This window comes from Lissotriton helveticus, chromosome 4_2 (genome assembly GCF_964261635.1).
Source record: "Lissotriton helveticus chromosome 4_2, aLisHel1.1, whole genome shotgun sequence".
Taxonomy (NCBI): domain Eukaryota; kingdom Metazoa; phylum Chordata; class Amphibia; order Caudata; family Salamandridae; genus Lissotriton; species Lissotriton helveticus.
This window is the reverse complement of record NC_136064.1, coordinates 30,079,653-30,223,831: the sequence shown is the minus strand read 5'-3', so window position 1 is coordinate 30,223,831 and position 144,179 is coordinate 30,079,653. Positions and strand designations below refer to the sequence as shown.

Genomic DNA, 144,179 nt, shown 5'->3' with positions numbered 1-144,179 from the left:
GGGAAAAACCCTGCGGCCATTGTTTTGATTTCACCGAGAACTTAAGCAAAAGAATGTGCTAACAACCAAGTCGTATGACATCCTTATTGACGTATCTATGTCCATCCTTACGTCAATCTCGGCACCTTACAGGTATAAATATTACCGGTATTGCCTTAAGCAAACACATGCGGTGGTGACGAAATCGGAGCAGCCAGACTTGCCGAAGCCCAGAGCAGAGCAGACCCCGCTGGCGCAGCCCCGCCTTCCTGACGCGCTGAGAACGAGACGCTGCTTTCTCCTGCCGAGAAATCCAGCTCCGGCGCTTCCGGGTAGCCCTCGCAGGCAGCCTGGAATATCGAGACCAGAGACGAGAGATACCATCCCTCATTCATCCTAGATTCCAGGTACAGAACTGAATAACCCATTGCAGAGAATTCTTGAGACAGTCACTTGGCAAAACAAACTTAACTTAAACTGCTACTTTCTATTCCCGCCCACGTATTAGGCTTAGGTCAGGTACACTGGGGTAGGCGTAGTTAGAAACACCAGTTGAGTACGATTAGTCAAATATATATGTGTATGTATCTATTTTATCCATTTTAAACCTGCATATGGCTTAGAAACCATATAAATGTTTTTACAGTATTATTTTATACTTCTGCTTTTATTGTATGCACTTTACTTAACCATAAGTATTGCGATAATATCGATCCATTTCTCTTGTATGAGAAAAGAGACTGATCAATAAATACCATCTTTTATTGAACACGCCCGTCTCTTCCTTTTCTCTACAATCTGGTGAGACTAAGAATGCACGTACTGACTGAGTAAAATAAGTTGTCTTTTGTTTTCACACGACTCTAGAGATACACTCTTGATTAGGGGAGAGCAAAGTTGTCATGTTCTATGGTTGTCAGACACTAAATCCTTTCTTGTCTATCCAGGGAGGTTCAACTCCTCCTTGCCTATTCGAGAAAGTTTCTAGTGAACTCTGAGCTAGCTGGCAAACCCAAAACTTTAAGTCTAATATCGACAATAGAAGACCTAGTTAACGTCTGGTCTAGGCCTATACTATTGAAGGTATTATTCCAATGCGCAGATCCTATTGGGATAATAGGAACTACACTACATGGCGCCCAACGCGTTTGGCAAAGGCGATAAAACTAACGTAAGACATTAAAGTAACTCAGTCGTGCTATTTCACTCAGACCCCTTTTTTCCCATATTACTCCAAAGACGTCTGGAGTGGGTGAAAGGTCATATCCACCAAACCTCGCAGGAGGAAACTCCTATGTATGGTTCTTGGTTTAGTCAACGTTGAAGGATACACTGTTCCAAAATATTGTGCATCTAATCTTTGTTTCCATAAGAAACCTGATCTGCAAACAAACGGAATAACCTTCCTGACAGTACAATGTCAGACAGTGAAGGAGATAGAGAGGCAGCTAGAATAACTGCTGAACTCGTAGCAGCTGATAATGCACTGCAAGAAGCAGACCCGAATATAATACTCATCGCGGTCAACATAAGAAAATCTATAACTTTAAAACTTATAGAAAATGGACTGACACCTAGAGGTGGCACAGTCATATTCGTAATAGAGGCACACGAATATCGGCAGACAGAGGTGTTCTATTCATGGATACACTTTCCAGCAGCAAATGCTGTAACAAAGGTCTTCCACTATTACAAAACAGAGGAACCTCCTGAAGAGTACACTCCTTTCGAGGAGGTGGAAGTACCACTTAAATTTCAAGAGCACCTGCTCTTGTTTAATGGCGCCCTAAAACACAACAATCACATCACCAGGCTCGGTCCATTAGGTAGACCAGGAGCAACGTGGCCGGTCCTAGCCGGATACACACCACATCCAGACATCGACGGGATGTCTGCAGCAAATCTTCTAATACAACTAAAACAATTAATAAAAGTACATAGACAATTAGTCCAATATGTAATGCGGACTTCAACAATCCAACCAGCAATTAAAATTCCACAGCTGACCCCTCATCAGGGGAACACAAATAAAATTACACCACAGAACATACAATCCTGCCTGGGTAAAGTACCAGCTAAACGGGAACAAATACCATTCTGGTTAGCACAAAAAATCACCCAAATAGAGGCGGTGTTTCCAGACACCACCCCGTTGGAAAAACACAGGATTCTGACTATCTGTCTTCCAATGGGAATCGCACCACACGTGGAGGACTGTGACACTTGGGGTACAGTCTTTGCTTCCATTTACACAAAAATGCACGGTGTTCCATCCATCTCGGTAATACCAGATGTGCTAAAACAAATTCAAGATGAATACGGTCCAGAACCCGCTCTAACTCTTGGTATGAAATTACTAAAAGACTTCAAGCAGGTCTCGGCTATATTACTAGCCAATATAAAGGGAGAAGCAGCAAACGTGGCGATCCGCCAGAGGTTAAAAGAAATAGATATAACAGAACAACCAGCTGAAATTGCCAGAATTATAGAAAAATCCTATGAGGAACTAGGCAGAGATAGTCTAGGTGGAATACCAGTAAAACCACAACTGATTGAAAGTCCTGAAAAAGTATTTTTTAATAATAATTTAAAATCACAAAAAAAGAGCTGGGATGGAAATAAACAATCCAATCCTAAAGAAAAGAAATTCCAGTCCAGGGGAAGGTCTCCTCGGCGAAGAGAAAAATCTCCGAACCAAAGACATAGGTCTCCCCAAAGTGATCCCTCTGGGAAAAGATATAACCTTAGAAATAGGGATAATATAAAGAAACCTGATAGATATCAAGATTTTGATACACGCCCCTCTCAATCTTTTCAGACTTCCTCGCAGAAATCGGAAAGAAGAGGACGATCAGAACAAAGAGAAGAGCACGCCAAGTCCAAAGACAAGGAACCTGCTCATCTAAAAAAGAAATTACAATTTCCAAAAAAGAAGGTAGCCAGTATTAAAGTAGTTAACAATGCCGAGAATACTGAGGACACAACTGAAAAACGGAGAATGGGCTCAGACAATGCTAGACAGCGCAGCAGAAGTGAGCATAGCTCGCAAAGTCCTTATGAATCATCTGGAGACAGTGGACACGAATGAATATCTTCAAGTGGAAACTGCAGATACCAGAGTTAGCAAACCTCACAAAATATATGAAATAACTTTACGTATAGAAGGGGATAAGACTAGAAAAATAAGGGGACTCTTTTGGGATAATCTCTCCAAGGGCTATGACATCCTTCTAGCTGAAAAAGACTGGCCACCAGAGTTTGTCAGGGACTGCCCTCATGGCGAAGAAATAATTATGCCTGCCTTCTCAAATCATATCCCAATTCATAAAAAATACACACTTGCTAGAAAGTGGGCAGTAGCTCAAGCTCCTGCTTTATATAAAAATCACGTAGGATGGGATGAGGACTCTCCTTCTCACAAAATCCAGTTACAATCACAACCTACTGCACAAAGACAGTACCCAATTAAGCAAGAAGCTAAAAAACAGGTAAAAGAAATCCTAGATCAACTAGAATACCAGGGGGTGATTGAAACGTGCACCTCACAAATGAACAACCCTTTGTTTCCGGTCTCCAAACCAGACAATTCATATTGTCTAGTTTTGGATTACAGACACCTTAACTCATGTTGCAAAACTTTTGCAGTACAAAACTCGCATAGTGCTGCACTAATGAATAACATAGTGCGCAAAAAATACAAAACAACATTAGACATCTCTAATGGATTCTTTTGTCAAAATATAGCACCAGAAAGCAGATATTTGTCTGCGTTCTCAATAAATGGCACTCAAAAACAATTCTGTCGGTTAGCCCAGGGATACAAGAACAGCCCTGGAGTATTCTCAGCGAGAGTAACAGAATTACTACAAACATACGATAACGAGGCATTATCATATGTTGACGACATTTACCTAACAGATGATGACTTGGATACTCACTTGAAGAGAGTGAACACCATAATACTTGGGTTCGCAGCAGAGGGTTACAAATTCAACTTTAAAAAATCCAGAATTGCCCATCTAACAGTCCTGTTCTTAGGATATGAATTATCAAGTGAAGGCAAAAGCCTGGCTGACAATTTCCTAGAGAAATGTGCCGTACTCCAAGCACCTAGAACACTAAAAAACCTACAGTCAATTCTAGGCTTCCTAAATTTCGGAAGAACATACATTGCAAATTACGCAGAAAGGGTCAAACCCCTTTATGATCTAATAAAACCAGATTTTAAAAGAACCAGTTGGACTCAAATACACACAGAAATTTTGAGATCCTTACAAACAGACATGTTAATAAAAACAAAATTAGAAACACGTGAAATCTTGTGATTCGAGTCATCCCAGGAAGATGCGGATTCACATACCTGACCTCTAATGAGGGAGAAAAGGTACCAATTGCATTCAAATCACATTTGTACACTAAAGCTGAAATGAAATTTAGCCCAACTGAAAAAATTCTTACTGCGACACAGACAGCTATAGCAAAAGAACGAGCCCTGGCACAAGGTAAACGAATAATAATCGTGACACCGATACCAGCCCTAGAAGCGGTAACAAAGGCAAGCATTCCGAATGCTAAAGCACTACATCCAAGATGGATACAGTGGGCTAATTCCCTTGCTGCAACAGACGTGGCATACGAATTTGATCCAAACTTAAAAACACAAGAATTCCTCCAATATGAATTCGAATGTCCTCCGCCGACCGAAATTCTGCCTCTAGAACATTACGGCTGTATAATATATACAGATGGATCAGCACAACCCGCAGTGGGGGGTAAACAAGCTTATAGTGCTGCGTGTCGATCGTTAAAGGTCACTGGCACGAAGGGAAATTTAAACCAGCTACCACTAAAACACAATCTCTAGGAGATTGTACAGCTCAGCGAGCTGAACTACTGGCATTCAAGATGGCGCTTGAAAATACCGATCGAGAATTCCCCACACTCATAGTGTGCGATTCGTATTATTGCGTTCAGTCTTACAATGAATACTTGCAGATCTGGCTTCAGAATGGTTTTAAGGATGCAAAGGGAGGCACAATCAAGCATAAAATGCTCTGGGAACAAGTAGTTCTGTTACAAAAAGAACTACCAAAGACTCACGTGATACATACACTGAGTCATCAACGTGATGGCGTTCACGTTGCAGGGAATTCATTGGCTGATGAGGCCGCGAAGGCAGCTGTGCAAACGGCTTCCGTAGCTGCCATCACACGGTCAAAAACAAAAATAGACAGCGAGATATTACAGGCTGTCAGCGCTACAGAAAAGGATTCGATAGAAACACTCCCGAAAGGCTTTCCGGTAAAATACACATACATAATCGATGCAAACTCCGATCCTTTTGCTCGAATCCCTGGAGTGGGGGACAGAGTAATTCCAAACATGGACAGGAGAACCTTGTTAATTGCAGACGCACATATGGGTGAGGGTCTCGGACACCTCAAAATAAAAGATTCTCTGGAAGAATTACAATCAAGGTACTGGTGGCCAGGCATGAGCCTGCAGCATCACATTTTTGTAAAAAAATGCCCGGACTGCAACAGAAATCGCAGTGGCGAGAGAAACGGTATACTACCGTGGCATTTCAATCCAGAAAAGATCAACAGCAAAAAGCAAAGCGTCCGATTAACATATACAGGCTAGTTTCCACTTATAATGTGGATCACCAGCACTCGGCTGATGTCTGGACTGTTATACAAAGATAGGCGAGTCTAAATGGCATATACGCTAGGAGCATGCTACGTTTGACCATTGTTTTCACTTTAGCCTTAAGCCTGAGGGGAAACATGGCCAAATGAGCATAGCATAGCGGGACTCTTTTTCACTTCCTTCCTGAGGGATACGGGATGGTGTAAAGAAAAAACCAAGGCATAAAGCTATCTATAACGGAAAGGATATTAGGTTCGGGAGCTGGGTGGGTCAAACATCTAATAAGTGTCCAACGTAGTCTAAATAACCTGCCAAGAAATTCTCTGAGGGGATTCAGTCCGTACGAATTATTATTTGGAACTAGGATGTTAGTCTTAGACCTCGACAGTCAGACTTCAGTGGTGAAGGAAAAAAGCTTTGATATCAAAGATCTTTTGGCTATTTTGCAGGACTTAAACGAAACAAGAAAAGACCTGAGCAACATAAAGTTGAAACAACAGCCAACAACCACTGAAGAACCACCCCCTGTCCCAGCAAGACCTGTCTGGATTCCAAAAGTCGGGGATCTAGTCAGAGAAAAGATCGCGGTAAAGAAGGAATTTGGGCCTTCTTACAGAAAAGCAGTTCCTGTCTTGTCTATCAACGGGACAAGATCAGTTGTACTACCGCCGCTTGCTGGTAAAAAGGAGAACCGAGTTGTATCAATCGACCTGGTAAAACCACAATCATGTGGCCGATAACAAACAGTAGGCCAAGTGGACTCCCAATAAGTAGTAGAACACCAAGATTTGCTACCAATACAGAGGTCCAAACTAAGAGGCTAATCACATTTGAAACGCCTACAGAACAACAAGGACTATGCAACAATGCATTGGAACTTAAACCTCTGAAAACCCAAATAAAAACATTTAGTAGAGACACACCAACCTACAATGAAGTAACAAACGAATATGCAAGAAACAATAATCCTGAAGCAATTGGAACAATTGACAGAACTGCATCCGGCTACTTCATAAACTTCGATGATTCCTCTGAAGACCTAAGTGAATCAAAAACACAGCCATCAACAAAAACCTTTAAAGATAAAGCTAAAGAACTTTTGAAACAACTGAAAGAAACATATCTGATTTCTCCATGGATTGAATTTTGGGTGGGTTTTGGTGCATTTATCCTCATACTTTGGCTCATCATGGTACTAACTTTGGGACGCTTCATTGAGGGAAAATATGCTAAAATGGACACAGCAAGTCAGAAAATCAACTTGATCCTCAAGCCACACACATCTTCACACGTCGAGAAAAGAGAACTTTCTTCAGTCAACTTCACAGCCAATCCTATACCGGGTGGGGTAGCTTGGGACAACACTGACTACGAAATTTATGGTCCGGTCGAAATCCTGAAATATCCACACCAAATTAAGATCTCATTGAGTGACTTTGTAAAACCAAGCTCATTTGCTGATGACTGGGACTTTGAAAGTATAAATAATATGATGTCTGACCTGGTGATGTCTGCTAAATTTACCAAACATGATTATTTGCAGGGTTCGACTAATTATGATAGTATGTACTGTTACAACCACTATGGTAACCATTTTCTACATAAATCTGCACAACCTAGAAATGTTTTAAATTATAATCAATGGGAACATTGTGCAACCCCTCCAAAAGGAAGCTCAAGAACCTTTTATGACAAATATTCATACTTTTCAGGTTTCAACACAAGTAATGCTGAAACATTTTATTTCAAATTGTCAAATAAGACAGGGACAAAGACCATGCTAACGAACACAAAATTTATATATTCAGACTCATTTTTTGAACAAATGAATACTTTTGGTTTTGATTATTGGGACAAAAATGTTGAAGTTAAAGTGTTTGGGGTACAAAAGAATGGCAAGTACAAGGTATAGAATCATTGTTTAGAGCCTGCATGATCCCAGAACAAATTATATTTTTAAATGACACTGTTCAACAAACCACCTGTCTTGGCTTAGCCAAAATCAAAGACTTAAATAAACCGTCTATTCCAAAGCCAACTATGAACAGCAATAGCTCTACAGATGAAGAGATAGACGTAAACTATGTATTAAACCAAAACAGAACACATCCTGATTGGAAACAGTGGTTGATCTGGCCCACAGATACTAATAACTGTCAAGACAGATTCCTGAACAAAATACAGGGGTTCAAATTGACCAGGCCAGACCCTAGATATTCCCAAAGACAACACCCAGGGATAATAACCACCTACAGTGTGGGCAAATTATGCCTTCAATGGCTGCAAACTTCCACACTGGCAGAAATTAAGCAACATCTAACTTTACTTACTGATGGTGCTGACTTGCGTGATTTCATTATGGGACCGCGCAAACAGCGTCAAAAACGCTTCATAGCAGCCTCTGTATATGCAGCTTACGATGAGGCCTGGAAGGTAACTCAAATTGAGACAGCAGAAAGTATACGGGAAATTGACCGTATTAATTTGGAAAAATCACTTTCTGTAGTGGACAATGGGTTAATGACTCTGTCCTCCAGAATTTTTTCTTTGGACAGCATTGTGTTTTCAGCAATCGATATAATATCGCAAGACTTACTGTTGTTACAACACGGTCAGTCTCAATTGCGTTCTATTGTACAGCTTGGCTGGACGTTACAAAATCTGCGTTCAGGCTATGTGCCTTGGCGTTTAATCAACACAACGTCACTATTCAATATCTTTAACCTTACTGATAAACAAATCAGTATGGCACAAAAGGGTGCTGATTATACAATCCTGAGCATTGAGAAACTCGAGAGATTACCAGTGACAATGTCAGAACGACCTGTCAGTGAATGGATAATACATGGGATAATTAATATTCCAATATCAACCTTCAGGTTTCAATACTGCCAAAAATATATACAGGCTGGCATGTACGAAAAATTGGGAAAAGGGTACATTAAGACAACATGGAACTTGCCCTATTCACATGCATGTGTCAGTAATAAAGGACAGAAAGTGTTTCTTAGTGGCAATAATTGTGCGATGTCACTAAGCGGTACACTTCTGTGTAACGGAATTAGTTTGCATGGAGCCTGTGAAGGGAACTCAAATAACCTTTCATGTCACCAGCTGGGCACACCTGCAACAGAGATAGAACCATTTTTTCAAAGACTCTATAATGGGAGTTACATTCTAATTGTGAATCGCAGATGGTGTAGTCTTATGCCCGGGACTCCTTATCTCGTAACTACGACTGCGAAGGTCATGTGCTGTGGACACTCATTGTTCCCCAGCTCCTTTCCAGACAGGGAGGCAAGGGCATGGCCCAACTTGAAAATTACTTCTATTCGAATAGATACTTTAAGCAGAATGAAAACAGTGCTTCTTCAGACGCCGACCAAGCTCACGTCATCAAAAGAAACGTATGATCTCCTAGTCGCAAGGACGACTGCAGAGATTCACTCATTATTATCAACTAATTCAACCATACATTTCGCAGAAATCCTGAATGAAATCTTAAATATTTCTGATACCAGTGGAGTCTCAAATGTATTTAAGACAGTATTTTCAATGGCATTAACACCATTCAAAGCCATACTGGGTATTTTTCCAGATTTCGTCCATTCGATTTTTGGCGGACTTCCCCTCATTTTGGGACTAATTGCAGGAATCCTATTCTTAGTCCTTATATTTCGCTATTGCAAACCGTGTCACAGACAAAACACCTGCGACAAGGGAAGAAACAATCCGAGCCATTGGATACCGGGACCGGATATCAAAAATCCTGGGACTTTCCCGGCTTAGAGACCTGAACATGACTTGGTTTCTTTCATTTCGACCAATGTGTCATCGATGTGTTTTACCTGTATTAAGGTGTCTGCTGTGCGGAGAAGAATGCGTGTTGGACACCTGTCTGACGCTACAATCAGATGCGCCAATGGATGCAGAAACATTGTTGAGTCCAATAAAGACTCATGCTTTGTGCTGCCCTCAACGGCTACCAATCCTGATGACGGCATTCGTGGAAACTTCACCACTACGATTAAGGGGTAGTGAAGCTCAAGATGAAAGCAGCATCGATCAGGTACGACCTTCTGTCAGCAATACTAATCAAAATGTCAATGGAGACAATCATGCGCACGAATGCATGGTTACATCCTTTTCCGAGTTAGTGGAACTCTCCCAGGAAGCTGTTGACAGCTTTTTCGACAGTCTAAATGATATGATGTTCTCACCAGAGCAGAAATAGAGACTTTTGAGCAAGCTAGCACACGGCATTCCCAACACCCTGAATTTGGCCTTCAACTTTAATAATAAAGTAACATGAACAATTTCCCCTCCAGTTCACGGACAGCAGTTTTTTCAGCAGCCCCAAAATATTTTTACGATTTTTCAGGACACTTATCTTCTGCTTAAAGTAAGAACTATTCTTAGAGAACTAAAATTTCTATTTTTAGATACTTTATAGACATTACCTAAGCTGCCCTCTGGTATGTTCATAATTATTTTATTCTGTGATGGAATGGTCTCGAACCTTTCTTCTGTATTAAGAGCCATTTCATGTGTAAATTCTCGTATACCGATTAGCAATAATGTATACATATGCGTGATTACTTTAGCATTATTCTGCAGCTTGAGTGCATATAATACATATGACTGTTACCGTATATTAGATAATTTCAAAATGCATTTTATGTATTTTGGGGTGGTAAGGTATACATGATACTCTCCAGTATGTTGTACTATGCCTAGATTCATAAACATGGCCATAGTTAGCGTGGAGTGGGTGTGATGTATTCCTATAGGTTCTGTATCGATCCCCCTATTCCTGACCCTGTTCTGGTTAACAAGTTAACTAGTAGCCATCCCATGATGCAGAAACCGTTATCTGATGAGGCCGAACTACGGCACAGGAACGTGTTATCTGATTAGGTCATAACGCTTGCCATCTAATTAGACAAGCGATATTCCTCCAGCCCCTGATAAGGCATACGGAGTTCTCAAAACAAATCAAACCTATGACAACCTGGGAAAAACCCTGCGGCCATTGTTTTGATTTCACCGAGAACTTCAGCAAAAGAATGTGCTAACGACCAAGTCGTATGACATCCTTATTGACGTATCTATGTCCATCCTTACGTCAATCTCGGCACCTTACAGGTATAAATATTACCGGTATTGCCTTAAGCAAACACACGCGGTGGTGACGAGATCGGAGCAGCCAGACTTGCCGAAGCCCAGAGCAGAGCAGACCCCGCTGGCGCAGCCCCGCCTTCCTGACGCGCTGAGAACGAGACGCTGCTTTCTCATGCCGAGAAATCCAGCTCCGGCGCTTCCGGGTAGCCCTCGCAGGCAGCCTGGAATATCGAGACCAGAGACGAGAGATACCATCCCTCATTCATCCTAGATTCCAGGTACAGAACTGAATAACCCCTTGCAGAGAATTCTTGAGACAGTCACTTGGCAAAACAAACTTAACTTAAACTGCTACTTTCTATTCCCGCCCACGTATTAGGCTTAGGTCAGGTACACTGGGGTAGGCGTAGTTAGAAACACCAGTTGAGTACGATTAGTCAAATATATATGTGTATGTATCTATTTTATCCATTTTAAACCTGCATATAGCTTAGAAACCATATAAATGTTTTACCGTATTATTTTATACTTCTGCTTTTATTGTATGCACTTTACTTAACCATAAGTATTGCGATAATATCGATCCATTTCTCTTGTATGAGACAAGAGACTGATCAATAAATACCATCTTTTATTGAACACGCCCGTCTCTTCCTTTTCTCTACAATCTGGTGAGACTAAGAATGCACGTACTGACTGAGTAAAATAAGTTGTCTTTTGTTTTCACACGACTCTAGAGATGCACTCTTGATTAGGGGAGAGCCAAGTTGTCATGTTCTATGGTTGTCAGAAACTAAATCCCTTCTTGTCTATCCAGGGAGGTTCAACTCCTCCTTGCCTATTCGAGAAAGTTTCTAGTGAACTCTGAGCTAGCTGGCAAACCCAAAACTTTAAGTCTAATATCGACAATAGAAGACCTAGTTAACGTCTGGTCTAGGCCTATACTATTGAAGGTATTATTCCAATGCGCAGAGCCTATTGGGATAATAGGAACTACACTACAACCGCATGGTTGGCTTTGGTGACATAGGTCTTTTTGAGAACTATTTCGCAGTGACGGTGAAAGTTCTTTATCACAACGGCTCCTGGCAGTACTTTATAACAGGGGAACGTGTGAGAAACAAGACCGTATATGTCCTTCACAATGAAAATCATTTTTACAGAATCTTGAACCTTAAAGGTTTTCTGGGGGTCAAGTATGTGTGCGCCCACTATGACCACATATACAACAATAATACATATCACCAGTGTGAAATGCATTGTAAGTTGTGTCAGAGGGACGGTTGCATAGAAGACGCTACCCTGAAGGTGATGTGCAGCACGTGTAGGATGTTTTGTCGCTCGCAAGACTGCTTGAGCATAGACGAGAAATCTTTTAACTGCATCCCTAAAACGGATTGCGAGTGTGGGCGATATGTGGCAACGGATCACAAGTGCAAAGCCATGATATGCCCCCGCTGCCATGTGTCTTTCACGGATGGCCCCAACCACCAGTGTTATATGGTTAAAGGTCTTCCCCAGACCAAGACCGAAGACTATATAGTGTTTGATATAGAGTGCACACAAGAGACAGGGGTACACCCGCCTAACTCTATTTACGCACACCACCTAACTTCCGACGATAGCTGGGAGTTTGAAGGGCGAACGTGTGTTGGTGATTTCCTCAGCACTTTGATTCAAACTAAATTCCAAGGACATACCATGCTCGCCCACAACTCGAAAGCCTACGACTCCTCCTTTATTCTGCAAAACATGATTTGTGAAAAGATACAAGTGGAACTCATAACCCTGGGTTCTAAACTGATGCTGTTGATGGTCTGCCCTTTACAAATACGGTTCATAGACACCCTGAATTTCCTACCCATGAAATTAAGCAAGCTGCTAAAGGCCTTTGGGTTCCCAGGGTGTAAAGGTTATTTTCCACACTTTTTTAACACCTGGGCTAATCAGAACTATGTGGGGTCCATGCCTCCTCCTGACAGCTACGGGGTTGAGTACATGATGCCTGATGAGAAACTGAGCTTTCTACAATATTACTCAAACAGAGTTGAAAGCTTATTGTCAGGCTGATGTAATGATCCTGCGGCAAGCTTGTAACCTCTTCCGAGATGTTGTGGTGTCTATGACTAAAGAAGTGACGGTCTTGAAACCTAAGACACTGACTAAGAAAGTAAAGGCCTTGAAATCCAAGACCCTAACTAAAGGGGCCTGGCCGTGAAATCCAAACCCCCTGAAATGCTAGAAGCGGTTGAATACATAGACCCGTTTCAACGCGTCACTCTGGCCTCCATGTGTATGTCCATCTACAAGCACATGTTTTTGAGGCCCGAAACTAGCGCTCTAGTACCCCCAGACCTCTATAACGGTAAACAGAAACGTTATTCAACCCCCTCTATCCATTGGCTCATGCACATCTCTGAGAAGGAAGATATACAGATTCAACATGCCTTACAGGGTGGTGAATACCGCCTGGGCCCCTATTACATGGACGGGTACTCTGTAATTAAGGGCGTGCCAACAGCCTTTGATTTCAACGGTTGTTTTTACCACGGCTGTCCCAAGTGTTACAAACCCCATGAGTATAACAAACTGTTGTGGGACACCTTTGAACACTTATACAGACGTACTCTGACAAGGGCCCAGTATGTTGAAAAGCGGGGTTTTGCTATGAGAGTTCTTTGGGAGCATGAGTGGCTAGACATGTTAAAAACCGACACTGGCCTCTGCTCCTTTCTTCAGACTCGTGATTTACCCAAACCTCTGTAGCCACGCGATGCCTTATTCGGGGGTCATACAAATACCATACAACTGTGCAAGGCTGCTGGTGAGGGTGAGAAAATGCACTACTATGATTTCACCAGTCTGTACCCTTTTGTGAACTAAATGAAGTTGTACCCCTTGGCTCACCCCACCATCATCTATAGAGAGTTTAAGCCCCTGACGAATACTTTGGGCTGGTCAAATGTGAAATCTATCCTCCTAAGCAGCTTTACTTTCCGGTGTTACTATGCAAAGTCGGCGGTAAGCTGATGTTCCCCCTCTGTCAAACATGTGCGATGTTTAAAGAGGTTGACATTTGTAGACACACCGAAGAACAAAGGATGCTCACAAGTACCTGGTGTAGCATTGAGGTACAAGCTGCCTTAGAGAAAGGGTACAGGCTCAGTAGAGTACACGAAGTGTGGCATTTTAAGAGCACTACAACACAGCTCTTTGCCCCCTACATTAATTTGTTTCTCAGAGACAAACAGGAGGCCTCCGGGTATCCAGAATGGTGTACTAGTCAGGATGCAAAACAGAAATACATCGCTGACTACTACGCTCATGAGGGTATCTGTTTACGCCCCATCTGATAGAGGTCAATCCTGCACGCCGCAAGTTAGCCAAACTCTGTCTCAACTCCTTATGGGGAAAATTTGCACAGTGCACAAACCTTTCAAATACGACCTTAATAACAGATCCTGATGAACTGTTCAAGTACCTGTTTGCCCCTGGCTACGAGGTGTCCAGCTGTGAGTTTATCGATGACGATACCGCTGCTTTGTGTTGGAAATACACCCAAGAGTACCCCACATCGAGTAACAACATAAAAATTTTCATAGCCTGCTTCACGACAGCCCACGCTCGTCTAGACCTTTACAGGGTTATGGATAAGCTTCAGGATCGCTGCTTGAATCATGATACAGAGTCTGTGATTTTTCTGAGCAAACCGGGGGATGAAGACCCTCCTCTAGGGGATTATCTGGGTAATCTGACCAGTGAGCTAGACCAGGACGTGTATATATTGGAATATACGTCCTCCGGGCCTAAAACATACAGTTACCGCACAAACAAGAACAAAGTGTGTATGAAGGTCAAAGGGATAACATTAAATGTCAGCAACACCCTAAAAATCTATTTTGCTAGTTTGAAGAATGTGGTGCATGAATACGCTACAGCAGACGATTCTGAGAATTCTAAAACCATGGTCGTGAACCAGCCCTGCATAGTCAGATCCAAAAAGAAGTGGGAAATCACAACCCAGCCCCTACATCGCAAGTTGTTTTTGATAAAAGGGTCCTGACCACTGACTATAAAACACTGCCTTATGGTTATTAGGCCCATTAGAGAGACATCCGCCACAGCATGGACACTAAGTTACAGCATCCATTCTCCTGCGTGCTAGCAGGTCCCTCAAACTGCGGTAAAAGCTACTTTATAAAAAAGCTCTTCAAAAATGCCGACTCTGTTTTATCCCAAACCCCTAACAACATTGTATGGCTTTATTCATGCTGGCAGCCTCTTTATACAGACTTGACCCGGCGGTTCCCCCATATCAAATGTATAGATGGTATACCGGATAACCTCAACGATGATGAGCTACTGACCCCGACCCTTGTAAATATGATAATTGTTAATTACCTTATGCGCGGAGGGGGTGATCAACCGGAGTTAGAATGAACTTTTACTCAATATTCACATCATCGCAATCTAAGCATCTGCAACATTGTGCAGAACTTGTTTTACAAGGGAAAGAACAGTTGGTCTATAGTTCTCAATGCTTCATACCTTGTTTTATTTAAAAACCCCGTGACAAACAGCAAATAGCCGTCATAGCTAAACAGATTTACCCCGGAATTACGCACTTCTTCATGGAGGCCTTTAACGACGCTACAGCAAAACCCCACGGGTACCTGTTGGTAGACTTAAAAAATGAAACTCTTGAAGACTTTAGACTGAGGGCTGATATTTTTCCCCCCGAGCTACCTGTAGTTTACACAACAAAGCCCAAGACCAGGCCCTATAAAAAGCAGCGCTGATGTCTTTTAGAACCTTTTACAGACCCGCCCTTATAACGCGCAGTGCTGAACATGTCTGCACACCTACGCCACAATTTAGCTCTCCTGAAAATGCTTGTCACAGCCAGTCTCCAACACAGAAAGGTCATCCTGGGCACCGCTTCTGACGATTTAGTGGCTGCCATTTCAGAAATAGCCCTAAACACCCTAAAAGGCAACGTCCCTATATCAAAGAGTCAGTTACAGGTTCTGAAGAAGAAGAGGGGCCTTATTAAGAAGCTCAGTAATAAAAGGACCACACTCATCACCAAGAAGAAACTGGAGAAGTAGTCTGAGGGCTTTATAGGTAACTTGCTGAGTATAGCTATACCGGTAATTACAAGCCTCCTCTCCGGCCAGTGATAGGTCATGCCACAAAAATGTATCTGGTTCCTAGGCAGCAAGTGGAGCATCTGGGGTCTTCCTCGGACAATGTCTGGGATATCCGTAGAAATGAGACTCTACGTCTGGATACTAAAATTAAAGACATTTTGAGGAGGACTGGTCTAAACCCCTATGACAAGTCTAACCTTTACACGGGCACTCTCAAAAATTTCTTAAATTAATACACCCAGTGGAATACCGAGAAATACAAGCTGACTCTATATACCCCAGACTCTGAACAACCAGCAGCTCCTGACAATGAAGCTCAGCCACTAAAACCGCCTCCCGATCTTGCACCCTCCTCCGATACCTTTGTTGGTGATCTCTTAAAAAATATAAGTCAAAGGCACCGAGGGGCGGCGCAGATGATAATGAGTAAACTCGCAGCTACTAAACACCTAACCTCTTGGAATGAGCAAATTTCACTACAAGGGCCAACCGGTTGCAGGGTCGCACATGTACGATCTAGTCAAAGGTCTCACGCATCCCAAAATCCTAACACCTCAAAATGCACCGCGAGGTTGGGAGCAGTTTCTGCTTTCCGCTGCTGAACTCAATTTACCCTCCACGCTCGTTGGTAATAATGAACACCGGCGACTGCTAGACAATTTGAAGGCACCCCTACTACCATCGCCTACAGGTTCAGACATCCGACTTGGTCTACCCTTGCACCTGCGGCGCCGCCTCCCAAAAAGACATTGCCCAAATCACCCCTCATGTGGATTACCCCTCAATGTTTCTAAAGACTTTTTTTTTTTATAATTGTCTGTATTATGTGTATAAATGTGTCTGGTTTTCTATTCATAGGTTTCTTCAATAAAGTTTGTCAAGATAATGACCAACCTACCTATCTGTTTGTAATAAACACTGGTTATAAATTTTCAATCCGTCTCAATCGTCTTTTACAACATTTGTGGTGCTTGTATATTGAAATACCGAGTCTGAATGCATGTTTTTAAACATATAATGTCTTTATTTTACACGTTCAACATTAAGCACACATCTGTTATAAACCCTTACAGTTTTGACAAGCTACATATTCTGTTTTCACAGGTCTGACCGATGCCCTGGTGTTTTCTTTTACATATTTCGCAATTATACTGTCATTGTTAACAAGATCCCTCGAATATAGATTTAAGAAATTTCTAAACAAAACACCCTGTGACATTTTACTGATAAAATAAATACAGTGTTCCCCGCATGTGATGGCCGTGGAGTGTTGGACCCGTAGCCTGTTATACTCCACCACAGCTGCAGCTTTTTTCACAAACTTGAATATAGGCTGTGTATAGATACTGTGCTCAGGGAACTCTGCTGTACTGTCAAACACTGTTACCTGGTCCCTAGCTATAAACACGGCAGCCCAGGGGGTCCCACCCTTGTCATGAGGATCTGTGTTAAAGACTAGGGTGCAAGGTCTTTCTGATCCTATTTCGGTTGGTAACCCATCACTAGGGAATACCCCTAAAAAGTATTTCCTAGCGTATTTATGTCTGCTTAAGAAGTCACGTATCTGCACAGTATCCATTTCACAAATGTTTTAAAGATAGTCAAACAAAATCTGTCTTGAGTGGTTGATCTGAATGATGCTATCGGATACCGAAAATACGACCATGTTCACATAAGCTACCAGTGGATCAGCGAATCGTATTTTAGCTTTTAGATTCCCGTTTTTGACCAGGTTGTAGTGATTGCCATCTTCCATGTCTGGTGTTAGGTCGAATGCGAACAGCGTGTATCCACGTCCATAGCCTTCTCTTGACACTGCTACCCCACAGTCCCTTTGATGCTTCCCGGTTATCGAAACCAGCCCCTGATATTGCCTGATGTAATGACCGGCTGTAAAACTGGGTGTGCAGGGTTTTGCAGGAATCACATTGCCCTCATGGACCAACGCAGCGTAGTTGATGTTGTAGTGCTTACAATTGAAGGGGTTTGAGGCGGAGGTGCCGCTAAAAGCTGTATTGTCCACAAAACCGATGATGATGAGTTTGGGTAGCTGCCCCAGAAATAAATTCTGCTGTTGTGTTAAGCGGGTACCTGCAGGGATACTGAATAACGTCAGAGATACTCTTTCCACAGCGTACTTGGCGTTGGATATTTACAAAGCTTCGGCGTGCGCTAACCTGACGCTCGGGGACACTTTCACTCTCTTTACAAACAGGCTCGCGGACAGTATGTTCAGCTTGTACTGTTCCGCATACCCATTGATGAGGCAGAATGAGTCCTTGTTGCGATTTAACTTGATCTTAAGATCAATTCCATTGATGTGCAGTTTATCTTGGAAGAAGAGGTCCAAATGTATGCGCCCCAGGAGGTCAAAGGTACGACTGGCTGCAGCATGCCTCGCTCTTTTTATAAAACCCTTATTGGCGCCACCCAGAGTGTGATTTCAAACTGCCCGTGTGTATCTCTGTGAAAGAGACCCGCAGAAAGTTGTGTGTCAAGGGCGTCGCTACTGTAATTTAGAATGCTCTCGATGTAGGGTCTGTAGGCGTACATGTTATCGTTCTGTGTGATGAGTCGATCGCCCAGGGTGATGTCCACTTGATTAAACATGGTAGCTAGTTGGTGAGCGATTGTTGCCCCTTTAGCATCATCTTCAATGTCAGACCCATCCGCTATTACGATTTTACACATAAGATGCAGCAGCGTGTTGTTGAGATCCGAATACATATCCGTAGACCCTGACGCAAAAAACTCTATTGGGGCCAGCGGTGTCAATGCTGCTAAAGGTGATACCTCCATGAAGAAGCTGTTTTCGATGCTTATCTGCGTGGGTTTTTGAGTAAACAAGTCTAACTCTGATTTGGCGCACTCTCCAGATCCAGAAATGTACAAAGGCCATGGCATTGTTAACGAGGCTTTTAAAAAATATTTACTTTAGAGCTGCTTCGCTTCTTCGCAACTCTCTTCCCTCTTGGAGCTCTTCTTTTCTGAGTGCGTTTTGAAGCGCTCCTCCTTTTTTTATAGGAGGACCCCTGCGTCTAGAAACGCGCCGTTTCCTTTTCACATTTGAGCGTGGCTTATACATCAAACCAGTTCCTCCTTGAGGCTGCTTGTTCATGAGCTCTGCAACCGCCGATGTAACAGACCCCACCACCTCCTGGGCAGTGTTCGTAGCAGCCGCCTTAACATGAGGTTTTGCAATTTCATAGCCTCTTCTCAGGAAAGGCATAGCTCTTCTAAACAGACTCCTGAAGAATCCTCCTAATCCAGCCCCGTACATAACAGGTGAACCTTGAAAGTACGGTGGACCTCCATAACCGGCTTGGCTTCTGTAATAGTCCCTGTACACAGAAGGATCCCCGTAGGTTTTCATAACCACCATTATGGATTCTTAATATCCCCTGTCATGTCTAGGCCTTAAATGAAGCTTAACAATAACTTTACCGTATTTAAAGGCCACCGGCTCAGACTGATCATCTTAGATCATAATTGAAATAGTGTCAAAATGGTTTTTAGAAACTGCGACGTAGTAAGGTTTGTTAAATTGTATGTTGACCATCATATTATTATCACCCTGTACATGGACCCATCTTAACAGCGGCGAGTAACTATCCCCGATCCTCTGAGACTCTACAATATCACTATACACATATAGCATGTAGAACCCGTCATTAACATCGGGGCATGTGTGATCTTGTTCTACAGGGCTTTTCACATGTTGTACTGTACCTAAAACCCTTCTTAATTTACCTGAGCAGTTAAACAGGGTGTTGCGATTTATGGATTTAAGAAATACCTTCCTTCTTACATTATCTAGTACCAGATGAATATTCGGATGTGGTTCTATGCCAGCTATGAATTTTTTAATGGCTTCGCCAACACTTGAAACGTTTGGGTAGTAGCCGTGAGGGAAGGATGCGTGTATGCCCATGGGGTCCTGTTCCCGCTTGATGTGAAACTTGGTTTGGGCTGCAGTAAATGTATTCCATGTTCTAGGGTATTGGATTTCTGTTAGGGCAACCTCCCAATCCCCTTTCAGGTCCACAGGCCTAGCCAGTTTGATGGTGTAATTATAAATCTGATTGTTGGGGAACATGTCCTTAGAAGCGTTGGAAGGGCGTAGTCTAAATCTTAGCAGCAGTTTTTAGCTCAAACACCCTTCAGGGAGCTGGTCAACACCCAACTGTTAAATTTCTCCAGCCATCCACAGCATTTGACATAGGACTGGCTCTTAGCACCGCGACCTTTCCTTTTCAGATCCTTTTCAACCCTATACACACGGTTTGGATCATCGGGCACCTTTTGTAACTCTTCCTTGTAAAAGGACCCCGACACCGTTTCCCCATCGTAGTCCTTTAACCTGTAAATATATAGCCCTTCCTTAAGCTCCACACTTTCCACTATAAATATTTCATCACTAAAAGTCTGTTGGTAACCCTTCGTGAAGACTCCTTTAAATTTTGAAATCCTCACGTGATCACCTTTTTTAAAAACTGGCTTCTTCACCTTTGTACCGAAATTACGACCATACGCATTTCTCCAAACAGTTAACAAATTATTAGGTGTTACCTCATCGGGTGCCATTTAGAGGGTCCTATGATAACTGGCATTATATACAGGTAAGAAAGCCTGTAGAACATCGACGTATCTGTATGTGTTGTTGGCCGTAAAATACCGCCACATCTTAGACTTTAAAGTTCTGTTAAACCGTTCTACAACCGCTGCCGGGTGTGTTACAAAATGTTGAACATTGTGCTGTTTTAATAATTTCTGAAATGGCTTGTTTAAGAATTCTTTTCCGGCGTCTGTTTGTAGTGTTTGAGGAATACGCCCCTTATCGAAGATGGCTTTAAAAGCGGTCATGACGCTAGCCCCACTTTTATCACGCAGCGCCTCTGCGTAGGCGTACTTGGACAACACATCTATGACTGTTAATATATGACAGGCGTCGACGTTATGTTTTGCTATATCTTAAAGGCTGATTATGTCCGCTTGCCACTGATAATCTATACACGCATTTACGATTGTAGGACGCCTCTTAAAGCGTCTCCCGACAGGTTTATGTAGGTAATACGCCTCCTCTCCTGATAACCACGTCTTCATAGCTTCTCTGCTTACCGACTCCTTTTCATCCACAGCCCTTCTATATAAAGCGGCGCCGCTTCCAAAGCTGCCAACCCCTCTTGTATCATAATAAAGTTTTCTTAACAGGCCCACCGACATGTTATCTGTCGTTACAGTACAGGAAATAAAAGACGCTTGTTTTGTATAAGAACATTTTATTAAAAATAATGAATATTACCAAATTACAGACAAAGGGGTTTCATATCTTTTCACAGTATGCATAGTAAGTACGGTTTAACACATATACGGCTTTTGGGTGTAACGTTCTACTACTTTACTTTAAATACACGCTAGCACGTAGCAATACATCAGGACTTATCAATTATAAAATAACCTTTGTGGTGCCAGGGACACTACTTTTCTGTTTTTTAGATACACATTACATATGCGCCTTTCTATGAGTCTTTCTGCCAACTTTCTGTCACAGCACGCACAGGGGCATGGCATACTTCTTAGTTCTGCGCATGGATCACCGGCATAGCTTATCTCCTTGAGTGTCGCCACCATGATCTTCAGCATGTTCGGGTGAACATATTTATTTTCAGCGCACAGGCCGTGCACCACCCTTAGCAGCTTACACATCTTGTACGGGTCTAGCATTCTACATATGTAGCGGACTACTCGTTCTTTGTATGAGTTGCTTAGGCACTCGTGCGTCCCCTGTTGATGGTCCCTAACACGGTGGCCGAAACACAGGTTGTAATAGTCTCGTTTGACGCATGTGCGTACAACCACAGCTGCAAAACCTTTAACACCAAATAGGACATCTCTGTTGAGCCTCTGTGCTTCCTTTTCAAAGTCGTCATTCTTAGAGCCATCTTCACAATCCATAGTAACATCTGCACTTGGACTCGTGGAACTCCCAGTCTGATTTGAACAGCATATACAAGACAGATACAAGCTGCAACATTTTGCAGTCTGCTCCTGGGCATCGGTTCGTTTCGGTGTTGCACCCTAGGTTGAAAAGAGAAATATTGACAGCCCGTTAGCTGTAGAAACAAAACAAACTTTCATGTCAAGGGTCTACTCCTAACATTTGTTTTTTTTTTACTAACCAACACATTTTCACCGCCCTCGGCGGCTGCTCTGAAATCTTGAAAGTCGGCGATATCCATCGATTCCCCATCATCTTTGGCGCTTGTATAAGGCTGTTGCACAACTACCTTCGCAGGACTCACACCCTCCTGAACATCCATGTCTTCATAGATGGGCGTGTTAGGAGTTGGTACATTTTCTTTGGCGTAGGGCATTATGAAGTAAGTGCATCCCGCCGAGGGTGCTCTCTAGAGGGGCCAAAAAAAAAGAACAAATATTAACGTTTGGTAGTTGAAGAAATGAAATACATCCCTATGTAAAGGGCTGCTCATAACATTTTTACTAACCTTCACATCTTCACAGCCCTCAGTTGAGGCTCTGACATCTTGAGACTCGCTAATATTCACCAATGCCCCATCAGCGGCGGTTCTGACATCTTGAGAGTCGCTAATATTCACCGATGCCCCATCAGCGGCGGTTCTGACATCTTGAGAGTCGCTAATAACAGCCGAGGCCCCCTCAGCTTTGATGCTTGTATCAGGCTTTTGAACCGGGACCTTCTCAGGAACAACACCCTCGTGAAAACCCAAGTCTTCATAGACGGGTGTATTAGGAGGAACTATGGATTCTTCATCATCCGCCAACTCCAAGATCATGCTTTGCTCAGACGCCCCGCCGTCACTCGAACACTCGCTAGAGCAGCTGTCGCGCTTAATCGGGGACGCCCGGCACGCCCAATCCTTGAGACTGAGAGCGTCCATGCGCTTACAAAGACCACAGCCAAAAGCAGTAACATCGCAGCCCATATCCTTAAGTTCTTCTGGTTGAGCATTTTCATCCATTACCAAGGGGCTGACGGTTCTGTAATAGCTACTGATGGGGGGCTCTGAGCCATCAAACCATGGGTTTCTCGTGAATGGGTTGTATCTCTTCATTTCTGCCATGGCGTCCCTTCACGTAGTCCAGCGTCTGCTTGCTGCACCAGTCTCTTCACAACGGCTTATATGTATTCTAAGAAACCACAACCCCTAAAAGAGGCGTATATCTCTACACCACAACAGGGACACATGGCCTCAGGGTGGTTCCGCCACGCCTCTGTCTCCAAAACAAACCTCCCCTTGTGACTCATCCGCCCCTTCCGGGACAGCTGCTTTTAAACACCCTTGGCAGCACAAGTGCCGCATGTCACTTTGGGAACCTGTGGCAGCACACAGTGACAGGTGTCACTTTTGCACCCAGAGTTCTTTTGCGACCATAGTAGTTGCTGCCAATAGTTTGCTACCAGATCTGTCCGGCCTGCGTGATTGCGGGAAGTAGTTTGCAGCCAGACCTGCCATCAGTTTGAGGCCAGACCTGTCATTTTTTGGGACCAGCAGTTTAAGACCAGACATGTTATTTTTTAAGACCAGACCTGTCACTTTTAAGACCGGCAGTTTAAGACCAGACCTGTCACTTTTGTGGCCAGAGTTTGAAGCAATGGTATCCCTACCTAGTACTCAGGTGTGAAGCGGAAACACAATGATCAAGCATGTCACCTTCGGGTGAGTGAGGGTTATTGTCCTAAATAAAGCAGTCTCTGATGGACACTGTAACTTTCACCTGTATGTACCAGACATACTTTGTGGCTGCTTCTTTCCGTAGCTGGAGTACCTTCGAGGGAAAACATTTCCTCCTTATTTACGGCTTTCTTTGACAAGTGATTTCCCATTCTGGAAAACACTCAGTCGCTCGCCATTCCAATCACTCAACATTCTTTGGGCTAATGGATTAATGAGCTTTCAACCAAAACCAGCACTCTCTGTCAACAGTCACCCTATCACAGCGTGGCTACAGCATCCGTTAGCCAATCCCTGCACAGTACCTTGATGATGCAACAAATGCCCAATTACTGCCAGACTTCTTCTGAAGCATTTTTCAAATAATTTTTACCATTTGATTGCTCTGACCATGCAGAAATCTCTACAATAAGAATACTACTACTTACTTTCATCCAACAGTGGGCCCTCGACCTGTGAAAGTCACTGTACCTGGTACGTTCACTCCCGTGTACCACGGAATAAGACATCACCAAGTTAAATTAGAACAACTATTCAGAAAAGATTACGTCCCTGTATTGGTGTAAATGATTGTACCTCACAGCACACCTCACCTTACCAGACAAGTTCAACAGTAACTCTCTAAGCTCTATACCATACGTATACCAACTCATACATGTAACGTTTCAAAAACAAAAAGCACCATAAGGAATGCAATAACTATCGCTCCCAAGGATCCCAATATCAAAGCCACATAATTATTACTCTCAAATTCATCCATTGCATTCCACCAAAATCGCCTACTACTACTCACGACATGCACTGATCCGCAACCTGTTCATTTTTTACATGCATGCAATCCCTGGAGGCACTCGCATCGTTCTTCTTCAGACACCTAGGGGCAGATTTATGTTAACTGGCGCATCCCCAGGGATGCGCCAGTTAATGTGCGCCACAGTGCGCCACAGCTCCGCCACCCATGGTGCGCCGCATTTATGATGCGGCGCACCATGGGGCAAAAACGGCACAGATGCGTGATGCATCTGTGCCGTAAAGGTGACGCATTGCTGGAGTTGCGTCGCAAGCGCGACGCAGCTCCAGCAAGGCTCGGGGGTGCCCCATCTCCACAATGCTGCGTCAAGACCTACGCCTGCTTCAAGCAGGCGCAGGCTTTTGACGCAGCATTGGCCTGAAAGTGACTGAGTGAAATCTTATAGATTTCACTCAACCACTTTTGCGAGGCGCACCTGCCCCGGAACGCCCACCCTGCGCCGGAACGCCCACAAGCGGCGCAGGGCTTTACAACGTGACGCATCTGCCTAGATGCGTCACGTTGTAAATCGTTCGTAGGGATGCGCCACGTTTACGCCGCCTTGCGTGACGCAACAGCGGCGTAAACGTGGCGCAAGTGCCTCCTAAATCTGCCCCCTAATCTCCGAGAAGTTCTCTCAAAAAGAGCTTACTCTATGTTGTTCTGTGTAAGGCCATTAGAATTGTGTGCACACACTTACCAAGTGAAGGCAGGAACATCTATTTATTTAAAATTGAAAGCCTAGCCTAGTCCGGTTAAATGTATTGTTTAGGTCTTCACTAGAGACAGCTTTAGCTGTTTGTGGGCAAGACCTATTGTTTTCAATACATTATATATACTAAGAGTAGGCTTTTTGCTCAGCCCCTTTCTCATGACTGAATGGCTATGTTCTCAGTCTGCCTTCCTTACTCCTTTTCTGACGGCTTTCCTCCCTATTCCGGTATTTGTCTCACCCAGGAGCATTTTAGTCCCTGTGTTCTGATTGGATGAGGTATGCTTCCACTCCTTCCAGGCCTTGTTTTGCCCGCATGGGAGGGACTATTTTCTCTCCCTGTTTCCCTGCTCCCCTCTCTCTAACCCAAGGTTTATCCCCCACTAAGCTTCCTATTGTCCACAGAATCCCTTATTTATTTGTTTTTTAACACTTTTTGCTGCCAGTCGGTCCCAAAAATACGAGAAAGGACTGCAGTTTAGAACGAGGAGCAAGGGCCTGCACATTTCTGGGTCACATTTCTGGCTCTTGCTAAATGTGTCTTGTAGGCATCATATTGTTAAAGCAGTGGCAGTTAAGCACCTTATATTGCAAATATGATAGTGCATCTTCAAACCCCATCACCAACCCCCTACCGGGGAAATATAAGACCAGAAGAAAACACAGGGACGTGCTGATGTAAGTCACCCCAGAATAACAAGCAGGATAGCCAAATGTGGGGGCTGGCGGACTATCAATCACAAAGTTCTGATGCAGGTTGGTGAGGAAGCAGGGATCACCAAAACTAAATAAATACAGGAATAAAATATTAATCATATGCTCTGGTGCCACTGAATAACAATGTCTTCCCCATTTACATTCTCAAAGAGCTGTCCTGGCTTATGTTACTTATGTTAATGTATGAAGCTGATAAGGGCAAAGACTTCAGGCAAATAAACAGCCAGCAAAAATCTTTAAGAAAATCAGGAGCAAAGTGGAGAGAAAGAGCAAAATTTGGGAAAATCCTTTAAAACAGAGGGTGAGAACTGCAAGGTCTCAAGTGCAAAGTAACCGTGGCAAAAAGCATTGAATTATATTAAATGCACTGTATGGCCACCATGAGGAAGTGGGAAATCTTGTATTGTTCTTCATAAAAAGGTAGCAACCTTGAATAGGGCTAATGACGTCATTAGAGAGCAGGGATAACCATACTGATGTTCAGGTGTAAAGCAATCAGGGCCCCAGAGCACGAGCCATTGTGATGTAAAGCAATCAGGACTCCAGAGCATATGGGTGAGTAAATATGAGCGAGGGATCCCATGCTGCGGACAGAAGTGCCTGTTTTAGATGCCAGCTCTGGGACCTCCCCAACTTCCTTTTCTGCTACTGGTGTGAGAACCTTAGTGAAGGCAGCAGCATACATGACCTCAGCTGCCGTCTCAGAGGTCTTGGTTGTGCTCATGGCATTCTGTTGTCTTTTCCCCTGCATGGAGAGGAGATTGCACAGGGAATATGACAGGCAGTCTTGAAGGAGCACCCAAGGAATGCCTTGAGCTGGATTGCTATGGTCTCTGACCTTTCATCAGGAAATAGAAAGCCACATTCTCTAACAATTGAAGACGACTAATTAACAATTATCAAACATTATGGCCAAATTGTGTGAAAGTTTTCCAAGCTACCAATAATTTTGATACAAAAGGCCTTAATTAGAGTTTGGTACAAGGTGTACTCGTCCACAAGCACAGCAGAGCACCCTGTCCACCAGACTTGCAGCTCCTCTTCTCTACTGCCAGGAAATGTAAGAAATTGGATTACTAATTGGACAGGTGACTACCCACCTCAAGAAATAATCACAAACCTTGACAAGGGGAACTCTCAAAGTCAATAAATTAACCTGAGATTACGTCCCTGGTAGCAATGGCTCACAGCAGAAATGCTTAACTTAGGGCAATTTGTAAAGTATTCATGCAGGACAAAAACAGTAATAAAGTCAAAAACCACAACAAGGAAAAAAAAAACTGAATGAGAAAAATGTAGTAAAATTTAATATACAATACAACACCAAAATGAAAAAAATCAAAATGCAGAACCAGAGATATGAATTTTTAAACTTTAAGTAGAAATAATTCCATTCGGCATAAAGTGCCAATGATGGTCAATGGTTGCGATATACATGAACTGACAGAAATTTGACGTTGACTGCGATAAATCGCAGATCGGATACACCTGTCAGGTTTGTCCGGGTTAAAAATATTGCATTCTGATTTTAAGTCCCAATCCACCATAGAAGTACGCTTCTAAAGCCCCCGAGGACCTCAAGGGAGGCACTCAGAGACTCAAAAGGAGTTGCAAGAGGCCAAACAGAAGGGTCTAGTTCAGGACCAGTTGCCACTGGTCAGCAGGCCATTGCTGGAAAAAATCTCTTTAGCTTGTTGTGTCCCTGTAGCTTTAATAGGAGGTCTGTTTTCTCCTGCTCGGAGTCCAATTCTTTGTCCTGAGTAAACAGAGAACAGGTCCAGGTCTCTTTTCTGGTCTAAGACAGCAGTGTCTGGCCTCTTCTGATCTTCCCCTGTCCAGGAGGGATCTGATGTGGGTACTTGCCTTACAAAAGCTTGTGGGTGGGAATTACATCTGAGCATGTGCTAACCAATATAGTAAAAGTTCCCAGGGCCAACCTTACTCACTTCAATCAATTTCAAGATGATGATAGTCTTCGGCCACACTAAATTAGGGCTCAGAGTGGCAGGTGTGTGTGTGTGTGTGTACTACTATGGTAATCCTAGTTCCCTCCCACATACAGGAGTAAAATCCAGTTTGGGGCAGTCACTGTACCCACAATAAACCCACAGAAAGTTGTCTGGTAGAGCAAACGTAGGGTTCTCCAACAACCAGAGAATGTATACACAAGAATGTAGTTTTGCATTCTGTTTCTCTTCCATTTAAATGCACCTCCAGTGTTACATGTAAAACCCAAAGACCGTAGTTTGGCAGAACAAAAGTAGGGGTTTCAGCGGATACACAAGAATTGTTATGGCATCCTGCTTCCATTCCTCTCAAGTGTTTCCCTAGAGTGTTATATGTAAAGTCAGCAGATCTGTCATGCAGGATTTGGCAGTCAAACAGGATTTGACACTAATGTCAAATGCTACCCGTCATATCTTGTAAAGTTCAGAGGTGTCATCTCTGCCCATTCAGGTCAGGCTACTGTTTGCGCCTAGAGGCTCTTTGAACAATTTTCTCACCTATTTAAATGCTAAATACTGGCTGGTAGAAGTTGGAGAGCAAATGGAAATGTAGCCTTCGAAAACATCAGGCAGGCAAAAGGGAACTTTCTGAAAGTTACTTTTCCTTAACATTTATTACAAATCCTTACTCATCAACGAAAAATAGTTGTATAATTATTTTCTAGTTAGTCCCAATCCAGAGATACAGTATTAGGATTTGTACTCTGAACTCTGGTTTTCTAATTAGGATGGCATACTATAAGGATATCTTAACATTAGATTGCTGCATGTCGTCATTTTAAATTATCTTGCCTTGTGTGTGGCACAGCCCACGTAGGGGTACCTCTGATGAGTTAAGTTGTCCAATGAAAAAAATTGATTTTAAAAGGTGAGAATTTACATCATGTTACTAACATTGATAAAGGCCAGGAGGCCGAAACTGGTTGTCAGTTTGTGATGGTTGCACGCAAAATAAAATAAATAATCCAGTGATATGATAAAGTCTTGAGTGCTCAGCGTATATTTGTCGACGTGATGCACACAAACACTATAATCAAACATGCATAATAATAGCTATATCCATGCATTTATATGAATGGATCTATGTCTGAACCTATGTTATCATTTCGGAGAAGGGGTAAGTATAAATGATGTGTCTATGCCATTAGTATCGCAATTTGCAAAAATATCATGAAATCGGCACTTTTGTAAAAATGCTGCTATTTTTACAAAACTGCCCGTGAACTTTGCTTCTCGTCCTCGCGTTTATTACATTTCAGCCCAACATGGCAGAATTTTGCACTTCCCCGGTCGCTATTTTTCTCTTTACACCACAACTTCCTATTCAATTCCATACCGTTAGTGCTACTAGGCCCGAGCCCACACTGCCCTCCCTCATCCCCTTTCCCTCTCTATAGACCCCCTTTCACTCCTCCACTTGAACAATTACAATTTGCATTTATTTAGCGTATTTCCATCATCATTAGTTGCCAGACTATCCATCCTCCCTAAACCCCTCCCATTAAATTGTGCTCCTTCTGCCAATGATTGGCGTCTGCATCTTCAAAGACACTGTGCAGGACACGAGTCTCTCCCTGCTACGGGCTCCAACTGAAATTCAGATGTCCGTTTGTGTATCATGACACGCTGCTGACTGTAGTATAGTTTTTATTTCCTATCTACTCTATGTCACAGATCAACATTCAGGAGTCACGTGTTGATGACATTTGTTTCATCTTGCACATATGAGGTTGGCTGCTCGGCCGTTGCCCACATATTCTGACAAGTGCTTGGTCCTTCCCAGTATGTGGATGAACGTGGGAGCCAAAACATTTAGAGTGATGTGGTCTGGATGGAATTACTCCAGCAAGTTCACTAAGTGCCATTAGAATGCATATGTAACTCACACAGCTCACTTTGTCTTAGAGGTTCACGGACACCTAGGAGTTGACTGTGTTCACATTGAAAGGGGACATGGCTAGAAGATTGGGCTGGACTGTCCCTTTTAGAGCAGGACAACTGATTTCAGTATGTCGGGCAATGTCTATAATGGCATAGTGAGCAAAAAGTGATGAATTGTAATGCCCCAGAGTAATTTTCAGTGGCTACAAATAATGTAAGCATTACCATCCAAGACTTTTTGGTTTTCCACACTTGGAATTTGTTCATTAATACGACAATCCCCTGTGATAACAACAGAGTAGGAAAATACAGATTTACATATGCATAAGGGAGTGCAACACTTCGTCTCCACTGATGTATCTCTGTTTACAATATGCGAGTTACAATTAGTATCACCTGTCCCAGACTTCCATGGATATTACAACAGAGTGTACTACAGACTGAGCGATGCCACAAGCATTACACACCAGAACACTTTCATTTGGTGTCTTAAAAAGCACGAATACTGCCCACACGAGTCAAAACAGCTCCTTCTCATAGACTCCTAGTGATACAACTAAATATTGCAAACCTGACATATCAATGCAGGTTGTTGTGAGGGAGTTCAATGTAGCTGTTCAATGGGCCCTCAGGTCTCTGGGCCCCAGAGCCACTGCACCTGCTGCACCAATGATAACTTCATCCATGTGGGAACACTAATACAGTCATGTTCAGGTAGAGCTGTATCCCATTAGGGGATACCACTGTCCCTGACTCCTAATCAAAGCCATGAGGCAGACAACAGCTCATATTAGTGTTTCAGAATCAGGCAGTGTGCTTCACGCCACTTTATATGGCGCAGCAGCTAGCCTCCCAAAGCATTCTGGTACTTGTAGTGCTTAATGTTCTCAGCCAAACAAGACAGCCACCCAATGCCACTGCCCTAATATCTGTCACCACATACCTCAGCTATATTATACAAAGGTGAATAACTGGGTCTCAAAGGGGGCGGATGGTGCCTGGACTCGGGTAAACGGGGCACATGCTGCATCGCCACTTAGTCGCCGGGATGCACCTTAACTACACCGTGTTCATATGATGCACTTGTAGCGCTCCAAAGTATGTCCCTTTTATCTTTTGCAGGACCCCAGGAGTTTTGCTGCATCGGGAACAGCGCAGCTCGGGGCAGTCTTACTGCGCAGACACTTCAAATTCAATTCAATTCAAAATTTCTTTATTCGGTTAACTTACTTTTTAGGAAACCATAAAAGTACAGTTAAAAACAATTCATAGTATAAAACATTAAAAAATTTAAAAAGAAAGCAGGCCTTTAAAAAATAAGCAATTGATTTAGTATAAGGCTCATTGTCTAAAAATTGGAGCGCGAGGAAAGCCGGGCGGCAACACCGCAAACTCAACAGTCTCAACACAGGAATAACCCATCTCCTTCGTGGAAATTCATAGTATCTGCAAAACAGCACTGAGTGTATTGGAGTTTGTGCTGAAATTCCATCACACGGACACGGAGAAAGATTCTTAGACCAATCATTTCTTTTTGGAAAGGTTATTAATCGGTGAAAGATGTTAAATCCAAACTGAGTCAACAGATACTTCTCATAGACGTTCAAATTATACAGTAAATATGGTTGTACCCCTGAAATGGACTGAATGGCTAAGATGTGCCTGACAGAACGTTTACCACTTTCTTGAGATAGTCTTAAATCTCGAAGATGCGACAGACACATGGGCCTCATTTACGAGAAATGACGCATCGCTGCGTGAAAGCAGTGATGCGTCACTTCTCAGTGCGCACTCCTTGCGACATGATTGATGCGTCCTATTTACAGTATGACGCATCATGTCGCAAAGAGTTACAGATACGTCAGTATTTCAGACGTATCTGAAAGCGCAAAAGTCACGCATTGCTGGGGTGTGTCACAAAAGTGACGCAACTCCAGCAATGCGTCCTTTCACATGGGGAAAGCCCCATGTGAAAGGGCTTGCGTCAGTCTTACGCCTGCTGTGAGGCAGGCGCAAGATTTTGACGCAACAGAGTCCTAAAAGTGACGCAGTGAAATCTCAGAGATTTCACTGCGTCACTATTACGAGGCTTTTTGCGGGGGAACGCCCCCTCTGCATACATTATACCTGACGCAGGTATAATGTAGCGCAGGGGTTTACAAAGTGACGCATCTGCTTAGATGCGTCACTTTGTAAATAGTGCGCAACAGGAGGCATGTTTTACGCCGCCGATGCGTCACAAAAAGTGACGCATCGGAAGCGCAAAACTGACGCAAAGCCTCATAAATGAGGCCCATGGTTTTTTAGGTTCTTCCTCGTGATTCCTGTAATGGTTGATGGGTGAGTAAAAAAAGTAACTAGATCTAAATCTTTCAGGAAATTTCTCGCGTAAACCAGCCACCTAATCTTATTCCAATTAGTCAGTGTGAGGCAGTCGGAAATAAGACAGCGTGTCAGCTCGCAGTGTTTAGTTGTCCAGACACGGTGCCAAAGAAGGATTGGCTGGGTTTTAATTATGTCTGATAAATAATCCATACCCAGACAACCATATGTCGACGAGCTCTGCGGGACTTACAAAAGGTATCTCAAATATCCATTCTCAACCTTCTACATAGAATCTACTGTTTCATGCCCCCACACCGCTGCGCCATATAATGCTAAACTGGCGCATTTAGCCTGATAGATCTTAATCATCTCTTTGGGTGTTCTCTTCCCAAGCTTTTGAGAAAAATCTACAAGAGCGGTAGTGGACCTAAGAAATAATAGTTTCCTCGCGTCGATGGCCTGTAGCCAACGTGATTTTTTATCGATTAAAATTCCCAAATATGGATATGTATTATTACAATCCAGTTCGGTATTATCAATAAAAATGGCCTTTGATTTTTTTTGGAATTACCTGCCTGCATTACGAACGTTTTCTTTATATTGACTATCAAATCTAAGCGTGCCATGAAAATTCGATATCTATCTAAAAGACGCTGTAGCTGGAGTGGAGTTCTTGCCATGATGACAGCGTCATCCGCATATAGTAATGCTGGTATTGGGCGAAGATCAATTGTGGGTAGGTCCTGGCTCCCTTTCAACATTGCAGTTTCCAACCCATTAGTTTTTAAATTCAAATGAAAAGGAGCCAGAACACAACCTTGTCTGACCCCCTTCTCTACAGCGAATGGTTCAGTGAGTTCCCCCCCGTAATCATACCTGACTCTGGCTGACGCATCAGCGTAGAGTTCACAGAGAAAGGCGACCAGTGGGGGGGATGTATGTCGTTACTACACATGCTTTTACAACGCATGCCTTTACCACGCAGGTTTTACAACGCAAGTCGTTACAACGACTTGCGTTGGGGGGTGCTGGATAGTGAATAGTTTAATTTACTATTCCAACTCCAGTCCCCGTGGATAGTAGGGAACGTTTTGGATAGTAAATTAAACTATACCCTATCCTACAATGCCCCCCAGCGCAAGTCATTGTAACGACTTTCGTTGTAAAAGTTGCGTGGTAAAGGTACTGCGTGGTAAAAGTTGTGTTGTAAACGCTGTTCCCCGTGGGGGGTCCACACCCATTTCTGATAGAATCGACCACAGTTTTGCATGACAAACGCAGTCAAACGCCGCGGTCAAGTCTACATAGACCATGTGTAGTTACCCGCCCTTTGCACCAACATATTTACCCATTAGTAGGGAAATATTCAGGGCTTGTTCCACTGTTCCCAGACCCTCACGGAACCCATATTGTAGGCCGGAAATTACATGGTTGTCTTTAGCCCAATCCTGTAGTCGTTCCAATATAATTCGGCCTGCAACCTTGCCTAGAGAATCTAAAAGGGAGATTGGCCTATAGCACGCTGGATTGTTACGATCCCCCTTTTTAAACATGGGCAAAAGAATTGAGGTCGACCATGATTTAATTACGCCTGTAGTAGTTACGGCCTCAAGTACTCGAGTGAGAATGGGGGACCAAAGGTCCTGGTTATGTTTAAAGATATCCACTGGAACCCCGTCGGGCCCAGGGGCTTTCCCGCCTAATGAACCGGGTAAACTGGTTGTTTGGAGGGATCGCCCACTACGTCTTCGGTACTAGGAACAGTGGTTAAACTGGTGCCTGTGCCGAAGATTTGCAAGAAATGGTTAATCCATGTATTAGCGTCCACTGCTACATCTATCTTCGGGGCTATATTTTGTTCTGAGAGAAAGGGAGCTTTAACTAGGTGCCAAAATGTGGCACTATCCTTCAAAGTAGAGCTAGCGTGGAGTTGTTCCCATAAGTCATTTTCTATTTTGTTTTTTCGGTTTTTTATGGCCACATTGTATTCCTTTCTTAATTTTGTGATTTCATCTTTCTCTCTGATATGTTTGCATAGTGCAGTTTTCAATCTAGAGTATGCCATAGGCCACTCTGAGTTAAACCAGCCATTTTTGTGATTCTTTTTATTTCCCTGTTTTCTAAATAACTCTTCCCTTATAACTGTAGTGATGTTTATAAAACTGGATAATATGAGTTCATGGGGGGAGTCTAAGTTAAGACATATTTCGAAAAGGGGGAGTGCTCGGCGAACCACTTTTGTTGTTAATTGGACAGGATCGACTTTTGCCCATTTTATAGAAAACCCGTTCATTTTATCCATACTCAATGATTGCTGGTTTAACCCCTTCACTGCTAGCGGGATTCCCCCGCTGTGATGGGGGGCGTGGGGGCCCGTACAGCACCCCCATGCTCATGACGAGGTCAGCTCGTCATGAGCCACGGCGTTCCGGTGCTCAGGATGAGCTGAGCTCGTCATGACTGCGCCCGTTCCAATGGAACGTTCAGCACAGCAGGGGAATCAGTCCAGCGTGCGAGTGTTCCAAGTTAGAGGCGCGGTCATGGCAGGCTCAGCTCGTCATGAGCACCGGAGCACTGTGGCTCATGATGAGCTGGCCTCGTCATGAGCATGCAAGAGGTTAAGAGGCTAAGGGAATCACGCTTCTTGGTAATGTTTGCAACTTGCATGATGATAATGTTTGGAAAGTGATCACTATTGGGATTGTCCACAGTGGCAAACTTAGAAATAAATGACTTCGAGTTTTAGGATACATTAATTAAGTCAATTATACTGGATGACCCCCTTCCATTAAATGTGGGAGAAAACTTTACAGAAGGGACTACTAATTTGTTACCAAAGCCCATATCAAGGGCAAACAAAATTTCATTCAGGCGGTTCCCAATGATCGCATGGGTAAAGTGTGTTAGATTTGTTCCACATTCATCCTGGATACCGCAATGTTTGGTATTGTTGTCTTTGCACAGTGTTACATTAAAATCCCCGCCCCAAATCAGATTAACTGATTTGTGCATGTATCTATTACGTAATTCCATTAAGACGTTAACATTTTTATTTAAGACGGAGGTTAACTCCTGTTGGTTTAAATTATTATAAAAGTTTACCAATAGATAAATGGACAACTTATTTGGTCTCAGTTTGAGGATATGATAGTTGTCTTCTAAACTCACCTCTACTATTTCTTTTACTTCTATATTATTCGATATATAGGTTACCAAACCGCCCTTGGGCCTTCCTGATGGGGACGGTTGAGCTTGTGACATATAGATCTTATAGCCCTCTAGGTGAATTGGGGAGGTTAGCCAGGTCTCTTGGAGGTAAACAATATTGTGTTTCCTCACCAATTTTAACCAAGAGGGAATTTCCACTTTTGCCTTAGAAACTGAGTCAGAGGGGTGGGCAAGTGTGGGCGACCGTGCCGTACTCAATGGATGCAGATCGACTTCAGGAGATCTATTTGGAACAGAAGGGTGTGGATTCATGACCCAGTGTTTAAGGGTTGTAAGGCTACCGCCAGACTTAGCTGGTAATTACATTTCTGGTTGCTTAGCACCCTTGATGGACTCGACAGAAGATAAACCATTTGGGTGGTTATCTATAGCTTTTAGTCATTCATTGTCATCCAACCCTGATAGAGCTTTAAGTCTGTTCTGAATAGAAATAGGTTGGCACTGATTGTGGTGACCAAATGGGTTTCTCCATTTGAGGGCCTTTAGGTTTCCCATACCAGATGGTTAGAAAAAGCATAGCGGTAGGATGTTGATCTCGTGGGGGTTGTTGTGGTTCATATCTAGTCGCAGAATCTCATTGACCAAAAATGGAGATGCAAATGTCAAGACTATACAATCATCCCTAAACATTTTATCCCTGGATCCCACCCAATTAATTCTTCTTGCCATCTTAAACTGCTGGAAAAGTTGTCTATTTAGACCTACCCTAGTACTCAGCCAATGTAACGATTTGTTTTTAAGTGCTGTCCAGGATTCTTCATCAGTATTCGTTTTTTGTGGGACATTCGGGAGTATTATGACATAGGGGGTAGTTTCCGGTGGGAGATCTAAATGTTGATCAACAGCATTTGGTTTTTCAGGGCAGTAAGAGTGTTGGGGGGAATGTTGACTTTGACCAGAAGATATTATGTGCACTTTGGAAATAGGGACCCTTTTTCCCACAGGTCCTCTTTCAATGACATTGGCCTGAGTGTTACTCAGTTGTGACGCCCATTTGTCAGTGATTATAATGGGTCTTTGCTTTGTATGTTGTCTACTATCAGGAGCTGGTGGAACCCCCCGGATAGGTGGACCCTTTTTTACGGGGGAGTGTGATGTCCCTGTCATAATAACTTTGGTGACAATGGGATAATGTACGTAATTTCTAAGGAGATCCTCAATGCTAGCCATTCTAGTTGTCAGCTGATCTAGCCTAATGCTCACATAGAGATCCAATCGTTCAACTATGGCGACCAAACTCTTGATATCAGATTGTGATGTTTTTTTTCTGTCCAGGTGGGGGATGAATAGAAACTTGGACTTTAGCTTTGTCAAACATTGTGGAATTCCCTGCAATTGTACTGGGAGTTTTTGACATTTTTGAGGTGGTTGCTATGGTGAATCATTTACGAGTGATATTATCTCATTGGAACAAGATTGAATGCAACCATTATCTGTGGGTTCTAATAACTGCACTATGTACTGTGCGACCCTGTCATCTTGGTGGGCGGAGTCCTGGCTTAATCTCGAGGAAGTACCCTCGATAGACTCCTCTACCAAAAGGATCTGTTTGTCCAGTGCCCCTACAGCCCCAGTTAGATAGTTCAGTGGGGTTTGTTGGGTGTCTGTAATAGGCCTACTGCCCTTCGGGAGTTTGGGGCTCATTTGCTTCATCTTACCCATTATCTAAGCCTAATAAACAAAAGCCTTTTTGAACGTGAACTAATGGCAAAAAACAAGAATAAAAAGGAAGTATGAGAGAGAAAGGAGGAACATGCCCAAAAACCAAAAGGACGGGCCCAGCCCAGCCACAAACGGGCACAAACGGGCAAGGATGGGCCTGCCCTTGGCCCGGGCTTTGCCTGGGCGCGCCTACGCGTGTCCCGCGGCGCGGTGGTCAGCGCCAGAATGTAAATGCCAGGGGGCGGGGGGAGGATCCCTCACCTCCCGCGAGACTGCGCTGCCCGCTGGGATATGGAGTCCTGGGCAGCGTGCGGTCCGCAGAGAGGGAGAAGCAGATCGAACAACCAGCAGCAAACCTCCCGGTCCACAGTCCCCCACACAAGGCACCAAAAGGACCACAGGGCAAGGGTGAGTTTCCTCTCGATAAAGAGCGTCCCGCGGCGCGGTGGTCAGCGCCGGAATTTAAATGCCAGGGGGCGGGGGGAGGATCCCTCACCTCCCGCGAGACTGCGCTGCCCACTGGGATATGGAGTCCTGTGCAGCGCGAGGTCTGCAGAGACGGAGAAGCAGATCGAACAACCAGCAGCAACCTCCCGGTCCACAGTCCCCCACACAAGACAACAAAAGCTCCATAGGGCAAGGGTGAGTTTCCTCTCGATTAAGTGCAGACACTTTAAACATGCCTATTTCACAGTGGAATACTCTGCTAAATCAGGTTACATTGCTTTAAGACTGAAAAGAAACAATTACGAGTACAATAAAATGGCGAAATAAATTTCAGTTTTTGTGCCGCTAAATTTCAGTTTTTGTGCCACTAAATTTGCAAATCTTTGACGCAATATCCTGGAGGGTCTGTTTAATAGAAGATAACCTAAGGCTCAAGGAGGTTACTGGAATTTACCATAGGGCCTGTACATCCTCAGGCGCCACTTATTTCACAATAAAGAGTTCTACAACTAGCAACTCCCCCAAAGAAATTTTTCAGATTGCAAAATCTTTATTCAAGCCTTCTAATGTGTTGCCTTGATCCTCTCTCTCTCAAAAAGATTGCAATGAATTGGCAGAATTTTTTTGTAACAATGTAACAGGTATCTCTACCACCTTTGAAAGTTCAGTTATTCCAGCTCATGTAACTACTGCAACTAGTGACCCTAAAGAGAGATTGACCTTTTTTCATCCTTTACAGACATCAAATGTTCTGGCTTTATCAAAGGCTATTACGTAACCCTGGCCGTAGTTCGCGAAGTAGCACTATGCATGGCTACACGAAGTGCACATCACGAGCTACGCGTAGCACTACGCGAACTGCGTAGTACCCTGTCCGCGATGATTGCACAGTGCCGTATGCTTGTCCGCCCTGTGCAATTATTGAAAACGGCATCTTGCACAGTGCGAGCTGTCTTTTACTGCCACTCGAGGAGATTTTTACTTGAGCGGCAGCTTTCTCAACGCGGACTGGTAGTTTCTCATCGCGAGCCGTCGCCAGAATACGAGACCAATTGCAATGAGAAACCTGACTTCCCCGTGTTGAGACTCTCGCCGGGAGGTTTATTTTCCACGCTTGCAATCGGCAACTTGATGTTCTGATCGCGAATAAGGAAAAAGTCTCGTTGGGATGTCATTTTGCTTGCTCGTGGTCGCCAACTTCACGTTGAGGACCGTGAGCAAGGAAAAAATTACCGCTGCACTACGTTACGCGTGTTTGCACTGTGCTACGTGCAGTTCGCGTAGTGCAAAGTAGCGCAAACTTCGCAAACTACGTGAACGTAGCGTAGTGCTTTGCCCAGGGTTACTATTAAGTCAGGTTCTCCTTCCGAGCTTCTACCTCCAGATAAGGTAAGCACAATGAGAGCTACGCTCTCCCTGATCTCAACTGATGTGCTGAACACTTCCCTTCCTTGCAGTAAGGTCCCTAAAGAATGGAAACAAGCAATGGTACCACCACTATTAAACAATTTCGAGGTTTCTGATTGGGCCAAATATCATCCTATTTCTCAAAATTCTCTCATACCAAGATCCTTGAGAAGCATTTTATTGCTTCCCACATGTCTCAAAGTCCATAATGTACTGCATCCTTCCAAGTCTGGATTTCGACCAGAGCACAGCACCAAAACAGTGCTGCTAGGAGTCACTGAATATCTTAGGTAGGAGTTGGGCAGAGGAGGAACTGCAGCTCTAATTCTCCTGGATTTAAGTGCCATGTTCAACACTGTTTCACGTCCTGTGGTCCTCAAGAGGTAGACAGACGTTGGGGGTCCAAGGACTTGCTTTATCCTGGTTCCAGTAATTTCTGGAAGATTGTTTGTTTCAGTTCATTGTAAAACCTTACAATTTTTCAGTGTATAGACTACCTTATGGAGTTCCCCAAGTGTCCTCTTTGAGTTCAACACTATTTAACATATCTGTTTGCACGTTGGCGGATATAGTGCCAAATCATCGCTTCTCTCTCTACTCATATGTAGATAAGCCAATCATGATATGGCTTTGCGCTATGGACAATAGCACCACACCTAATATGGTTCACTATCTTAAGGAAGTGGAGAACTGGATCAATCAATCAATCATTGACACTTATAGAGCGCGCTACCTACCCGTAGGGTCTCAAGGCGCTGGGGGGGGGGGTGCCGCTACTGCTCGAACAGCCAGGTCTTCAGCTTCTTCCTGAAGGAGAGGTGGTCTTGGGTCAGGCGCAGGTCGGTCGGTCGGGAGTTCCAGGTCTTGGCGGCCAGGTAGGAGAAAGACCTTCCTCCTGTAGTCGCTCTTCGGATGCGGGGGACGGCGGCGAGGGCGTGGTTGGCTGATCGGAGGTGGCGTTTGGGAGCGTAGAAGTTGACTCGGCTGTTGAGGTAGCTCGGGCCTTGGTCGTGTAGGGCTTTGTGTGCGTGGGTGAGGAGGCGGAAGGTGATTCTTTTGTTGACGGGGAGCCAGTGAAGGTCTCTCAGATGTCCGGAGATGTGGCTGGTTCGTGGGATGTCGAGGATGAGTCTGGCTGAGGCGTTCTGGATCCGCTGGAGTCTCTTCTGGAGCTTGGCGGTGGTCCCGGCGTAGAGGGCGTTGCCGTAGTCCAGTCGGCTGGTGACGAGGGCCTGGGTGACGGTCTTCCTGGTCTGCGGCTCAATTGCCTGAAATTAAATGGAAGAAACAATGAAGTGCTTATACTGGGTATCAACCCCGACTATGGGACCCCATTGTTGGCCGGAGGAGTTTGGTATTTGGTTTTCTCTTAAGCAAGTGATTAAGAATTTGGAGTTTAGGTTGGATGATCGACTGACCATAGATCAGCAAATTATCAAGGAAGCGGCATGCTGTTTTGGCTTGCTCGGATGTTCAAAAAAGATTCTATGATTCCTAACTTTGGATACTCAAAAAACTATTGTGAAAGCTCTAATAAACTCTAGACTGGATTATGGCTCGACCCGGTTTCCAGGCAGGTCGCTCTCCACGCCACGCAGCTCCACCTGTCTGCGCCCGTGCTCTGTGCCCAGCTGCCACTGCTGCTGACCGAGTTCGAGGCCCGCCTCCACCCGCAGGCTGCCACCTGCACCTCATCCCTGGGGACCAGTGGTAGGACCTAGGTTTGATTTTTTGTATTTGCACTGTTCTTGTGTAATTGCTTCTGTCATTGGTACTGTATTGTGTTATTGTGTTGTTCTGTGATCGTTTTTCTTTCCTACCCATTACTCTGTGCCTTTTTGCCTTCTGTTTCCCTTCGCCGTTCCACCCTCCCATTTTTTCCACCGCTGCACCCCTGCTCATTCCCCCTCCCAGCTGCTCCTCCCTCCCACCTTCCCTTCTTATGGCGGATGCTGTGCAGTGAGAGCGACCCTTGACCCTGTTTCCAGGCAGGTCACTTCCCATGCCGCGCAGCTCCACCTGTCTGCGCCCGTGCTCTGTCCCTAGCTGCCGCTGCTGCTGACCAAGGTCGAGGCCCCCTCCACTCGCAGGCTGCCACCTGCGCCTCATCTCTGGTGGTCAGTGGTAGGCGCTAGGTTTGCTTTTTTGTATTTGCACTGTTCTTTTGTAATTGCTTCGGTCATTTGTACTGTATTTTGTTATTGTGTTGTTCTGTGGTCGTTTTCCTTTCCTCCCCATTACTCTGTGCCTTTGTGCCTTCAGTCTTCCTTTGCCGTTCCCCCACCCGTTTTTCCCGCTGCTGCGTCGCCTACGGCCCCGCCCCCCCGCTCGCCCATTCGTCTGCTACCCCCTCCCAGCTGCTCCTCCCTTCTACCTCCTCTTCTTATGGCAGTCACTGCGCGGTGAAGACAGCGACCCTTGACCCTGTTTCCAGGCAAGTCGCTCCCCATGCCGCGCAGCTCCACCTGTCTATGCCCATGATCTACGCCCAGCTACTGCTGCTGCTGACCGAATTCGAGGCCCACCTTCACCCACAGTCTACCACCTGCACCTCATCCCTGGTGGTCAGTGGAAGGCCCTAGGTTTGTTTTTTGTATTTGCACTGTTCTTGTGTAACATGACTACCCCGGTGGGGTTTTCCAGCTCAAGCAGAGAGAAAATAAAGAGGAGAGTAGAATTTTTTTTAAGGCAAGAGGCTTGCAGCTAATGCCAGACTGGTTTGCTTTTTAAGGTATGTGATAGCCAAGACCTTTAGATGTTATTAAATGTATGTGTATAACAGTTTCTTGCAGGGGTTTTAGCCAGACTTCATCCATTGGTCTGTGGTTGGAGTCAGTCACATTTTTCTTCTACCCACTCTACATTAAGGAGAAATGTATCAGCCCTCATCAGGAACTGGCTGACTTCACTATGTGTTATAATATGCTGCCCTTTCACAAGGAACTCATAAACACCCAAAGTATGCTACTGGTAATGTGTTGTTTTATTAAGACCCAAAAAACGTTTTTGGCTTGAAGCAATTTTTTTTTTTTTTTACATTGATGAGAGCCCGGCTCCCAACAAGAAAGTTTTGCAAACACCATGACAAAACAAAAAAAGAATTTGCAGAAGTCTGGCCGCCAAAGCCATATTAATTGGCTTAGCCAATGCTTGTTTTACCTAGTAGGACAATCTCCACACGAGAAACCGTTTCCTTTGTGAAGAAGAAAGAAGTGGAATTGCACAATGATGGTAGGGCTAGGATTGGGAATTTTCTACTCAGTGGGTAGTAAATTCGAGGCCATGGGCCAGGTCGCGTGCTGCTACTGTGTGAATCAGAAAAAAAATGAAAATTGACCCATAATTCAAGCATGCCTGGTCTTACTCATCTTTTGTGAACTGGGCTGGGGGGCAGCAGTAAACATATGACGTATCCACAAAGGGTGGACCGTAGGTAATGCAATATCAGAGTCCCTAGATGAAGAACCACCCATTCTGTGCATAGGGCATGAACACTGACACCACACACAAGCACAGCTAGAATCAACAGTTGTGCAACAGACATGAATGCACACATCAGACGTCTGTCCAGGTATGAGAGCGCAGAGTGGGCACAACTACTATTCTTTGACGAGCCCACTTCCCTCCACATGTTCACCTGTAGAGGGCGTTGCTATCATGTTATTGACAGGGGTGTGCCTTTTCCTGGCATCCTGGTTATGCAGTCGTCTTTTGTTACCAGGTGATTCAGTATTGTAGATGACAGTCTTCGGAATCCTGGCACTGGGAGGCGTTTGACTGGCAGCTCCGGCGGCTAAAAGAATGTACAAATGTTGCACTAGTTAAATAGTGAAACAGGGATGCAACAGTGAAACATTTTTAACATGAATATTCTATGTGCCAATTTATATACAATTATTTCATGCAAATATTGTGCACTTAAGGACACAACACTGACTCAAAGCATTAGCCCCCTGTTTGGAATTCTGGGATTGCCCAGAATCCTCTGTTACGGCTGATAGATTCTTCGGTCAACGAGAGTGTGAAGCAGGGACACGAACAGACAGGCATGTTTGGTCTTTTTAGCTCCCTGCGTTGGGTGAGATTAGGAAGAATAGTGAATATTATATATATGTGCATATACACACACACACACAGCATTTTTCATGCTGCTGCAGTATCCTAGAAGCCTGCACACTTCTCAGTATATTTCCCAGTGCTGGTATTCCCGACACCGTTTTCTTCTCCCAAAATGAGCACTTAAGCTTAGGAGTTACATACCTGCCAACTTACAAATGAATTTCACTGTGCGTGGAATGGGCGGGGCCTTGTGCTGAGAGCTCCCTAAGAGGCACCTGCCCCAACAAGCCTCCCACCCCTTTCCAAATGAGAAACCCCCAAAAACACAAAGGGTCATTGAGGCTGTCACCAATGTGTTGGGGTGTCCTCACAACTCCTAATGGACATCGACTGCTTAGTGCCTATAAAAACGAGATGGAAAGTCCTAGCTTACAGTGGTATTCAGCTTGTTTCCCTTGCCACTGTGTGATTTCGACTCCTCACCCGGTGACTTTGTCAAAGAAGCTGAAATCGTGAGACACATGGTGGCACCATGTGAACTGGAAGCTCTGGTGTTAGTCACCTCACCAGCCTTGACACTCTCTAACTGGTGTGGATGGCACTGTGCTAATCCAATGCTAAAAACTCTGCTAGAAAATCAGACATTTGAGGTGAGCAGATTTGGAGTGTCGGTGGGCGCGTAGAGTGTTCCATATTAAGGAGCTGCTCTCCACCCAAGTCTTGGAACTACCCAGGAGTCCCTGCTCTTTTTTGCACACTTTGCACTGCTTGTCTCTCCAAAATGCTTGTATTCATCAAATCCATCTGCTTCTAATAACTAAATTATGAAAACACTGACTATATAAAAATTTTACCGTTTGCCGAGGATGGTGCTTCGGTGCTGTGTGTACTGCCAGACCGTTCTGGGGGGATGGTGCCTTCCGTGCTACCCATGCCTGACGTTGGTGTGTTTACCTTTGCAATGGTATCCTCTGTTTAAAAAAAATATAAGTTACTTAAGAAGTACATCATCCTGGTTTCATATCGTCCCACCATCTCTTCTGCCAATGGGAACCATTCATTGAATACATGAAGTCATAACGTTCTTTAACAGAGGTTAACACAGTAGAGGTTATTGGAAGACAATGATCAACTAGAGAAGTTTCCTAAAAGCAGCACCAACAGCAGCATCCAGCTCATCACCTCTCCAATCCATTGACTGTACCTCACTCCATTTGTAATAACCACCAGCAAGGAGAAGATAACTGTCCTCAAGCACATGATATTTAAGAAAAAAGGGATTTTTTTTGGTGTCTCCACCTTTTATGCAAAAAATCCAGTGAGGTGGAAGCCTGTGTGTTTCTGTTAGATATTCTGAAAATTACAATGGATAGGACTTCACTGACATGACCAGTCCGAAATACAAGATTGCAAAGTCTGTCACTATCTGCAAGACATACCGTTTACAAAAAACAAAGCAGCGATTTGGGTCAGCCCCTTTCAACCATTGGATGAGTCATCCCTGTACAGCCAATGCGCTGAGACAATGTCAATCACATCCTGTAGTTGACTAAAGGCTGCAGTGTTTGTATTTCTTACCTCGTGCCATTGAGTGTTTCATAGATCATTATACCCATTAGGGCTTGATTGCTCTCTTTCTACATTTGGTCCTTCTGCTTAACCTCTTTAAAGATCTTACACTTGTTGGCTATCTCTATTTCTGCACATATCTTTTATCTATTATTTGCTCCTGTCTATCGTATTTCTCTTTCTTAACATTGTCTCATTTTGCTCTCAGTACTTTGCATCTTTGTTTTTCCTCAACTCTTATCCTCTATCACTGCCTTTATTTCACTCAAATTCACCTTTTTTCTACATTACCTTTCTCTTGAACTCATTCTTCTGCCTTTCTCTAAATTTCTTCTCCCTATCTCTTTTTCTACTTCACTCTAAAACCTTACCTTTATCTCTACCTCCCTTTCTCTATTTGCATCTTCCTTCCTATCTTTGTTTCCTCCTGGCTAACCCACGTCGATCGATTCACTTTACTTCTTTTTCTACTTCACATATCTTTCTACTTCATCTCTATATCGCCCTCCTCCTCTACTACAAATTGCTATACTATTCTATTTTTGTCTTTGCCTTCTCCAGTATCATTCCCTGTCCCACTGCTCTTACTCAGCAGGGTCACAGGTGACTGGCCAGAAAAGTGTGCACTAATAAAAAGGAGAAAAGAGGCAAAGCAGCGAAAGATAAATAAGGAGAACATTTTCAGATTTTAACAGACAGAACCTGGACAATCCTCAGAACAGAGCTACAATGACATTAGCAAGCTGCTTAGTCACAGGATTCCACATACAATGTTGTGGCATGTAAAAAATCATCTATAGCCAAGCTCCAAAATAAATAGCTTTATCAATACCTGTCAGGCTTTTTTAGTATCATTTGCCTAGTGGACACAAGTACCTTGAGCTTATGGTTGTTTTTCCATGTACACTTTTTTCAAGGTTTAACATATAATTAATATTTTTTTTATATCATGAAGGACTGACTGAGCTGCAAAAGGGTAATAAATAAAAAAAACTTGCCCAATTAGGACCCAACAATATATCTTGCCTAGAGCGCATACATTTTGAAGATGAGTTCTTAAGATTCTTAAGCAGTCTCTGTCCACAAGCTAATGTGCAAATACATTTTTTAATAGAGTAATTAAAGAGGATATCAAATGGACTTTTTCAAATGACTTGTCATTCACTGCCAGGGATACCGACGGACAGAGCGGGGTCTCATATATCCTGAGCCAGGTCCAGGAAGAGGTGAGGTCCACTCCCCGGACACACTGGTACATATTCAACCAGGTGCCGAAGAGAGGAGTTGAAACAGCTGAAGGAAAATCATATCCTTTACTGGTTTTTCACTTGTGTGTTTTTTTCATATATATTTTTCACACCTTACTCACAATTAATGCAGTAGTATTGTTATAGAACAGAGACCCTGACGAAAGCCGAAGGACTCATCCCTGAGTGGCTGAAACATGTTGGTCTCCTCGCAGCTATTTGTTTGGACTGCGATGACGATATTACACTGTTCTTGTTTTTAGTAAGGAAGGGGCAAACAATTATTAAAGGTTTCTGGGTTGAGCTCCCTATCATTTTTTAAGATCACCACTTACTATATTTTTTGTTTACACTGCACTCCCCATCACATCAACATCATGTGGTAGTACCGAGTGATTGTGGGTCGCTACCCCATATCTGGTTATCGGGGTATGCCGGTCTCAATGATCTAGAGACACAATACCCGATTAGGACTACCAAATGATAATATTGATCATTACAAGACTGTTGATGGGAATCCTACACCAGGGGGGACTCACGTTACTGGTTCTTCACATCTTGTGATCTGGTTTGTTAGTTTATTTTATTCATACCCTTGTACTATAGACAAGGTGTGGATGAGCAGAGGACTACGGTTGAATCCTTAATAAGACCCCTAAGTTTGTAGTTGTGAGTTGGAGAATTTCTCTTCAAGAAAAAATGTGGTTCCTTAGAATTACACCCCCCAGTACCACAGAGAGTCTATTCAGGTTGTTAAAAGGAGGGAACCTGCTTCTAGGTTGCACCCTTGGTGGGTTAAGAAGTCTGAACAATAAAGACACCCGCAGGCATAGTGTGGCAGAACAAGTAGCTGTGAAGCAAGGTAGGTCCAAGGAGCATTAGGATTATGCCTGCCCTTGATTGCATGATGAGACTTGGTTTGATATCACTGACCTGGATTTGTTAAAACATGCAATTTGAGATTTGGTCGGCAAATAAGGGTGGTGAAAGTGAACACCCCCAGCTTTATTACCCAAGATGGACTTGACTGGAATATTAGACGAGTGACCAAGCCAAGTGTAGTAATGAAAGAGAAAAGATTAGCAAAGTGGAAGACAATGAGAGTCTAAGAGATGCAAGTATGGTCAGGAGATCCTTACGGATGGTACAGACAGGTCTGGCATAGAGGGTGACAGAGGTTTGTATGCTCCAGAGGATGATGGGTTGCAATGTTATAGTATGTCATCTGGTGCTAAGTATGATGGTGAAAGGATGCATATGTGAGAACAAGAGAGGATGACTTATCGGGGGGAGGGAAAAATGGTTGAGTTCAGAAACATTCAACATTCAGTGCTGCTCAAGGACCTGATGTAAATGTTTAATATTTCTTAGCTGCCATGGTGTAATCTCCAATTGTTTTACTTCTATTCCTTAGGTCTGTTGTTTCATTTTAAAGAAGGAAAATATGTTACAATCTTTTATTATTGGTGTTATTTCAATATCTTTCTTCTATTTCCTTTGTTCTGTACCCTGGCCCCCTATTTAGCTTAGGTTAGAAATTATATAGATCATAGCTATTCGAAGCAGGCTTAGAATGTTTATGCAGTAACTATGACCACTATATTGGATCTGTTGCGCTGTGCCTGTAAAGATGGAAAAAGTATTACTCTTTGTTAGAAATGGGATTTCGGGTCGACTAGGGCTTGCGCCTAAACCAGGCAGAAACCACCACTCCAGTCAGGGCAAGGGAGTTACACGCTGAAGATAACCCCTACTCACCCCCTTTGTAGCTTGGCACAAACAGTCAGGCTTATCCCAGAGGCAATGTGTAAAGCGTTTGCACAACACACACACAGCAGCAACATACTAGGCACACCACAAAAGTAACCCCACTGGCACTAGGCAATATTTGCAGGGGATTATATACACGACAGGGCCAATTGGGCCACTATCAAAACCATCACAGAATGAAAATAGTAGATGTAGAACAGAACCAGTAACTACTGGCAAACACTGTACTCGGCATTATATCCTGCAACATAAATCATAGTATGCAATCAGCATAACATTAGGCGTAAAATACATTATGCGCCAACCTCATAAGCCTAAACATATTAGACCATAAACTCCTAATCATAAATCACATTAGGCATCAATTACAGTGGAGAATAACCTTATAAACAAACACAGTATGCAAAACTTCATAATCTTAAATCACATTAGAGGCATAAAGCATGATGCATAAATCACAGTACATAAATCACATTTCCTGCACACCACATAGATCACATTAGGGCGTGGCGCCCTATCAACCCAACAGTCCCTCTGGCCAACTGGCCTTCTCAGAAGGCTCAAATGCCCTATGTCCATAATATCAGGGCTTGGGCTGCCAATGGCGCAACATAACAAAAAAATGCAATTGCGCAGACCTAAACCTTGCAGCTCTCACTAATTGCTGTACAGCTGGGAAATCAAATGTGGGCATGAGCACTCACTGGGCCCTCTGGATGGGTCCCCACTGGGACTCTCTAAAACAAATATGGGCAAAATGTTGCAGCTGCCTGCGCTGGTGCGGTGCAGCTGGGAACAAGGAAATCAGCCCTGGCACCACTGTGCCACCTGAGACCCTCTCTGGGACTCGCTAACAAAATGCAGCCAACCGTTGCAGCTGCCCGCACTGGTGCAGCGCAGCTGTGATAAGGTAAAGAGGCACAGGCACGACTTGGCCCTCAGGGCCCCCACTGGGGCTCGCTCAATCAAACTACCCCCAATGTTGCAGCTGCCCTCTAACAGGCGGGGCAGCTGTAAATCTGGCACAGGCATCTGTTCTTTGATCTCCCTCCCCCAGCCTTCCCACTCACCGGGCTCTCTGTTGGGGGGGGATGAAGTCCTCTCTCAACTCCCTCAATCGGCGAAGCACACGTGGGGCTCTCCCTTCGCCATGGGACACCCGCTGTCCCGCTACAGCCCTTCTCCTCTTTTCCGGCGAGCTCCTGTCAGCCGGAGGAATACGCGGGGCTCTCTCTTCACTACAAGGCTCTCTCCTTAATACGAGATACCCGCTGACCAGTGCCAGCATTTCCTTCACGCTGGGCTTCCCTCCACTCATGGGAGCCCCGCCTGGCCACAGATTTTCTCTCGGCTGCGCAGCCTCTTCCTGTTCTGGGCCCCGCCCAGAGTCGGCAAAGGCCGCCTGGCTTCCGGGTTGGGCCGGCGGCAGTGATTCTAAATAGGAGAACGCGGGGTGGGCTTCTGCTAAAACAAACAACGCTGGATGGGCACCCGCATCCCAAATAAATCGTCAAGGCGGGGAGGGCACCCGCTATTTTAAATATATATAAAGCGGCGTGGGCTTCCATTTGATATGAAAAGCTTGCAGGGTGGGCACCTGCTCCACAGCATCACAGGGGAATCCCTAAGATGGGGATTCCCTTTTAAAAGGCTGCAGCTCAGCACCGCGCAGCCCACGTTCTCATCCTTCTTGAGCCCCTGTCACTCAAAAGCCGGACATACAATTCACATCAGGCAGGCAGACACAAAGCACACAGAAAAGCCAATTTCTACAAGTGGTATATATAAAATGGTTATAATAAATCTGCATACACCACTGCGCAGCATTTATCATGACGATTCCAAATATACTGACTTGACCACGCTGCTCCTCCCATATCAGGAATTACCACTGAAACACTTATAAGGGAATCCCCAATGCATTCCTACGGGAGGGCAGACCCACAGTAGTGAGAAACCAAAATGGCTTTTTGTCACTAACAGGACATGTCCTATCTTTTACCTGCAATGCACCCTGCCCATAGGGCTAGCTGGGGCCTACCTTAGGGGTGACTGATATGCAGGAAAAGGGGAGTCACAGACATGGCACACACTTTAGGTGCCACTTCACAGCGGCAGTAGCATTGCCCGCACAGGCCCTGCAGTGGAAGAGGCCTGAGATAGGTTTGCAAGGCTACTTTTGTGGGTGGCACAATCAGCGCTGCAAGACCACCAGTAGCATTTAATTTACCAGCCCTGGGTATATGGGATACCACTTTACAAGGGACTGACAGGTAAATTAAATATGCCAAACAGGTGTAGACCAATCTTACCAAATGTAACACAGAGAGCGCAATCAATCAACACATTTGTCACTTTACACTACAGATGTGGCTGTGGCGATGGATGTCGAGGATGAGGCGTGCAGAGGCGTTCTGTTTGCATTGCAGTCATTTCTGGAGTTTGGCTGAGGCTCCCGCATAGAGGGCGTTTCCGTAGTCCAGCCTGCTGCTGACGAGGGCCTGGGTGACCGGTCTTGTTTCGGTGGGGATCCACCTGTAAACCGTGCGGAGCATGCGTAGGGTGTTGAAGCAGGAAGATGAGACGGCAATGACCTGCTTGATCATGGAGAGTGTCGAGTCGAGGATGACCCCCAGGTTGCATGCGTGGTCGGTGGGTGTCGGTGCTGCTCCCAGTGTGGTTGGCCACCAGAAGTCGTCCCAGGCTGACGGGGTGGAGCTGAGGATAAGGACCTCCATCTTGTCCGAGTTCAACTTCAACCGGCTCTTCTTCATCCACTCGACAATGGCCTTCATTCCTTCATGGATATTGGCTTTGGCGGTGAGGGGGTACTTGGTGAGGGAGAAAATCAGCTGGGTGTCGTCAGCGTAGGAGATGATATTGAGGTCTTGCAGTCGGGCGACGTGGGAGAACGGTGCAATGTAGTTGGTGAACAGTGTCAGGCTTAGGGATGATCCTTGGGGGACACCGCAGAAGATCTCGGAGGCTTGAGAACTGAATGGGGGGAGGCGGATGCTCTGGGTTCTGCCGGAGATGAAGGAGGTGGTCCATTCCAGAGCTTTGTCTCGGATACCTGCGTCCTGATGTCATCGGTGGCGGCGATGAGGGCAGTTTCGGTACTGTGGATGCTGCGGAACGCGGACTGGGATGGGTCCAGGATGTAGTTCTCCTTGAGGTAGCGGGTTAGTTGTCTGTTGACGATCTTCTCGTTGACCTTCGCCAGGAACAGGAGCAGGGAGATGGGGCGGAAGTTCTTGATGTCTCTCGGATCAGCCTTGGCTTTCTTGAGTAAGGCGTTGATCTCTGCGTGCTTCCTGCTCTCTGGGAAGGTCACGTCTCGAAGGAGATGTTGATCACTTTGCGGACATGGAGTGCGATGGTAGCGCTAGCTTTGTTGAAGATGTGGTGGGGGAACGGGTCTGACGGAGAGCCAGAATGGATGGTGTTCATAATTTTGATGGTGTTGTCGTCGTTCATGTTGGTCCAGGTGAGCATGGGGTTGATGCGGATGGTGGCCAGGGGGTCTGAGGTGTCGTTTGCTGTCAAGGCGGTCAGGTTGTTGTAGCTGTCGTGGATGTCTGTGATTTTGCTGTGGAAGAAGGTGGCAAGGGAGTCGCACAGGTCTTGCGATGGTGGGATGTTGTTGGCATTGGAGCTGGGGTTGGAGAGTTCCTTCACGATGTTGAAGAGCTCTTTGCTGTTGTGTGCATTGTTGTCGAGGCGGTCCTTGAAGGAGACCCTTTTGGTGGTTGTGATGAGGAGATGGTGTCTGCAGAGGGCGTTCTTGTGGGCCTCATGGCTGCCCGGTGTCTGTTTGTGATGCCATTTCTTCTCGAGTTTCCAGCAGGTTTGCTTGGAGCCCTGGGCCTGGAGGTCCACGGTGAACCAGCTGGCTTTCTTGTCGGTGTGTCTGTTGGAGGGTCTCTTGATCAGGGCGATAGTTTTGGTGCAGTCGTCGATCCATCGCCTGAGGTCGTGGGCGGCGGTGTCGGTAGGGTCGGCGGATGGGCTCTGGGCTAGGGTGATGTTAAGCTGGACATCGGTGACTTTGCTCCAGCTGCGGCGGGGGATCTGTTGAGTGCGGTGCTGTATGGTGGGTTTCCGGAAGGTGAAGTGGATGCAGCGATGGTGGGTCCAGTGGAGTTCGGTGGTGTGACTGAAAGAGACGTGGGAGCTTGCGGAGAAGATGGGGTAAAGCGTGTGGCTGGTGGAGCGGGCGGGCGATGTGATGAGCTGTCTGGGTCTGAGGTTGGCGAGGTTGTGGATCAGGGTGGTGGAGCTGGTGTTGTTGGTGTTCTCGAGGTTGAAGTTCAGGTCTCCGAGGAGGATGTAGTCTGTGGAGGCCATGGCGTGCGTGCTGATAAAGTCGGCGATGGAGTCACTGAACTGAGGCCGGGGACCGGGGGGTCTGTAGACGAGCGTTCCTCTGAGGGTGGTGTTGGGGACCGTGTGGATCTGAAAGGGCAGGTGTTTGTTGGTGCTGAGGGTGTAGTCGGTGCTGGCCAATACACTTTACACTGGACAGCAGTGCTAAAGTGCCCTGAGGCCTAAAACCACCAACACCATGTCAGAAAAAAGGCTAGGAAAAAGGCAAAATGTTTAGGGATGACCCTGCAACAAGGGCCAAGTCCAACACTCTTCATGTTTGAGTATCGCATTTTAGAAAAACTTATGTGATTCTTGCTATATTACTTCACCTTCTTGCACTGTTGTTACCTTTTTTGTCACAACGGGTTAAAGATAACTAAAAGCACATTTATTGATCAGAATACCCCCCAGCCCTGCCTATTTAACCAAGTTCTGAGCTGTTGATGCTCAACCAATGAGTGGACTTGACCCAGACATCTCTTTTCCTCGCAGCAGAACTCTATGATGCCCACCAATGCTTCGCCAACAATATTCAAGTACCTGAAAGTGTCACAGTGAGGAAGCCATATTGTGACAATTAAGTAGCACCATTCCAAACACAAAGATATTAAGCGCATCTTGCTAGTTGCAAGTGATTTATTGTTTTGTAAAAATTATTGTTCCCCCAAAAAACAAATAAAAACATGGCCTCGATTCTATAGCCAGCTTCTGCCACGTATAAACACTTTTGGTATGTAGTTCTATACGTTTAAAACGCCTGCATCTTTTTTCCTGCACATGTACCGTGTATTCAATTTCTGACCTGTGACGCATAGATGCACTTCATCACTTTGCTGCCTTGTCTTCGCAGGAATCTGGTTCTCCGCTTCACAATAGTAGGTCCCAGAATGAGATGTTTGAAAGTTTATGATAAGGAGCGAAACTCCTCCCGACTGAAAGACTCTGCAACTTCCAGGTGCCAGGTCCCTCTTGTACCATCTATAAGTAATCGGAGGTGAGCCTTCCGCAGAGCACGTGAGGTTCACTGTGGCTCCTTCAGAAACTTCAAGAAAGGATCCTTCAGGCTGGATCAAAGGTGTAGTCACTGCAACTGGAATGCAAAGCACAATGGAGTTAGAGTAGAAACTAGATATGTCTAAATTAAGCTGGCACTTTTTTTTAAAATGGGTCTCTTTAAGCTAACATGTCTAGAAAAAGGGGGTTCCACAAGCCAGGTGTTTTCTGCCCCTCTTGCACTAGGCAGCATATAATATGGGATAGCAACTGCAGCTGCCTATGCACTTCCATAAACACAGAGGTATGATGATATCAATGTAGGGTTGGGCTACAAAAATGGGCGCTGCCAACCACTCTGGTGTGAAGGGACAGGCATCTGGGCATACAGGAGTCTAAATCTCACTGTTTCTCTTTCAGAAAGCAATAGTACAGTATGTAATGCTGGGGACATGGCATTCGACTGAAGAAATGGGGTTTTCGTACCATCATCCTTAGCCACGCCCCCGAATATGAAACACACAGATTCATTTTGGGGCTAGTCAAGCTGGTAAGAAGGTACATAGGGCTTCTGAGCTCCTGAAAAGGGCACAGCTACGGTGACCCACCACTGCTCGAGCAGGGCATGTCACACGCCCCAAATGTGGTGGAGGGGCAGAAGCGATGGGAAGTTATGCAGGAGTCCTTCGGTGCACCCTTACCAGTGTTAACCGATTAATGATGAGCATTCACATAAAAGAGGAAATGTTTCACCCAGCCAAAAGGGTCACCAAAGAATCGCCGGAACGACTTGACGGTCACCCCAATGCTATTACACAGGACACCCTTCAGCAGACAGAGTATACAATAGCGACATGGCATGAAATGTTTCCAATAAATAGCGGTTATGAGGAAGTCACTTGAAAAGGTGGGGACTTCTCCAAGGGCATTTGGGTCCCACTCATTCCGCAATGGGGTGGCCAACACTGCAGCAGACCTAGGATTGGGATCAGACCAAATCAAAGGAGAGGGCGAAGAGATCCGGCATCTAGCAGCTGTGGTTGGGTTAAACCGGATGCAGAATTGCTACAAGAAAAAGGTTTTTTGGGGCCAAAACAATAACAATTCATGTGAGTCATCTTGTGAGATGGATACATGTCACCTACCATGTTTAGACAGACAGGGGACATGACCAGTGAAAGGCTGGCATATTTAATACTGAGCTTATTTTACTTCATTGGTAGCCCACTGGCTCCCCCTTTGTGCAAATAGCGATGGTAATGTGAAGTAGTACTCCAGTGCCGTAATACCGTACACATAGTGGCATACAAGGAACTGTAGGAGAATCAGGGCGGACAGTGGCAAGACAGCAGAATAACCTAGCCGAGCTCAGGGTACACTTGACAGGGGCAGAGATGGACAGTTTCTCATGCAACTTTGTAGGGATCTCAGAGCAGATGGGTTTCTCTTGAAGGAGAATGGGAAGAGAGAGCAGGATGGCGCTCCCTCTGATCGTTGTACCGTAGGTAGCCTGGCGGAAGAAACCCAGGAAAGATATACAAAAGAGAGAAAAATTAACACAAGTAGATGGAAGGCTCGCACAGTGTGCTTGGGATGCCTCATGGCAGGGGCACTGAGGGAGCTAACAACGGCACACAACCCCAGGCAGAGTAGATGTGATGCTCCCACAGGGCCCTTGGGTTGCCTCATTGCAGTGTTACTGAGGGAGCTAAATGACAGCACACAGCCACAGGCAGAGTAGTTGAAATGCTCACACAGGGTCTTTGGGATGCCAAACGCAGGGGGCCTTGGAGAGCAGGCGGGTGGCGAACAAAGAGTCCAGTGTAAGCGGAACGGCACTTGCAGCCCAGGTAAGTCCTGACAGATGCCCACCTCGGGGTAGCTGTGCACCGTACAAATTGAAATAATAATTATAATAACGGCCTGCAACATATTCCCATCACATTTAATCCTCTTTAATAAAAGTGAGCAACTTTGTTTCACCATTTTATCTTAGCCAACTCCTGCTTTTGTGTGCCCATGAGTTGAACAACTACAACTTCTTCGTTTCTGCAATCATTCACAGCAAATTGGCTGAGGGTCACTGCATATTTAATGCATGTAACAAAACTTAAGGTAACAAATGTATAATTCCTCTGATTTAGCAACAGGGGAACACATGAATCAAAAATCCATTTTGCATTCCTTAAATAGCGAATTTTAGGTAATCGCTATTTAAGCTGGGGCAGTTCCTCCCTTGGGGTGGAGGAGCGCTGTCCCCTCTGCTATCAGTGAAGCAAGCATGAAAAATGACATGGTAATAAAGATATTTAATTACAGTTTTATTTTTAATTGCAGCCAAGCCAAGTGGCAGAACTGGGCATGGCTAGATGCTGATTGGCAGCAGGGAGCATTGCAAGTGTTGCTCCTATTTAAATTGCCCAAGTCACTTTGGCTGGCCGTCTTGCCACAGCCAGCCTGACATGCGCATTTTAAACTTCTCCACTCAGCTGTCGTAGAAAGCTGGGTGGTGAGCATGCAAAGAGCTGCAGGAGCATCAATGCAGCCATCTCAAACCTATCCTGGTGCTGCTCTCATGCTGCTAACATTAGCAGCATGAGATCAGGGTCCGGATTCATCGAGGGGAGTTGGCAGAGGCTCTAGGAGGACTGGCGCAGACTGTATTCCAGAAGAAATATGGAGCGGAGAACAAGTGGGTAATACATATTTTTATATGTTTATTATTTCAGGGCAGGCACTTTGAAGCATGCTACTGTGCCTTGCCATAAAGCGGCGCAGTAAACTTCAGCGTCTTTAATGTTTTGAGTCGGAGGGATAGATGGCTAAGGGACATGTGTTAACTTTATGCAGGGTTTTAAGTGGGATGTGAACACTGAGGGGTCTCTCAAAGGGGTGTGGAAAATGTAATTAAGGGTGTGGCTTAAAAAATGTAAGCTAAAAATCTGTGCTTAGCATAGTGTGTCGCCCAAATTGTATTTTGCTGTTTCTATCATTGCATCCAGATATGATACAACAAGTAACATCGTACCTAAAACAAGTCAGGACTATTGGCTTTGTCAGTGGTTGTTGGTTGCATAAGATAAATAAGCAGTAACTACAGTTGTGTATATAATATTGAACAAGCTTCCACTTAAAGCCCTGGTGACCCCACGACAGTGTTGCTGCTCCTGAGTTTCAAAAAGAAAAGGGAAATCCAGAGAGAAAATGACTCTCTTTAACCCCTTCCGTGCTCCCGTCGGCCATTGGTCATCGCGAGCGCTACCTCGCTGGTGCTGTGAATGGCCAACGGCGGACCCGCCCACTCCGCGGATCGCCCGCACTGTGGCGAACTAACCGCCGCGGTAAATGGGTAAAAGGATTTCCCTTCCCCTACAACGCTCACCTGGCGTGACATCATGCACTTACTTCTACACTAGTGAGAAGAAAGCAGTGTGAGCATGCGCTCATCGATATGCCTGCTGTCATTGCGGTCCTGAAAAAAACAGACCGCCTGTGCCAGGGCACATAACAGCCCAATATAGACCCGTTTCGAGTCCTCTTTTAAACAAGCATTGGCATAGCCAATAGATCTCACCATTGGGACCTTATAAGTGTTTAGACAGAGGTTAAATCTGGTAGTCTCTCTGAGACATACGCATCACATGTGACTACCTGCCTAATCAGGAGCCTGATAAGTGAGTGACTAGAGGCCCCACCGGTCATTGAAAATACAGACACAGAGACAGGAAAAGCACAGACACAGCAAATACACTAAAATTGAGACAGGAAAAACACAGACACAGAGAATACCCTGAAACAAAGACAGGGAATAGACTGCCACTGAGACAGGAAGAGCACAGATGCAGTGAATACACTAAAACAGAGGTAGGGAAAACACAAACACAAGGAATACACTGATGCTGAGACAGGCAAAACAAAGACAGAAGGAATACACTGACATTGAGACAGGGAACACAGACACAAGACATGCACAGACTCTGAGACCGGGAGAACACAGCCTCAAGGAATATGCTGATACTGAGATAGGGAACAGGCAGACATAGGAATATCCAGATGTTGTAGTAGGCAACCCACAGACACAGAGAATACACTGACTCTGAGACAGGGAACACAGAGAAACAGGAAATAGATTGACACTGAGACAGGGAAAACACAGATACAGGGAACACACTGACACTGAGACATGGAAAACACCCAGGGACCACATTGACACTGCGTCATGGGAGACAGTGAGACTGGGTCACCGAATTCAGTGACACATAGAATAGAAATACACTGGCACTGAGACAGAGAACACAAAGGCACACGGAGATCACTGATACTGAAACAGGGAGTGCAGAGTGCAGTGACACTGCAGCAGTAAATACAGTGACACAGGAAATAGGAAAAAACTGTCACTGGAGTACAGAATACATTGACACAAGGAAGAAACTGACACTGAGTTAGGCAATACGCAGAGACGGGGAATAAACCATCCCGTGACACTGGGACAGCCGATACACTGACACCAAGACAGGGAATACATTGTCACCAAGTCAAGTTACAAATTGAATGTGAAGTACAATGTAGTGGGACATGAAATAAATTGACACTGAGACAGGGGGTACACTAACACGGGGAACACAGTGAGGCCTGGAATGCAGTGGAATACAGAGGGACAAGGAAACCAATGACCATGAGAGAGGGATACACTGAGACAAGGAGAACACTTACACTGAGACAGGGTTTATCATGAGGCAGGAGACACATTGACACTGACACAGGGACTATGAGATAGAGAATACACTGACACTGGGTCAGGGAATATAGTGGCACTGAGACGAGGAATACACTGAGATGGGGAATGCAGACTATGGCAATCGGAGTACACCGACTTGAGAAGGGGAATAAACTGACACTGACACAGGGAATAAAGTGACAAAGAGAGGGAACACCCCAACACAGAGACAGGAGAAATATCACCACTAAGACCAGGAATACATTGATACTGGGGCAGTGAATACACTTGCACTGAGAGAGGGAATAAACGGAGAAAGGGAATACAATGGGGCAGAGAAGGCAGTGACACTGAGAGACGGACTACACTGACATAGAGGCAGGATAAACAATGACACCAAGACAGTGAATACAATGACACAGAATACATTGAAGCTGAGAATATAGTGACACTTACAGGATACCATGTGACTGGCAAAACAGTGACGTAGACTACACCGAAACTGGGAATGCAATGCCATTAACAGAATACACTGAGACGGCGACTACGATGACAAAGTGACAAAGAGCACACTGAGGCCGAGACAGGTAACACACCGCTCGCTATAAGGAATACAGTGACACAGAATTCACTGAGACCGGGAACATAGTGACCCTTACAAGATACACTGAGACTGGGAATAGAGTGACATAGAATACACCAAAACTTGGAATGCACTGCCACTTACAGAATGCACTGAGACGGGGAATACATTGGCACTGTGACAGAGAGTATACTCACGCCGAGACTGGGAACACAATGCTACAAGGAAGACAATGACACAGACAGGAAACACAGTGAGTAAGGGAATGTACCAATACAGGGAATATAGATAGGGAATAAAGTAGCTCATACACAGGAATTACACTGACATTGGTGGTAGGAATACCCCGGCACCGAGGTAAGGAATACAACGAGACATGAAATTAAGATACGGCGAGTGGAAGTACATTGACAATGAGACAAGGGACTCACTGACACTGAGACAGAAGGACACGCAGACACTAGGCACACAAACATATCTGAAGAGGGAGAGGCATACATAAGGAGAGGGAATACACTGATACTTGGACAAACACGTAACCTGGGTCAGGGTATACACTGTCAGGAACACAGGAGATGCAATGAGCTAGGAAAAAGAATACACTACTGCTGGTCAGACAAAGCTGTACACTGGAATGTCAGTATAGTCCTGAAACAGGCAGGGACATCACAATAATGTGGTCATGGACAGCAGGACATGGAAACTGAAAGCCACCAGCACACTGATTTGCACAATGTACCTGAAACACAAGAACAACACAGATGTGGGGGAACACTTCGATGGCCAACGCCCATACACAGCCTCCACTAATGGAGCTGGAGGCGGTGTGCTGAAATATTTTGAAAGGATTTTTTAAAGTTACCCGTGGGCTGTCGTTGAGGGATCTGCGTGTTATGTCTGAAACGAATACCAGAGAGTGTGTAATGAGGTCAGTACACCTGTATAGATCACTCTGGAGGCAATGAGTGTGAGGAACTGCTTTATTGTAATATACTCCTTCAGCAGGAGAGCGCCGGGCGTCCGGTGCTCTCCAGGGTTTATTCCCGACTCACGCTCGCGCTGCGAGTCACACAAAATGGCCGCCGCGCGCTACGTCGTGACGTAGCGTGCATAAACTAGAGCGCGACTCTACATATCTCCCCCTTTTGCATAACAACTGAAAATGAGTAGTCTCAATGTGTGGTGGGTTAATTGGCTTCTCCAAGTTCAAAGTCTCGAAATCGGGTAGGCCTCACCACCGTTCTACCTGCTCGTGTACGCCCTACCGGAGTGTTGGGAACGTCCCTGGGACTGTTCTCTGCTGGGCTCATCACCTTATCTCCTGGCGTACTGGGTCTTTCTCTCCTCGGGGTCACACTCTCCTCACTTTGATGTTCTCCTACCAAGGAGCTGTCCCCGTCTCCCAGCACTTCGCTGCTTCCACTTGCTCCAGGACTTCCTTCATTTTCTGGGGTAATTTCCTCATTCATTTACAACAAGGGGTGGTGATGGATCAAGCTGAAATGCCAGAAACCGGTCCCCGGTAGCTTGTCTCCTTTCTGGTGAAGAATTGGCTTGGTAGTTTGGTCTGCCCTGTTCCCATGATACACTGGGCCAGGGACAGACTAATTTGCATATAGCCAGGTTCTGAGCTGGGATGGGGCAGTGAGATAAATAACGGTGATGGATCAAGCCCTGATCTTTGGACTGGGTAAGAGTGGTCTGCTTAATTCAGACACTCTGTTCATCACCACCCCCCTTTTCTGAATCGTTTTTGGCCACTATAGGTGTGGCAGGGTATACTCAGACATGAGTCCCTTTCTCACTGCTCCATCAGGATTCAAGCAAGCCGGGCCGAAGAAGCTGAAATGCCAGAAACCGGTCCCCGGTAGCTTGTCTCCTTTCTGGTGAAGAATTGGCTTGGTAGTTTGGTCTGCCCTGTTCCCATGATACACTGGGCCAGGGACAGACTAATTTGCATATAGCCAGGTTCTGAGCTGGGATGGGGCAGTGAGATAAATAACGGTGATGGATCAAGCCCTGATCTTTGGACTGGGTAAGAGTGGTCTGCTTAATTCAGACACTCTGTTCATCACCACCCCCCTTTTCTGAATCGTTTTTGGCCACTATAGGTGTGGCAGGGTATACTCAGACATGAGTCCCTTTCTCACTGCTCCATCAGGATTCAAGCAAGCCGGGCCGAAGAAGCTGAAATGCCAGAAACCGGTCCCCGGTAGCTTGTCTCCTTTCTGGTGAAGAATTGGCTTGGTAGTTTGGTCTGCCCTGTTCCCATGATACACTGGGCCAGGGACAGACTAATTTGCATATAGCCAGGTTCTGAGCTGGGATGGGGCAGTGAGATAAATAACGGTGATGGATCAAGCCCTGATCTTTGGACTGGGTAAGAGTGGTCTGCTTAATTCAGACACTCTGTTCATCACCACCCCCCTTTTCTGAATCGTTTTTGGCCACTATAGGTGTGGCAGGGTATACTCAGACATGAGTCCCTTTCTCACTGCTCCATCAGGATTCAAGCAAGCCGGGCCGAAGAAGCTGAAATGCCAGAAACCGGTCCCCGGTAGCTTGTCTCCTTTCTGGTGAAGAATTGGCTTGGTAGTTTGGTCTGCCCTGTTCCCATGATACACTGGGCCAGGGACAGACTAATTTGCATATAGCCAGGTTCTGAGCTGGGATGGGGCAGTGAGATAAATAACGGTGATGGATCAAGCCCTGATCTTTGGACTGGGTAAGAGTGGTCTGCTTAATTCAGACACTCTGTTCATCACCACCCCCCTTTTCTGAATCGTTTTTGGCCACTATAGGTGTGGCAGGGTATACTCAGACATGAGTCCCTTTCTCACTGCTCCATCAGGATTCAAGCAAGCCGGGCCGAAGAAGCTGAAATGCCAGAAACCGGTCCCCGGTAGCTTGTCTCCTTTCTGGTGAAGAATTGGCTTGGTAGTTTGGTCTGCCCTGTTCCCATGATACACTGGGCCAGGGACAGACTAATTTGCATATAGCCAGGTTCTGAGCTGGGATGGGGCAGTGAGATAAATAACGGTGATGGATCAAGCCCTGATCTTTGGACTGGGTAAGAGTGGTCTGCTTAATTCAGACACTCTGTTCATCACCACCCCCCTTTTCTGAATCGTAATTTCCTCATTCTCCTGTGGCATCCGGTCTAGTAATGTCCTTCCGGTCTCTTCCTGAGACCATTGTAGACTCGTACTGCAATTGGACATGCGGTCTTGGGACAATACATTTCCATCGCTGAGTCGCGCCGCTCTGTCGTATAGTTCTTTTACTTGTAAAGGTTGGCTGTATTTGCTGTCTCCTTTTCTGCGCAGCACTGCCAGTTTGACTCTCACCCATTCCCCTCTCTCAAGGGCTGTTTCCTTCACTTTCCTTCTCCTGTTATAATGTTCAGCGTATATATTTTGGGCTTTCTCTAGATTATGCTGCACCACCGCTGGAGACCACTTGCTTGTTACTGTTTTTTCCTTCCACGCTAGGTTGTCCTTAGTAAACGGGTCTCTTCCTCTCAAAATCTGGAAGGGACTATACCCCGTGCTCGTGGGAGTAATGCGGTAGGCCCACATCATACTTTGGTCCTCCTTTTCCCAATCTTTGCCCATCATGATGGCCGCTTGGATGGATCCCATTATGACCCTATTAAACCGCTCCACTTGACCATTCCTAGCGGGATGGTATATGGAGGTGTGTTTGGTTTTGATCCCGTTCCTCTCCATGTACTTGTACCACTTTTCCGATGTGAACTGTGGTCTTTTGTCGCTTAGTATGGATCTGGGAATACCTTCTCTAAGAAAGATAGATGTAAGGAATCTGAGCACTGTTTCGGTGTCCATTTCTTCCTGAATGTGCACTTCTGGCCACTTTGAGTACCTGTCGATGAGGACGCATAGGTATTTTGGCGTGCCTAGGGTGTCTAATATAGGTTCCAGAATGTCTACAAACACCTCCTCCCATGGATTTGTTGGGCTGGCAAACTTCCTTAAAGCTGGTCTTAGGGGTGTCAAAGTCTTGTCTGCCCTTTGACACTGATCACAGTCCCGCACATGTCTTTCTACTTGGATGTCCATTCCTGGCCACGAGTACATTTGCTTTGTTCTCATCTTAGTCTTTACAATTCCCAGGTGCCCCTCATGTAGTACTGCTAACAGGTGGGGTACCAGTGTCTTCGGCAGCACTACTTTGTCTCCTCTGTACAAGAATATGCCCTTGTCGTCTATAGACAGCTCCTCTCGCACCTCATAGAACTTCCGGAGTGCTGTCCGTAAATGTTTCTTCTCTGGCCATCCTTGTAAAATGCATTCTTTGATCTCTTCGATGTCCCGGTCCTCTCCATATGCTTCCGTCCACTCTTGGTTACTTATCACTTTCCCCGGGTCTTCCGTTAAGGCCACCATCTCCTCGCTCTCTTCCGCACTGCTGGAGACCTCTTACATTGCTGAAACTCTGCTAAGGTAGTCCGCTACCTTGTTCCTTGTTCCTTGTTCCCGGAATGTAATCCACATCGTACCTGTACTCGAGCAGTTTCAATGTCATCTTGGCAATGCACGGCGTGGCGCTCGCATGTATGCTCGATGTGAAGACCTTGACTAGGGGTTTGTGGTCTGACTTGAGTTGGAACCTCGTACCCTATAGGAACTGGCGGAACTTCCCCATGGCCCACACTACCGCCAGCATCTCCTTCTCTATTACGCAAAATGTTTGTTCTGTGAGGGATAGAGACCTTGACGCGAAGCTGAGGGTTTCCATTGTTCCGTCCTTCCTCTCCTGCATGAGGACTGCTCCCAGTCCTTTTTCACTGGCGTCCATTGTCAACACTGACCTCCCTTGGGGATCATATCCTTGCAGAGGTGTGGCGTGGCTGATGTCATTTTTCAGGGCCTCAAATTCTTTTTGTGTCTCCTCTGTCCAGGTAAATACTGTTTTGTCCCTAATGAGTTGCCTCAGGTGGTGGGTCTTGGTGGCAAAATGTTGTACGAATTTGCTGTAGTTCTTAGCCATCCCTAGGAAGGATCTCACCTCTTCTTTGCTGTTTGGTGCTGGGGCGTCACATATCGCCTTCACATTTGCCCTTTTCGGCGTGATGCCATGTTCTCCAATATCATGTCCCAGGTATGTGACTGAGGTCATTCCGAGACAGCATTTCTCCCACTCCGCCGTTAGGCCATTGCCTTCCGGGATTCGAAGCACCATGTCCAGCTTCCCATCATGATCCTTTAAATCTTTCCCCATCACCAGTATATCGTCCTGGAAGTACTGGACACTGTCAATGTCTTTGAATAGGCGGTGCATTAATTTCTGGAACACTGCCGCTGCTGCCGCGAGACCAAAGGGCATGCGGCGGAATTGGTAACATCCAAAGAGTGTTATGAATGAGGTTAGTTTCCGGCTCACGGGGTGCAAGGCTATTTGGTGATAGGCTGGAGTGAGATCAATAGTGGAGAACCACTTTACTCCTTTGGTCTTAACCAACATCTCTTCGATGCGTGGTAGCAGGAATTTTTCTACCACTATACATTTGTTCAGTTCTCTTAAATCCACACAGAGGCTGACCTTTCCATTAGGTTTCATCGCCACCACTAGGGGCGCCAGCAATTTATTGGTTTGATGATTCCGTTCTCCTCCAATCTGTGCAACTCCTGGTGCACCGCTTTTCTTAGCACTGGGGGTACGTTCCTTAATTTGTGGGAAATAGGCTTGGAATTCTCCTTGAGGTCTATCCGATGCGTGCATTTTTCTAATTTGCCAACCTTCCCGTCGAATACCTTGGGAAATTCACTCTTCATCTTCTCAAAGTCCGGCCCACGCTCTGTGGCTGTCATTAGCACTTGCGTGTCTCCTCCTGGATCCAACTGTATGCCTAAGTCACCTTGGTCCATCCACCCCAAGACCGACGGGCCCTTTTCTGCTACAAACAATTTGCATTCGGCACTCCGTCCTTTGAACTCAAAGGTTAGGACTATGTAACCAACCATCGGGATGGGTTCTCCTGTATACGTGACTGGTCTTATATTCGGTGGTTCTAGTCGTGGGCCTAGGCTGGGTCTGAAACTCTCATTCCACACTGCTCTTTGGACGATAGTGTACAGGGAACCTGAGTCTACTACAATTTTAATCTGCACTCCTCCAATCACCATGTCGCATTGTGGCATGCGGGAGCGTCTACAATCAATTCCCAGTACTTGACCGTCCACACACAGTACGTTGTCTTCTTCGTCTTGTTATCTATCTTCTTCTTCCTCTGGATCTTGTGCCACATACTTCACCGTGGGTCTTCTCACTTTACGGCGGCATACCTTCTCGTAGTGTCCTATTATGCCACAGAACATGCATTTCGCCCGGAACGCCGGACATCTTTTGTCGTGGGCTGCGTGGGATTGCTCACGCCATCCCTGTTCTGCTTCCTTTGCTGTATGGGTTTTCCCGTCCATCTGTTTGGGCCCTTGCTTTCTGCCGTCATGGTTTTGTTCCTTCCGGCAGGTTCTGCGTCGTCTACTTCGTTCACCATGGGCCTCGGGACCGGTTCTTTCTTTGCTGCGTCTGCGCACCTTTTTGACAGTTCGGCCTTTTTCACCATGGCTATCACCTCTTTGAGCGTGGCGTCTCCGTTCACCCATAATTTGTCTTGGACGGACTTATTGGTGGTGTGCATTACTATCTGGTCCTTTATGAATTCATTGTGCAAGGTGCCAAATTTACTGGCTTGGGTCCTTCTGCTCCCTCCCTCACTGCTCCTCGCTGACTCCGGCAGGGTCTCAATCTAGTGGGGTGCTTCTCCTGGATCGGCTGCCCCTTGGTGTCCCTTCTCTGGGTATTTTCCTGGTGCTGCAGGGTTCCCGGTGGTGTCACTTCCTGATTCTCTTCTCTTGCCCCCTACTATCCCCTGTACCTTGTGCCAGTTTGTTCCTTCTGCCACTCTTATGTGTAGCCCTGTGCCTCTGCCACGCTCTCCTGCTGCTCCACATGTTTAGGTTCCTCCTTGCCCTCTGTGCTCTTGTGGTGGTCTCTGGCGTCTGTGTGTTACTCTCCTTCCTTTGCTGGGTTCTTCTCTACTGGGCAGCCTTCATTCGTTTTTTTTCTTCTTCTTTTTGCTTCCCAGCCTCGTCGCCACTGTAATGAGGCCAGTACACCTGTATATATCACTCTGGAGGCAATGAGTGTGAGGAACTGCTTTATTGTAATATACTCCTTCAGCAGGAGAGCGCTGGGCGTCCGGTGCTCTCCAGGGTTTATTCCCGACTCGCGCTGCGAGTCACTCAAAATGGCCGCCGCGCGCTACGTCATGACGTAGCGAGCATAAACTAGAGCGCGACTCTACAGAGTGCACCACCAGTACCCGGTATCGCAGCTAACCAGCAGGAGCGGAGCTGTGGAAATCTGGGAGGGCGTATTCTAGGGAGTAGGGCCTATGAGAGCCAGGTCCCTCCACTTTTCCCGAGTGCTACGCTGCGGGCGGGACGCTTCAGCCAGCCTGAGGAAGAGTGTCTGGTGGCATCAAGATATGGCAGAGGCAGCAGGAACTGGACACCAAAGCGCAGAGGAGGAGCAAACACCGGCGCGCAGCCCAGAGAGGAAGCACGCCATGCCTGCGCCATCAGTAGTCACCAGATTTACCCAGGCAGGTCTTGGCTGAATGGGACAAGTGTGGAGAAGGCAACTGGCCGATGGAGGACTGCTCGAATCCACACGGCCGGTGCCTAATCAAAGTGAGGAAGCAGCGCCCCACCCACTGGAGTGCCTGGTACAGCGGAGGCAGCTGGAGTTGGGCACTACAGCAGGGCCAACGAGCGGCCGCTGGTGCGCGGCCTAGAAAGGATACAAGCAAGGCCATGCTCCGCCTCGACACAGGCACAAGGATTTAAAGGGTAGGTTGCCGGGACGAGTACTGAGAAGACAATCAGCCGGTGGAGGACTGCTCGAATCCACATGGCTTTGTACACGCCAATATTATTTTTTTTAAATTAAAAATCTGACCATACTTTTGGTTACCTTAATAAATTACCCATATTGCTTCAAAGCACTGGCATGCTCAGCGGACCCGTTTGTGAGGTTAAAGCAACACGGGTCTAAAATAAATCAATCGTACAAGCTGGGTGCCCTGTTAGTGCTATACGGAGTCCCAGCAAAAAGAAAACAGTTGTCAAAGTTTGCGTCGGGTAAGCGCTTTCTGGTCACAACACTCTAATAAGGGTGTTCAGAAAGTGCTGCATTGCTGATAAATGCTTGGCATTAAACCACAGATAAAGTGAACAGACTTATTTCTCTTGATGGCTGCGCGGTTGGACGACAGGGCTGCCTGGCTGCAAACAAACAAGGCTGCAAACTTTCACGAAAGTGAAAGCTAATAAGTCAAGTAACAGCAAAAGTGAAAGCAGCTGCAGCGTCTTGTGAGTGGTGCGCGCTAGTGTGAAAACTGACACAACAGATGGCACACTGCATGCCGCTAATCGTAACAGCAAACCATAGGCCTTTTGGCACGCACGAGCGTCAAAGCGATTCCAAGAGGTCGTTTTCCTTGCGCAGCACTAGACTCGACCTAAAAACTGCTGGTGCACAGCACTGCTGAGACCCAGCCCACTTAAAGCCCTGACTTCACGATGTTTCCTGTATTCACTAAGCTGAAATGTCGGCCATTAGTTAATCCGTAGCGTTTTTTGATGGCTATGCCGTTGTGACAGTCGATGATCATCTCAAAACAGCTTTAATTTACCTAGGTTAAGTTAAACGGACAAATTATTTGTCTTTCAAAAATGTATCCCCGACTATGAGGTTACATGCCTTTTTAATGTGATAAGTTAATTGCAAGCATCATGCATGAGCAGGGCGCGTGAATTATTTGTTTAGGACGCTTGCATTCTCTTCAGGGTAGATCGCGATATAATACATGTGGTTATGGTTTAAAACAACGTTTCATACAAAACTCAATTTAATTTCCGCTTAAAAATGTGTCTGTCTGATCAGGGCCCGTGAAACCTCCAAAAGCCCTCGCTGTCTCCGCCCCGGCGAAGTAAGTCACATTATTGTACTGGTAACTATAGCTCCAATGCTAATACTTAACCTTTCTATTTGCTTTCTGTATCTTCCTTAACTGTTTGACGGTTCATGGATCATAGTACCATGTCATTCACATTCTAGTGCGTGCAGTTACTAGGCCCCCAACTCTCTCTGAATCCCAGGGAGGAAAGATTCATTGCAGCAACTTTGGCTGTGATGTGTCTTGCAGGAATGATCACAATTACTGATCGGCATCTTTTCAACATTACTCTGAGGCTGCCTTTCTCCCTTCCCTTAACCACCCTCAGCAGTTCAAAAGAGGCCACTGATGCCCTCCACGGAGCTCAAGCCTCATATGATTAAAGAATGATTTCCCTTTAAGAGATAAAGCAGCCTAAAGGCGGTCTCGATGGGCCTACGGAGTTTGTCCATAATAAGTGTCCTGGAGTCTCCCAACATGCTGGGCAAATCATTTAATCTGGACGTGGATAAAAGATGTGTAAGTGGTCTAATGCCATCTATTATAGTGTGTATTAATGGTTTTATAATTGCCACAGCTGGTTTCCTGCAACCACTTGAGGTGCTGTCCAGGGGCATCTTGAACCCCCCTTCATGCCTTAGCAGTTAAAACAGAGGTTGAGTTATTGATGAGCCTCTCCTGTCTGCAGCTCCGCAGAAAAAGGCTCTTGAATAATGTGAAAGGGGGTGAGTGGTTGGTTATGTAGGTGAAAGGAATGACGGATAGGTGTGTGAGTGAAAGTGGGGATGGGTGACTGTAAGGGTGGATGATGAATGGATTAATACATGGGTGAAAAATGGATGTAAGGATGGAAGAGTGAAAGAGAGGATGGATGGATGAAAGTGTGGATAGGTGGATCAGTGAAAGAATGGATGGATGAATGAGAGGGTAGGTTGATGGATGACAGGGTGAATGGTAGATGGATGATGAGAAAGGATTGATGGGAGGAGTGAAAGGGTAGACAGATGGGCAAAATGTAGGGGTGGCTAGATGGATGAACAAAAGGATGAATTGGTGGATGAGTGAAAGGTTGGATATTGGGACATTGTGAACTTCCTAACTTTAGAAGCTACAACGAGGTGGAGTTCTTGATGGGCCTCCTCTGTCTGCAACTTGACAGACCAAGGGGAGTTAGTGAGTGAAAGGCTAGATGGATGGATGTGTGACTTTAAGGGTGGATGGATGGGTGAGTAGAGGGATGGATATGTAAATGGATGGACTGATGAATGACGTAAAGGATGGATGTGGAAAGGATGGATGGATGAAAGGATGGATCGAGGGTGGATGATTGCATGATTGAAAAGGTGGATGGATGAGTGAAAGAATGGATGGATGAATGAATTAATGAAAGGGAGGGTGGATGGGTGGATGGATGAGTGAAAGCAGGGTAGACGAGTGAGGGGATGGATGAATGAGTGAAAGGGTAAATGGATGGATAAATGAGTGGTTGGGTGGAAGGATGAGTAAAAGGATGGATGATTAGATGTCTGAGTGAAAGGATGGATGGATGAATGAGTGAAAGAGAGGATGAATGCACGAGTGCAAGGATGGATGGACTGAAATGATGGATGAATGACAAAGGATGGATGGGTAAATTATTGAAATGGTGGATGGAGAGACGGTTGAGTGAAAGGGTGGATAGATTTTGAGATGGATGCATAGGTTTGAATATGGATGGACCAGGGGCGTAGCTAGAGCTTGTGGCGCCCGGGGCTACCCCTCAGATTGCCGCCCCTTGGGAGTCTGGGTGAGGCCTGGCCCATTCATCGTTGCAGGGCTGTCTCCTGTTGCACGTACAGTAGGAGTCAGTTACAGGGTAAAAAGCCTTGGGCCTCATTTATGAGGCCGTGCGTGCCTTTTACGCCGCCGGTGCGTCACTTTTTGTGACGCACCAGCAGCGTAAAAAATGTGCCTTGTTGTACCATATCTACAAAGTGACGCATCTAGGTAGATGCGTCACTTTGTAAACCCTTGCGCTACATTATACCTACGCCAGGTATAATGTATGCAAGGGGGGGCGTATTGACGCAAGGAAGGGTCGTAGAAGTGATGCAGTGAAATCTATGAGACTTCACTGCGTCACTTTTAGGACGCCGTTGCGTCAAAATCTTGCGCCTGCCTCACAGCAGGCGTAAGACTGACGCAGGCCCTTTCACATGGGTGCTGGAGTTGTGTCACTTTTGTGACACACTCCAGCAATGCGTCACTTTTGCGCTTACAGATACGTCAGAAATACGGACGTATCTGTAACTCCTTGCGACATGATGCGTCATACATTAAATATGACGCATCAGGATTGTCGCAAGGAGTGCGCAGTGAAAAGTGACGCATCGCTGTTTTCACGCAGCGATGCGTCACTTTTCATAAATGAGGCCCCTGGAGTTTAATCATACAGTAATACTAATAAATTGGTGTAAGTGACAAGGCCTTTCTCAATGAAGTGTGCAGCTCACACCCCGTGCTCCTGCGATAATGCCAAAGTCCCTACACTAGTGCCCCTGCTACTGCCCATGTAGCACCAACTTTGCTTCTTTTTTATGATGCCCCGGTTCCTTGATAGTACCAACATTTACCTCTCCATACAGTACCCACACTGCAACTGCCACAGTTTGTTCCTCTTCTGTAGCGCCCACCTTGCAACTGCCACAAAAAGTCCTTACCTATCTAGAGCCAACATCGCTGCTACCAGAGCTAGTCTTTGCATCTATCACCAAACTCCCCCTACCTGTAGGGAGCCCTCGTCCTCCCACAATGTATCTTTCCCTTTCTGCGCCCTTTCTACTTCCACAATGTGCCACTTTCACAAAGCCTCAGCCTTCCTACCACAAGAAATTATCTTTCCAGCTAATTACTAACTACAATTATACTGAGCCTTTATGTTCGAGCAGGCCTGTGTTAGAGAAAGTGAACATAAACAACTAAGCATGCTTAATTATACTTAACCTCCCATATTCCAAAATACTTACAGTGGAGCAAATACGTCCTTGCTCCTGAATGATTATTACATTCAGAACAAACCTTTTACAGAACATGGAATAGGCCGGGTATGAAAGCAGCTTGCCAACAGGCTCAGAACACACGCAAAGTGAGATGATTCACAGGTGAAATTAGGATGAGAGATGGAATGGTAGTTTGTGATGGATTTTGGGGGCCTAGGGCCAAACGAATTTTGGGGGCCCCCATTCCGCATAACTTGGAATTTAAGATCCAGTTTCAGATTTTTCATGACCTCTTTGGCCAGGTCATTGACAGCGCACAGGCATAGTCTTCCATATTGTAAATATGATTATATCTAATATTTAGCTATAGTGACTTGTGTTTTCAATATATAAAACAGCAGCTTCTCACTAATATTACTGCTTCTAATACGTGAGGTCCTGTTTTGAGCGAAAATAACCTTTTTTGATGGATGTTGCATAAAAGATAAACACAGCATTTCTCTTCAAAATGTCCCTAATATACTCTCTCACATCCACATTAAAATAAATTAAAGTAAAACGGTACTTATTTTGTTAGATCCAAAATCTGAAGGCAGAGTGCAATTTGCAAACGAGTTTGGGTGCTTTCTTGGAACAGGCGGACTCGTGCACGGTGCAATCATTGTAATCAGGTGGACGGACCGGACGGTTCTTTCATTCTCTCTCTCACCTTGAATTATTTTATAGTTGCGTGCCGCCCGCAGCCACAGACAGTAAACCAACAGGCTGCAGCAGGGCAAGGCAAGAAGAATGGTGGTGGTCTCCACGCACTCCGACTCCTCGACACGACGGGTGGGGCGGTGAGCGCGTAACGCGTCACACTGGCGGGCTACGGTGCGGCGAGGGCTGGCCCAAAATGTCCTTACAGGGCCGTCATTGGTTGCGCTGGTGCTCACCGCGCATGCTACCACTGATTGACGGCCCTGGAGGACTAGTGTGAGCGAGGCTAGGAGGCGGGGGCCCCAACAACGGTCGGGTTCACTCACTGAGTTGATTGATTTTGAACCGATTTTACAGTATTTATTCAATTTCAATTGCATGCATCAATGTATTTAGATATGCCATGTGTTGGAACTGGCCCTTCTTGCAGGGTCATCCTCAAACTTTTTGCTTCTTCCTCCCTTATTTTTCCTGACCCGTGGCTGTTGGCAATAGGACTCTGCGCACTTTACCACTGCTGATCCGTGCTAAAGTGCATATGCTCTCTGAATAAATTGCTAATCTGATTGGATATACATGTTTGGCATATTTGTATCACCATGAAGTCCCTAGTAAAGTGCACTGGGTGTGCCAGGGCTGGTGATGACAAATGCTACTAGTGGGCCTGCAACACTGATTGTGCCACCCATATGAGTAGCCCTAAAATGGTGTCTCAGGCCTGCCACTGCAGTGCCTATGGGCAGTTTTAGAACTGCCATGTCCTCCTGGTCAGTGTCCCCACTGACCAGGCCTAACCCTTCCCTTTTCGTGCACATCAGTCACCCCTATGGAAGGCCCAAGGTACCCCCCTGGGCAGGGTGCAGTGTATGTGAAAGGTAGAACATGTACTGGTGCAGGTACCATGTTCTGGTAGTGAATTACAGCCATTTTCGTTTTTCACTATTGTAAGGCTATCTTGCTCCATAGATTAACATGGGGGATGCTGGCTACAGTGGTGAACAGCATTTCTTCCCATAGGAACAAGATAGGACATAAGTATCTAGTATCCCTGAACTCAGAATTTAATAATACATCTTTTAGGAAAGATTGTTTTTAAATCCTGTGTTTGAGAACAGCACTTTTAGAAAGTTGCTGTTCTCTTGTCTGAACCTTCTGTGTGCCTGGGCCTGTTTGTGTATTGACTGTCTGGTTTGTGAGTGACAGGGGCTGGGGAATTCCCCAGCAGGATGGATGAGTCAGCACTAGGCCGAATGACTTGAGTGGTGGGAGGAGTTAGCACCTGGGCTGAATAGGGCTGTGCTTGCCTTCCACAATGCTGGCTCCACCCCCCTGCTGGGCGGCTGAGGACCCTGCCCCTCACTCTGAAAGGAAAAATGCAGCCAGCAAAACAAAGTACTCAGGATCCACCCAGAACTGGTTCAGACCGGGCCCAGGGGCCCACATGCACCCAGAGAACAAAGACTTTAGTGGTATAAGTACAGGACCCCTGACAACAGAAAATTAGATCATCCTGGAAATCAAGAAGGAACCTCTGCCAAGGAGAAAGCTGACTCTGAAGAAGGAAGATTGTCCTGCTGTTGCTCTGCTGGACTGACCTGCTGTTGCTTTGCTGCCAAGGAGAGGGGAAGGACTTTGCTGTGTGCTGTGTCCCCTGTCTTGAAGGAATCTCCAAGGGCCTGAGAAGAGCTGGCTCCCTGTTCTGAAGTCCCAGGAACAAAAGGACTTCACCCCCAGCTTCCCTGAACTCTGCTGAGAGAGTTCTGTCCCTCCTAGAGTGCTTGATCCAGTTGTGGGGCCTCTGGAGGTTGGACCTGTGCTGGGAAGCTTGAAACTAAGCTTGAGTGACTTTTTGAACTTGAAAAGTGTCGCATCGCTCGCTTGCGGAGCGCATCCCCAACAGTGCGAGAAGTTTCCCGCCGCTACGGAGGTCGAGATCGTCGCAGCGCCTGACGCCGCTGCCAGAGACGTCGCATCCTTCGTTTGCAGGACGCACCAGACCGGTGCGGGAGAATCAAACATCGCTGCGAGTATCGTCGCAGAGCCTGTCGTCGCTGGGTGAGAACGCCGCACCGCTTGCTTGCGGACCGCATCACGTCGCTGCGAGTGTCTCTTGGTGGATTCCAGAGAGTCTGAGGAGGCATTGGGGAGTGATCCAAAAAGGAGTGGCTTAGATATCTTCCAGACCTGTGAGGTGGAAGAGGTTCAGTGTAGCCCAGTTAGGTCCCAGTGTAGTGGGAGGGGTGTAGGGGCTCATGTCCGGTCTCAGTGGAGAAGGAGTGAGTGTGGGACGGTGTGTCTCACGGTGCCCGAAACCCAGTCTCAGGGCCTGGAGGGTTCCTTAAGGGAACACCGGGTTGGGGACCTAGACTGTACTAGTAGGCCATTTGAGGAGGATCTCCTAGTGTCTGTTGAACGGGGAGTGCCTGTAACCAGGCCTCCATCAGTTCTGGTGTCTGGCAGTGCCGCTCCATTTGGGAGGGTACCGAAGTCCAGACTGAGGGGTGAGAGGGGGCAGGAGTCCCCAGTGGGAGAACCAGTGGGTCAGGGACCAGTCAGAAGGGCTGAGTCCCCAGTGAGTGACCCTGGTGACCTCACTTCTGTCCTGGGGGATCTTCCCGCGCTGTCAGGTGGACAGGGGTCGGGAGATCTGCGCAAGGCAGACTGTCACAGGACACATGAGTTGTGTGTCACCCTCATGGGGGTACTGTGTAAGTCCCCAGAAGTCCTGGCGTGCCAGGCAAGTGCACAACCGCAGGTATTGGTCCCTGGGTTGGGAGACCAGGTTCAGGATCTGCCTGACCTGGAAGGAAGGGCATCTATAACCAGTGCCCTGACCAATATGGTTCCCAGGGGCACCCCTCCAGTAGGGAGGGTGCAGCGCTCTGGAAGAAGGTGCAGAGGGAGGGAGTCCTCGCTTCTGACCCCGGTACAACCTGAGGGGTTAAACCCTAGGTTGAGAAACCAGTTGCTGGAGGGAGGTCCTGAACTGGTAGGAAAGTTGTGTTCTTGGTTGTCTTGGTGGACAGGGTTGCCCCTGGAAACCAGTGTAGGCATATCCGTGAGTAAAGTCCTGGTGCGCCAGGCAAATGTTCCATCGCAAGGGTTGGTCCCTGGGTGGGGAAGCCAGGTTCAGGTGTTGTCTGACCTGGAGGCTTTGGAGCCTAGGTTTGAGGGCCAGGCCCGGGGTATCCCCCCTGACCTGGAATACCAGTTGCAGGATAGCACCCCTGAACTGGTGGATGAATGGTGCGGGACACCTGCCACAGGTGCCCTGGCTTTTCTAGAAGGGGGTACCGCTCCAGGTTGGAGGGTACAAAACCCCAAGGAAGAGGAGGACCGGGTGTGGAGAAGCCCACCCCAGCCTCCTGTCCAGCCGCCGGATACAGGTCCGGGACTGGTGGGTCAGTGCGAGAGTGTCAGACCTGACCTGACAAGAGAGGGAGTGGACAAAGGATGCCAAGCACCTGGGGCTACTGCCCCCCATCCTCTGATGCCACAGGGGTTTGAGAGCCATGAGAGGCATGAGGCTTGGGTCTCATCCCTGATCACTGTTGGTAGCCACTGTGGCTTGCTGTCGGTCTGTTGGGACACACCCGTGAAAAAATTAAGGTTAGGTGCTGCACAGGTGGTGTCCACAGGTGAGGAGAAGGGTTCCACATGGATGGGCATGGTGGACCCTGAGAGCATGGATAGAGTGATTGAACTGGGTTTAGGACGGCATAGAACAGGACTGCCCTGCTGTGTGGGCCAGTTTCCGTGTTCTATCGCCTTAAGCAGGGAATACCATCGAGGTATCGTTTGGTCTACCCTGGCTTTAGGCTGGAAGGGGGTTGTGTTGGAACTGGCCCTTCTTGCAGGGTCATCCTCAAACTTTTTGCTTCTTCCTCCCTTATTTTTCCTGACCCGTGGCTGTTGGCAATAGGACTCTGCGCACTTTACCACTGCTGATCAGTGCTAAAGTGCATATGCTCTCTGAGTAAATTGCTATTCTGATTGGATATACATGTTTGGCATATTTGTATCACCATGAAGTCCCTAGTAAAGTGCACTGGGTGTGCCAGGGCTGGTGATGACAAATGCTACTAGTGGGCCTGCAACACTGATTGTGCCACCCATATGAGTAGCCCTAAAATGATGTCTCAGGCCTGCCACTGCAGTGCCTATGGGCAGTTTTAGAACTGCCATGTCCTCCTGGTCAGTGTCCCCACTGACCAGGCCTAACCCTTCCCTTTTCGTGCACATCAGTCACCCCTATGGAAGGCCCAAGGTACCCCCCTGGGCAGGGTGCAGTGTATGTGAAAGGTAGAACATGTACTGGTGCAGGTACCATGTTCTGGTAGTGAATTACAGCCATTTTCGTTTTTCACTATTGTAAGGCTATCTTGCTCCATAGATTAACATGGGGGATGCTGGCTACAGTGGTGAACAGCATTTCTTCCCATAGGAACAAGATAGGACATAAGTATCTAGTATCCCTGAACTCAGAATTTAATAATACATCTTTTAGGAAAGATTGTTTTTAAATCCTGTGTTTGAGAACAGCACTTTTAGAAAGTTGCTGTTCTCTTGTCTGAACCTTCTGTGTGCCTGGGCCTGTTTGTGTATTGACTGTCTGGTTTGTGAGTGACAGGGGCTGGGGAATTCCCCAGCAGGATGGATGAGTCAGCACTAGGCCGAATGACTTGAGTGGTGGGAGGAGTTAGCACCTGGGCTGAATAGGGCTGTGCTTGCCTTCCACAATGCTGGCTCCACCCCCCTGCTGGGCGGCTGAGGACCCTGCCCCTCACTCTGAAAGGAAAGATGCAGCCAGCAAAACAAAGTACTCAGGATCCACCCAGAACTGGTTCAGACCGGGCCCAGGGGCCCACATGCACCCAGAGAACAAAGACTTTAGGGGTATAAGTACAGGACCCCTGACAACAGAAAATTAGATCATCCTGGAAATCAAGAAGGAACCTCTGCCAAGGAGAAAGCTGACTCTGAAGAAGGAAGATTGTCCTGCTGTTGCTCTGCTGGACTGACCTGCTGTTGCTTTGCTGCCAAGGAGAGGGGAAGGACTTTGCTGTGTGCTGTGTCCCCTATCTTGAAGGAATCTCCAAGGGCCTGAGAAGAGCTGGTTCCCTGTTCTGAAGTCCCAGGAACAAAAGGACTTCACCCCCAGCTTCCCTGAACTCTGCTGAGAGAGTTCTGTCCCTCCTAGAGTGCTTGATCCAGTTGTGGGGCCTCTGGAGGTTGGACCTGTGCTGGGAAGCTTGAAACTAAGCTTGAGTGACTTTTTGAACTTGAAAAGTGTCGCATCGCTCGCTTGCGGAGCGCATCCCCAACAGTGCGAGAAGTTTCCCGCCGCTACGGAGGTCGAGATCGTCGCAGCGCCTGACGCCGCTGCCAGAGACGTCGCATCCTTCGTTTGCAGGACGCACCAGACCGGTGCGGGAGAATCGAACATCGCTGCGAGTATCGTCGCAGAGCCTGTCGTCGCTGGGTGAGAACGCCGCACCGCTTGCTTGCGGACCGCATCACGTCGCTGCGAGTGTCGTCGCAGAATCATCGCATCGAGGAGCTGCGAGAGAGAGGATCACCGCTGGACCGCGCATCGTCGCCCTGGAGATCGTCGCAGCCCCTTCGAGATCGTCGCATCGTGCCTTTTGCAAGAACAGACTTCCTACGGAACCTACGCACCGGAATGCATACAAGTGGCCTTCCTCCCCATACAGACCGGATTCGTCGCAACACGCCCGCTGCTGCAGCGGGGCTGTCGCATCGCCTCCCCAGGGTCTCAGGAGCAACGCATCACTTGTTTTCCACCGCACCAGCTTCTGCTTTTGGAACTTTGTTGCAACTAAAGGTACTGTGAGTAAAACGTGACGCAACTGTGAACTTTTCACGCAACTGTGGTTATTTTTACCGCAACTTGAAGAACTTTAACGCAACCTTAAGAACTCTTTTTGAAACCATATTCTTGAACTGTGTATGTTGGATTTTTATCGTTTTGGTCTTGTGTAGTTTTAGATTAAATACCTTTATTTTTCTAAACTGTTGTGGAATCAGTTTGTGGTGTTTTCACTGTGTTACTGTGAGTGTTGGTACAAATACTTTACGCATTGCCTCTGATTAGCCTAGACTGCTCAGGCCAAGCTACCTAGAGGGCGAGCAGGGGTTATCTCAGAGAGTTATCTCCTTGTCCTGACTAGAAGCAAGGGTCCCTATTTGGACAGTGGTACCTACCGCTGCCAACTAGAGACCCCCATTTCTAACACCATGCAATCCCAAATTGTCTGTGCTTAGTGCTAACTTCAGATGGGAGATGGCTAACTGACGGGTTTATCAAAGTGATGACCGTCTGCATGACTCTCAGACTCCCTGGCTCTCTTATTCTACACCTCAGTTCTCTCTCTGCCCTCTCATACTCTGACTTTCTGGCTGTGAGCACAGCTTCAGCTGAGTGCTTGTGTGAACTGTGGCAGTGAGCACGGCAGCGCTTTGTGTTTCACGGCGTCAGCTGAGTGCTTGTGTGATCTGTGGCACCTCACCGGCTGTGAGCACGGCAGCGCTTTGTGTGTCACGGCGTCAGCTGAGTGCTTGTGTGATCTGCGGCACTGTTTGAGACACTGACACTGCCGGCCTGCCTCAGGTTCTTGCTGTGATTGTGGCGCGCTCTCATAAACTTTCTGACTGTCTGATGTTTACAGAAGGTGTTGGGCGTGTGACCGATGAGTGAGCACATGTAGGAGCATCTCTGAGACATGCCTGGGTTGAGAGGCAACTCGGGCCACTCCTTTTCTCCAGCCACGATCGATCAGGCATGCGCATCCTCTGGGGTGCAAACTGATTCCATGTTTAACATTTGGTTTAATACCACAATTTATTGTTGTGTGTCGTGCATTCCATTGTTGTCTTGTTTGTTTGGTATTTATTTTAAAGCTTGGTATATCGAAAGACGCTAAAAATTCAGGAAGAGTCTCTGCTGCTCTTATTCTACCCCTCAGTTCTCTCTCTGCCTCTATGTGATGTGTTTTATTCCGCCGCCCTACAGTCACAGGCCGCCGCGGCCGCAACAGACCTCGGCCTCCAGTCAGTCAGTGCCGGCCCGCGGCCGCCTCAAAAAAGGTGCCGCCTGGGGCGGACCGCCCCCCCCGCACCCCCCCTAGCTACTCGGCTGGGATGGACGGAATGGTGAAAGACTGAATGATAGATGAAAGAATACATGGATGACCGAATGTAAAAGTTAAATCGAGGATATCAGCAGGTGGATGGAAGGATGAATTGATAGATGCTTGGACGGAGGAGACAAGAGAGCTCTTCTGGGTAGGGTTGTGATGACTTGCTTTGTTTGCTTGGTGCATTAGGAGCTCTGATAATATTTTGGCTACTCCCTTGGCTGCAACCTTGCTCTCTTGGGCACAGGCAGTGTCCCTGTTAAGTTAATTTTCTACAAACACCCAGGCAGGCTGGATTAAGGCTGAGGGATCGATAGGATATGGCCTCGGTGGTCACCTCTTGAGCTCAAGTGATGGGAAACATCTCCCTCCTTCCACCTTGAGCTAGGAAAATAGCTCAAGAGACTAGAGCAGCTTTTGTGTATAACCTGGTGCATCCATTTCACAAGTACATTTATTTTATTTATTTTAAGAAATAACTTTCATTTTAACCTCACAGTGCTAAACTCCAAGATATGGGATAGTAATTGCAATGGACAGTGGAAACAGTCACTTAAGTCTGACAGTTTTTATTTCCATATTTTTAAGCACAGCCCTTTCTTTGCCCATGGTTTTGTTTCCCATGATAAGTGTATTGTTAGTACGTATGAGCTTCAGGCATGGTCTAATCCACAGATTTGGCCCTCAGGGAATCAGTTCAACATTGCTTTATTAACCTTCTTACTTTTTCAAATTTGCTTGAAAATGCACCATTTTTTCAAGGAATGCAAAATAGTATGTTAGAAAACAGCGATTAATTAATAGTGATTCCAAACGATTTGCAATCGCTATTAGGTAATAATACTTAATTTCTTCCTATGAACCTAAAGGCCCATCCATGGGTGCGAATAGTTTTACATTACATAGTTTGCTATTACCTAATTGGTAATCGCAAATTAAGTATCGCAATACCAAGGGTGCCCAGGAGCCTAAGGCCCACTCTGCCTCCCCTCAAAAAGTGCACATGTAAAGCACACACATGCCCTATGACACAAAAATGCATTTTTAAAAATGTGCATATGGTTACCATACAGTTAGCATTTAGAAAATTCTTGGTATATGTACAGAGGAAATCGCAAATTGCGATTCCCCATTTCTAGTGGCAATTTTAGCGATTACATAAAATTACGGCCACAAAGCTGTTCATACATCTTGAAAGGCTATTTTGATTTCGAAAATGGGCCAAGTTACCGATTTGCACTGTTTGCAAATGCAAAATCGTTTGATACATGTGACCCTAAAATGCCACGTAATGTACCATTTAAGGTTACCGTCCCTACCTTTAACCTAAGGCACCTTCCATGTATACTTAGAGGACTTGTGGGTGTAATGGTCAGGTAGATATGTTGTATTAGATAGAGGATGGGGAGCAGTGTTTAGCCATTTTCTATGAATTAATCCTTGGTTCATGTGCAGGAATCCTGTGCTGGGGAGTGGTAATGTGCAACCTTTGAGTGCGAGAGCCTCGCTGATGTTCGGGTGCTCAACAAACTTTATCGTTAAAGGTCAGCATTCGCTCCCAATACTGCTGAAGCCCGGTGAGCCCAATGGGTGTTGCGCGCCTGCTTGCAAATGTGACAATGCGGACTATCCCATGCCCCGAAAGCCATAAAAATGGCTTAGACGGCAGGTATCTCAATGTACATTCAGTTATTAAACAACTCTTCTTGTGCTCATCTGTAAATTAGACAATTAGCTTCACCATGCTGGTGTTGACAATTCGGTGCCGGTCCGGAAACCACCAACTTAAATGAAGCACTGGTTGGTTGTGAGAAAAAAGTTTATTGACACCATGCCTTCAAATTTCAAGAGTGAAATACTGAGGCGGCTAACACATTTGAGAAAGGGTTGGGGGGGAAACGTTGGGGCACTGGGCAGTGGTCGGTGAGCAGGGGTGGGGTTGACAATAAAGAAATTGAACTTACCTGATGCTGCTTCTGGCACCTCACACCTCACACCTCACACCTCACACCTCAGTGCTCCTCTTTTTCCTGGTCCCAGCAGCCCCTGAGAAAGAATCATGGACTCCCTGTGCAATCCCCGCATTGCTCTCCTGCTGCATGAGAGCAGAACGGGGATTGACCTGAGTGGGCTGATTTAGCGCTCTCTCAGGCACAAAGAGTCTGTGCTTTTCTCCAACCTGGCTGCCCAATACAGCTGGGTTGGAGAAAAATAAATGGGCATGTTTGTTTGGCCGGCCTAAGACAGCCATCCAACCAGACATGCACACTTAGAAGTGCACCAACCACTCCTCACTGTGACGCCCAGCCCTGCCCGCCCTAAAAATCTTAGGGCGGGGCCCTAAGAAAAACTTTATTTTTTGGGAAGATTACTTTACTTTCTTAATAATACGTAAAATGTTATACTGTGTTTGCGATACCTTTGTTATTAATGTATGTTAAAATGACTAAAGAGCAAAATATAGTTACAGAATGTGCAGCATAATTGGGCTTTTCTTGCAGCATTGTTTATTTAACCCCATTGCATAATTTGGTCCTCACTACCACATCATTGCACTAGTCCTGGTTATGAACTTTGTAGTAAGAACTTTATAGTAATCACCAATCCCTTCTGGCTACGATAGGCAGAGAAGACTTGTGATAAATCATCGTGGCTTGGAGTGGGTCCATGGGAGGCTGGCATCATAAGTGCACCTCCTATTCTTGCCTTTCAAATCAGAAAGGTTCAGGCAAGAGTCGAGGGGACCTGGAGTTAACAAGTTTGGCTCATGTACCCTATTTGGGCTAATTGAAAGCATGAACGTCATTGAAGGAAAATGCCAGGGACAGCGGTAATGACATCACAAGCCCTTTGATTTTCAGTTTCACTCATGAGTTTACACATACACACATTCACACGTAAACACCCTCACCAACTAGCACGCACACAACATACACTTAAAAACATTTTTTACTACCTCTGCTGCCAGGGAAGGCCATATCCAGCTAATTGTACTCTATTTTTTATTACACGAATGGTGAATAATGAGGTCCGGCGAGGGCTTTGGAAGAGTACTCCTGTAGTGGATTGGCACTTGAAGGAGAAATTCAAAAGGTAAAAACTTTTATCAGGACAAATCTGGTTAGTATGTACGATCTGCCCTCCTTTGCCGTCAGCCTCAAACTGTGCCTAGGTGCCACCCCAACCATTGACTATCAATGATACTTTGTGTTTCTTGGAACTATTCCTGCTTACAAATCTAACATTTAATATCTCCAGTTCTTCTAATTGGATTGTTGTCATTTTGGTGTATTTTTTTTCATTTAACTTTACTCTGTTTTTGTTTGTGATTTTAGTGGTTTTGCATTTTGACTTTATTACTGTTTTGGTACATCATACATACTTTACGCATTGTGTGTAAGTTAAGCCTGTCTGGTCAGGTTAATTTAGTGTCTTAGAGGGTTCACCTGACAAAGGTTGTTATTAATTCTTTAGGAGGGTAGTAATACACCCCAAATAATCCAATTTCTAACACTCTGCCCTTTACCCTCACCGGCCTCCCCATTGGATATGCACAAAACCAGAAATACCTGCACTGGATATAATTTGCCAACTGCTTGCCGCATTTGAGGAAGATTAATCAAACGCTACTGAAGTTATACGCAGGTCAAAAAGGTTATTTTCCACCTTCACCTTTGCCTCACCCTTAATAGCCTGGCACAAAACTTGACATAGCAATAGCAAGTCAGTCCTTCCAAGTATTTGCCAGTGTTGTGTTGATTTGTCACAACAGTTCCAATTTTATTAGCAAATGAACAATTTACCCACCCCCCATTGAAGGATTTGCATCAACTTAAAAACACCAGGTGCAGCCTAAACAGGCCAAGTCCCTCCCTGCCAAACATTGTGCAGATTCATCACACAGTGCCAAAGTTAACACCAAATCAAAAAATATATTTGACCCCCATTTAACTTTAGACTCCCTTTTGGATCTTCACTAACCCTGAAATACCTGCTCTGATTGTAACTTACTACCAGCCACACTTGATGCAGATTCATCAAAGGGCATTCAAGTGATGGGCAAATTAAAATGTTATTGACCCCGCCCCCCTTTTAGGTTTGCCCCCCTTACGATGAATTGGAACACAACGTGCGTACTAATTGAAAAACGAATCCTAAATCGATTCTAACCTATTTAATGTAGATAATTTACACAGTACCAAACATATTAGCAAATGGACACTTCTCACCCATTTTTAGCTGTCCCCCCTGCATGAAGTTAAAAATACCAATAATAATCTCAACATACCAGGGCCCTGATTACAATTTGAGGGCTAAATTCCAATTCCTGTGCAAACAAAAGTTTGTGCAACGACCAGAATTACAAGTTGTTTTCCAAAGGCAAACCTACCGGAATTTATTGGGGAAAAGGCCTTTAAAAAGACAAGACATATAACATTAAATACAGATGGGAATGTTATTATAAATTTTAGACTTGAATAGGAGTTATTCACCACATGTGCTACATACCTCACCCCAGGCTAAGGGTATTTACCCCATGTAGTAAATACGTCACCGCACTATGCCCAACTTGTATTGAGGTAATCTTCCAAATTTCAGGTTTATTACTCAAACAACACCAAAGTTCTTAATCAACACATGGCTTATATACCGACAAAATATACAAAAGTGTTAACCCTTTCAGGTGCACCCAGCACCTTTTTTACAAACATTAGTGTGAGAAGTTGGCCTGGTATATGCTGTCCACTAATTAAAGTGGGCACCCTGTACCAGTACAAATGACCCTTATGGTGATTAGGTTAAAGATAACCTTTATGAAAGCTATCCTAGTGGTAGCTATGGAAAGCAGCCTTCATAGTAAGTCTTGAAGGAATGTAAAGCAGCTTGTTTTACCAGATCATAACCTCCTGAGTAACCAAATGAAAGGAGAACCACACAAGTGTTATATAAAATATATGCATTTATTACTAAACACTCTCAACTCACCTCTTTGTGAGATTAGAGCACAAGGCACACAATACTTAATCAATAGAACATAGTAAATAGCACAATACACTGCGGGCTCCAGAGGGAGACAGAACCATATACTAAAAAATGGAATAACAACAAGAACTTCACTAGACACAGTGCCTAGAGCATGTAGAATCGCTGGGAACCCAAGCAACCACCCAAAGGAGTGACAAAGGGAGCCCACGGAAGACCGGTGGAGTGTAGGAACACAGACGCAAGCTCGGTACAACCCTATGGGAAAGTCGCGGTTGGGAAATTGCAGTTTAAGAACACTTCGGAGAGGACTTCAAGCAAACCCTTTGGAACATAGAAGGTTCTAAGCCCAGCACCCTTTTGAGTACTGAGGTACCCGTGTTACCTATCCCAGAGGAGCTGGGTGCATAGGTGTCAAGTGGTATCGAAAACCCTTGTCGTTTTCAAAGCGTGATGGGAAGAAGTACTGCTGCCGGGAAGATGAAAAGTGTCAGTGAAATCAAAGCCTGGATCCGAGGTGAGAAGAACCTGAAATAAGAGGTGACAGAGTCTGGGTCACTTCAGGGTGAACAGGTGCTCGGTAGACGAATGCCCACCGATGTCGGGTGCTTCAGATGTGAAAATAGGATGCTTGACTCTGCAGCCAGCAGAATAGGAGATGTTGACGATGGCCAAAGTCCGGAGGTGAGCTGTCTCACAAAGAATGTCGAGTGCTGAGGGGTCAGTGTCCAGAATGAACACCAACAAGCCTTGGCAAATGCACCTGATGTGGGCAGAGGAAAAAAGCTACGATGAGGACCAGCAAGGTCCAGAAGACTCTCCAAGCTATGGACAGTCAGGGCATGTCTGACGCAACCAGGGAAGCCCACCAGAAGTCCAAGTTACCCTCGCAGGTACCCACAGGCCAACGGACCAAGGATTGCGAAGGGACCTCGAGCTGAATCACGAAGAACCAGCCCACGGAGCACTCGTGAAGTGGAGGCTGGAAATCTATGGAAATACTGCTCTAGTCAGGAATACACAGAGCCCAATGCACAGCCTCAGGGATCACCAAGAAGCATATGCAGCTGCAAAAGTACACGGTGCAAAGGGGTTCGGGTTGCAGGTCCCCACAAGGGATACTGGTCTTAGGATTGCTGAGAGAGCAGATCGACCTCAGAGACTGTTGAGATCCCACCTTCTGTGTTGCAGAAATCTTCGGTGTCCTCAGGACCTCAGGAGATGCAAACCGGTCAGATGTGTTAAGGTGCCTGCTGCTGCAGGGGAGTAACTCCTTTACTCCAAGGGAGATTCTTCTGTCGTCCAGCGAAGTGTAGACCATCAAAGTACTTGGTTTCTGCTTGCAGAGTTTAGTCCAGGTAAAATCTAAAGACCTGTAGTCAGGTTTCCTACTTTATACCCAAGGAAGGGGTTGGACTGACTCTGGGGACCCTCCTAAGGGAGGGTCAGGACAGAGGGGTGGCTACACCCATGTCCTTAGTTCAGTTTCATGCCAAGGCAGGAGCAACTGGCTCCTGCAACTGGTTTTAGCTGGACTATGCACAGGGACACCAAATGTGCCCCCAGGGCAGACTTTCTGGCACTCTCAGAGTGCACCACCGAAGCCCCATTATATTAAAGCCTGTCTGGGAGGTGGTCACACCTCCATGTGACAGGAGACCTATTGTCAGGCCTTCCTCTGCTCCAGCTTGGCTCAGCAGCAGGAGGGCAGACTTGTGTCTGTGGCTGGCAACAACCATTTTGTGATGCCCAGATCGAGAAAGCTGGTACTGGATGCACTGGTGTTTCACATAAGTCCTTCTAGAAGGGCGGAATCATACCTCCCCAACCAGTTACTGGTGGAGAGGTATGATTCTTAGGTAATTGACACCAAACACAACATGTTTCTAAGCAGCCGTTTTAAAGTTAGCATTTACCACGAGGTTATAATACACTTAAATACATATGGTTGGCTGCATCACAGACTATACCGGAAAATAGGTCCCGAAGGCCGCAGAGGGGCTACGCTCATGCAGGGGCACCCTCTCACATAAAACCAAGCACCCTGCCTTCAGGATTGATAAGGCCTGCTATAGGGGTGACTGATAGGTTTATATGTGCAGTGATTTAGAATGGATATAGGTAACCTATATCTAAGTAAGGGTTGCATGCACCGCCTTACACAGGCTGCAGTAGCAGACCTGTGGTGTCATTTTGAATGGCCTCCCAGGGGTGGCACAATGTATGCTTCAGCCCCTGGGTGGCCGCTGGTGTACCTATGCCCTGGGTACATGGTGTAACATATACTAGGGACTGATAAGGGAGGGTACCCCAGTATCCAATCTGGAGTGTACCTAAATTACAATGTAGAGGAGAAAGCAGATAGGCAGGGGTCCTGAATAGTAGGATCTCAGTCTGTCTCAATTGAAAACAGTGATATATCAGCAAAAAGTGGGGGCAACTATAAGAAGCAGATCCTACTCTCCTACAACTTGTAACTCCAAATACTTCTAAACGGATTTACATTGAACCAACAAAAGCATACTTTTGGAGAAAAGTTCTAAATTCATGGTTAGTTTGGTTCAAATCTGTTAAGTGTTTTTTGTCATAGGTGCAAGCAAAATTTCCTATGGGAGCTAAAATGCAATAAAATTTTTGACACCTCTCAACTTTTTTCTCCTTCGTGGAATTGCATGAAATTTGGAATGCTGGACTGCACTTGACAATTGTAAGTGAATACCAAATTTGATGCAGATTTATCATTGCCGCCAAAGGTATAGGTAAATAAAAAAATGCCTTTTAGATTGAAAGTGTGACTGAGCCATATCGACAGTGTCGACTGCCACTGAGTAATAAATATTAGGTTGTCAGTAGATCACCTCCCTTTGGAGTAGGGCATCCTCCTCCAATATATAAGCATTGTGATAGGGAAGACATTAGATGTGATTCATTTTTTTTTTTTAAATGACGAGGATGATGAATATGCATAAGCAGTTGGGGGGCGGTGGTGGTCCCTACTGTGGTGGGGAGCACACTGTGTTGTTTAAATACCCCTCACACCCCAACAGGCCCCTAGGTGTCATGCTTCATCATTAGGGTCTTCGCACCCCTCTAAGGGATGTGGCATGCTACAACCGACGACTACGTGGGAGCACTTCCTGTGGACTATGTGTGGATGTGTGTGGGGTTCTGAATGTGAGTGGTGGAGGTGTGAAAGTGATATCTTAAAAAATACCTGGCTCATGGGGAAAAAAGACTTTAGTTAAGCCCCAGGCTGGTATTGTTAAAAACAAAGGTGCAGTGTGAGGTTACTGGTGTATAATAATGTACATTAACCTCTTTTTAGTGCGTCGACATGAACATATTTCGGAGTGCGAAACTCCTTCTTCAGGACGGGAAATGCACAAAATTCCCCACCTTACTCACATGAATGTATATATAAAAGTGTATTATACAAAAATAGTGAACTATAGGTGTTTATGTACCTAAATTGTAGTTCAACACGTAGTGTCTGCGCCCAGTTGCTGTATTTATCACGACCTGGAGGGAGAGAAGTGAATAATCAATACCTTTCTCATTATGCATTCGTAAATGTGATGTAGGTTTCAGTGACCTTAAGGACAAAGAACATGAATATATATAGGGTTGTAGATTTCCTCCAAAGATCATACACCCTGTGAATAAAAGTGACCAAAAGGACATGGACACACATGTAAACACAGACATAACACACATGTTTGGATTGCTGTTGGTTCCAAAAATTCTTTCACGTGTGGGGATAAAAACGTATTATGGCTGTAATTGTCTTACTTAGTGTTTTTGGTTACAATGCCTCATGAGCCCTTAGCGCATTTTTGGGGGGTCCATCATGCTTGGTTCAGTGATCTGTAGGCATTAGAAAACCTGATTTAGGATCATTTACTTACATCCACTGGTAAGCCTGCTTTCTGGCTTGTTTGTAACTCACGGTTTTACAGGAGACGATCCGCCCTCTTCCCCTCAGCGCTGCTCCGACGATAGTGCCGGTGTGGGGAGGGCTTGTACTATTTATACCTTGGTGTCCAGAGTCAATTGCCAATTTGCCGGCTAATTAAAGTCGGATGTAGGCCCAAACATGGGCTGTTTTTACCGTTTCTCTTCTGTTTCCCGGTTCCGCGCTTGTGAGCAGTGTTGTTACCTTCGCGCATGCTCCGATTTGGGTGATGTTAGTGCGCATGCACCGTAGTCGGAGACTAGGTGCGTGCACATGCGCGGATCGTGTGGGCCGACTGCTGGATTATACCGATGTCAGTGCAGCTGTTTGATTATACCGATATCGGTGCAGAGAGGCCTTAAAGGCGTCTATGGGGCAAAATGAAGTATACTGGCAGCATGGTCTATCAATAACTTCGATATCGGAGCACAAAGTCTAAAACGGCTCCGTTTAGCAATAAAGATGTGGAGCAAAACAAGGTTTTTCTTGGTAGCACCAATGTTATGAAAACTTACATGTCTCAAGAAATGTTATTGAGCAATTGGCTGCTCAGGAAGAGGAGATGCAGAGGTTCCGTATGAAATCGGACCTGGGCCAAATGCCAGTGATCATGGTATAAGGGAGGAACACAGGTTGATCGGGTACCAGATAGAGTGGTTTTAATGTATGCCACATAAGGGTAGTGTTCCAACATAGTTGGCCCCAGGGTATGGCATCGTTGAGGCCTTCTGTGTTGGTGCCCAAACGGAACACCCATCTTTGTTCCTTTTCAAAAAGGCCCGTTTCAGAGGGTAGCTGTTCAATGATGGTCCACATTAGCTCGTTGACACAGTGCTGCCTCTCTAGGTAATGTGATGCTATCTTCGTTGTAAAAACAACAATTGATGGACAGAATGCAGAACAATGTCATACATTCACCCCAGTACAGAGATCTGGGCCTAAATCTATCTTTGTTGTGGATTTTCTGCATCTCAGATTACTCTTGTGTTCACTTATCCTCACTTTCACGGGTCTGGTGGTCATGCCCACATATTCTAACCCGCAGGGACAAGTGATTAGGTACACCACGTTCTTACTATTGCAATTAGTAAATTTGCGTTGTTCCCACTTGCTTCCATTCCTGAAGGTGAGAGACAGACTTTTCTTCGTTAGGTGGCAACTGCTGCAGTTGCCGCAGGGATGATGTCCTTGTATTCCCTGTAGCCTGGGTTGTTGGTTGGGTATGTTCGGTGGTCTGGTGTGTACAGGGATATCCTTGAGATTTTTACCTCTTCTGTGGGCAAATAATGGTTTCTCAAGGTTTAGGGTTCCGCTGGATAGTATTCTCCAATGCCTGTTAACCATTTTCGACACTTGGTTCGAGTGTGTGCTGTATGTGGTGACACATACTGGTCTTGCTTCAGTATTGTTTCTGGGAACTTTGTCCTCCACCAGGGCCTCACGATTGTTATTACGTGCCCTTTTCATTGCTGAGTCTATTACTTTATCAGGGTATTGTCTGTGTTATAGTTTTTTTTTAAGATCTTGGGCCTGCGATTTGTATTTACTTATGTCACTGCAATTGCGGCGTAGGCGGAGAAACTGCCCATATGGCAGGTTCTCTCTCAAATGACGCAGGTGGAAACTGTCGAAGCGTAGTAAGCAGTTCCTTGCGATGGGTTTGAACTGGGTTTCTGTTTTCAGGAAACCCGAGTCTTGGTAAATGTTGAGGTCTAAGAAGATCATGGATTCGTTGGACATTGAATGGGTGAATTTTAGGTATGCGTTTTGGTCGTTTAGCCAAATCAGAAAGTCAATGGCTGACAGGCTGTTTCCTTCCCAGATAACCAAGACGTTGTCTATGTATCTCTTCCACGTCTGGATGTTGTTCCTGAAGGGGTTGTCTGGGTTGAGGATCTTAGTGGTCTCTAGACCGTATTTTGTGGAAAAGATCGACACCATTCTTGCAAATATTAATCCCCCGGTGGGGGAGGACAGGGAAGTTCTTCCTTCAGAAAGCTCACCAGGAAATCGGCTGGACTTCTGGCCATACATTTCCGGGGGCACCTTAAAATCCCTGGCTACCTCTATTAAATCAGGCTCTCCGTGTGATCCCCTCCCTATTAACATTCTGTGCCAACTGGATGATGGTGCTCTAGGAACTATTGCCGAGACACTTAATGCCTCCATCCGTTTGGCAACTGTCCCGTCGTCCTGGAAGCACGCTATGGTCAGCCCTCTGTTGAAGAAGCCATCTGCTGATCCAGAGGTCCTTGCAAATTACCGCCCGATATCTTTGCTGCCTGCCTTCTCGAAAATCCTGGAGAAGCATATCCATGGCGCACTTTCATCGCACGCGGAGAATAACAACTTGCTCCATTATTCCCAGTCGGGTTTCAGGGCAGGCCATTCCACCGAATCTGCCCTCCTGGGAGTCACGGAGAAAATCAGGGGACTTTTGGACGACGGACAAACGGTGGCTCTCGTCCTGCTTGATTTGAGCGCGGCCTTCGACACCATCTCGCACAACAGACTGCTCGCCAGGCTGAGTGGGGATGGTGTCGGAGGGACCGCATTGGACTGGATTAGATCCTATTTGAGCAACCGGACGTTTCAGATCTCGTCCTCACACGCCCAGTCGGACATCTTTCTGTCACCTCATGGCGTGCCCCAGGGCTCAATTTTAAGTCCGTTATTTTTCAACCTATATCTCCGCCCCCTCGCTGATCTAGCAGAGCGGGTAGGTCTTGAACTTATGACCTACGCGGACGACTCACAGATTATTTTTTCCCTTACCAACTCAGAGTCTTCATCCCCTTCAGTTCTGAAACTTGGTCTTCAGGAGGTCTTCAGCTGGATGTCAACAAACCAGCTGAAGCTTAACGGGGAGAAGACGGAGATTCTTCTCCTGGGAAAAAATCGTGATCTGTGGCAGGATAGGCATTGGCCGCCATCTTTGGACGCTTTCCCCAGTCCGGCTACCCAGGTTAGAAACCTAGGGGTGTGTATCGATGATTCTTTATCGATGAAGCAGCAGGCCAATAAAGTGGCTGGTACTTGTTTTACGATCATAAAATGGCTGCGGAAGATTATCTGGATGCTACCTGTGGATACCCAGAAGACCGTAGTCAATGCGCTAATAACATCTAGGCTTGACTACGGTAACATTCTATATCTGGGCTCCAATTTAGCCGTAATCAGGCGGCTACAATTGGTCCAGAACTCCGCAGCCAGGCTGTTGTGTAAGATTCCTAGGACAGCAAGGATCTCGAAGCACCTTAGAGACCTACACTGGCTGAAAGTTGAAAACCGGGTCCGGTTTAAGGCCTTGACCTACATGTTCAAGATCAGGGCAGGAACCGCACCACGGTATCTGCAGAAATTGGTTAGGCCCCATGTTCCTGTACGGAATCTCCGTTCCTTAAATGGAGCAACTTTCGTGGTTCCCAGATTCAAACTGGCCCGAATGGGAGGTAAATCCTTCTCCCACTTGGGACCAGTTCTTTGGAACTCCCTCCCTTTAGCCTTGCGCAAAGAGGAAAACTTCGCCAGTTTTAAGAAAAAAGTTAAAACCTGGCTGTTTAATAAATAATTGTTTAAATAAATGGTTGTTGATCTTTGACGGCAATTGCTTTCTGTGTTTCGCTCTCTTAGCCATGGCGCCGGGAAACCCTTTGTGGGTATCTGTGCGCATTATAAGTGTAAAAAATAAATAAATAATAAATAAATAGATGGTGCACATACAGGCCCGCCAGGCTTGGCGCGGAAGTGCTGCCCATGCTGGTACCGTTTCATTGTAGGTACAGAGTGCCCTCGTACTCAAAGAAGTTCTTTGTTAAAGCAGTTGCGATGATCTCCATTACGACCCCTCGTGGGGTTTGGTATTTCCACGGGGTTGATTGTAGTTCCTCCTCTATGATCAGGAGAGTCTCGTCATGAGGCAGACTGGTGTAGAGACTCTCCACATCTAGGCTCAGCAATATCTGTGAGTCTGGGTTGAACGGAAGGTCTTTTAGTAGTTGTAGGACAGCTTTTGTATCCTTCAAGTAGGTATCCGTGGCCTGGACTAATGGTCTCAGAAATGCGTCGGCAAACTTCGATAAAGGCTCCAGGATAGACGTTATCCCTGATACTATGGGTCTACTGGGTGGTTGTGTCAGGCTCTTGTGTATCTTGGATATGCTGTAAAAATAGGGGGTACGTGGGTTTTTCTGCGTGAGGAATTCCCCCTCTTTTTTGGGGAGCCAATCATGGGCTAGGGCCTCCTCAACCATAGCTCTTATTTTGATCCTTAATTGTTCAGTGGGATCATCAGGTAGAATTCTGTAGTTTCTCCTGTCTGACCAGAGTCTCCTACACTCATGATCATATGCTGTTGTAGTTTGTAAGACCACCGCTCCCCCTTTGTCTGCTGGTTTTATCGTCAAATCCCTATTCTGGGATAGTTCTCTTATTGCTTCACTTTCCTGCTTGCTCATGTTGTGAAAGGTATGGTGATCGTTGGTGTCTATTTTGCTGAGTTCCACCATCAGGGCTTTTTCGAACGCCAAAACCTCAACTGGGAGGGCATGGTCAGGAGGTGTTAATGTGGACTTAGGTCTTAGGCCAGTGTCTGAATTGTCAGGGGTGGCCTCTCGATTGTGAAAGAAGGATTTTAATTTTATACTTCTGATGAAGTGTTGTACTTCTGTATGTAAACGGAAAGTATCTAGTTTATTTGTGGGTACATATCCCAACCCTCTATTGAGTACTTTGTTCTGGAGTTCGGTCAGGGGCCATGGTGTAATGTTTAACACTAGGTTCCCCTCTTGCTCGTAGAGGCCTGGTTGGCCAGTGCCCCTGTCATACTCCTGGTGTGTACCCTGGGGTCTGTTTCGTCCTCGGGTTGCCAGGACACATTGTTCCCCTTCTTGTTCCTGCCCCGGCGGGGTCCTTGAACCCACCCTAAAAAAGGCTGTTGATTTTGGGCTGCTGCTGATGGATCAGGCGCCCATTGTGGGTACATCGGTCCCATTGGCGGGGGCCTGTATTGGAAGTGTGGGTATTGTGGTTGGCCTAGAAAAGGGTTATATTGCAGGGGGCCTTGGTAACCTCTCCATCCTCTCTGGCGTGGGTATTGGGGTCTCTGTTGTCTGTACCCTCCCCTTTGATATCTTTTTTGCTGATAGTTACTTGAGTTTGAGCTGGAAGAGCTGCCATCAGAGCCTACACTGTCTGTGTCGCTTGTGTTGTTACTTGTAACATAGTCAGCTTTGGTGTATGGGTAGGCCCTTTCTGGTGTGAACCTGTCCTTGTCTTTCTTGAGCTTATTAAACTTGCTTTGTTTCAAAGTTATCTCAAAAATCCGACATCTGCTGGTTCAATTCCTCAAGCCTTTTCTTTAAGTCCGCTGGTGCAATGAACGCTTTTAACTGCACCCCAAGTTGTTGTATGTCTATTTTTAGCTCCTGGGCTTTCCTAGTGGCAGTTTGTACAATTAACACAAGCCAATCTCTTGTGCAATGCCAGGAAATCAAGGACCAGGCTTTCTTGAATATTAGGTCATCTTGAAAAATGAAGGGCTTGTTCTTTACAATGAGACCTTGGGGCGCTATTTTGTTCCTCAGATACTCCGTCATCAGGAGGCCGTGCAATGCCGTCCTGATCTGTGTTTTACGCAAGTTGGTTAGTTCATCCTAATCAGCCACTGCGGGGCCCGGGTCATTACTGCTCAATCCTTCAAACGGATTGATGGCTGTTAATATCCTGTCGATATCTTCCTCCCCAAAGGTGAGCCCATGCTCGTCTTCCATTATGATGTTAATGAGGGTGTATTCCTAGTGTGTGTCTATGTGTGTCCAACAAAACTCCCACAGCTGTGCGCTGTCCAGGACATATAAATAACAAAAGAGGGAGGGAGAGAAACCGTGGATTCAGTCTCCCTGAGCGTTATAAGTTAACAAAATGGAATCCACTTGGGGGGTGGTGGTGGTCCCTACTGTGGTGGGCAGCACACCGTGTTGTTTAAATACCCCTCACACACCAACAGGACCCTTGGTGTCATGCTACATCATTGGGGTCTTCGCACCCCTCTACGGGATGCGGCGTGCTACGACTGACGACTACGTGGGAGCACTTCCTGTGGACTATGTGTGGATGTGTGTGGGGTTCTGAATGTGAGTGGTGGAGTGGTGAAAGTGATATCTTAAAAAATACCTGGCTCGTGGGGAAAAAAGACTTTAATTAAGCCCCGGGCTGGTATTGTTAAAAACAAGGGTGCAGTGTGAGGTTACTGGTGTATAATAATGTACATTAACCTCTTTTTAGTGCGTCGACATAAACATGTTTCGGAGTGCGAAACTCCTTCTTCAGGACGGGAAATGCACAAAATTCCCCACCTTACTCACATGAATGTATATATAAAAGTGTATTATACAAAAATAGTGAACTATAGGTGTTTATGTACCTAAATTGTAGTTCAACACGTAGTCTTTGCGCCCAGTTGGCGTATTAATCACGACCTGGAGGGAGAGAAGTACATAAGCAATACCTTTCTCATTATGCATTTGTAAATGTGATGTAGGTTAGTGAACTTAAGGACAAAGAACATGCATATATATAGGGTTGTAGATTTCCTCCAAAGATCATACACCCTGTGAAGAAAAGTGACAAAAAGGACATGGACACACATGTAAACACAGACATAACACACATGTTTGGATTGCTGTTGGTTCCAAAAATTCTTTCACGTGTGGGGATAAAAACGTATTATGGCTGTAATTGTCTTACTTAGTGTTTTTGGTTACAACGCCTCATGAGCCCTTAGCGCATTTTTGGGGGGTCCATCATGCTTGGTTTAGCGATCTGTAGGCATTAGAAAACCTGATTTAGGATCATTTACTTACATCCACTGGTAAACCTGCTTTCTAGCTTGTTTGTAACTCACGGTTTTACAGGAGACGATCCGCCCTCTTCCCCTCAGCGCTGCTCCGACGATAGTGCTGGTGTGGGGAGGGCTTGTACTATTTATACCTTGGTGTCCAGAGTTAATTGCCAATTTTCCGGCTAATTAAAGTCGGATGTAGGCCCAAACATGGGCTGTTTTTACCGTTTCCCTTCTGTTTCCCGGTTCCACGCTTGTGAGCAGTGTTGTTACCTTCGTGCATGCTCCGATTCGGGTGATGTTAGTGCGCATGCACCGTAGTCGGAGACTAGGTGCGTGCACATGCGCGGATCGTGTGGGCCGACTGCTGGATTATACCGATGTCAGTGCAGCTGTTTGATTATACCGATATCGGTGCAGAGAGGCCTTAAAGGCGTCTATGGGGCAAAATGAAGTATACTGGCAGTATGGTCTATCAATAACTTCGATATTGGTGCACAAAGTCTAAAACGGCTCCGTTTAGCAATAAAGATGTTGTGGGGCAAAAAGAGGTTCTTCTTGGTAGCATCAATGTTATGAAAACTTACATGTCTCAAGAAATGTTACTGAGCAATTGGCTGCTCAGGAAGAGGAGATGCCGAGGTTCCGTATGAAATCGGACCTGGGCCAAATGTCGGTGATCATGGTATAAGGGAAGAACACAGGTTGTTCGGGTACCAGATAGAGTGGTTTTGATGTATGCCACATAAGATGTAGTGTTTCAACATAGTTGGCCCCAGGGTATGGCATTGTTGAGGCCTTCTGTGTTGGTGCCCAAAGGGAACACCCATCTTTGTTCCTTTTCAAAAAGGCCCGTTTCAGAGGGTAGCTGTTCAATGATGGTCCACATTAGCTCGTTGACACAGTGCTGCCTCTCTAGGTAATGTGCTGCCATCTGCGTTGTAAAAACAACAATTGATGGACAGAATGCAGAACAATGTCATACATTCACCCCAGTACAGAGATCTGGGCCTAAATCCATCTTCGTTGTGGATTTTCCGCATCTCACATTACTCTTGTGGTGTTCACTTATCCTCAACTTTCACGGGTCTAGTGGTCATGCCCACATATTCTAACCTGCAGGCACAAGTGATTAGGTACACCACGTTCTTACTATTACAATTTGTAAAATTGCGTTGTTCCCACTTGCTTCCATTCATGAAGGTGAGAGACAGACTTTTCTTCGTTAGGTGGCAACTGCTGCAGTTGCCGCAGGGATGATGTCCTTGTATTCCCTGTAGCCTGGGTTGTTGCTTGGGTATGTTCGGTGGTCTGGTGTGTACTAGGATATCCTTGAGATTTTTACCTCTTCTGTGGGCAAATAATGGTTTCTCAAGGTTTAGGGTTCCGCTGGTTAGTATTCTCCAATGTCTGTTAACCATTTTCAACACTTGGTTCGAGTGTGTGCTGTATGTGGTGACACATACTGGTCTTGCTTCAGTATTGTTTCTGGGAACTTTGTCCTCCAGCAGGGCCTCACGATTGTTATTACGTGCCCTTTTCATTGCTGAGTCTATTACTTTATCAGGGTATTGTCTGTGTTTGCCCACAGAAGAGGTAAAAATCTCAAGGATATCCTAGTACACACCAGATACCAGAGGTTTAGAACCACTCAAAAACTCCATGTACCAGAGTCCCTAGGGGCGATCCGGAGGAGGGGCTAGCGCTGTGCGGTCCATTGCGATGGTTTCTACAAATTGGCTCCCTTGAGCTTTGAGCCGACGGGCTCCTGGACGACGCACCTGCGTGCCGGTTCGGGCATCGAGGCCATTGACGGTTGTTTGGCGGCCTTCTCTTCCATCCCTAACTATTTTCTCTACTGATGAGGGAAGTTATCCCGAAACCCGAGCCATGTCTCGGGCGATATCCAAAAACCCGGGACATGTATCGGGTCTAGAGATCATCAGTTCAACAAGTACCTACTTGCACCCACATGGGTGAATCACTCAAGAACTCCATGTACCAGAGTCCCTAGGGGCGATCCGGAGGAGGGGCGAGCGGTGTGCGGTCCATTGCGATGGTTTCTACAAATTGGCTCCCTTGAGCTTCGAGCCGACGGGCTCCTGGACGACGCACCTGCGTGCCAGTTCGGGCATCGAGGTCATTGACAGTTGTTTGGCGGCCTTCTCTTCCACCCCTAACTATTTTCTCTACTGATGAGGGAAGTTATCCCGAAACCCGAGCCATGTCTCGGGCGATATCCAAAAACCCTGGACATGTATCGGGTCTAGAGATCATCAGTTCAACAAGTACCTACTTGCACCCACTTGGGTGAACCACTCAAGAACTCCATGTACCAGAGTCCCTAGGGGCGATCCGGAGGAGGGGCTAGCGGTGTGCGGTCCATTGCAATGGTTTCTGCAAATTGGCTCCCTTGAGCTTTGAGCCGACAGGCTCCTGGACGACCCACCTGCGTGCGGGTTCGGGCATCGAGGCCATTGACGGTTGTTTGGCGGCCTTCTCTTCCACCCCTAACTATTTTCTCTACTGATGAGGGAAGTTATCCCGAAACCCGAGCCATGTCTCGGTCGATCTCCAAAAACCCAGGACATGTATCGGGTCTAGAGATCCTCAGTTCAACAAGTACCTACTTGCACCCACATGGGTGAACCACTAAAGAACTCCATGCACCATAGTCCCTAGGGGCGATCCGGAGGAGGGGATAGCGGTGTGCGGTCCATTGCGATGGTTTCTACAAATTGGCTCCTTGAGCTTTGAGCCGACGGGATCCTGGACGACGCACCTGCGTGCCGGTTCGGGCATCGAGGCCATTGACAGATGTTTGGCGGCGTTCTCTTCCATCCCTAACTATTTTCTCTATTGATGAGGGAAGTTATCCCGAAACCCGAGCCATGTCTCGGGCGATATCCAAAAACACGGGACATGTATCGGGTCTAGAGATCATCAGTTCAACAAGTACCTACTTGCACCCACATGGGTGAACCACTCAAGAACTCCATGTACCAGAGTCCCTAGGGGTGATCCGGAGGAGGGGCTAGCGGTGTGCGGTCCATTGCGATGGTTTCTACAAATTGGCTCCCTTGAGCTTTGAGCCGACGGGCTCCTGGACGACCCACCTGCGTGCCGGTTCGGGCATCGAGGCCATTGACGGTTGTTTGGCGGCCTTCTCTTCCACCCCTAACCATTTTCTCTACTGATGAGGGAAGTTATCCCGAAACCCGAGCCATGTCTCGGGCGATATTCAAAAACCCGGGACATGTATCGGGTCTAGAGATCATCAGTTCAACAAGTACCTACTTGCACCCACATTGGTGAACCACTCAAGAACTCCATGTACCAGAGTCCCTAGGGGCGATCCGGAGGAGGGGCTAGCGGTGTGCGGTCCATTGTGATGGTTTCTACAAATTGGCTCCCTTGAGCTATGAGCCGACGGGCTCCTGGACGACGCACCTGCGTGCCGGTTCGGGCATCGAGGCCTTTGACGGTCGTTTGGCGGCCTTCTCTTCCACCCCTAACTATTTTCTCCACTGATGAGGGAAGTTATCCCGAAACCCGAGCCATGTCTCGGGCGATATCCAAAAACCCGGTACATGTATCGGGTCTAGAGATCATCAGTTCAACAAGTACCTATTTGCACCCACATGGGTGAACCACTCAAGAACTCCATGTACCAGAGTCCCTAGGGGCGATCCGGAGGAGGGGCTAGCGGTGTGCAGTCCATTGCGATGGTTTCTACTCAACGATGCCATACCCTGGGGCCAACTATGTTGAAACACTACCTCTTATGTGGCATACATCAAAACCACTCTATCTGGTACCCGATCAACCTGTGTTCCTCCCTTATACCATGATCACCGGCATTTGGACCAGGTCCGATTTCATACGGAACCTCAGCATCTCCTCCTGAGCAGCCAATTGCTCAATAACATTTCTTGAGACATGTAAGTTTCATAACATTGGTGCTACCAAGGAACCTCTTTTTGCCCCAAAACATCTTTTTTGCTAAACGGAGCCGTTTTAGACTTTGTGCACCGATATCGAAGTTATTGATAGACCATACTGCCAGTATACTTCATTTTGGCCCATAGACGCCTTTAAGGCCTCTCTGCACCGATATCGGTATAATCAAACAGCTGCACTGACATCGGTATAATCCAGCAGCCGGCCCACACGATCCGCGCATGTGCACGCACCTAGTCTCCGACTACGGTGCATGCGCACTAACATCACCCGAATCGGAGAATGCGCGAAGGTAACAACACTGCTCACAAGCGCAGAACCGGGAAACAGAAGGGAAGAGGTAAAAACAGCCCATGTTTGGGCCTACATCCGACTTTAATTAGCCGGCAAATTGGCAATTAACTCTGGACACCAAGGTATAAATAGTACAAGCCCTCCCCACACCGGCACTATCGTCGGAGCAGCGCTGAGGGGAAGAGGGTGGATCGTCTCCTGTAAAACCGTGAGTTACAAACAAGCCAGAAAGCAGGTTTACCAGTGGATGTAAGTAAATGATCCTAAATCAGGTTTTCTAATGCCTACAGATCGCTGAACCAAGCATGACGGAACCCCCAAAAATGCGCTAAAGGCTCATGAGGCATTGTAACCAAAAACACTAAGTAAGACAATTACTGCCATAACACGTTTTTATCCTCATACTTGAAAGAATTTTTGGAACCAACAGCAATCCAAACATGTGTGTTATGTCTGTGTTTACATGTGTGTCCATGTCCTTTTTGTCACTTTTAATCACAGGGTGTATGATCTTTGGAGGAAATCTACAACCCTATAGTAGTAGTAGAAAGCTTTATTTGATTTTAGAGCAGCATAAAATCATAAAAGCAACAATCATAGTAAGCAATTTCATACAGTGTCATAAAAATACAATAAAATAGAATTATACATTATATATTAGCTTTACAGATTAAAGTCTTTCATTACTACAGTTATTGGCTAAAAGATTTTGTTTCCTCAGGATACTTTGTATAAAACCAGGCATGATTGCTATACACACTTCATTTTCCAACTATAAAAATTATAAGACAGTGGAGCTACAATTAATCATATTTGCAACGAATTTTTAAACAGATTTTAAGAAACATGGCAATGCATTTAGCACTGGATACTGACTCTAGATGTTGTAACGCCATGAGGGCAGGACGGCATCTTCGCAAACCCAGGGATAACAATATTGGAGTAATCCAACGTTTGCGGGGTGATTCATAAAATTTGCAGAACAGTATTACTTGGATAGTGGACTGTTCGGAAATACAATCACAAGGACACCGGGTAGTTGGAGTGGAAAAGTCTTGTTTCTTTGGAAATGTAACCAAACGAAAAAATATATTGAACCTGAACCGGGTCAACAGGTACTTTTCGTAGGTGGTCAGACAAAAGGTGAGATATGGTTGAATGCCCTGTGTACATTGAATAGTTAAAATTTGTCAGTTTGAAACTTTATTAATTTCTTGGGCTAAACGCAATTCCCTTAGATGTGACAAACATATCGTTTTTAAGGTCTTTCTTGTAATAGTGGATAAAATGGAAGGTTCTTTAAAATATGTAGAAAGGTCCAAATCCTTAAGAAAGTTGTGTACAAAGGACAGCCACAGGATATCTGACCAATTGTCTAGGCCCAAACAGTCTGAAATTAATGCACGTGTTAAACTACACTGCTCCGTTGACCAAATGCGGTGCCATAGTAGTATTGGCTGAATTTTGATGTAGTCGGCAATGTAATTCATGCCCAGTTCGATATGACAACCAAACGTTGGAGAGTACTGCGGGACGGCCAACAAAAAACGAGTAAAATTGTTCTCTACCCTCTGTAAGATATTCACGGGTTCATGGCCCCACACCCCGGCACCGTAAACAGCTACACTATGGCATTTTGCATGATATATTTGCATAAGTTCTTTTGGGGGAGGCTTCCCTAGATTACGCGCAAAAGCAATAAGTGCAGAAGTAGCTCTCAAGAATAGAAGGTGCCCACTACTAATGGCCTGTTTCCAAGAAGAATTATTATCAAATAAAATACCTAAGTATGGGTAGGTGTTAGTACAGTCCAACTTGGCTTCTTCAATGAATATCGGTTTTGTCTTGGCTATCTTTTTACCAAAATGCATAGCAAAAGTTTTTTTGATATTGACCTTAAGGTCCAGTGAGGCCATGAATTTGCAGTAGCAATTTAACAGAATCTGAAGTTGAATTGGGGTTCGCACCATGATCACCGCGTCGTCCGCGTATAGCAACGCGGGAATGGGATGGTGGGCGATAGCTGGTAAGTCCTGACTCCCCTCTAGCATGGCCTTCTCAAGACCATTCATATAGAGGATAAATAAAAAGGGAGCCAGGACACACCCCTGTCTGACTCCCTTAGTGACTGCGAGGTAAGCTCACCGTTCACCCCAAATCTAACCCTGGCCGATGCTTCAGAATGCAGCTCGCGTAGGAAGGATATTATCGGGGGGTCTACGCCCAGTTCTATTAAGATTGACCACAGCCTTGAATGTGAGACTCAGTCAAAAGCTGCGGTCAAATCCACATAGACTAGGTGGAGGTTACCTTTCTTAGCCTCTACATATTTCCCAATAAGAAGGGAGAGATTCAGTGCCTGCTCCACAGTGCCCAGGCCCTCCCGGAAGCCATACTGCAGGTCTGTCAAGATGTTATTGGCCTCAGACCAGACCCAGCAATCTATCTAGGATCAGTCGACCAGCGACTTTACCAAGGGAATCCAGGAGGGAGATGGGCCTGTAACATGCAGGATTGTTGCGATCTCCCCTCTTGAAAATGGGCAGCAGGGTAGAGGTTGCCCAAGATTTTATAAGGGCCCCTTTTAGAGCAGCTTCAATTACCCGGGTCAGTACCGGCAACCAGAGCTGCTGCGTATGGGTGTAAATATCCAAAGGTACCCCGTCCGGCCCGGGGGCCTTACCAGACTTCGAGGACGACAGGGCATTAACTACTTCATCATGACTGAAAGATAATTCGATAGGGAAAGTTGATGTGTTGGGAAATACTCCCTCCCCACTTTCGTCTGAGTACAGACTTTCAGCTGAGAATATTTTCGAGAAGTGAGAGACCCATCCCTCTGCTGTGATTGCTACCTCAATACTGGGGCCAGGGTTCACATCAGTCAAGAAGGGTGATTTAACCACTTTCCAGAACATAGAACTATCCTCTCTATTACAGTTCTCATGAAGCTTCTCCCACAGATCTTTTTTGATTTCTTGCCTACATTTTTTTATGGCCAAATTATAAAGCTTTTTCAGCTTCCTAATTTCAGCTTGATCCCTCACAGGTTTGTGTAAAGCTATTTTTAGGGTCGAAAGAGCCTTACGACATTCAGAATTAAACCAACCTTTATCTTGCTAGAAGTTCTGCTTTTGCTTGCGAAGCAACTCCTCGCTTATTACCTTAGTCATATTAATGAAACCAGTCAGAATCTGCTCTGCAGAAGAATGCAGGTTTAAACATGTTTCCAGCATAGGAAGGGCTCTAGTTATAACCTTTGTTGTTATAACATCCGAATATACTTTGGACCATTTAACCGAATAGCCGTTTGTTTTATCTATGCTTATGGCTTTATGGTTTAATAACCCACGATTACCAGTTGTATTATGTGCGTTCTGCGCTAAGATGGTAACACTGTTGGGGAAATGGTCACTACTAATATCATCTCCAGTTAAAAATGTGAGCAGCTGGTCCTTCATATAGTTGGAGATCAAGATGAAATCAATTATGCTGTTACAACCCCTGCCGTGAAAAGTGGGGGAGAAGACGATTGAAGGCTCAACTAATTCATTTGCGTATCCCAGTCCTAAGATAGAGAACTTTTCATTTAGGATATTCCCAGAACTGGAGTGAGCAAAATGTGTTAGAGGTCTCACACCTCCATCTACAATGCCACAATTCGTCTTATTATATTCTTTGCATAAGGTAATGTTAAAATCTCCACCCCATATCAACTTAAAAGGCGAAAAGGAGCATCTATTCCGTTGCTCATCTAAAACAGAGGTTATCCTATTTAGGACTTGGACAAATTCAGGTGGTGGCAAATTATTATAAAAATTCACCAAAAAGTATGTGTGCCCTTGGTTCACTGAGAGTTTGAGGATCTGATAGTTCTCTTCAGTTTTTATTTCAGCAATTTCCTTAAGTGGGAGGGTATTAGATACATATATTGATAGTCCTCCCTTGGATCTACCAAAAAGGGAAGGAGGTGCACTGGAGTGATACGATCTGTACCCCTGAAGATGAATAGCAGTCACCGACAATGTTTCCTGGCAGCATACTACATTATGATTTCTAATTGTTTCTAGCCAGTTAAGTTGGTCGACTTTAGGACGCAGGCCTGCTACGTTCCAGAATATAATTGGAAAGGGTAGAACTGCTAGATGATTATACCTTGGGAGGGAGATGCGGTTGTTTAAAATGAATTTCCGCCGTTTGATCATGGGTCAACAGGGATAAATCTTGTGTTAAATTCCAAGGTACCTCATTCGGAATACTGTTTTCCGGGGCCTTATGAGGAGGATCACTTGAGCGAGAAAAACTGTCAGAATAGTCCTCAGATAGGGAGACCTTTTGGGGTACGGTCGGCTTGTCTAGGATGTGCAGGTTACAATTATCCAAAGAAGTTGGGGTGGCTGTTAAATGTTAAATCGGTTCTGGGTGGGGATCAAAAATAGTCTTGTAGTCAGTTGGTTGTTGAACCTGCGTTCCTGAGTAGGAAGGTTATTCCACAGTGAGGGATAAAAATAGCCTGGGGACCTAAAGTGATCATTCTGATATTGAAGTGAGGCTCTAGAGTGATCAATCTGATGTGGGGGTAGGGACCTAAAGCATGCATCCTGATACTGAAGTAGAGGTCTAAGGCGATCATCTTGGTGTTTAAATTGGGGCCTAAAGTGATCATCCTGATATTGGAATAAGGGTCTGATGGGATCATCCTGATGATGGACTAGAGGCCTGGGATTAGTAACAGGGGTTATCAAATTTCTGGGATAAAAGTAGGGCAAATCACGAGCTGTAATTGCATTACTGCCATTAAGAGGAAACTAATCTAAAATATGTCTGACTGCCCTTTTGTCTCTAAAATTTATTATGATGATATCCCCCATTATGTTCTTTGTACTGGGTCCTAACCAGGGAAGACGCCTGACGTGTAAAATTTCGCCATTTACATTAGGAGGAAGTGGTCGGTTCTGCCTGAGCCAAAATATGACTTTATTTTTTAGCTGGTTTTGGTCTTCTCTCTTACCATCTTCCAGAACCGGGACTCCAGTGAGGACCACCACAAGCGGAGCTGCTTCCTAGGGGAAGTTCCGCATTGTGCCTCTTAGGGAAGGATGGCCTCACAGAATCTTCATGGCCAATGGGTTTTTGGGGACTTCCTGGGAGATTAGGTTTTCCACCCACCTGAGCCTCTTTATCTCTATTTTTCACATTTTGCCGGGTTGTTTTGGGGGCATTGGTTTCGGGGTTTTCAATTTAATTTGATTTGTAGTTTTTACCGCCTTTTGGACGATAATGTTTGGGGATAATGCAGTAGTTATGGGGGCCTTGGTACACCCTTAATTCCTTCTTTAATTTCCTCGATTACTTGTTCTAAGTTCCCCAACTGTTGAGCTATTCTTTTTAGTCTCTCTACCAAAGGCAATGTGAGAGATCTAACCAGTTTCTCAATACTTCCCATTAAATCAGTGCCAGATGTTTCTAGTATTGGGAAGGGTGGTTGAATAGCTGGTGCGGGTAATGTCGGTGCATCAAATAAGGAGCTCTTAGATTTGACAGGATCAACAAGACTGAACTTATTTCTCTGTGGTCCATTCCCCACCTTTCTCCTTTTTTTCGGGGGAGGGCCTTGTGGTCGAGGGGTTTTAAGAGTTTTATTGTGTTTTTGGGCAGTCTCTACTAATGGTGACGGTGTGTCTGCCAAGGCTTCTGCCTCTCGTGTCATGTTGCCTGAGGAAGCAGAAAGGTTTATGATTGAATCATTATTTGGATCGAGTGGAGGGGTTCTATCTTGGAGGAGTAATGGAATGCTATCACCAAAAGATGCATCAGGACCCTCGCTTTCGCAATACGTGCAGGTGGGCGGTGACATGGCTAGCTGTAACGGGCCCAGAAATGAACGTTTGTTCTTAATAAGCTCAACAGAGCGACGTCTCTCGGCCCGTTTCTCAGCGAGTACGATGTCCCTGTCGGTTCCTGTAGCGGCCATGATGACATAATTGTCTAAAGTCCTTCGTTTTACTCCTCCACCCGCTATGGATTTTTCTTTGGGGACAGGCAAGGTCATGATGCCTACTTAATGCTGTGAATACCTAGTCAGAACACACTTAACCGTTAATGTTGTTTCGGACCAAGCTGTAAACATGCATTAATCAGTACTCAAGTAGGCCAAGTAAAAAGCTTTAGGAAAGTCTGCTTACTAGAGTCATGTACATGTACTAGCAGTCAGTCCTCGCCGTAAGTAGTACATCAAAGGGGAGGGGGGGCCCAGCCCAGCCTCCTCTGGCCTGTGAGGGCCTAAGAGGGCCCGCCCTTGTCCCGGGCTTCTCCCGGGACGCTCCCGCGACGCGGGTAATGATGTCTCAATTTAAGCACCTCCTGGCGTGCTTGCCCAGCTAGCAGCTTCCGGCCACACTGCCTGGTGGGGGATGTAGTTCCTCCAGGTGCCACAGACCCCCCTCCACACAGCGGCCACACCAAGATGGAACAAGTGTGCGGCGGCGGGAGGCGGGCGGGCGCAGCGAAATCAGCCGCGGGACAGACGTGAGCACCGGCTAGCAGGTATGGGTCAGAGGTTTCCACAGAGTTGTTCAGACAGCTTCCCAACTCCACTGATAATGATGTCTCAATTTAAGCGCCTCCTGGCGCGCTTACCCAGCTAGCAGCTTCCAGCCGCACTGCCTGGTGGGGGATGTAGTTCCTCCAGGTGCCGCAGACCCCCCTTCACACAGCGGCTACACCAAGATGGAACGAGTGTGCGGCGGCGGGAGGCGGGCGGGCGCAGCAGACCAGCCGCGGGACAGACGTGAGCACCGGCTAGCAGGTATGGGTCAGAGGTTTCCGCAGAGTTGTTCAGACAGCTTCCCCTATATTATGCATGTTCTTTGTCCTTAAGGTCACTGAAACCTACATCACATTTACGAATGCATAATGAAAAGGTATTGATTATGTACTTCTCTCCCTCCAGGTCGTTATAAATACGCCAACTGGGTGCAGAGACTACGTGTTGAACTACAATTTAGGTACATAAACACCTATAGTTCACTATTTTTGTATAATACACTTTTATATATACATTCATGTGAGTAAGGTGGGGAATTTTGTGCATTTACGGTCCTGAAGAAGGAGTTTCGCACTCCGAAACATGTTCATGTCGACACACTAAAAAGAGGTTAATGTACATTATTATACACCAGTAACCTCACACTGCACCCTTGTTTTTAACAATACCAGCCCGGGGCTTAATTAAAGTCTTTTCCCCATGAGCCAGGTATTTTTTAAGATATCACTTTCACCACTCCACCACTCACATTCAGAACCGCACACACATCCACACATAGTCCACAGGAAGTGCTCCCACGTAGTCGTCGGTCGTAGCACGCCGCATCCTGTAGAGGGGTGAGAAGACCCCAATGATGAAGCATGACACCAAGGGGCCTGTTGGTGTGTGAGGGGTATTTAAACAACAGGGTGTACTCCCCACCACAGTAGGGACCACCACCACCCCCAAGTGGATTCCATTTTGTTAACTTTTTTTTTTTTTTTTTTGGAAGACCTTTATTGTGCACAATATTGTTATCATACAGTGTACATTACGTGGTGTTCAAGGGCCAGTTGGGCTATAAATAGTCAAGCAGATCCTTAATTGGATGACACAGCCATTTAGCCGGCAACCCGGGGGTCCGGCAGCGAAACCCACAAACATGTATGTACAATAATCTGGTGTTTAGATGTATAAATGATAGGTCTACATTTTATCTTTTAGCATCAACTTAAACAGTGCAGGTTTAGTCAAGCATTAGAGCTGTTGTGATCAGCGCTCTAGTCCCCACTGAGGATCTGGGAATCCGTTGTGGTTAAGCAATAGTGGGGGAGCGGTCGACAGGTGGTGCGTCAGACGCGTGTATATAATGCTGACGCGGGTGTGGCAAAACGTGTAGTGGTATAGCTCACTGAGGCATAGAAGCACACGGTTAAGCTCGGCGTAGCTTGTCTGCAGCCATTGTGTGTGGAGACCAGGATATCGGGTAGTGTGGTGTATATGCATCTCTCCAGTGTTGTGAGTAGGAGGTTTCAGAAAACAGGGGGTGATGGTAGGTGTACGGCATATCCTGGTTGTGGCTAATGTGCGTGGGGTTTCAGTGCGAGCCCACATCCTTCTGCAGTCCATGAGCGATGTCGCAGCTCAGCGGTCGGCAAGCGTCGCGTGTTCAGTAAGGGGATCGGTTCTGCTAGCTATTTAATGCGTCTGTTGTCTTCGTCTGCAATAAGGGAGGGGGCCTTGTCGGGAAACATGACCAGTGAACTAACTGTTCCCTATGCTTATACAACGGTGGGAAAAAGCCCCGTGAGCGGGGAGGCAAGTGAGGTCAGGGGAGGGGGGGGGTGGAGATCAGCGTGGGTTCCTGTGGGGGGGTCAGCTGGTGCGAGGCGAGGTGCAGCAGGGTGTTCCGCATTGCAAGAAAGGTGGGAGGGGAGCGGGGGGGGAGTGGAGGGCTGTCAGCGCATGCCTGGGTAGGCCGGGGTGAGGGTGATGGAGTGTGCGCTGCGTGGAGTAAGCGTCAGGCGTATGGCGGAGAGGTGTAGTAATCAGTACCCGCGAGGGTGGGGCTTAACGCCTAGGGAGGCAAGGGAGATGGGGGAAAGGGATACAGAGCTGTGGTCGCTGTGGTCGTTAGTTGGCGTCGTAGTGGCGGCGGGGCCTGTTGCTTTAAGTAATCTCTTGCTCCTGGCAGGTTCGCTGAAATGCTTTAAGGAGGTCATCCCAGAGCTGAGCAATTGGGAATTTTCGAAGTCCTGCGGTTTCCTCCCGGAGGAGGACCGTGCTTTCCGCCCGCGCCCAGTTGGTAAAGGAGGTGTACCAGTGTCAAATGTGCGGGGGGGTCGTGGCTTTCCAGTGTTTGGTAAGTAGGCGCTTTGCCGTTATAAGACCCATATCCCAGAATCGCGCCTGTACTTTATTGAGTTTCGTGCGCTTGTACAGCCCCAAGATGCATGCCTCCCACGTGTGGGGCCTCTGTTCATCAGCGTTGTGTATGAGTAGCGCTGTGACATCGTCCCAGTATGTACGTCAGGGCAGTGCCATAGCATGTGCAAGAGGTCTGCCCCATGTAGGGAGCAGCGTTGACAAGCGGCAGTCGTAGTTGCAAAGTACCTGTTAATTTTGTCCGGCGTGAGATAAGCTCGGTGCAAAATGTAGAATTGAATAATTTTAAAGCGGGGGTTGGGTGGAATGTTCGTCGGTCCGGCCAAGATCATCTCCCATTCCTTTTCAGTCCAGTCCCGTCCCCTGTCTGCTGCCCATTTTTCCCGCAGCGGCATCGTGGACGGTTGCGAGTGTGTCTGTAGGGCTCGCGTTAGCCAGTGTATGATGTGCGAGTCATTGCCCATAACGTGCAGATATTGCATAAAGGTGTGCATCGGTGGTTCCTCTGTCATGTCGCCCCAGGAGGCAGTAAGCGTACGCAAGAGGGACGCATGCAACAGGAACTGGCCAGCTGGAAGGTCTGTGCCAGCCGCTAGATCCGCAAAAGTGAGCAGCTCTCCATCTGCATACAGATCACTCAGCGTGTCCACACCTGCTTGCGTCCAGCTGGTCAAGCGAGTCTCAGTTAGCGCTCCCGTTGGGCCGGAGTGCCCAGTAGGGGCAATATTGGGACGTATGGCGTCGTTGCCCGGGTAAGTCGCAGACATCCCAGAAAGCACTTGCGCGCTACTGCGAGGTGCAATTGGGAGGGGCAGGGGGCTCGGGTGAGCGGATGGAACAGCGTGCAAATTTGAGTTTGCATCCAGGCAGCAGTGTCCGAGGTAGTGTCCTCCAGATGGTTGCCGCTTAGCCACCCCGACACCCATTGCAGTTGTGCCGAGAGGTAGTACAACTCCATGTTGGGAACCGCTAGGCCTCCCGAGTCAGCAGGCATGTACAGCTTGGTCAGTGCTACTCGGGGGCGGCCCGCATTCCAGATGAGGTTGCGCAGCCGGACCTCCAGGTCGCAAAATATTTTATTGTGCACATACTTGGGAGTATTGGCGAAATAGTACAGCAATCGAGGCAGCACGATCATCTTGGTCAGTGCTATTCGGCTAGGGACATTGAGGGGTAAGGTGTTCCAGAAGCTGATTTGTGCTCGAATTGAAGCGATCGTCCGCAGGAGATTCCCCTCCAGGACGTCTATTGGGTCCCGATAGATTCGTATCCCTAGGTATCGAAATGTGGTGGGGTACCATTGTAATCTCCCTCCGCCCAGGTGGATGTCGCACTCAGGCGTGTCCAGGCTGAAGGGGTAAGCCCCCGATTTAGCCCAATTAACTCGCAGACCCGACATCTCCTCAAATGTTCGGAAGACGCCAGTTAGGGAGGCGGGGACATCAGTTATGTCTCTAACGTACAGCAATAAGTCATCTGCGTAGAGTGACACTGCATGTAGGCCGTCCGCCAGTGGTATCCCCCATTCAGGTCCCTGGGTCCTGAGAATTGTGGCTAGGGGTTCCATGGCCAATGAAAACAGTATGGGTGATAGAGGGCAACCTTGTCTAGTGCCTCTTCGCACTCGGATAACGTCCGAGAGCAGTGAGCCCGTGCGGACACGAACCGTCGGTTTGTGATATAGAAGGCCCACCATAGCTTCGTAGCCTCCCCCTAGCTGGTACTTCTCAGTAACCGCTCTCAGGTACGGCCACTCAACCGAGTCAAAGGCCTTTTCCAGGTATAATATCAGGCATCCTGCTCTGGGCCATTGCTGGACAGCATACTTCTGTATCCGGAAGAGGCGGCGGATATTGTGGGAGGTGTGTCGCGTCAGGACAAAACCGTTCTGGTCCTGGTGTACCAGTCGGGGTATATAAGGGGCCAGTCTACGGGCCAACGTGGAGGCCAGTATTTTGTAGTTCGTATTTAGTAGCGCTAAGGGACGGTAAGAGCCCATCCGTGTGCTGTCTTTGTCAGGTTTAAGGATAGAGATCAGAGTGGCCTCGTTTAACGTTGGGGGTAAGGCCGCATCTTCCGCAGCTGCGGCGTACATTTTCAGAAGTTCCGGGACGAGGATATCAGAACAAGCCTTGTAGAATTCTGCTGGGAGCCCGTCTGGTCCCGGGGATTTGCCGTTGGACAAGTTAAATATAGCGTCGCGGATTTCATCTGGTTCGAGCGTGGCTCCCAGTTCGTCCTGCTGGGCAGTGGTGAGCTCTGGCATCTGTAGGGGGGAAAGGTAGTCAGCAATGTCAGGGCAGGGGCTTGGTAGCCGGGAGCGATATAGTGTTTCATAGTGGGTGGTGAACGCTTCGTGTATATGGCGCTGCGTGTATTGTAAGCCCTTCCCTTCCACATGTATCGCCGTTACTTGGGTCGAGCGATTCTCTTGCGATATCAGCCATGCCAGGAGTTTGCCAGGCCTGTCACTCAGGTGGTGCGTTCTCGCCGAGTGCGCTGCGTAGATGATGTTGCGTAGTCGTTCCAGTAGGCGCGCATGTTCTGCTTGCGACCCCTGTAACGAGTCAGCATCTCCCCCAATAGCTTCTTTCTCTCTGTCGAGCAAGTCATATTCTAGTCTAGTCAGGTCGCCCTCCAGTTGGTGCGTCATGTGTCCCTGCGTCCTCAAGCAGTGGCCCCGGATCACTACCTTGAAAGCGTCCCATTCTACCTGGGGGGAGGACGCCGTGTCTGTATTGTCCTCGAAGTATTGGGCAGTGCGTGTGAGGAGTGAATCGCGGAAAGCTGCATCGAGCAGTAGTGTGGGCTGTAGGTGCCAGGTGGGTACAGGGGGGGCACGGGCGTTCCCAAGCTATGGATAGGAAGTGTGGGTTATGGTCCGAGTGCGTGCGGCCCATGTATCGCGCATCTGTTATTAGTGGTAGGTGTTCAGTGGATGCCATGAACCTGTCAAGGCGAACATGTAGGTCGTGAGCGCCAGAGTAATAGGAGTAGACTCGTGTTCCAGGGTTGCGCAATCTCCAGACATCATGGAGGTCCCACTGCGCAGCCCACCCAAACAATGCTTTTGTGGCGCCCCACGTGGGTGCATTAAGTGCGGGTGGGGAGGAGCGATCTAGCGTTGTGTCAAGTGCGCACTTGTAGTCCCCGCCCAGTATCCATGGAGCCGCGTGCCAGGTCGCCATTACTGTGGAGAGGCGTGTCAGGAAGCCTCCCTGATCGGTATTTGGGGAGTATAGGGACACTAGAACCACCTGTTGCCTATCTAGTCTGCCTTGCACGACAACGAATCTGCCCTCCTGGTCTATGGTGGTATCAGTGGCTGTCCAGGGGGTTCCAGGACGGACCCATATAAGTGCGCCGCGAGCAAATGAGGAGTATTCTGTGGCATAGAGTTGACCACGCCATCTGCGGTGTAATGCGTGTACCTCTGTCCTATTTAGGTGTGATTCTTGGAGCAGCGCTATGTTTATCTTGTGCCTTTTTAGGTAGGAATAGATCTGGTAGCGCCTAGCCGGTGTGTGCATTCCCCTGACGTTCCAAGTGCATATTCGTATGTCAGCCATCTCCGCTATTCGTGTGACATCCCCCAGTCTCCCCGCATGTCAAAGCCCCGCTCGCAGTTCCCCACCAAGTTCCGTGTCCCATCCTCAAGGCAGAAAGGCTGTCAGTTTCAAACACAATGTGGAACGATCTCCAGTGGTGCAGAGGGGTAAGGAAGAGAGGGAAAACTTGTAGCCTCAACATGGCAACATAATCGAATATACCAAAAGGTCGGCTGCACAACATGTCGCCGTCCAAACGCTCGAATGAGCTCATAAACTATACAGTTCTAGGGGGTATCGTGTGACTTATTCGTGTGAGAGTAGTAATTACAGTGTAGTTCGTGGGGAGTGCAGCGTCCCTCCCGGGCGGGTAAAGAGGCCGTTACTGTCCGGGGGGTGCCCAGGCCCCGCTGCTCGGTATAGCGTCGGTGGCTACACCAAGTGTCAGTGGTGGGGGTAGGGCCCCCAGGGGAGGATCCCCCTCCTCGAGCGGCCAAGGCAGTGGCGGCAAGTATGTGCAACGCTTCAGTCTTGTCGCTCGTTCCTTGCCAGTGGGTGGTGGAGTTGAGTGTATAAAGCAAGAGGTTACTCACAGTGTCTGGTTCATTCCTGATCCCCTGGCTGGTGAGTCTGCATCCATAGATAGGCGCACAGGTTGCCTGTGAGGAGGCGAGTCAGGTAGGTGGTTGCCCAGCTGAGTCCGCGCTGCGTTCCGGAGGTGTAGTGAGTTCCGGCCCTGGTTAGCCGAAAAGTTCTGCTGTTTGCGGCATGATTTCCGGAAGTTCCTCAGAGCGTTGGGTGTCCGGTAGGCCGTAAATTGCTTCATCAGCCATTAGGGATGCGGTCGGGCTGGCGTTTGGGTGTGGCGATAGGGATGGAGAGCTGCTAATTTCCACTACCCTTCGTAGAGCATCACGTTGGTCCCGTAGGATTTGATCCATGGACGGAGAGTGTGGTGCCGCTTCTCGAGTCAGTGGGGATGAGGGCGGCCTGCGGCGGCGGCGTCTTCTCAGTCCCCGAGTTCGTTCCGTGGTGGTGGTTCCTTGTGCCTTCCTAGGTGCATCTGGCATCCCTTCATCTAGCCAAGCCTCCGCTTCCTCTGGGCTGGTGAAGAAGTGCGTCTTGTCTTGTGCAACCACTCTTAGTTTGGCTGGGAAGAGCAGTGAGTACTTGAGATCCGCTTGGCGCAGTCACCTCTTCACTGCCAGGAATGAGTGTCTCTGCCTTTGTACTTGCACGGTGTAGTCAGGGAATAACATCACTTTGGCATTGTCTATGTTGACTTCCCCCCAGTTTCCTAGACTCGCGTAGTATCGCATCGCGGTCCCTGTAGTTCAGGACCCGGAGGCGAAATGGCCTGGGGTTCGAGCCAGGGGGTAGAGGTCTCGTGGGCACTCGGTGGGCCCGTTCCACCACGAAATGGGGTGAGAGCGCGTCTTCTGGCAGCAGGTCACGCAGCCAGTCCTCTACGTGGCGAGCAGGGTCCGTCCCTTCCCATTTCTCCGGAATGCCCACTAAGCGGATGTTATTTCTTCATGCTCGTCCTTCCGCATCCTCAGCGCGGTCTTCTAGAAACTCCACTCTGTTTAGGAGATCTTGTATGTGTTTATCTGCCTGGTTCACCTTCGGCTCGATGGCTGTCACGGCACTCTCCAGCGTCGTGGTGCGCTCTTGGAGTTTTTTGTGGTGGGCTCTAAGGTGGGTCAGGTCTATTGCCACACCATCTACTCTAGTCTCTAGGGAAGTGCGCGTCTGTTGGAGGGATTCTTCCATCCTCTCCATGGCCGCCAGCACACTGTCCAGTTTCGACGCCACTTGCTCCGCGTCCATCCTGGGTGGCGCTTTTGTTTGTTTCCCCTTCGTTGACGCAGTACCTGATCCAGTACGTGTCATCACCCCTCCAGACATGGGCCAGGCAGGGCGTGCAAGCGGTCCCTGCTATCAAGTGGAGGGGAGGCTGCGGTGTGCAGAGCGCAGTTGTTGAGGGAGGATTATCTCTGCAGGCCTCAAGCCCCCTCCGTGATGGGGGGGTGCGTTCTATGCAAGTGTCCGAAGGTCGTGGCCGCAGGCTCCGGGCGGTATGCGGCGAGCGCCGCCCGTCGCAGCGTCAGCAGCTCCAGGAAGCTCCAGGCCCCGGGTTGTGGGCTTGCCCGCAGTTCCGCAAGGGCGCCTGGTCCGTGCGTGTCAGTTTTATGCAGTTTGCGGCGCCCAGGTGCGCAGGCCCAGCTCGGTGGCGGGCAGCAGGAATGGATCGGCGGTTCACCTCAGAAGGGGCGAGAGGGCTCCCCAGTCCGTCCCCGGTGCTTCGTAGGATGTGCGCCGTCTGGCACCAGCATGGGGGGGAGCGCGGGCATCCCCAGCAGCCGCAGCGCTCCTCCAGCGTCTCCTCCCGTGTCCGGGTGTCGCCCCCTGCAGTTCACGGCCCCCAGCAAGTGGTGCTCTTCAGGGGGGGGGAGGGGGAGCTCCCAGATCTGGCCGTCTACCAGGTCCAGAGGGAGGGGGGGTATGCAGTCAACCCCAGGTGTCCCCCGACCTTAGCGCCTCCAAGTGCAGGTCTCTTCTTCTGGGTGTGCATGGTGGGGGCAGTGTGCAGCGGGGCGGCGAAGGGTGTCGTCCTAACCCCGGCGCCGCGCCCCCGGTTCCAGACCTCAGCTCACCTACGAGTCTGCGGAGCTCCCCAGGCCCGTCACCGGGCAGAGTCACGGCCGTCCACGGCTTCTCGCCGCCCTCGTCTGCACTCCCGGAGGCCTCAGGCGTCACTGCCGCAGGTTGGGTAGGGCGAGGGTTGAGTCCGGTACTGACAGGGGCCGCCCAGTAATCCCCGCGGGCCCGCGCCAGCTCCAGCGGCGCCCGCCACAGGCCGCACTTCAGGGCCCAGCAGTCCGCCAAAAGCCTCGGCCTCGCGCAGTGAGGCGTCCCAGCCTGTTCGCGGTCAAGTCGGCTTCAACGCCGCTGATGTCCACGGAGCGGGGTCTCACCACCGATGCTCTCCAAAGTCAGTCAGCAGGTGGGGAGCGGGTGCGGGCAGGTCCGCCAGCAGTTTCGGATTGAAAGGATGATTATTGTCGGAGAAATGACCCGGGGCAGGGGAGCTTAGGCTGGAGCTCTACCCGGGTGCGTCCGTCTCCATCGCGTGTTAAGCCACGCCCCCTTCCATTTTGTTTAGTTATAACGCTCAGGGAGACTGTATTTTTATTATTATTTATTTATTTATTTAACGATTTGTAGAGCGCCTGGTGACCCGGAGGCATCCCGCGCTGTGAGAACTTGAGTTGGCCAAAGGAGGAAGTGGGCTTATTTGGGAAAGGGAAGGGTTTTAAGATGTTTGCGGAAGCGTAAGTAGCAGGGTTCCAACCGCAGACAGCGGGGGAGCGAGTTCCAGCGGGAGGAAGCTTTTACTGAGAAACGCCGACCTCCAGTGCGTACCCTCCTGAATTTAGGGACATTAGCCAGGTGCTCAATGTCCGAGCGCAGAGGTCTCGAGGCTTTGTACGGGGTGACCATGTCTCTAAGAATGGAAGGGCCTTGACCATTGAGAAGTTTGTGGGCAATGCACATTGCCTTAGACTCGATCCTCTCTCGCACTGGCAGCCAGTGGAGAGCCTTAAGCGCTGGTCTGGCAGAGGCTCTAGAGGGAAGACTCATCAGCAGACGGGCAGCCGCATTTTGGGTACGTTGTAGCTTGGCCAGAGTAGTTTCAGGGCTCCTAAATAGACGGCATTGCTGTAGTCCAATCGTGCAAGGATCAGTCCTTGAACCAGGAGTTTCCTAGATGGGGGAGGAAGCAGCGGAAGGATCTTACGGACTGATCACATGAGTCCGAAGCAGGTTCCCGCTGTTTTGGTTGCCTGGGTTTTCATAGACAGGTCTGGTTCGAGCCAGACCCCCAGACTCTTGATTTCCTTCTTCGGGGCGGGCACCTCACCCATAGCATCGGGCCAAACAGATGGTGGAATTGCTGACCATTTCTTGCCCATCAGCATGACTTCAGTTTTAGACCCGTTGAGTTTGAGTGAGGACTCGCACATCCAGAGGTGGATTTCCTGGAGGCAATGCGATAGATTGTCTGGGCAGTGGTCAAGGTGTGAGAGCGAGATGACCAGTTGCGTGTGGTCCGCATAGCTCACAATCTTGATGCCGAAGGGAGCAACTATGTCCTCTAAAGGGGCCATATAGGCGTTAAACAGGGTGGGACTGAGTGAGGACCCCTGGGGCACCCCACTAGTCAGAGGCAGGGAATCAGAACGGGAGTTGCCATCCCAGACCTGGAACGAACGGCCCGACAGAAATGACTCTATCCAGGCCAACGCGGTGCCCCCGAGTCCCGCCCTGGCCAGCCGGTGGAGCAAGACACGGTGGTTCACCGTGTCAAAGGCTGCACTCAGGTCCAGGAGGATCACTGCCACTGACCCCCCTGAGTCTAGAATGCACCTTGCCTCCTCGATGACTGCGAGGAGGGCGGTGTCCGTGCCTTGGCCAGGACGGAACTCAGTTTGGGACCGACGCAACAGGTTATTGAGTTCCAGGAACTGGGACAGCTGGGCGTTGACCAGTTTCTCGGCCATTTTGCTGATGCCCGGGAGGAGCGAGATCGGTCTGTAGTTGGCCAGATCGGTGGGGTCCAATTGTTTTTTTTTTAGAAGGGCTTTAACTACCGCCCCCTTCCAGCTAGGAGGGACGGAGCTTTGGGACAGCGAGGTGTTGATCAGCTCCATGATAGGGGACACGATCGCAGGGGCAACTGCTTGCAGGAATCTCATGGGAGCAGGGTCACACGGGGAGCCGCTTTTCACCTTGGCCAGAGTCTTTCCAACCTCGTCCAGCGAAACCGCCCTAAAAGCGGTCAGCTGTGGGTGAGAGGTGTCTCCTGGACGGGTGGCAGGTGCAGCGTTGTCCCTGTAGGTTAGCTGGCTAGGCTGCGGGAGTGAGGCTAGGATGTGGGAGATTTTGGAGGTAAAGTAGTTTGCAAGTTCATTGCTCCTGTCCGGAAGGGTCCTGTTAGATGAGGGGGGTTGTGGTAGGAGCTCTTTGGCAATGAGATAGGATTCCCTCGCCGAGTTGGTGGCATTTTCTATCCTCTCATCGTAGTAAGAGGCTTTAGTAAGTTTCAGAGCAGATTTATATGCTCTCACCGACCCTCGGTAGGCTTCCTTACTAGAATGGAGCCAGTCCTTCCTCCACAGTCGCTCCGCTTTTTTACATTCCTTGCGGAGGGTTCTGAGTTCCGGGCTGAACCAGGGGGCTGACCCTGTCTTTCCGCTTTTATCTTCGCGGGTTTTTATAGGGAGGATGGAATCGAGAGAGTTGGAGATCCACTTCCTGAAGTTGCTGTCTGCTATGACAGGATCCTCTGATGGAGCGGGGGTCATTGATTCCAGGGCTCTGGCCCAGTCCTCTGTTGAGAGTCTGGACCATGCCCTGTCTCGGGTATACGTGACCGGCTTATGGGGCTTCCTAAATTCTCCTGGCCAAAAAAGAGGGACCAAAAAGTGGTCCGTCCAGGGGAGGGGGCAAGAAGCTTTGGCCTGGAGGGTGTAAACATTAGTAAAAACTGGGTCTAGCAGGTGGCCCTTGATGTGGGTGGCTCCAGAATTGGCCAGTTGGAGACCATAGGCAGCCAGGTCTAGAATCAGGTTGGCAGCCCCTGTGTCTAGGGGATCATCAAAGTGGATATTAAGGTCCCCTAGCACAGAGAAGTTGGGTGTGGAATGGGCCAGTGCTGCTATAGATTCTAGTAGGGCGCTAGCAAAGGGGCCAGAATGCCCGGGGGGGCGATACACCAAGAGGCCTGTCAGTGAGGATGTCGGGGCCAGCTGGATGGTAAAGTGGCAGCTCTCTGAGTCCATGATGTGTGCATCGCTGATTCTGCAGGAGAAGTGATCTCTGTGCAGGATGGCTAGTCCGCCTCCTCTGCCAGAGGGACGTAATTGGGACTGGATGAGAAAACCCGGGGGCAGGGCTAAGACCACATCCGAGTCCGAGTGTGTAGTGAGCCACGTTTCCGTGAGGAACAGGATGTCTAGCTCGTGGTCCACAAGCAGGTGATTGATAAGCAGGGCGTGCATGGGGAGTGACCTGCAGTTCAGGTCTGCTAGCTTTAGGTCAGAGTGTGAGGTCGGTGCCTGGGTGAGTTGTAGGTGGACTGGGTGGCAGAGTGTACAATTTATAAAGAGTCCATCTGAGTCATGTACATAATTACACAATGTGTTATTTGTAGGTCTAAGACTTAGAAGGGCACGACGCGAGTAACTCACCCTCTTGGTGTCTGAGCCCGGCATAGGGTCTAGCCCTGAGCCCGTTCGAGCGCGGACGGGCGCAGACGGGCTTGCCTTAGGTGCGCCTACTGTTTCTCTCCCTCCCTCTTTTGTTATTTATATGTCCTGGACAGTGCACAGCTTTGGGAGTTTTGTTGGACACACATAGACACACACTAGGAATACACCCTCATTAACATCATAATGGAAGACGAGCATGGGCTCACCTTTGGGGAGGAAGATATCGACAGGATATTAACAGCCATCAATCCGTTTGAAGGATTGAGCAGTAATGACCCGGGCCCCGCAGTGGCTGATTGGGATGAACTAACCAACTTGCGTAAAACACAGATCAGGACGGCATTGCACGGCCTCCTGATGACGGAGTATCTGAGGAACAAAATAGCGCCCCATGGTCTCATTGTAAAGAACGAGCCCTTCATTTGTCAAGATGACCTAATATTCAAGAAAGCCTGGTCCTTGATTTCCTGGCATTGCACAAGAGATTGGCTTGTGTTAATTGTACAAACTGCCACTAGGAAAGCCCAGGAGCTAAAAATAGACATACAAAAACTTGAGGTGCAGTTAAAAGCGTTCATTGCACCAGCGGCCTTAAAGAAAAGGCTTGAGGAATTGAACCAGCAGATGTCGGATTTTGAGATAACATTGAAACAAAGCAAGTTTAATAAGCTCAAGAAAGACAAGGACGGGTTCACAGCAGAAAGGGCCTACCCATACACCAAAGCTGACTATGTTACAAGTAACAACACAAGCGACACAGACAGTGTAGGCTCTGATGGCAGCTCTTCCAGCTCAAACTCAAGTAGCTATCAGCAAAAAAGATATCAAAGGGGAGGGTACAAACAACAGAGACCCCAATACCCACGCCAGAGAGGATGGAGAGGTTACCAAGGCCCCCCACAATATAACCCTTTTCTAGGCCAACCACAATACCCACACTTCCAATACGGGCCCCCGCCAATGGGACCGATGTACCCACAATGGGCGCCTGATCCATCAGCAGCAGCCCAAAATCAACAGCCTTTTTTAGGGTGGGTTCAAGGACCCCGCCGGGGCAGGAACAAGAAGGGGAACAACGTGTCCTGGCAACCCGAGGACGAAACAGACCCCAGGGTACACACCAGGAGCATGACTGGGGCACTGGCCAACCAGGCCTCTACAAGCAAGAGGGGAACCTATTGATAAACATTACACCATGGCCCCTGACCGAACTACAGAACAAAGTACTCAATAGAGGGTTGGGATATGTACCCATGAATAAACTAGATACTTTCCGTTTACATACAGAAGTACAACACTTCATCAGAAGTATAAAATTAAAATCCTTCTTTCACAATCGAGAGGCCACCCCTGACAATTCAGACACTGGCCTACGACCTAAGTCCACATTCACACCTCCTGACCATGCCCTCCCAGTTGAGGTTTTGGCGTTCGAAAAATCCCTGATGGTGGAACTCAGCAAAATAGACACCAACGATCACCATACCTTTCACAACATGAGCAAGCAGGAAAGTGAAGCAATAAGAGAACTTTCCCAGAATAGGGATTTGACGATAAAACCAGCAGACAAAGGGAGAGCGGTGGTCTTACAAACTACAACAGCATATGTTCAGGAGTGTAGGAGACTCTTGTCAGACAGGAGAAACTACAGAATTCTACCTGATGATCCCACTGAACAATTAAGGATCAAAATAGGAGCTATGGTTGAGGAGGCCCTAGCCCATGATTGGCTCACCAAAAAAGAGGGGGAATTCCTCACACAGAAAAATCAACGTACCCCCTATTTTTACAGCATACCCAAGATACACAAGAGCCTGACACAACCACCTGGTAGACCCATAGTATCAGGCATAACGTCTATCCTGGAGCCTTTATCGAAGTTTGACAAAGCCTTTCTGAGACCATTAGTCCAGGCCACGGATACCTACTTGAAGGATACAAAAGCTGTCCTACAACTACTAAAAGAACTTCCGTTCAACCCAGACTCACAGATATCGCTGAGCCTAGATGTGGAGAGTCTCTACACCAGTCTGCCTCATGACGAGACTCTCCTCATCATAGAGGAGGTACTACACTCAACCACGTGGAAATACCAAACCCCACGAGGGGTCGTAATGGAGTGCATCGCAACTGCTTTAACAAAGAACTTCTTTGAGTATGAGGGCACTCTGTACCTACAATGCCACGGTACCAGCATGGGCAGCACTTTCGCGCCGAGCCTGGTGGGCCTGTATGTGCACCATCTAGAGACCACTAAGATCCTCAACCCAGACAACCCCTTCAGGAACAACATCCAGACGTGGAAGAGATACATAAACAACGTCTTGGTTATCTGGGAAGGAAACAGCCAGTCAGTCATTGACTTTCTGATTTGGCTAAACAACCAAAACGCATACCTAAAATTCACCCATTCCATGTCCAACGAATCCATGATCTTCTTAGACCTCTACATTTACCATGACTCGGGTTTCCTGAAAACAGAAACCCATTTCAAACCCACCGCAAGGAACTGCTTACTACGCTTCAACAGTTCCCACCCGCGTCATTTGAGAGAGAACCTGCCATATGGGCAGTTTCTCCGCCTACGCCGCAATTGCAGTGACATAAGTAAATACAAAGCGCAGGCCCAAGATCTTAAAAAGAAACTACAACACAGACAATACCCTGATAAAGTAATAGACTCAGCAATGAAAAGGGCACGTAATAAAAATCGTGAGGCCCTGCTGGAGGACAAAGTTCCCAGAAACAATACTGGTAAAAATCTCAAGGATATCCTAGTACACACAAGACCACCGAACATACCCAACCAACAACCCAGGCTACAGGGAATACAAGGACATCATCCCTGCGGCAACTGCAGCAGTTGCCACCTAACGAAGAAAAGTCTGTCTCTCACCATCAGGAATGGAAGCAAGTGGGAACAACGCAATTTTACTAATTGCAATAGTAAGAACGTGGTGTACCTAATCACTTGTCCCTGCGGGTTAGAATATGTGGGCATGACCACTAGACCCGTGAAAGTGAGGATAAGTGAACACAAGATTAATGTGAGATGCAGAAAATCCACAACGAAGATGGCAGCACATTACCTAGAGAGGCAGCATTGTGTCAACGAGCTAATGTGGACCATCATTGAACAGCTACCCTCTGAAACGGGCCTTTTGAAAAGGAACAAAGATGGGTGTTCCGTTTGGGCACCAACACAGAAGGCCTCAACGATGCCATACCCTGGGGCCAACTATGTTGAAACACTACCTCTTATGTGGCATAATTCAAAACCACTCTATCTGGTATCAGATCAACCTGTGTTCCTCCCTTATACCATGATCACCGGCATTTGGCCCAGGTCCGATTTCATACGGAACCTCTGCATCTCCTCTTCCTGAGCAGCCAATTGCTCAATACCATATCTTGAGACATGTAAGTTTTCATAACATTGGTGCTACCAAGAAAAACCTCGTTTTGCCCCACAACATCTTTATTGCTAAACGGAGCCGTTTTAGACTTTGTGCACCGATATCGAAGTTATTGATAGACCATACTGCCAGTATACTCAATTTTGCCTCATAGACACCTTTAAGGCCTCTCTGCACCGATATCGGTATAATCAAACAGCTGCACTGACATCGGTATAATCCAGCAGCCGGCCCACACGATCCGCGCATGTGCACGCACCTAGTCTCCGACTACGGTGCATACACACTAACATCACCCGAATCGGGGCATGCGCAAAGGTAACAACACTGCTCACAAGTGCAGAACCGGGAAACAGAAGGGAAACGGTAAAAAAGGCCCATGTTTGGGCCTACATCCGACTTAATTAGCCGGCAAATTGGCAATTAACTCTGGACACCAAGGTATAAATAGTACAAGCCCTCCCCACACCGGCACTATCGTTGGAGCAGCGCTGAGGGGAAGAGGGCGGATCGTCTCCTGTAAAACCGTGAGTTACAAACAAGCCAGAAAGCAGGTTTACCAGTGGATGTAAGTAAATGATCCTAAATCAGGTTTTCTAATTCCTACAGATTGCTGAACCAAGCATGATGGAACCCCCAAAAATACGCTAAAGGCTCATGAGGCATTGTAACCAAAAACACTAAGTAAGACAATTACTGCCATAATACCTTTTTATCCCCATACTTGAAAGAATTTTTGGAACCAACAGCAATCCAAACATGTGTGTTATGTCTGTGTTTACATGTGTGTCCATGTCCTTTTTGTCACTTTTATTCACAGGGTGTATGATCTTTGGAGGAAATCTACAACCCTATATATATGCATGTTCTTTGTCCTTAAGGTCACTAAAACCTACATCACATTTACGAATGCATAATGAGAAAGGTATTGATTATGTACTTCTCTCCCTCCAGGTCGTGATAAATACGCCAACTGGGCGCAGAGACTACGTGTTAAACTACATTTTAGGTACATAAACACCTATAGTTCACTATTTTTGTATAATACACTTTTATATATACATTCATGTGAGTAAGGTGGGGAATTTGTGCATTTCCCGTCCTGAAGAAGGAGTTTCACACTCTGAAACAGGTTCATGTCGACGCACTAAAAAGAGGTTAATGTACATTATTATACACAAGTAACCTCACACTGCACCCTTGTTTTTAACAATACCAGCCCGGGGCTTAATTAAAGTATTTTTTCCCCACGAGCCAGGTATTTTTTAAGATATCACTTTCACCACTCCACCACTCACATTCAGAACCCCACACACATCCACACATAGTCCACAGGAAGGGCTCCCACGTAGTTGTTGGTCGTAGCACGCCGCATCCCGTAGAGGGGTGCGAAGACCCCAATGATGAAGCATGACACCAATGGGCCTGTTGGTGTGTGAGGGGTATTTAAACAACACTGAGTGCTCCCCACCACAGTAGGGACCACCACCACCCCTCAAGTGGATTCCATTTTGTTAACTTATAACGCTCAGGGAGACTGAATCCACTGTTTCTCTCCCTCCCTCTTTTGTTTTTTATAAGAATATGCATAAGCCACAGGTCCGACTAAATTTGGTTGGTGTTTTAATAAACTGTTTTGAATCATACGGGAGATCCTGGTATAAAAACTGTGTGCTGGTGTCTAGAAGCCTTTGTCTTACGGTACCATGGAAGTCAAGATTAAACCAGGGCCATGTGCTCGCTGACTATACTGCCTTCAATAGTGCTTACACTATAAGTACAGCAATGTCAGACGGAGACAGAGAATGGGCCCGGGCACCAAAATAAAAGTGACCCCCCCCCCCATTAGCAAATCTGAAAGCTTAAAAAGTGTCCCATGTTTGTAAATTGGGGCAGTTTTGAAATTGTAAAGCCACGCTGTAAAAAGTGTTTTTCAAGGTGTGGGAGACTGCATGGATTTGAGCTTGATACATGGAATGTTTGTCTTAATATCAGAGAAATCAATGGTAAGATTCAAGCCCATCAGAAGATGAAACAGGCAGGGGCGGCTCATCCGTTAGGCGGAGAAGCGTAGCCTCACTGCCTTCCAGCACAAAAAAAAATGATAACGCAATGTTATTATCATTTTCTTTTTCTGTGCTGGGACAGTTTTGTGGAGTGAGGCTGGGCTGCTCAGGGGGGAGGAGTGTTACACCCTCCTAAGGGTGCATGAATGTTCTCCACACAGAATGCATTACAGCCTGGGTGGAGGAAATGCCCAGGCTTCAATTCCCCATCTGGGCGCCGAACCAAGGAACTCAGACCAATCACAATGCTTTATTGCAGCAATGTGATTGGCTTAGGGGAGCTTATCCTGCTTCCTGTTGCAACAAAAGCAATGAAGAGGACGCAAGAGAGGCAGCGGCCAACCAGCTAGCCGGCAGGTAAGTCATTGTTTAATTTTTATCCCGCCCTACTACTGATTTACAAGAGAAGCCAAGACTGAATACAGGCCATAAGGAGGCAAAATAAAAGAACCCCCCATGACCTGTCAGGCCAGGCCCTCGGGCACAGCCCAATTGCCCAATAGCAAAAGACACACTACGATGGACAGAATGCAGAGCAAATCAAACATTCACCCCCGGTCAAGAGATCTGGGTTAAATCGATTGTTCTTTTGCTCACCATGCCAAAATGCCCTCAGACAAGTTCGACCCTGGATAACAGTTTGAGAACACCAAGAAAAGATGTGCATATTGTTACTTTCTTACCTTTGGTTACATCCAGGTTAAACAATGCCTCCTTTTTCAGCAAGTCATTGGTTCCATTCAACATCAGGGACACTTCACAGGAGTACTGTCCACCGTCGTCAATCTGGAGGCTCCTGATAGTGAGAGAGACATCGCCCCCTTCACTCTCCCATGGGAGGTTGAGCCGGCCTCTGTGGTCTCTGGTGTTATCTCTTGTTAATATCATCAACCCATTCATTAGCCATATGACGCTATGCGGTGTATAATGTACGGGTGAGTAGGAGCACGGAAGAACGACTGAACTTCTCCAGGTCCCATGTACGTCTTGCCGGACAGACAGGTTAAATTCAGCTGTAATTTAACGTAAATTGTAGATTATTAGTTAGCCCTAGAAATCATCGGTGACTGTAATAAAACGAGCAAAAAAACGAAAGTCAGTAAATTTCTACATTCTGTGGTCAAACCATTTTAGGAACGGAGATGATAGCTATCTACACATCTAGAATGTCCAAGAAAACTTGAGCCTTTTTAATGTTTGGTTTTGTGAACTCAACTATATTGACACAGGGTGAGGCCCCATCTCCTGTTAGGGTGTGGGTTGCAATATTGTGGTGGAAATATATCAACCTACAAAACATTAACTCTCCTATATTACCTTTCTCTATATCAGCATAGTAAGTAGATGTGGAGTTAGGAACAGTAAATCTATACTTCCCTATATATGCTTACCTCATCATTATAATGGTAGTTGATATAGTCGACTCAATATTGTTATTGGTGAATATTAATGACCTCAATATTGCGACATACGACATCAGCACAACAACTAGAATATGTCACACATTAAAAGAAGACACACGCTACTAAACTATATAGCCTTTATGGAAGCAAGCCCCTTACCCAAGAAAGTTTGCCCCATGCTTATAATTCTGTTTAGAATCTTCATTGAAATCTGGATATGGAATGATTCTAATTGGCCATGCAATGAGGCATCTCTGCCCATTAGTGCTTACATCTGTAACTTTTTTGTATGGTTTGGAGAAATCATTGATCAACTGGATCTTTCAGACCCCTTTAATAATCCAACCATCACAAAATTGAACTTTGGTAAAGTCTGTGGCCATGAAATATTCAATAACTTTAACACACAAACATTCACAGTGTTAACCTAAAGGGAATCAAAACCTTCTATAGAAATGTAACGGATACCCATGCATTAGCATAATATATTAAGGGATGTGTAAAGTTTTCATATACTACCCCTAGTGAAGCAATTTAGGTTTACCAACTGTGCCAACACAAAGTTTTGTTTCTCCAGATTTCTGTCCCAGGAAGGGCGGGGCAACAGGTTAAAGGGTAATGGATTACAAGTTTTTCCCTGCTACCACCTAGGTTGCCCTTAATCATGAGTGACTGAAGGAAAACAGTTTAGAAAAGCAGCCTAACATCCATTCTATTTCCGGCCAAATTATACCCTGCCACTCAAGACCTATAAGAACATTTCTGAGCCCCATCTATTCCATTAGTAGGTATATTTTTGCGAGAAAGTCATCCTTTTTTTTTACCATGTTCACCCCCGTGATTTTGGCTGATACTGGTGGTAACTGACTGACTGCCCTGGGCTCTGCAAAACAGGGCCAGTGCTCAATTAGGTATAAACACAATTGGCAATGACAGACCCTGAAAGTCAATATTAGGGCGGGGGAATTCAAACTACCTTTAAGTCCCTAGTATATAATAGGGCAGGGGTTTAGAGGCCTAGTATATTTCCCACACTGGAGTGTGCACCGCTGTGTGGCTGCTGTCATTTTTAAAGTCAGCCCTGCTTTGTAGACTGTCTTTAAAAGTAAATTACATGCATACTCGCAATCATGCAAGACTTTGGTGGTTCAGGTCCTATCAAAGTATTCTACCTTATTTTACATATAAGGCACTCCTAAGGTCTCCTCTGGTGCCCCAGGGGTTGGGGTGCCATGAAACATTATGCAGGGACATTTTAAATTATGTTTTATAAGCTCTGGTGTGGGAAGAGCTACCAATTTTGTTTTCCCATTATAGATTAGCTCCATAGGTTAACATTGAAATATTTATATAGAGAGTTTTATATAGCGCTGGCAAGATCCGAAGGTACCAGACTGCTTTAGAACATTACATGGGCAATAATATCAGACAGCATAACCAGAAGTAAAAAATAGAGTTAGGCGTTGCATCCAGATTAATGTAGATAGAAACACAACAATCTATACATTGAGCAGAGTAGAGATAGCTAAAATGAGCTATGATGTACTGTCCAGAGGGTTAAGGTGCCGATTGAGAAGGAAATCCTTTAGTGGTCTCTTAAAGGTCATAAAGGATGGGTTGATCATGAGATCTACTGGATCCAGGGAGTTTCAGATTTGAGGCATTGCCCGAGAAGGAGCGAGCCAGGGTTTGTGGTTTGTGTCTTTTGGGGTGATGAATAAGGTGTTGGTGCTTCTAAGGCTTCTTAGTTGGCCTGCCTTGGTGAGTTTAGTCACCAGGTATGCAGGTTTACCAGTGTGAAGGACTTTGCGACTGAGACAAGCAGTTTTGAAGTGACAGCGAGATTCAATTGGGAGCAACTCCAGATCTTTCAGGGCAGTGGCGATATGATAGTGCCGTTTGACTACAGTGACCATCCTTGCTGCTGAGTTTAGAGTAGTCTTTACAGAACCAGGGCTTGCACTGCAGTTGTGATAGTTTTAGGTTGTCCTCCCTATCTTGTTTCCTTCTTGCTATCCCAAGTCTCTCTGTTTACTTCACTTCTTTTTCTACTTCACATCTTTCTACATCATCTCTATATCGCCCTCCTCCTCTACTACGACTTGCTATACTATTCTCTTTTTGTCTCAGCCTTCTGAAGTATCATTCTCTTTCCCACTACTCTTACTCAGTAGGGTGATAGAGCTAGATTTCTTCAAGATTGAGCATCGCTCTGTTTTGATTTTTAGAAAGACTGCATTTAAAATGGCACTTAGATTTTGGTGCAAGTGAAAACACATAGCACATGAAACAAGTCAAATTCTTTTTTAAAGTGGCACTTTTGGTGCATGCAAAATGAACGACATGAAATGAGGCCTGGTCAAAATGTTTTCAGTCTCAAATGCTTTCATTTAAAACCATGCCTAATTAATTTATCATGGATGTTAATGTGTTTAGTTTAGATTTAACCTCACTATAGAATGTACATTTAATTTAGAGAATTTTTTTTTACTTTTAAATTAGCACATAATTGTGCTGAATTAAAATGTGTTTTTGGCAGTGTAGAAAAACTTGTGATTTCAGGGGCCTCTTTAGCTTTGAAGATAACTATGGAATGTGTCCTCTCCTCCCAGCTCCTTTTCCTTGTAATCTACACTCCTTGTTCCCATCTCAGGAGACTTTGGCTTTGTTGCATATTTAGACAATGCATATTCAGTTCATAATACATCTTTCTTATATTGTCTATTAATTAATCAACTATGCACAAACACTACACGTGGAGCAAATGCATTTTGCATGAAAAGCCATCTAAAACATTAGAGCATGTTGCTATGAGTATGTATTAACTGTTTGCACTTTGAAAATTTGCACTTGTGCGTGTTATTGCACATTTTTGAATGGTGTGCACAAATGATAGAAAAGCTGCTTTACATTAATAGCTTCTGCTAGTTAAGAACTAATACAGGGTACTAGTGTGGGGGAAGTAAACTAAAAAAGTTGTATTTTATAAATTAATATTCTTTTGTGCTTGTTTTACTTTATTATACATTTTGGGCCCACAATAAAATGGCTGCCTAGGAATCCAGCATGGTTGAGAATTGTTAGCAATGTGCTGAATGACAGACGCATGCGCAGAAGATTGTCCCAGCTGCATGAACTGCCAAGTGCCTCAAGTGAAGACACATGGGTCAAGGCCACAAGGAACTGTACACTCCTGTCATCGTGCCAATGTACCAGTGTTTGTGGGAAAGTGCCATCCCTGTGTGCGATGTGAAAGAGAGACAGGAAATTGAGTGATACATTTTGTTGCAAGAAATGTTCTTACTAATACATGTTATGTATATTGTTCTTAGCATTAAGCCGCTATTGTCAGAACCGGAATGGGTTGGATGTGCAATGAGAACAGGATGATGAGACCTGAATGTCACCTATGCTAACCAATCACAGTGCAAGTTTCTACTGAAACTGCAACATTATTAGTATAGTCAGCCAAGAATTAGAGTATAAATAATGACTCTTAGGGGGCATGTCTTTTTTAGAGGAGAGATGAGGAGAGGGAGCAGATCTGACCAGACATCACATGGGTTAGGTACGTGAACATAGCAGTGCAGCCTGGGAGGAGATAGCGTCCAAGGAGAGACAGAGGGAGGAAGGGGGGCATTGCTCATATTTATTTTTTCAGAGAGGCATAGGCTAGCCTTGTACGTCATATTGTTGGCAAGGCATATCACATTCCTCGGTGGTCTTGTGAGGGGAGGGCAGCCTCTCTGTGTGAGACACAGAGAGACAGATGAACAGACCAGGGCAGAGAGAGCAGCAGATAGAACAAGTTTACATTTAGATGCTAAAACTCTAAGTTAATGCTTTGACAAATTAACTAGTTTTGAAAAGATGTATTTGTCTTATGCATTTATTTCTCTTTATGGGAGATTTTTGCCAATTATTAATTATTGATTAGCCTTGAAAAACTGACTCTTGAATTATATTTTCCTGAACTCTTTAAAGAATTCTGACTGACATGTGATGCCTCATTCTCTCCTTTATGGAGTGCTTTGTATGCAACCTATAATATGTTCTGTATTAATTCTGTTTTTCCTGTTTTCCAATTCTGCAACCTGATTGATATTTGACTAATGAATAAAAGGACAGAGAAACTTAAGTTTTGACTAGAAAATAAATCTTTAAATATTCACAATTCTGTTTATTCATTCATTGATAACTTTGTTTCGGTCGGCAGACCATAAAAGTGCAAGTAAAATACATACAGAAAAGCACAGATCATTAAAACAATAAATAGAAGACATGTCAATGTTAGACATAAAAATTGATTAAACTAAACGGTTATCAAGGACTTGAAAGTATAAAATTCATAATTAAGCACAGATATTATCCAAAACCTTTTCTTCTACGCCACATGCCAAATAGAAAACGAGATACGGCAAAGACGATGGGGGGGTGAGTATCATACGTTAAAACCCTACAGGCCTGAGTATAATATCTGAACACTAGGTTCCTGCATAATGGAATCAGCCAACATTTCCTTATAATTTCATACGCAGGGCAAAAAAACATAACATGGCAAACATCTTCTCGTTTATAATTACATGCTGGACAGGCTATATTTTCCGATTTTTCCCATTTACAAGTGAATGCCCTGAGTGGTAGACTGCCATGCCTTAGCTGGATGTAAAGCCTCCTCGCAAGGGGTGGATAAATTACATCTAGGAATTCCTCAGATCGCAATTCAGTTTTTACTAGGAAGAACTCTCGAGTCTTCCCAGGGTAACTGATCTCTGTAGAGCTAGTGAGTTTTGTTGCCTCAGATGACATACGAGTTCCAATTTGGATATCTCCGGGCAACACACCTCAGGGGTCTCCCAGAGCTCGGGCAAACCAATCCGGGTACTAAGAGCCCTGATGTGAAGCAGCCACGGGATATTCTTGCCTTTTAGAAGAGCCCAAACCTCTGAGAATTCCTCTCTATAGGGAGCCAGTTCGGGCACTGACCAAAGTAGTCTCTTCCAGTAGAGCATAGGTCATGCTGCTGCTAGCTCTTCTATTGATTCCAGCCCCAGATCAAGTCGCAGAGGGATAAGTGGTGTACTTAGTGGCAAGCCCAAGAGGCTCCTCATAAAACCCTGCTCCACCATCAGGAGATTAAATGTACTTTTGTGGCCCCAAAGTTCAGCACCATACGTTGAGGCCGTTCTAGCCTGGAGTCGATATATTTCAATAACTGGTGCTGCCGGTTTGAAGTCTGAGGTTCTATGGACTTTGCTAATACCCCCTATTACTTGGGACAGCCTGAGAGCTGATTTATAATTTGGAGACCCCAGTCAAAATTTTCCGGCAAGGTGATGCCGAGGTAGACAAAAGTCTTTACTCTTTCTAAGGGAATACCATTGAGAATGGGGTTTGGACGGGTCTGCTTCGGGGGATTGAAAATCATAAACTTGGTCTTATCCAAGTTTATCTCCAATCCACACGAAGAACGGAATGCTGCAAAGCCTTCCAGGGTGTGCTGGATGCCCGATGATGTTTTAGATAACAACAGAGTGTCATCCGCATCAGAGCAGGCACCCGCCCAGTGCCAGCCTGGGAGCGACATTGTCAATTACACCAATCAAATGGTCCACAAGACCATTGATGTAAAGACAAAATAACGTTGGAGCCAGGACGCACCCCTGGCGTACACCCTTCGAGACAGGAAAACGTGCCGACAAATCACCATGCCTCCCACACCTGACTTGGGCATAGTTGCTAGTGTGGAGTCTGATTAGGATGTTCAATAGATAGGGCGGAAGACCCAAGTCTGCTAAAACTTCCCACAACTTTTCCCTTGGAACAAGGTCGAAGGCTGCCCGCAGGTCAACAAAGATGAGATAGAGGCTGCCACGTTCCACTCTCACCTTTTTCCAAAATAAAACCTGCAGCCGAAATATTTGATCCAAAGTTGAAATGCCCGTCCTAAACCCGGCCTGGAGTGTGGTCAATATCTAATTTTCCTCCATCCACCCCTGGATTCTATCTAGGACGATCCAGCCCATTAGTTTTGGAGTGGTATCTATAAGACTAATGGGCCTATAGTTTGATGGGGTTAACGGACAGCCTTTCTTATGGATAGGGACAATCTCAGCTCCAAGCCAGGTACCTGGCAGGTCCGTCCCCATAAAAATTGCGTTAAATAGGACAACCAGATACGTTGCCCATATTTTAGGTTGGGACCAAAATAAATCAACGGGCATTTTGCCTAGGCCGGGGGCCTTGTTAGGTAGTAGTCTTACTATTGCAGACTCGACCTCCTTCAGAGTGATATCCACAGGCCGTTCCGGATGGTACTCATCCCCAACAACCAGAGAGTCCTACCTCCGTTCACCGTCCAAGGGCCCCACCAATCGATACTCATGGCAGGGCCCTGGGACGGTCGACAGAGGAGACGCCACAGTTTCCCCCAGAACCAAAACTGTCATCCCCACCAATCTATGCTCCTGGAGGGGTTCGGGATTGGGAAGGAGTGTAATCTCTTCATCCGAGTTAGCATAGAGTGCTCCGAAGTGCGCTTCCCACACTAAGGGCGCTATATTTGGAATTGGAGCAGGTTCTCCCCCGCTCACACCAGAGCTAACAATAGCCCAAAACGTCTTGGAGTCCTTACGTGAGAGTGCGGATCTAAGTTCCTCCCATCTATTGTCCTCCCAGTCCTTCTTTCCCCTGATAATGGCCTTTTTATAGACCAGACGGAATTTCCTAATACTAATTCTATCTTCAGCTTTTATTGCAGAAATCAGGTATTTTTTTGCTTCCCTGCAGGGGGCGTCATACCAGGGATGTGTCCTGGCCTGGTGGGGTTTTTTTTTCCCACAGGGCAAAACACGTTCGCAAACCTGACGACCAACTGCTTATGGATTTCCAAGGCTCTGCCCTGGGGGTCTGGATCTAAGTTCTTATTACCTATATCCCCCATATCAGAAAGCAGCGGTATAGCTATCTTGTATATTTCAGCAAGTTTGGTGGGAGAGCCCTGAAAATAAGGCCATTTAACCCTCCGCCTATTATTAGATATCAAAAGAGGCGGCAGTGCGCCGTTGGATTCGGGAGCAGGGTTTGTTAGCCCAAAACTCCCAGGTTTGAGTGTTAAAACAAGGGCATTGTGGTCACTATCGTGTCTTGGGTGAACCCTAAATTCCAGCAACCTATCCCAGTGTCTAGCTTCCATCATTATATAATCAATGATAGAAGTTTGCCCTAATCTATTGAACGTAACTGACCTCGGTCTGTATGGCTCCAGCCTCCCATTACACGCCCGCAGAGACGTTGTAAGGGTGAGTGATTTAATTTGAAGGACCAATGGGGTCCATGCTCTGACAGGAGGGATCTGGGGATCGGGAACATGCCAGAACTGGTCCTCATCATCCATCTCTCCCATTTCTGGACTCACGAGGGGCTCGAACTGACAATTAAAATCGCCTCCGACTAATAGGGCGACTGTGAGGTCAAGTGACTGTATAAACTGTTTTAGTACATCAATAGTGTTGGTTTCTTGCCTGCTCTTAAGTGGCCTTGAATAGATATTTAATATGGCCACCTGGGTCATGTCTTGAAGTGTTAGAAATACACATTGGACATCGGGAGAGTTTGTTGGTATTTGAACTGCTTGGACGCCCAAGTGCGTGCCCACCCATATTGACAGGCCACCCGAGGGTCTCCCCCTGCCCCTAGTTGTTGCCAGGACATCAAAAGTGGCGAAGCCGGCCCTTACATTCTCCTCCAGTGCCCATGTTTCCTGCATCAAGCAGATATCATGCATTGCCATAAAGGAGCCCCACTCAGGTAAGGGCAATTTATTTTTCATCCTGGCCACATTCCAGGACAATATTTTTATGCTTCCATCAGCTACCCTAGTATTAGTTGGTGGCTTACCCTTACTTTGGTTAGGCCCAGTACTACACATTTGGGTCTTGGGCTCTGGTGTCTTTTCCCTTGCCTCACCTTTTAACGGCTCCTCGATGGAGGCAAAGGCCCCCACATGTTGCATGTTTTCCCCCAGTTCCATCCCACCCTCTGTGGTCACATGTTTAGGTGTTGTTACATTTTCAGGGGTACTACTGTCACCATTACCTTCCACTAACGCTGTTTGAATGCCTAGGCTGCTAGCAGTTTGTGGTATAGGACTCTGCCTCTTAGGGCGTCAATCCACCTGTTCCAACCTGTTTCTTTGGGGGAATAGTGAAAGTAGAGGGATATACGGCTGACAGCCCTCCCAGGTTGTTATCCCCTGTTGAATTCTATGAGGTAAGTTGTTCTGGCCCCCTTCATGCTGGACACCTCTATTCTGACCGATTCTCAACTAGGGGGTGGGATAGAAGTATGACAAATGTAGGGGGAGAATTTGAGTGTTAGACCAGGTGGGCAACCCGCTGCAGATGTATTCCACAACACGTGTGTGCCTAAAGTTGATTCCAACACAATTTCCTGCAATAGTTTTAGGTCCAGTCCCAATCCAGTCTACTCTTCTAACACACAATATTTCACCAGAGGCGTTAGGGGGGAAAGGCCTGTTGGAGCTAAGCCAGTGTATGCATTTATTTTTAAGTTCAGTATGGTCCTCATTTTTTACCCTGGCTTAGGGGAGGAACCCCAGCAAGCACCACAACATATGGTAAAGACTCAGGAGGGAGGCCAATGGAGGGCAGCGCAATTAGAGGCCCCTCTTCTGAAATATTTCTACTGACTTGGGCTTGTTGGTCCGGATGCTTTGCCCCCACTTCAGACACCCCCCTCGTTGGTATGTTATTTCCACTAACTACTTTTACATCCCTGTACAGAGGTGAAGTAGTATCAGAAGTAGAATAGCCAGTTACCCGAGGAGTTATGACAGGAATATTATTACTGGCTGGCAGAGTTTTAAGGTTGGAAGTAGACTTAGTGGTGGTAGGAATCAGTCTGGTAACAGGATTCCCCAATGGGCTAGTCGGCTGAGCTCTCCCTAGACCTATATTGTTAATCGTGGAAACTGGTCTATCAAGCCTGGATGACAAAGATTTGAAATGTGAACCAATAATCTGTTCCATATGGGTCTGGAAATCAGATAGGAAATGAGTAACCCATACAGGTGTTCCCACAGAGGAGTGAGAAGGACCAATGGCAACCAGTACAGTATCAGATATAGGCGTGATTCTTTTGGTCAATTTTTTTGCAGGTTTAAGTTTCTTACATCTGGGGCAGGGTTTAAGGACCTTTCTGGCTACAGAGTGTGGAGGAGATTTGGCAACCTCTGGGGTGTCATTTACGTCAAGAACAACCTGGGCACAAGGCAGCTCAGCAAAGGAAGACATAAGAATAGAACTGAAATCGGGAGGATTAGCAGTGACTCCTGAAAAATCCCCTGCAGGCTTGAGAGGGGGGATAGCAGGAGTAATTGATAGTCGCCTCTCTGTATTTTCTATAGCTGTTGCCACTACCCCAATTGTTTTCTGCAACATCTTGTCAATGGCAGTGAGGCTTGGGAGAGGTTGTATCGTGGCAGCCTGATGCCTAGTCATGGGACGAGCAGTGGCAGACTTAATATTTTTACCCGTGTTACTCATTATTAAAAGTAGGGTAGGCAAATTCCACTATACACAGTGTTTCCTCCCTGCAATATTCAAGATAGGACTACACACTAAGAAAAAATATTTGGTTAAGCAATCCTGTGACCAAGTATTTATACTTTAAAACAGAATGTCCGATTTGGAGTTTTAAATAGTACCTTTTGGAATAGTTCAAGTGCAAGGCAAATGGTGCAGATGTTAAGGGGGTGGCCCAGCCCAGCCTCTTGTGGCCTCCGACGGCCACAGACGGCCCGCCCTTTGCCAGGGCTTAGCCCGCGCGGACCCATGACGCGGAGGCTGTCCGATGTTTAAAGCGCCTCCGGGCACGGAAATGACGGTGGCGGCTTCCGCCACAAAGGAGCCTGGGGGGTGTAGTCCCCCTCCTCACTGCGGCCGCAAGAATAGGGAGCTGCAGCGGTGGGAGGGAGAGCAGGACGACCAGCGCCAAAGTCAGGGAGCCAGTGGTGGCCAAAGGAAGGTTTGAGATGCCCCCAAAAATGTGCAGGAAGCGCCCGCTCCATCGGGGATGTCCGATGTTTAAAGCGCCTCCGGGCGGGGAAATGACGGTGGCGGCTTTTGCCGCAAAGGAGCCGGGGGGATGTAGTCCCCCTCCTCACTGCGGCTGCAAGAATAGGGATCTGCAGCGGCGGGAGGGAGAGCGGGACGACCAGTGCCAAAGTCAGGGAGCCAGTGGTGGCCAAAGGTAGGTTTGAAATGCCCCCAAAAAGCTGCAGGAAGCGCCCCTGTTTATTGGCTTAAATAATATTTGCATTTTGATTTTTCATGTTTATGTAAAGTCTCCTGAAGGTGATACATGGTGGCAAACTGTCAATCACCTTTTAAGCGGTAAACTAGAGGTAAATTATGTTTTGCATTGAGATATTACCATGAAATTACTGCTGGATCAGTTTCTAGTAGCAGAGGTAAGGTTAACACCATCACCAAAAGGAGCATAGTTTAGTTTAAAGCCTAAATAGCGCTAGAAAATAATTACCCAAGTTAGATAAACGTCCACATTCTCAAAAGTCCTGATTCCTGATTTCCAATGCTCAGAACCTGAAGACTGGCAAGGCAGTACTGGAAGGTAATGAAAGAAGGCGATTGCTGGAGTGGTGTGAGTTTCAGTAGGGTTGTGGAATGTTGTTAATGTGCTAGAATATATGCTTTGTTCTTTTTGAAGTGTTGAAAAAATAGTGAGGGATTTGACTGTTGGTGAAATTTTGCTCATTTTGACTTGATGGTTTTATTGATTATATTGGCAATTTCATAGGACAGAATTTTTGATTATTGATTATATTTTCTTAACATGAAAAGTTAGCGTCTTTTTTTATGTTGTCTGGAAAATTCCCGGGGAAATAAATAGCGGGTGGTGACAGAAACCACACTGCAGTGAGGTTACTCGTCTGTTCGAATAACACTGAGAAACTAGGTAGGGTAGGCAGTGTTACATTAGGGACTTTTTTCTGTGCAAAAGTGAGAGTGATTAATAGTAAAGAGTTCGCTGGTGAAACTTTGTTTTTATATCACCTAGAAAGGGTAACACTGAAGGAGTAGCAGGTTCTTCTGAGCTTGAGTGAAGGGTAAGCAGAAGGGATTTACTCGCAGTGTTTGAAGAGTAAACAGAAGTTCTTCCTTTGTGAAGAGTAAGCAGAATGTGTTACTCGCAGTGAAAAGAAATCTATCATTTATTTAGTGGGACAGGCAGAGTAGCGAATGTTTTTAGGTTGTTACTAACAGAATTTTGATTAAGGAAAACTCTGAAAATATTGCAGTTGAGAGGGTCCGTAGTAGGAGTTAAACTGACTAAAAAGAAATTGCTTTGAACTATTACAGAAATTAAATTGTTTGAAGGTTTAAAGAAACTGTTGGGAAGTAAAGTAAAAACCATTTTTTTAATTGGTGATGCTCCTGAAGGATCAGCCATGCATTTTATGTCTACCAATTTGGGACACAATTCATGTATGTGGGTTCACCAATGGTGCAAGATTACTGAAAACAAGGTCCTTTGAGATTTCCAAAAGATGGTACTTTTGAATTGAAAATTGACAAATTAAGGGAAAGGTTATGTGAAATAAAGACACCATCTAGAGCTGCACAATTTGAGGCTTTAAGCATGTGGGACAAGTCAGCAAGAGACAAAGAAAGTGAGGATAAAAAGGTAAAGCACCAGAAACAGGAGAAGGGAATTAATGATGGAAAAAAGCTTCAAATAAATAGTGATTCAGGGGATGAAATAATGGATGCATTGTTAACTAAGTGTTCGCCAACTTACATGGTCCCCATTAAAAATACTGATAATATTGTACCAGTAAGTACTACAGTGACTACAGCTTCTGTTGAACAGAGAGAAACACAGACTGAGAGAACTGTGCAGACATTTCAGATTAACCCATTACCTGTCGATTCAGCACTGACAGTGATATCTCCAGTTGTTACTTCTTCAAATGTGACTGATTCAGTCCAAATATCACAAACTGCAGATGCCCAGGCAGTGCCTAGGAAAACTGTTACTCAGTGCTTAATTTGTAAAATATGGAGTGGAGGTGCTCAAAAGTTTGTCAGAGGCCTCACCTACTTTTCTCCGGCTCCACCCACTTCCTGCACTGACTCCACCCACTTAATCTATTGGCTCCACCTCCACCCACATCCTCAACTGGCACAGCTAAAAGTCAGATGTAATACCCGATCTGAATTTCAACAAGGGAGCCTTGCTCATAGTAAGGTGACAACAGTGCAAGATTCCCAAGTGTGAATCACAAGCTGTGGCCACCACTGCCATGAAAGTAGAGGCATAAATAAACTTAATTAAGCCCCAGGTATTCCCGTAGTAGACACACACTGTAGCTCTGCCGGCCTCTGCCAAAAATAAAGAAACAATGAATTCTTAAGAAAAATAAATCTGCACGAGTCACTCAAGAAAGCCAGGGGCACAAAGAGTCCACTATCCAAGGGGCCGCCTGTTTAATCAAATGCTATTATGCTCAGGTGGCATTGAATAGGGCTCGTCACAGCATAAATATCATACTTACATGAGTGTTTTCCTACACAATTGGGCGGAAGCTAGAGATTTTCACCCACACACTTCAACCGGACATCCCCTCGGTTTAACACTCCTCTCTTGACACCTCTCAGACCACACAAGGGCATTCAAAAATATATCTCTGGTCAAGAATGGGACACAGTCCAGGCTGTTTAGGTCGAGTTTGTACCTACCGCTGACCTACCAATGGCCAGGAAAAGAACTGTCACCACGTCTTAAAAGGGCAGACACCAGCTGCCCTCCAGGGTGCTTTATGGGCACTCTCAAAAGAAAATAATTTCTTACCTTCAAATTTGTTTCTTAAATGTTACATCTACCGAGACTAAAATTGCTTAATAAACAGCTGTAAACGACAACAGCAGATTAATTTGCAACCACCAAAAGAGGAATATCACATTCATATTAATTGGCAAAATGACGTCAGGCAGATTTCCAAGAGGCAATTTAAACAAAAACACTGGCAATATATTGGAACGTGTAACCTCAAACACAAATCTCTTGTTGCTGTGAAACACCAGCATCAACTGATACCACAGGAACATCAAAATTGAAAACATGCCACATGATCATACACAACTATTTCAAAACAGCTGATGGGCAGATATAACAATCCAAAGTGTGAAAGCGGAACCCAGCAAAAAGTTAAAGCATCTACAAGTTTACTGTAAATAGTGCTTACATTAGCAAAGCTTTCGAGAACCTCCTCGATGTGGTTTACACATAGACAAAGCAATCAAAACACCCGACAACAAGTAAATGCCACTGTTGTGCCTCATCGTGCATCTGAGGGTGTTTTTTAGATGCTGGAGCCTGGATTTATCTACAAAACTGTTTTAGAAATTACAACTCTGTCTTCATTAGGACGCCAGAATACCCCACCCCCTCCCACGCCCACACCCCCTCCTGCAACCAGGACTGGAAGCTGCTGCGTCGCGACTTATAACGGGCTTCAAATTAAATTATTGGAGGACATTACGGGCTGACGGACCTACTCCTGTCAGTTGTTTTTGTACGTTGTGTTCTGTAATACACACAAAGGCACATATATGGGCTCATTTATTAGATGTGCGCAACTACTTCCTGATAGGAAAGAAGACAATCAACAAGTTTATTTAACATTCTGCTTTCAGCTTTTCATGGCATTTGGTTTAGCGTTAGTCACTCGTAAGAGGAACGGTTTAGGGAAGAAATGAAGGATACTTCAAGGGAGGGTAGGACCTTTAACTTCTTAACCCCGGCCGGCCCTATTGTGATATAATAAATGTGTAAGTGGGCTGGAGGCCACTAATAGGCCAGGGCAGGCACAGTGCATCATCGAAGCAGCGTTGGTTTGTCAGTGGGCATGGCATGACCTGCTTAGTACTTACGGTTACACTCGTGGGCCGGGCGTCCGGGGCTTCCAGGCACTACCTTTATTTATTACCTGATCTAGCTAGGCCTGCGTGGTGCTGCTGCTGCTGCCTGCCCTCAACGTCGTTGGGCTGATGGCTCGTGGGGTGCAGCCAGGTGTGACGGAGTACGTAAATCGCAAAGTAATCTGCGTGCGCTGCCTGCCGCACAGCCCTGACAACATCCTGCTTTTCATGGCATTTAGCCACTCTTAGGCAGTAAACTGTTTAAGGGAGGATATTAAGTTCAACAAGCACAGGGGCTGGGCAGGGCCTTTAACTTTTAACCCTGGCCGGCCTTATCGTTCATGATATGTGTACGGCGGACGCTTCCAGGCCAGCCCAGGCACAGTGCATGAATCATTGAATCTTTGAGGATGCTTCAAGGGCAGGGCCTTTAACAACTTAACACCGGCCGGCCTGCCCTATTGTGATATGTGTACCATGGGCCGGCGGCCGCTACTAGGCCGCCAGGCATAGTGCGTCATCGAATCCTGTGGATGGAGCCGGAGCTACTGTGGTGCCCGACCCGCCACCAAGCAAAAAAAAAAATGCGGCGTTGGGTTGGCAATGAGCGTGGCATGATGACTGTTTAGTACTTACGGTTACGATCGTGGCCGGCCGGGGCTGCGGGGCACTACCGTTATTAAAGAATCATGTAGGCCTCCTTGGTGCTGCTACTGCTGCTACCTCCCCTCTCAACGTCGCTGGGCTGATGGCTCGTGGCGTGCGGGTCTGCTGGGGGCGTGGCAATTGGAAAACAATCTGTGCGCAGAAGCAAATCTATCCCAATCAGTGTCCCTCCTCCCCACCGGCAATACTGAACTAAGGGCCACCATGATGCCATCACATCCGGCTCTCATTCACAGTCAGCTGCAGCCAGTACTGGCTACAGCACTCACCGGTACTCGGGAGACGAAAACAACACACTCTGCGCCGAGGAAGTCAGGTAATGTTAACATCATTTCAAATGTGACGTGCAGATGTGTGTAGACCCGGCCCTGAAAAATAAGTGCCGGTGCTAAGCACCGGAAAGCACCGGCACAAATTAAGCACTGCTGTTACTGTCCCAATTAATATGGCCCCTGCTCAAAAGGTTCAAAGAACTGCAGAAGGAGTAATTATGTCAGGGTTTATTTCAGAAACTCATAATTCACAGGTTATTGAAGAGAAATTACCACATAAAGTCCAAGCACTGGAAGGTTGGGGAAATGGTCTTTACAACATCTGCAACCCAGGGTAAAATGAATAGATTTGAAGATGGGATTTTTCAAACCTGCTTTGAGGAAGCAGCAGTGATTAAAAAAATAGAGAGCAAGGGGAACAAATTAACCCAGACCCTGAAAAGGAGAAACAGCTTAGTGTTTTAAAATCAACATTTGAACATGAACAAATTAACAGTCCTTGCTATTTAAATCATGAGAATATGGACCAGTGTCAGGAGAAATAATTAACTTCCCTGAATAAGGAAAGAGCTACATGTGCAGTAACTACACATGATAGACTGACTGATTTGGCTCAAAAATATGAAATTGATGTTTCTGGAAGTTTTCCATTTCAGAAACGTTTCAGGGAACATATGAATGATGAGGCAAATGAGAAAATGTGTTCTTCAGAAATGCAATTGCACATTGCAGAAATAATTACTTATATTTTCAAATGCAATGGGTTTGAGAAATTAGGAGACAAGTGGGCAAGAAAACATGAGAAGAAAAAGAGACCACCAGATCTAGCAAGGAAACTGGATAAGAAAAAGAAACCACAAGATCTGGTTTAGGAAAATAATAAACAGGATGAGGGAGAAGATTTTGCTTACTCATTGAGAGAAAAGGTGGGAGAAGTGCATGTTCATGTGCCACGGAACAAAAGTGAACTTGTAGCATTTCTGAACACATTCCCACAATTGAGAGACAACCCTGTGCTGTGGTACCAAGAAATTGATGGATTTGTTGAAATCTTAAAAGAATTGTGTATTAATTTGGAAATGTTCTTTGACATTGTCATGCAGACTGAATTATGTTTGGATCTAAAGTTGCTGTGCAAAGGCCAGGTGAGAAGACAATGTTGTTATGGAGAAAAACATAGCAGTGATTACTTTCCTGAAGGGCAGAGTGCCAGAAAAGGATGTTAATTGGGTGCAGATTAAAAGAACACAGGATGGAAGTAAAGGTGTTTTAGTTTGTGCAAATTCAGGTATGGATGTTGCACTGGTGGAAAAAGTATTCTTTTGCCATCTTTATAACAGATTTGAGCATTGGTAGAAGAAATGTTAATTTAAACCTGATGCAGCAAATGTGAATGCACAAACACAGAGAGAAATGCAGGTGCAAAATATGCCAGTTAAGCAAATGCAAATGTCAGTTCAGAAACAGGTACCAAAGGCAGAAGTTTTTCAAGCTCAGATGTTCCCACAAAATATGGAAAATGCTAACATTACTTTAAATCAGTTGTCCAGAGCAAATGTGAATTATTTACAGAAACAAATCCAGAACCCAGTTCAACAGGTTGCTGTATTTGAAATGAGAGTTTTAACAATAATAATTCTGAATTTACCAAGTATTGTGGAATGTCCAGACTTAGCTGTAGGAATTTTAAAAAGGGAAATTACAAATCCAGTTTAAGAAAAGATTGGAGCAAAATTAGACCCATTTGATAAAAATTGCCAAGTTGTTGTTTGTGACTCAGGCCTAGCAGGAAAACAATTGGTTTGCAAATTAAACAGCAACAATTACTGTACACCAGATGATGTTTATTTTCAGATCCCTGATTAGGATGTACATTTTAAATTGGCCCAACATGAGACAGCTGTAGCATTGTTTTTTTTTTTTTTAAACAGATTTTATTTGTCATAGATCACATATATTGCAGAGCTCCGGGATCCGGTGTCTGCTGCACACATTAATGGAATGACAATAGCATCTTAGACTTTCATAGAAAAACAAACACCACCCCCTCTGCCCTCTCCCCCCTGTAGCATTGTTTTTAAAAATGACAGTTGAAAAATTACCTTCTGATTTGCAAGAAATTATAAACAGTGAAATAAGCGAATTCTCAGAGAAAGATGTCAGATTAATAAAATGTGCAGAACATGTCATATTCAAATTAGAACCAGATGACTTATATTCAAGAACACCATCAGTTGCAGAAATGTTACCCATAATTGGAGATAAACTGAGTAAAGGATTTCTGATGGAATTGATTGGAAGTTTATGTAACTTTCTGATCACAGGTTCGCAAAACTAGATGAAAAGAACAGATTAGTGCAGGAGATTAATAGCATTGCTTTTCAATGTTGTCCTGTGGTACCGAATCTAGACAATATATTTCTTCACATTTCATGTGCTGAAGAATGGCTTACTGTTATTGATTTTTGTCAAGTTCATGTCACAGTGCCATTGCATGAGAATAGTCAGGAGTACAGTCAAAAAGAAGATGAATATCTGGGACACAAAATTGGAAAGGGAGGTAGAAAGGTGTCACAAGTGAGAGTGGAAATAATTCACCAGATAAATCCACCTCAAATTCAGAAAAAAGTTAGGACGTTTTTGGGAATGGTTGGCTGCCGTAGAGAGTGGTTACTAAACCTTTCCCAAGTGGCTAAGCCTTTACTGAGGATGACACACAAGGATGTGTCTGATCCACTTCCATTGGATAACAATTGCACCAGAGCATTCCTGGAGTTGAAAGAGAAAAAGTGTTGCACCACGGCACTAGGAATGCAAGTTTATTTAAAATAAAATACACCAATTTGCAGTGAGAGGGAGGGCTGTGCTCTCTCAGTGCCTGTTCAAAAACATGAATGTGTTCAAAGATCTGTGACATATTTCCCCATGACCTTTGACCTCAACATCAATGAAACTGAATAGGAGTGTCTAGATGTCCTGAAAATATTCATAAAGTCAAGATCAAACTTTAAGGTTGAACGTCTGATTCAGCCCCACAATGTCCATTGTTAGATGGCCCATATTTGAAAGGTAACTATGACACATTAGGAGTAGCACATGCTGTGCTCCTTATACATTATGTTGTCAAAGCTTCATGGCTTTCAGTAGTTACCTCGGCCCAAAATTCGAAATTGATTGCCCTTACCATAACATGCAGTATATCTGCACAAATTGGAGTCACTGTTGTCATGGGAGAGAGAAATACTAATTCAGTTGCACAAAATGGTGTTCTGTTAGCATATACAATCAATGGAATCTTCACAGGTGAATTAATAGCGGCTCAAGAGAATGTTTCAGAAACAGAACAATAAGGTTGTATCAGAACACATTTTGAGAATAATGACAACTGCATAGCAGCAAATGTGTTATTGTAAAAACTGATGCGCAGGTATATATTGCCAGTGTTTCTGAAATCAGATCATGAGGAGGTTTCAAAGAAGATGTGTGAAGAACAACAGATTGGACAAAGATTGGATTGTAGTAATCTGCCTGAAGTTCTAAATATAATAAAGCAACACAAAGACAGCACGGAGTTACCCTTTGCAAAAGCCTGTGTTTCAGCATCACCGACGTGGCTTGAAAATGTCCATGCAAATGCACAACAGATGAAAAGACTAGCCATTGCTGTGAAGGTCTGACTGATGTGGAGCGTGCAGTTTCTCACCATTTTGCAGCTGCTACACAAGATCTACATAATGGATGGTGCCAAAACTTTGATCTGAGAGATTCTGTGAAATGGAAAGGCCTGTTCCAAATGATGCAGGGAAAGACTGTTGTGAAATGTGGTGGCCTTCCAAATTAGGTGCATGCCTCTCACAAGTATGGTCCTGTGTCCCCCTGATAAAACAGCTCCTCTTCAAGAAAAGATGCCAGCAGTGGTCAAAAGCCCACAGAAGGGGGTCAGTCAAGCTGTAAGGGAACACACAGAGTGTGAAGCAGCACTAGAGAAAACTGAAGTGGCACTGGAAAAGCAAAACGTGGAAATGGACTTAGATGAAAGTGGTGTCAAAAGGAGGAATGAGTTAGATACAGCCTCTGAAGAATAAATTAGTGCTGGGGCCTACGAGTGTGGGTAGGAAAAAGCTGGCTGAAAGGGTATCCCAAACGTCTGCAGTGGTCCCTTGAAAAGTCATTTGCACCAATAGCTGAAACATCTGAATCTGATCAAAGTGAAAATTAAAGTAAAATGATTGGATTGAAAAAGTGCAAAGAATTGATGGTGCTCGGTCAGAGTTTCTCAGCACCTGAGTGGTCAAATTGCATAGAAAAAGTACAGAATGCCACACTGTATGAGCCACCCTGATGGCAAGCTGATGACAGAGAGCTAAGAAATTCTGAAACAATAACTGAGATTTGTCAAGAGCTGAAGAGAACAGAATCTTTGAATGATGAAAGAAAAAGAAGAAAGGAAAAGAGAAAAGAGAACAGTCCTGTTGAATTTTCCTTTTATTATTTTAGTTACTTATTTTAGAGAACAGTCCCAAGAAGCTACTTTCAGAACTCTGCACTAAACATTTGAGCTTGGCCATATATGATCCGATTACAGACACAACTTGTGTTGCCTTAATAATAGAGGTAAAATTGTTATATGCTCAGCTTTTGCAATAAAAATGTCACCTGTGAAAATAAATAAGTGTGATGATTTACAAATCATTTGAGGTATCATGATTTTATATCATCAAAGGGTGGGTTGATGGAGCTAGATTTCATTAAGATTAAGCATCTCTCTGTTTTGTGTTTTAGACAGACTGCATTTAAAAAGGCACATAGATTTTGGTGCAAGTGAAAACACATGGCACATGAAACATGAAATGAAGTGTAGTCAAATGCTTTTTAAAAGTGGCACTTTTGGTGCATGCAAAATGAAAGACATGAAATGAGGCCTGGTCAAAATGCTTTCAGTCTGAAATGCTTTCATTTAAAACCATGCTTAATGAATTTATCATGGATGTTAATGTGTTTAGTTTAGATTTAACCTCACTATAGAATGTGCATTTAATTTGGAGAATGGTTCCTTTAACCTTCAAAGTAGCACATAATTGTGCTGAATTAACATGTGTTTTTGCAGTGTAGAAAAACAAGTGATTTCAGTGGCCTCTTTAGCTTTGAAGATAAGCATGGAATGTGTTCTCTCCTCCCAGCTCCTTTTCCTTGTAATTTACACTCCCTGTTCCCGTCTCAAGAGACTTTGGCTTTGTTGTATATTTAGACGATGCATATTCAGTTCATAATACATCTTTCTTATAATGTGTATTATTTAATCAACCATGCACCAACACTACACGGGGGGCAAATGCATTTTGCATGAAAAGCTATGTAAAACATTAGAGCATGTTGCAATGAGTATGTATTAACTGTTTGCGCTTTGAAAATTTGCACTGGCGCATGTTTATGCTATGTTGTACATTGCACATTTTTGCATGTTGTGCACAAATGATAGAAAAGCTGCTTTAAACTAATAGCTTTTGCTAGGTGAGAACTAATACAGGGTACTAGTATGTGATAGGTAAACATAATGGGTTTTATTTCATAAATGTATATTCTTTTGAGTTTGTTTTACTTTAGTATACATTTTGGGCCCACAATAAAATGGGCTGCCTAGGAATCCAGTATGGCTGAGAATTGTTAGCAGTGTGCTGAATGAGAGACGCATGCGCAGAGGATTGTGCCAGCTGCA

The 144,179-nt window shown here is 46.2% G+C and overlaps 1 protein-coding gene across 1 annotated transcript; it reads right to left on the bottom strand.

Annotated features, from left to right (window-relative positions):
- Positions 1–42,388: 42,388 nt before the first annotated feature.
- Positions 42,389–133,082, bottom strand: LOC144751948 (uncharacterized). The gene is made up of 5 exons (XM_078639911.1): positions 132,755–133,082; positions 122,842–123,171; positions 52,605–52,892; positions 43,703–43,819; positions 42,389–42,582 (listed from the first exon to the last, which is right to left on the bottom strand). Exons 1-5 carry the CDS (start codon positions 133,080–133,082, stop codon positions 42,389–42,391), a joined length of 1,257 nt encoding a protein of 418 aa, XP_078496037.1.
- Positions 133,083–144,179: the final 11,097 nt, after the last annotated feature.

Bases quoted from the DNA above. Each gene is read 5' to 3' on its own strand.
- LOC144751948 (XM_078639911.1), bottom strand. From the start codon at position 133,082: ATGACTAGGCATCAGGCTGCCACGATACAACCTCTCCCAAGCCTCACT. The intron at 123,172-132,754 runs GTAAGAAACTTA...GTTAAATTACAG, and splicing joins CCTTAAACCCTGCCCCAGAT to CTGAATTTAACCTGTCTGTC. The intron at 43,820-52,604 runs GTCAGAAATTGA...TTTTTTAAACAG, and splicing joins AGTGCATCTATGCGTCACAG to AGGATACCATTGCAAAGGTA.